The sequence below is a fragment of the Thamnophis sirtalis genome, unplaced genomic scaffold (genome assembly GCF_051295495.1).
Source record: "Thamnophis sirtalis isolate CommonGarterSnake01/CBP01778 unplaced genomic scaffold, rThaSir2_p1.2 scaffold_7, whole genome shotgun sequence".
Classification (NCBI taxonomy): Eukaryota; Metazoa; Chordata; class Lepidosauria; order Squamata; family Natricidae; genus Thamnophis; species Thamnophis sirtalis.
In genome coordinates, this window is record NW_028261387.1 from 90,914,454 (window position 1) to 91,058,632 (window position 144,179).

Below are 144,179 nucleotides of genomic sequence, written 5' to 3' on the forward strand. Positions count from 1 at the left end.
GGGAGAGAGAGAGAGAGAGAGAGAAACAGACACACAGAGAGACAGACAGAGACAGACTCACACACACACACAGAGAGAAACAGAGAGAGAGAGAAAAAAAAGAGAAACATTGAAACAGAGAGAGAGAGAAAAACAGAGAGAGAGAGAGAAACAGACCCACAGAGAGACAGACAGACTGAGAGAGAAAGAGAGAGAGAGAAAGAGGGACACACAGAGAGAGAGAGAAACAGACAGACAGAGAGAAACAGAGAAACATGGAGAGAGAGAGAGAGAAAGCTGGCTGCAAGAGGAAGAGAAGCTGGTTAAGCTGTTTTGGGTGCTGTTTTTTGGACTGATTTCAGGCCTTTTTTCATTTTGGCTGATTTTGGCTGGAAAAACAGCCTGAAAACAGCCTGGAAAACAGCCCTTTTTGGGAGCATTTTTGGGCCGTTTTCTGGCAATTTTCAGGTCACCTTTTCTTTGGCCTGCCATACTTTCTATTATTCTGCTTTGCATTTTCTATTGTGGGGAAATGGGAGGCGGGATTGTAAGGAGTCACATACTATGTAGCCATAACAAAATTCTTTCTAGAAAGACAAGGTCATCCTTTGTCTCTGCACCTGACCAGAACTTGATGGGTGGATTGGACCATGTGATGGACTTGTGGGTGTGGAGGGGGGCAAGATCTTGAACTTTCAACTGGGTGGGGAAAACCGGGAAGCTTTCAGATTTGGGTTTTCCCAGATGTGCCAACATGGCTCTCCTAATAAATTGGAACTTTGAGCAATACTTTGCCTTGGACTCTGATTTAATTTTGGATGCTATTTGGAACCCTGACATCATTTTCAGGCTGATTTTGGCAAGAAAAACAGCCTGAAAACAGCCTGAAAAATGGCTCTTTTGGGGGCATATTTTAGGGCATTTTTTGGGTTCATTTTGGCCAGAAAAACTGGAGGATGGGACCAGCCAGTGATCTGATTTGCCGGTTCTCTGAACTGCACAGAATCAGAACAACCAGTTCAGGCGAACCAGTCCAAACCGGCCGCAGCCCACCTCTGAGTCTCCTGCTTGAACAGGGGGTTGGACTAGAAGACCTCCAGGGTCCCTTCCAACTCTGAAATACTGGTCTTCGCACTTTCCTTGTCTGATTCACTAAAACCTGAATCCTATTTGGTCTTCACGAACTGGGTGAAGGACCTTGGTCCTCCTTCTTAACCATTTCTGAGTCGTGATATTGCTGGATTTCACATTGCCCTGTCTCAACCCTTCATGTTATGCTAGAAGGAACAGCAGAAGAAAATGTAGCACGGATCTTCAAAAGGGAAGCAACAGAAGGAGAACCTTGAAAACAAATAATCAGATCAAAGGTTCTCAAAAAAACCATCCTATGATAGACAAGGAAATCCCGGGACCTTTCCATTTGCTTTGAAGCCGGCCCCGTGTATGCGGTGGGGTCAGACATGGATCACCATCTATCAATAAATGGGAAGGTGGTGATTCAAGAAGCTGTGTGGTTTTTTACGAGAAAATCGAAGTTTTAGAGAAGAAAGTGGAAAACGGGCATGAGGTAATTTTGGTCAAAGCCAGAAGTTGTGATAAAACAAACTTCACTTTGTCAATTTGCTAGTGAATTGTGGAAGGGGGATGAATTTCTCCATTTCCATGTACGTTTTTACTGGATTATAAGGTATTATAAAATAAAAACTATTCTCCAAAGCACCTGAGGGTAGAACAAGAAGCAATGAAACTAATCAAGGAGAGAAGCAACCTAGAACTGAGGAGAAATTTCCTGACAGTGAGGACAATTAACCAGTGGAACAGAAGTTGTCTCCAGAAGTTGTGAATGTGGTTCCACCACAAAACCGCGTTCGACTAAAGGGTGCTTGACGAAACCGCGTAGCTGACGTCATCACAGCGCGACAACAGCGCGGAGAAAAAAGCACGCTGTAAACGCTAAACCTAAAATTAACCCCTAAACCTAAACCTAACCCCCCTAAACCTAATCCTAAACCTAACCCTAAACCTAACCCTTAACCTAACGCTAAACCTAATCCTAACGCTTAACCTAACCCTAAACCTAACCCTAAACCTAACCCTTACCTTAACTTGAATCGGCTTGCTTTCAAAGCGCTATTTAAAGCGCCCTTCTTTCTCCGCGCTCACTGTTGTCGCCCTGTTGATGACATCAGCGACGTGGTTTAATCAGGCGCGCTTTAGTCGAGCGCAGTTTTGTCGTGCCACGGTGAATGCCCCAACACTGGAAGTTATTAAGAAGAGATTGGATAACCATTGGTCTGACCTGGTGTAGGGTTTCCTGCCTAGGCAGGGGGTTGGACTAGAAGACCTCCAAGGTCCCTTCCAACTCTGTTATGCTATTCTACTCTATTCTAGGACAGGGAGAGGGAAGGGGAAAGGGCAAAGAAAAGTGAGGAAGGGCAGGGAAAGAAAAAGCAGCACTGACTTCTACCTGTTACAGTAGAATAAAGCATTAACAACAAATCACCACTTTTTCTTTTGTCTTAATAGTATTATTGGAAGAAATGTCCTTCTGGGTTCAGCTCCAAGTGGGGGAAAAGACACTGGATTCATGGAAGTTGCTTGGAAGGGTGGTTTTAATGGTGGACAGGATCACGTGCCTTGAAGATGTTGGGTGAAGGAAAAAAAGGGGAGAGATGCTGAGAGTGCCTGGGTTCTATGCCCTCTCTGGGCTTCTGAATTTGAGCCTGCATTCTGATTGGTTGGCAGACTCCCGTGGGGCCATGCAGGGGCAAATCTGTAGGCTGTCCTGAGTCCCAGGCTTGGTTGATTCTTGCTGGGTGATGATGTAACGAAAGGAGGTAGATCTTTGTTATGGTAGAATAGACTGGCTCAGACCTTAATGGCCCATTGACAAAGGTGGGGAGGGGCTGAGTTTCTGCCTCCCTTTTAGGGGGAAATATTCTGCCCTTTTAATATTTCTTAAAATATCTCATTTTCCTAGGAGAGGGGTGGGTGCTAACTTCCTACAGTATGAACCAGTCATTTCTACAAAAAGTCTAATCTGTAAAACCCAGAATCAAAGTTTCATTCTTTTCCATGTCAAGCATAAAGTTCAGAAATGGTTTCCATGTGGAAACAAAAGTACTTACCGTATTTTTCAGAGTATAAGACGCACCTTTTTCCCTCAAAAGAAAGGTGAACATCTGGGTGTGTCATACACTGAATACAGCATTTTTGGCCTCCTGAAACCCCACCCCCTTTGCAAAAATGGCAATGCATAGCCTTTAGAAGGCTTCCAGAGTGCTCCTGGGGGCTGGGGAGAGCAAAACTGAGTGAAATATGGGCTATTTTTTGCTCCTCTCTCCTAAAGGCTATGCATGCCCTTTTTTTTTTTTACAAAAAACTGGGCCGTTTTTGCGAAAAATGGGGCATTTTTTGGGAGGTCTGCAGAGTGCAAAAACTTTTTTTTTATTTGCTTCTTCAAAATCTTGGCGTGTCTTATACTCCGGTGCGTCTTATACTCTGAAAAATACGGTGTGTTCTTTTCTTTAAGCAGAGTAGTCCATTTTGTCATTTCATCCAACTCAGCTTTTGCAGACATTCTTCTATTGTTGAAATCAAAGTGTCCTTCCATTTTTGCGCGTGCAGTAATCTCGCTGCTGTTCACATATATAAGTAACTAAGTTCCCAATTTTTTCTGCAATTCTTTTTCCATTAGGCCCAAGAGGAAAAGTTCTGGTTTCATATTTATCTCCATTTTCAGGATTTTCTGTATTAGGACACTAATCCTAGTCCCAATTTTTTTTTTGGGGGGGGGGGGGGCTTTGTTATATGTCCACCATAGTAGTAAAAGATTCCTTTTTGTTTTTACACTTCCAAAATACATTTGACATATCTTTATACATTTTAAACAACTTATCTGGTGTTAAATACCAACAATATTTTCCCTAACATGGTTCTCACCAGCCAAGTTGGGACACATTTTAAAGTTCACAAATAGCATGGCTGAGTTTGCTAGGGGATTATAGGAATTATAATCCCAATTTATTTCAAAAACAAGAAGCTGGAATATAACAGGTAGTTCTCCAAGTGAGGTTAAGTAAGTCGTAATAACCAGTGGTGGGATTCAATTTTTTTTTACTATCAGTTCTGTGGGTGTGACTTGATAGTGTGGTGTGGCTTGGTGGGCGTGGCTTGGTGGGCGTGGCAGGGGAAGGATACTGCAAAATCCCCATTCCCTCCCGACTTCTAGGGGAAGGATACTGCAAAGTCTCCATTCCCTCCCCAGTTCGGGGAAAGGATACTGCAAAATCTTCATTCCGGCCCCACTCCTGGGGGGAAGGATACTGCAAAATCCACATTACCTCCTCACCCCACTAACCTGCTTTCCAGCTCCGTTCTCCTGTGCAGGGCAACAAAAGAAGATCAGCTGGGAAATACACCATGTAAACCAAGCGGAGAGAGTGGAAGGGAAAAGGGGAGAGGAAAGGAGGGAGAGAGAGGATAGGAGAGAGGGAAGAAGAAGGGAAGAAAAGAGTAGGCGAGAGAGAAGGAATGGAAAGAGGAGAGAGGAGAAGGAGAGAGGAAGTGGAAGTAGAGAAGAGAGGTGTTATGAATATAATCTAACGGTTGGGTTGGCAATATATAAATCACGTAACAATGCTATACCTGTTTCTTTAAAGCATACTGTAAAATGTGATAGGTTGCTGTTTTCCTCAATCGGCCATAAGAGGGAGCCAGAATGACTGTTAGCTCTCTGTTTGTTAGATGCTGGGCTGATCTGATCTGAGTGTTTTGGAAGCTGGCTGTTAGAAAGTGCCGTGAGCTATTGTAAGTTTTGCAACTGTTGAATACTGAACTAATTATATGATGCTGGACTATGTTATTTGGATTATCCCTTAACTGAAAGACGTTGATGACTGACTGTCTTATCCGTGTATGACTTGGACTGTTTGATGAACTCTGATACCTCTATTTCCACGAAAGTAAAAGCCTACTTAAACTGCAGTGTCTCTGTATGCTGGTTTGTGTATTCTCAAACAACACTCTCACAGCGCTTCTCTGAACGTACTCACTCTCCCAACATGGAGCTTACGTAACAAGAGGGATGGTAGAGCAAAGAAAGGAGGTAGGTGGAGGAGAGTGAATAAAGAGTGGCAAATAGCTAAGCCTGTGTCTGCGTTCATTACCGGATGGTGGGGGGCCAGAACAGATATGTATGTATGTATGTATGTATGTATGTATGTATGTATGTATGTATGTATGTATAGTGTTGCATTTCTGCTGATAAATAAATAAAGGGAGACTAGTATAGATCTATTTCAAGCTATTTAGCTCTCATCAGCTAGCCATACTCTTGTTGGGATTCGAACCTGGATTGTTTTTACATGTTAGGCAGTTTTATTAGCCTCTAAGCCACAGGCTCTCCTCCCTTATCAGCTGAGCCAAGGATATTATTAAGTTGGTATTATTGGTATGCCCAAATATGGGAGGGAGCATACTGCTTCCCTTTTACCTTTCAGCTCCACCCTAGGAGCCTTCCAGGCAGGAAACCATTTTGGTGTTGCATTCAAATCCTAATAAGGGTGTGGCTAGCTGATGAGAGCTAAATAGCTTGAAATAGATCTATACTAGTCTCCCTTTATTTATTTATCAGCACAAATGCAACACAAAAATGGTTTTCTAGATATATATGAATATATCTCTATATTAAATCCTTTGGCCACCTAAGGAGGACTCACTGGAGAAGAGCTTAATGATGGGAACGATGGAGGGCAAAAGAAGAAGGGGATGAAAGTTCCCGAACTTCCAGTAGGGCCGTTTTTCGCCCACCGGAGACTTCAGGAGGCTTCAGGGAAGCTACTGGATGGAGTCACCGAAGCAGTCAGGGTGAGTTTAAATGGACTCCAGAGGATGGTAGAGGACAGGAAGGCCTGGAGGAATGTTGTCCATGGGGGTCATGATGGGTCGGACACGATTTAACAACAATAACCTCCATATCTGTCTGTCTGTCTGTCTCTGTTTCTCTATGTATCATCTATATCTATCTATCTATCTATCTATCTATCTATCTATCTATCTATCTATCTATCTATCTATCTATCTATCTATCTATCCTAAGCAAGGCTTCCATTCTTCCGAGGTTAGTAAAATGAGGACCCAGATTGTTGGGGGCAATATGCTGACATTGTAAACTGCTTAAAGAGTGCTGTCAAGCACTATGAAGTGGTGTATAAGACTAAATGCTATTGCTATCTATCATCTATATCTATCTATCTATCTATCTATCTATCTATCATCTATCTATCTATCTATCATCTATCCATCCACCCATCGTCTGTCTGTCTGTCTATCTATCTATCTATCTATCTATCTATCTATCTATCTATCATCTATCTATCTATCTATCTATCTATCTATCTCTATCTATCTATCATCTATCTATCTATCTATCCATTATCTATCATCTATCCATCCAGCCATCGTCTATCTTCATTCTATCTATCTATCTATCTATCTATCTATCTATCTATCTATCTATCTATCATCTATCTATCTATCTATCTATCTATCTATCTATCTATCTATCTATCTATCTATCTATCTATCATCTATGCCCCACTCCCGGTGTGTGTGTGTTTTTTCCCCTTAGGAACAGCTGAAATATTCAGGCCTCTGGTATTTCTTAGCATACACTCAATTATTTTCTTACTTTGAGTAAATGCTAAGAAATGTAAAAAAAAAAAATCCACAAACATGGGAAAGAGTTTTGAAATTGATGGGAATGAAAGAATTAGACTTTTAAATCACAGATGGAAATGACTTTCAAGTTGTACAAAAGGACGTTTCTGCCCTCTGCTGGGAAATGAGCTGCATTACAGGCCGTCTCGGGTGTTGTTCAACCGCCGTTCTGTCGTCTGAGAATTGTGGAAATCTCTTCCCAAAACATCTAAAGAATATATTGAGGGAAGAGAATATATTGAATGGCTTATTTAAAGAGTCTAAAGTTCTTTTTAACATGTAGTATACAGGTAGTCATCAACTATATGAATTTCTCCCTAGGACTTAGCTTTCAGCTAAAGATTTGGTCTAATGGTTAAGGCACTGGGCTAGAAATCAGGAGGTGTGAGTTCTAGTCCCGCCTTAGGCATGAAAGCCAGCTAGGTAACTTTGGGGCAATAACCAGGAGACTGTGAGTTCTAGCCCCACCTTAGGCATGAAAGCCAGCTGGGTGACTTTGGGCCAATCATCAGGAGACGGTGAGTTCTAGTCCCGCCTTAGACATGAAAGCCATCTGGGTGACTTTGGGCCAATAACCAGGAGACTGTGAGTTCTAGGCCCGCCTTAGACATGAAAGCCAGCTGGGTAACTTTGGGCCAATCACCAGGAGACTGTGAGTTCTAGTCCTGCCTTAGACATGAAAGCCAGCTGGGTGATTTTGGGCCAATCACCAGGAGACTGTGAGTTCTAGTCCTGCCTTAGACATGAAAGCCAGCTGGGTGACTTTGGGCCAATCATCAGGAGACTGTGAGTTCTAGTCCTGTCTTAGATATGAAAGCCAGCTGGGTAACTTTGGGCCAATCACCAGGAGACTGTGAGTTCTAGTCCTGCCTTAGACATGAAAGCCAGCTGGGTGACTTTGGGCCAATCACCAGGAGACTGACTTCTAGTCCTATCTTAGATATGAAAGCCAGCTGGGTGACTTTGGGCCACTCACCAGGAGATTGTGAATTCTAGTCCCGCCTTAGGCATGAAATCCTGGATGATTTGGGGCCAGTCTCTCACAGCCCAACCTATTTCACAGAATTGTCATTGTGCAGACAAGGTAGGAATGTCAGATATGTTCACACCTTGACTTACTTCTAAAAGTAACAAAGGCACAATAAAAAATCTAATAAATAAATGTAAAATTAAGGCAGATTTTTTACCAAAGTTCATTTTTGTTTCTTGTGGATGGATAAAAAGATGGAATCTATATTTTTCCCTATCTCCACCTTCATTTTGGTCTAGTGGGAAAATATGTCAATCTTCTCCCTTTCTTTTTTTCTTTTTTTACTTTCTTTTTTTCTTTTTCCTTTCTTTTTCTTTTTTTGATAGGAGCCATTTTGATTTTTAAAAAGCTGTTGTGGTTAGAAAATGATTTAGAGCAGTACTCCGCAATCTTGGTGACTTTAAAATGGGTGGACTTCAACTCCCAGAATTCAGAATCAGAGAAACACTGGTTCAGAGGATCAGTGTGAATTACATTAACCAATGAAAAAAATGTAACATTCTCCAGGATACTTTACATCCAAGTCCCCGAAAAATCAAAAGGCATGTAAAAAAATTGGTGGCGTTTTGATCATGTGGTTGTGGCTACCATTTTGATTTTTTCAATCTGCACATGTCCCAAGAGGCCAGAGTTCAGCAATCACACCCAGAGAGACACACACACAATGTACATAACTCTTGTTTTGTTCTATGTTGTTGGGCTCCAACACTTTCTTCTTTGGATTGGAGAAATGAAGAACCATCAAAGATTGTTCTGACCGAGGCTTCCCCAGAACATGAAGCAGACTCGTCCCGACAAAAAAACCTTTTATTAATTCACTGCGAATTCTGCTCATTCACATCCAACAAAGTCTTTCAAGGGAGGATTTAAACTCACAGACCTTATCTGGCTTGGAGAGCTGCCAGGCCCATATCTGCAAAACTTGGCAAGGAGCCTCATGAACCGATTAAGTGAACTAATTGTCTCCTGCAAACTCCAATCCCCTTTCGCTCCTCTTTTATTTCCTCTGGGAGGGGCCATTCATCGTCTACCTGTGGCCTTACTCCAGAAGTGGGTTCCTACCAGTTCGCACCTATTCGGTAGAACCGGCTCGTCAAATCTACCGAACCGATTAGAAGAGGTTCCACCAGTGGACCCGGAAAGCAGGCCACACCTACAGAAGAGGTTCCAAAATCTTTTGAAACCCACCACTGGTCCTTGGATATGATTATTCTACACTATCATGCTCCTATTTATAAAACTCAGTGCCTCTGTGAAAGGTAAGGATGACTACTGTGTTTGTGGTGCAATCAGAACATTGCGTGTGTTGAAGTTGTTTTAACGCAAACCAAAGATGCCTTTTAAAAAACAAGTTTACATCATATTCTTATGCATGCCAGTGCTGTGTGTGAGGTAATTTAAGGTGGTTCTGACAAGTGTTGTCGGCATCTTCATATCCAGTCACATGGGTGGTAAGCCACTCCCATCCAGTCACATGAGCGGCAAGCCACTCCCACAAAGGAGGCCACACCCAGAGTAGGTTCAAACAATTTTTGAAACCCACCACTGCCTTACTCCCAAGTCGACCCCTATTCTTTAGCTGTTCCCTTCGTCTGGCAACTCTGGGCATGCGCACACTGGGAACAGGCTCCAGCTGTTCTTCTGCCTCACTGATGTCTGACTCCGAAGGCAGCTGGTAACTGTCGGACGGCCCTGGCCCCCTCTCTGCCTCTGACACAGAGCCCGCATCAGAGCCTTCCCCAGACTCCGGGACTGGCCCAGGTTCCTCCCCAACCTCCTCACCGTCTGAGTCTGTCACCAGTTCTGCTGGCAGCTGGCAGGCCACAACAGAAATACATGATTGTATTCTTTCCCTCGCCCCAACATCAGAGAAAAATAAGACAAAACCACAGACATATTTTTTTTCTCTTTCTTTCTCTTTTGTTTTTTCTTTTTGAAATTTACAAGGAAAATTACGCATTACAAGGGGAAGTTCAACCAAGGTCCAGTCGCTATAATACAAGGTTGGGGGAATCCCATTCGATGCATTTTTTTTAAAAAACAAACAAACAAAGAGGGGGGGAAAAATACATCATAAAATTGTACATCAGTACCAAAGGCATTATGAAATATTCTTTGGAGCAAGAACAAAATGTGCAAGAAAGCCAAGGCATGTTCAGCAAATTAAAAGAACCGATCCACGCCAGAGAATAATGCTTCGTCTGGCTGTGTCCAGTAAATGGCGTCGAACCAGCTTCCCCATTAAGCAGGGCATCCCATTTAAATCATCTTAAATATCCCTCAGAATCCACCAAATGAGAATAGTAGGTTTCATCAGCCATTTCACCAAGTGGCTTGATGTAGCAGGCAGAAGCAGTGGCCTCCACAAGGTGTAATTAAGAAATTAAGGAGCTAGCGGAAAAACAAGAAGCGCGTCAATCAGGGGTGGCATTCAGTTACTTTCTCTACCTCCCGGTCGCAAATGTGAGTGCGCCCATCCACGCCTTCCACGCATGCACTTTGGCTTGAAAACGTTCCTAAATAGGATGGCACAGAGCCGGCGCGGGTGCGGTTTCCACTACCAGTTCGGGAGAACCAAATACCACCTCTGACGTCGATCGAATTGCCGCGGCTGCCATTTTGACTTTTTTTTTTGACCCTATCCTGCAGAAACCCCCCCAAATACACAGTTGTTGGGCATGAGTTGCTCAAAGGCAGCTCTTTAGAACTGCATTTCTCCGGCTTGGTGACGTTTAAGGCAGTGTTTCTCAACCTTGGCAACTTGAAGATGTCTGGACTTCAACTTCCAGAATTCCCCAGCCAGCATTCGCTGGCTGGGGAATTCTGGGAGTTGAAGTCCGGACATCTTCAAGTTGCCAAGGTTGAGAAACACTGGTTTAAGGCATGTGGACTTCAACTCCCAGAATTCCCCAGCCAACCATTCAGCAGCCATGGGGAATTCTGGGAGTTGAAGTCCACATGCCTTGAAGAGGCAAAGCCAAAAAAAACACTGCTTTGGATTCATCCCTTATCTAGGGGTTAACAGGTTCTGATCCAACCACATAGTTAATGGTTGACTATATTAATTGTAGATTCGTGACGGTTGGGAATAGAACAGGATAAAAAGAGCTTCAATGTTTAGTACTGCTCCCATCCACAGATTCGCACAACCCATTTGGCGTGGCTTGAATAAACATTCAGGCATTGCCATGAAAGCCAGCTGGGCGACTTTGGGGCATTCTGTCTTTCTCAGCCAAGCCCACCTCACAGGGCTGTTGTTAGGGGGGAAATAGGAGGAGGAAGGTGCTTTGGATAAGTTTGCGGCCTTGAGGTATTTTTAAAAACCATAAGGAAAGTGGGATATAAGCAAATAAATGCATAAGTAGCAATAAGTCATGCAAAAATCTCTCTGCAATATATTTGGAAACTCATACAGGCAGTCCTCGACTTACGACCATAATCCGTGCTGCTAAGCGAGACATTTGTTAAGTGAGTTTTGCTCCGTTTTCCTTGCCGCAGCTGTTAAGTGAATCACTGCTGCTGTTCAGTTGGTGACATGGTTGTTAAATGAATTTGGCTTCCCTCATTGACATTGCCTGTCAGAAGGTCACAAAAGGGGATCACACGACTCCAGGACACTGCAACCGTCATAAATGTGAGTCAGTTGCCCCAAGCCTCTGAATTCTGATCATGTGACCATGGGGATGCTGCAATAGTTGTAAGTGTGGAAAACGGTCATATGTCACCTTTTTCAGTGTCGTGGTAACTTTGAATGGTCACTAAATGAACTGTTGTAAGTTGGGGACTACCTGTACAATGTTCTGCCTCATTGGATATGGATTATTTTCCTAACATTGTTAGCAACAAATATATCTTGATTACTCTCATAATATACAACTAACTTAGTTCACAAAGGTGCTGAGTCATGCTTCCAAAATAAACTTTTAGAATAGAATAGAATAAGAAATAGAGATAGAATAGAAAAAGAGATAGAGATAGAGATAGAGAGAGATAGAGATAGAGATAGAATGGAGTAGAATTGAATAAGAAATAGAGATAGAATAGAATAATAGAGATAGAATAGAGATAGAATAGAATAGAATAAGAAATAGAGAGAATAGAATAAGAAATAGAGATAGAATAGAATAAGAAATAGAGATAGAATAGAGAGAATAGAATAGAATAGAACAGAATAGAATAAGAAATAGAATAAGAAATAGAATAAGAAATAGAATAAGAAATAGAATAAGAAATAGAATAAGAAATAGAGATAGAATAGAAAAATAGATAGAGATAGATAGAGATAGAGATAGAGATAGAATGGAATAGAATTGAATAAGAAATAGAGATAGAATAGAATAATAGAGAGAATAGAGATAGAATAGAATAGAATAAGAAATAGAGAGAATAGAATAAGAAATAGAGATAGAATAGAGAGAATAGAATAGAATAGAACGGAATAGAATAAGAAATAGAATAAGAAATAGAATAAGAAATAGAGATAGGATAGAAAAAGAGATAGAGATAGAGATAGATAGAAATAGAATAGAATAGAATAGAATAGAATGAAAAATAGAGATAGAATAGAATAGAATTCTTTATTGGCCAAATAAAGGATGGAAGATTTTGTACATCCAGACAAATGTAACTGAAAAAGACATCTAAGGATTAATTTCAGAAGCATTTCCAATTAAACTTGCAATATTTCAGAATGGTGTTTTGTTTTCAATGAAGTATTGCAGATTAACGTATTTATTTGTTTATTTATCCCATTCCTATGTATTTCTCTTCCTGTTTTCCTTTTACAAACATGGCTTTGCAAACACATTAACTTCATTCTTTTGCAGCCCGTGTTTTTGAGCAGAAACGCTGATTGGTAATAGAACCCATGCTTCACATTCACAAATTTCCAACTTTTGGCAAAAATCTATTTTTTTTTAAACTCCCCGGGGCGAGAAAACAACTGGACAGCCCTTATAAATCAGCACTAGCAATCTTCCAGATGCACAGACCAACTCCCACAATCCTCTACTCCATGGCTGTGTTCGCTAGGAATTCTGGGAGTTGAAGTCCGAGCGCTGAGAAATGGCTACATCTTACTACAAAATAATGTCGAGCTAAATTGATCTGATCTGCTGCATGTCAGTTTCTTCCAACATCCCCAACGCCCCTGCGTGCAAACTCAATTTAATTGGTGTGTCGGACATAAGTTTCCACCTATTAATATAATATCTACTTGCCTTTTCCAAGCCTGACAATGCTGTCAATGACAATTGAGCTAAATTTTGGCCTCTAGTTCAGGGGTCAGCAAAGAGCCACAAAGATCCTAACTGAAAAGCCCTATCAATTGTGGAGCTGAGCGGAAAACCCGCCCCTTGCCATAGAGTCTCCTCCTGGCGTGCCCTGCTTTCTCCCCCTCCACTCCCTAACCGGAAGCTCCTCTCAAAATTGTGGTGCTGACTGGTGACAGGGAGCTGCAGCAGAGGGATGAAAGAGCCACATGCAGCTCCAGAGCCGCAGGCTGCTTGGCCCCTGCTCTAGTTCTTTAGTCAGAAATCCACCGATTTTTCTTTTCACGCTAAGCAAAGGTGTCTATGAGGTATGGTAAAAAAAAGTCAAGATGGCAGCACAGTCAAAACTCCACCTGGTGTTTTTCTTTTCTCCTGGTCATTATAATTGTCTCCTCTTGACCACACCTTGTGATCCCCCCTGATGTTCTTACCAGAACTGGTCCTTGTTCTGATGGAACAGGTCGACGGGTCCTTATCATTCAAAGAAGAGTTCATATAGTCTAACGCACTGTGGCCACTTTAAGACTTTGTGCACTTCAATTCCCAGAATTCCCCAGCCCACAAGTCTCAACGTGGCCAAGTTTGAAGACCCCTGGTCCAGTGGTGGGATACAGCCAGCTGACACTTATTCGGGAGAACCGGTTGTTAACTTTCTAAGCAGTTCGGAGAAACGGTTGTTGGAAGAAATCTTTTGTTTTTTCCCACTTTTCAGGGCTAATCCTGTAAGGAAGGCAGGAAGGAAACATTCTGATATTGTTTCTAGCCTGATCTTTATTGCCCTGCTTACAGAAACTGCCTCTCCAGTTAACCCTTATTACATTGTCACAGCTAAGGTGAAGCGTCCATCGACGTGAGTGATGTTAAGTTGGCCACGCCCATCTAGCCACATGACCACCGAGCCCCGCCTACCCAGCTGGTCATTAGGGCAGAGAACCCGTTGTTAAATTATTTGAATCCCACCACTGCCTTGGTCTAATGTCTGGATCGATCCTACCCAAGTGCTTCTTTAGCACGGAATGAGCTCAATGCAACCGGATATCAAACTTACAAATAGGCGCATGGAGTTTTACAAGTGGCATCATATGAACTTCAACAGCTGTTAACGGCCCAAGGTACAATCCACCTGGGACATTATATAATGGCCTGGGTCCATGGAAGCCAGTAAGACAAGTATCAAAAGTTCACAAAGTCCCATAAATTGGCAAGTCAGCTTCCAGACCATACTCAAGGTGTTAATTTCACCTCGAAAGCCCTTCATGGCCGGGGACCTGCACATTTGGGGGGTTGGAGATAGTTTTCCCCTCCATGAGATCCTTTTTAAGACCAAAGGGTATTCAGATGACCATCAGCTAAGGCAAAAGCAATTTTGTTTTCCTGCAAGAACACCAAACCTCAGGGACGAGTTTCCACAAGATAAAAAGCATTTCATCCCTTTTTAGAAAGAATAATTCAGAAGTGTATTTCTGATAGAAAACGCCCGCTCTCTGTTACTTTACAAAATGATGAACCAGAGCCTACGGTGTGCAGTGATTATGTGTGGCTTATAATCTAGTTCGAAAGTTGCCTTAGATTGTGGAACAAAGAGCTGGGGAACATTTTAAAGCCACCTTGATGGTGGGTCTCCAGATCGGCTGACTTGAGAGCAATTGTCATCCTTATCCAACAAATGAAGGACTCAGCCAAATGGGGAGAATGGAAGCTGTAGTCCAAAGCAGGCGTGGAATTAATGAATGAGCCCCCATAATCTCTTGCGGGATGGAGTCTGGGTAACTGAATGGAGCCGAAGGGTTTTCTGGCCGGATGCCTTTCGTGTCGCCAATGCGGAGTTCTGTTCGGCAGATATAATCTTATTGTGCCCAGAGAAAGAAATGCCTGCTTCCACGTGGGATTGAACTCGCAGCCTCCTGATTGGGAGGCGAGAGCGACACCTCTAAGCCACCGCACCACTCTGGGTGATTAACAAAGATTGCTTTTAGAGAAATGAACTCATCGAGGTGTGCTGGCTCGCGCATGGTTGCATCAAGAGATTGCCACACATAATCACCATTGTCAGAAGAGTGTCACCTCCCGCTTTTGGACTTGTGGGAAATAGATAGCTTTTCTTTTTCTTTCTTTTTTTTTTGTGGTGATTTTTCGATGGCTCTTCTCCTATAGGCTCTCTTGCAATATTTTAAAAAAGGATGCAATCTCTACAGCCCTAATGAGAAACACCAGTGCATAAATAGAAATAAAGCATCAGCAGGCAGGCCTAGGTTATACAGTATTATTATCAAAAAATTTAGTGATTTCCATCTTTTTAAAAAAAAAAATTAGTTAGGAAACAAATTCCTCTATTTTTGCATTCTGGTAAAATATTGATCGGACTGAAATATATAAAAGCATTCGAGTGCAGCGATCGGGAGAGAGGGAATGCCGTCATTTACAAGGCTGATGCATTACAAAGGGATAGGTAAATGTTTTTAATCCTGAATACATCGCAGGACGGTGATGACGGGATTATTTAATTGCAAGTTCGTTACGTGTGACCTTGGTGAGAAGATGCAACCGTGTTAGATCTCAGGGGGACACATTCGCCTATGGAAAGAGGATCTACTTTTTTTATTATTGATTTATTTTACCAATCAGCACCCAAACTATACCTCTCCTGTCTTATGAGGGAGTCACAAAATATTTCAACTGCACAACTAACTTGGCCGCCAATGAGATCGGTGCTTCTCAACCTTAGTCTCTTTAAGATCAGTGGACTTCAACTCCCAGAATTCCCCAGCCACTTATGCTTTCTGGGAGTTGAATTCTGGGAGCTGAATTCCATTCATCTTAAAGAGGCTAAGGTTGAGAAACACTGAGGTAGACCTTCCATGATCTTGCAAGACCTCAACACAATTTAAGAACAAATTGCTTGGACTATCTCACCCAACTTGTTGGTTCTAATCGTAGTCCACAGCATGCTTGTAGGAACTTCTAAAGTGGACTTTTGATGACAATGGTGTTCTGACCTAGGCTTCCCAAGAGCATAAAGCAAGCTCCTTGTTCTGCCAAATACCCCTTTTATTAATTTATGGTGAATTCTCCTCAGTCACATCCAGCAAAGTCTTTTGAAGGAAGATATACAGTCACAGACCTTCTCTGGCTTGAAGAGCTGACAGGCCGAGTCTCGGAGAGTCACAAACCAATTACGCAAACTAATGGTCTCCTGCAAACTCCACTCCCCTTTCGCTCCTCTTTTATTTCCTCTGGGAGGGGCCATTCACCGTCCACCTGTGGCCTCACTCCCAAGTCGACCCCTGTTCTTTAGCTGACATTTTAAAGCCACCTTCATGGTGGATCTCCAGATTGGCTGACTTGGGAGCAACTGTCATCCTCAGCCAACAAGTAAACGGCTCAGCCGAATGGGGAGAATGGGAGCTGTAGTTCAAAGCAGGCGTGGAATTAATGAATGAGCCCCATAATCCCTTGCAGGGTGGAGTCTGGGCAACTGAATGGAACTGAAGGGTTTACTGGCCAGATGCCTTTCCTGTCACCAATGCGGAGTTCTATTCAGCAGCTATACCAGTGTGCCCAGAGAGAGAAATATCTGCCTCTACCTAGGATTGAACTCACAGCCTCCTGATTGTGAGGCGAGAGCTCCCCCTCTAGGCCACCACACCACAATATGAGATGCTTTAGCTCATCCCAGTTATAGTCAACAGTATTCAGACCATTCAAAGAGAACTGTCCTCTGCCCACATTGTACATGCGGTAGCATGATCTACCAAACCAACTAAGATGGCAACACGATTATGTCCAGTGTGATGGAGATTGCTTGGTAGCATTTACACATCTGAATACATTTCGGGATTGAATATACCAAAGCCTCTGGTAGCCAAGGTGCTTTAACCAGAGTTTTTGCCCGGGCAGGCATGCACCAAGAGGCAAAAAAGCTAAGAATTTGCTTCGTGAGCTGTTCTGACTACATAATTGTGTAATAACGATATTTTTAGAAAAGCTTTCTAGACCATTTCAACCAGGTTATGAATGTTATTAACCCAAAACTTTAAAAAAGCAGCCCGGTTAACGGGTATCAAAAAGGTTCGGTTGGTCTCTTGAAGGACGCAACGTTTAGGCACACCAATTTTGTGCCTGCAGTCAACATCTGATGCAACGCCATGGATGGCCGAGGTTGAATCTGGAATTCCGCCAGTGCTATTGCATTGCTTTGTGCCTTCCACGTCAATTGCAGATCAAAAATGATTGGCAGTAGATGGTTACTCTCTCTCTCTCTCTCTGTTCTTAAAGAAAACTCAACAAACAAACAAAATGACCTAGGAACAGGGCTCTCCAACCTTGGCAACTTTAAGACTTGTGGACTTCAACTCCCAGAATTCCTCAGCCAGAACTCTGGGAGTTGAAGTCCACAAGTCTTAAAAGTGGCCAAGGTTGGAGATCCCTGCTCTAGCAGGTGGGAGATACTTCCAGTGTAATCTACCAGCCAGCAATCAACATCTAAAAAGCCACACGCCACAGTACACACCACAGCACGCACTCCGCTAGAGAGAAGTTCCCTGAAAATGGGCTCCAGCATGCGTCTGAAAGCTCAGAAGAGTAAACCTCTCATCCCGGTGACCGATCCAGATTGGATCGTGCAACATTATGCTGGGACACGTATTCGCAGAAGATACGGTATTGTTCTGACCCAGGCTTCCTTAGAAAGCAAGAAGCAAAGTCTTGGTCCCGACAAAACCTCTTTTATTTACACGACTGTGAATTCCTTTCATTCACAGTCAGCAAGGCTTCAGCAAACAGTCTTTGAGAGGAATGTTTACCCACACGAACCTTATCTCGTTTGGAGTGCTGCCAGACAACTAGTGTCCAAACACAGGGCAGAGCAAAACTTGGTACAGAGTCTCTCACAAACAGAGTTTTCCAGACTGAATGAACTTGTTGTTTCCTGCAAAAGCCCCCTCCCCATTCGCTCCTCTTTTGTTTCCTCTGGGAGGGGCCAATCACCTCCCAAGGTGTGGCTTTACTCTTATATCGATCCTGCTTTCTTAGTTGTTCTTGTCTTCTGGTAGCTCTGCGCATGCGCACACTGGGAACAGGCTCCAGTTGTTCCTCTGCCTCGCTGCTGTCTAACTTCCTCTCTGCCAACGGCGCAGAGCCCTCGTCTGAGCTTTCCTCAACCCCCAGGACTGGCCCCTGTCCCTCCCCAACCTCCTCACTGTCTGACCCTGCTGCTAGCTCCGATGTCCGCCAGCGGGCCAAAACATGTATAATCCTGAACAAATGAAGTCCTGGGAGCATCCTACAGACCTCCATTTTCAGAAGACAAGAAGCAATTCACCTGACATTTGCAGTGACGTGCGGTGAGGGATACCGTTGGTGAGGCAAGAGCGCAGCAGCAGCGAGAAGCAACGTCCCCGCCGCTGTGTCTGACAGGCGTCTCTCGTTTATGATGGACATAAATGCGAGATGCCTGTCGGACACAGAGGCAGGGATGTTGCTTCTTGCCGCTGCCGTGCTCTGCCGCCTCGCCCCCCGCCTCCTCCGTCCCCGCTGACATTCTTGGGAGCAGGTCGGGTGGCTGGCTGGCTGGGAGGAGAAGAGAGGTTTGTCTTTGTGCCGGCCGGCTGGCCGGCCAAGCAGGGAGCAGGTCGGGTGGGGGTGAGTGGCTGGCTGGCTGGGAGAAGAGCGGTGAGTCCCTCCCCAGCCAGCCACAAGGGCTCACTACTCTTCTCCTCCTCCTCCTCCTCCTCCTCGTCCTCCCCGCTCGGTGCTGGGCTGGCTGCAGAAGAAATGGCGGCTGGTGAAAGAAAAACCTCTCCAGAATCACCCTTGCACTTGCACAGTCGCTCAAGTGCAAGACATGATTCGCTGCTCCCAGATCAGGAGGCGGGAGAATCAGTGCCTCTTTTGCATATTAAATCTTTTGCTTTTTAACTCCGCCTTAACTTTTAAAAGGCGAAAAATTCCTTAAGCAAAAGAGGCCCCGAGTTCTCTGGCCTCCTCCTAGTTAACACTGAGAGCAGACACCAAGCCACTGTGACTTGAAATCTGGTAGCAACTATCCTGGCTTTAATTCATTAAAAAAAAAATATTTAAAACTCTTTCCTTTCTCTCAGGAGACTGGGGAGGCTCCGCCTCCCTTGCCTCTAGTGACTGCACGTCCCTGGACATTTGTTCCTCAGTGTTGCAACTCCCAGGAAGATTGACCTTCAAGTCTGGAATGACAGGAGTCAAAATCTGGAAGGCACCAGATTGAAGACAGCTAAGCTACCATAACGTGGACATCTCAAGCAACTTGCTCCTTCAAACTAACATGACAACATTTCCCCTGTATAATTGAAAACATGACCAGATGAGCTCATGCTACTTTATTGCAAGGCTACTACATCAACAGAATCTTGCCAAGATCGAAAATAGTCCTCAAGGGGCAACTGAACCTTTCTGGTTTTTCTTTGAAGACGTTTCTCTTCTCATCCAAGAAAGCTTCTTCAGCTCTGACCAGATGGTGGGGAACGGAAGGATTGATCCTCCTTGCAGACAGCTGGTCATTTGCATCCTTTTTTTAGAGAGTCGTTGAGGCCACTTGGAGGTTTATCTCTGTCCTCAGGATCACCTGAGTGGTGCAAATGGGTGAGGAGCCTTCTTGGAACTGTTGAAAGGACTGTGTTGTAGACCGGAGATAGATGATGTCGTATCCCCCTGTGTTGAGGGAGGGCTGTTCAATGTTGACATAGATGGCCACTTGGACCCCTCTTCCAAACCAGCGGCCCTCTCTGTCCAAAATGTGGACTTTGATGTATTCGAAAGAGTGGCCTTTGTCCTTCAAATGCAGATGGACTGCTCAATCTAGTCCTCTTGAAAAAGAGCCTTTGGGACAACCATGACCCGGATGACTGAGAATAGCAATAGCAATAGCAGTTAGACTTATATACCGCTTCATAGGGCTTTCAGCCCTCTCTAAGCGGTTTACAGAGTCAGCATATTGCCCCCAACAACAATCCGGGTCCTCATTTTACCCACCTCGGAAGGATGTAAGGCTGAGTCAACCTTGAGCCGGTGAGATTTGAACAGCCGAACTGCAGAATTGCAGTCATCTGAAGTAGCCTGCAGTGCTGCATTTAACCACGGCGCCACCTCGTCTCTGGAGAATCTCCATAGACAAGTCTGCAAGAACAAATTGCTCACCGTCTCCTTTACAGCCTGAGAAACTAGGGAGGGTGCTTTCTGAGCCCTTTTCTCCGCCCATTATGAAGCTAAGGGCTATGCCATCTCTTACCTTGACTCTTCTCTAATCAGCATCTCTTTGCCTGCCTCCCAAGGTCTTTTTCACATACCTTTACAAAAGTTTTATCCAGAATCAACACAAAAGCATTGCAGAAGACAAAGAGGAGGTTTCAGGCCAGGCGTTCACTTGAAGTCCTCTGCCATGCCAAAAATCTTATAAATCGGGCGGTAGAACTGGAGCTTATTTTTGGTCAGGGTGGTATCATAAACTGACTTACTTAACATCACCCTGATTAAGCCTCAGCCTCATCTGCTAAGCCGAGTCAAGGGCTTCTCAACCTTGTCCAGTTTTCAGCTATGTGGACTTCAAATCCCAGAATCCCCCAGTTCTCCTGCTGGCTGGAGAATTCTGGGAGTTGAAGTCCACATATCTTGACATAGTTAAGAAACAGTGGCTGAGGCCAAAAATCACGGCTGGGCTTTTGGACCCCCTGCCGATGAATGACATGGGCTGCAGTTGGTTATTAATTCATGCCTTAAATACATGTGTCAACTCGCAAAGCATCCCTGGCCTGCTCTTGAGTTGCCATAGGCAGGAGGGGGGGAAACTGACGGAGCAACACGGCAGCCACATCCCGAAGCTCATTCCATGCATACCTTTCTCAAGGCTGTATCCCGGGTTACCTTCAACAGCCGGAGGGGCGTGACCTCTACAGCCCGTGAAAGTGCTCCATTGGAGAATGTGATTATGACACAGCCTGGGAGGAGGGGGAAAACAAAGCCATGATTGGGGCCATAAATTATGTGAGGTCAGAGCTGGCTTCGCTTGCATACATGTCGCTCCTAATAAATAACTGGATTTCTTTTGAAGCTTGGCTCAAGGCTCATGATTTAATTAGGGCATTAGTGGGAACCCTGACAACATGCTCTTTAAATTTTCTTTCTAAATCCCTTATACTATCCTGCAAACAAGGAATCCGTGAATATATGATATGGGGGAGTGGGAGGAAAAACTACAGGGATTGACCCATGATTGATTACGTTAGTCTAGGGGTTGGACTAAAGAACCAATTGGATCCGTTTCCCACAGAAAAGAAAAGACCGGGAGCCTCCTGTGCGTCTAAAAGCTCAACAAATTGCATGCCAGTGGAGGTCGCACACTGGCGGTTGTGACACATATTTTGAGCAACAGGGAGCCGCAGCAGAGGGATAAAAGAGCCACATGCGGCTCCAGAGTTGCTGACCCCTGCGTTAGTCATTCAAGGAATTTTGACCTCTTTTTAGTCATCCATTACTTGCCACATTGGCCGTTGTCAACTCGATAGCAAACTGCGAGTAGGGATTCCTCCATGCGCCATTACCCAGGGGAGGGCGATTTCTTGCAAGCCACGGGTGCTTGCTTTCAAAGCATTTTCATTTTATTGTCTTATTTATCCAGAACTGATTAATTCACAGGATATTGTTGGTTTTTTTTTTAGGATTAACAGAGAAGGCTTACTGAAATGGCATGCCAGCTGTAATCCCGATTTCCCCTATGTTAAAGAACAATAGACTTTTTAGGCTTTTAACATCTTCCACGTTTTTATTCTGCTGCAGTAGACTGACGTCATTCAGTATCTTCTTTTTCTTCCCACAAATGTGTTCTTGATTTCTTTTCTTTTTTTTTAAGAAAAACCCCCCACTCAACTGTAAGTTATGTTAAAGATTAAGTACCGTAGATCCCACTCCGTTAAATGCTCACTTGGAATCTTTCGTACCCAAATCCTTCGAAATCACGGTATTAAATCGGTTTCCAGAATATTTGACGGTCTGTGCAGCAACAGCTGTATTATCCAAGAAAATATTAGCGCTATCCTTAGCTGCTTCCAAGATATCCTTCAAAGTCTACCGACTGTTTGAAGTTGCAGAATTAGTTATCTACTGAATTTCATATCGTGTGAATCCTTATCTTTGGAGTCAACAGAAATAAAAGCAACCTATGGAATTGTTTCCTGTTTCAAGAAAAAAATGGATTTGAAACAAGTCAATCTAAGCCAAGTGGAAGACAGAAATGGACCTTAATGCTCCCGTGTTTATGATAACCCTAGTTCTGTGATAGCGAACCTGTGGCACATGTGCCAGAGGTGGCACACAGAGCCCTCTCTGTGGGCACATGCACCATTACTAGCTGCTCTTCTGGTTTACAGCGCACTGATCTTTGGGCATGCTGGAACCCCGGAAACTGGCGCAGACGGAGCGCATTTGCATGCTGTCCATCTGGTCTTTTGAGTTTCTGGCATGGACAGCGCGCATGCATGGGCTAGAAACCTAAAGACCATGCGCACCGGCCAGCTGGTCTTCTGGGTCCTGGGGCTCCAGCACGTCCATCCACGCAAAGGCATTCCAGTTTGAGCACTCGAGCATTCTCCATCACTGTCCTAGTTAGAAGAGATACTGAGGACACATCTTGTTCTCTCTCTGTTTACTCCCTACGTAAGTTTCTCCAGGCTTGGAAACTGTCCAACAAGGAGGGAAATGGGACTACTACGTCCAAGCATCAGCAGCCAGTGATAAATACAGACCCAAAAGTGAGAAATAATCCGCCAGGCAAAAACAAAGCAAGGAACCACACGTTTAGCAAAGATTAACCAAGCCAAAAGAGAATTCCAGAGGCCATCCATCCCATTCTGGAAGGCTCTGAAAGGATGAGGGGAGGGGGGAAGTTTTTAGAGATTGTAGAGCAGTATTCCTCAACTTTGGCTACCTGAAGATGTGTGGACTTCAACTCCCAGAATTCCCCATGGCTGGGGAATTCTGGGAGTTGAAGTCCACACGGCTTCAAGTAGCCACGGTTGAGCAATATTGTTGTTTAAGCCAAGGAGGCACAATGCATGCAGAGGTCATCCTTTGCTGCCACCTACTGGTTAGCACCTGAACAACTCTTCTTCTTCCTTCTACCCCAGTGTTTCTCAACCTTGGCAACTTGAAGTCCTGTGGACTTCAACTTCCAGAATCCCCCAGCCAGCATAGCTGGCTGGGGAATTCTGGGAGTTGAAGTCCACAGGACTTCAAGTTGTCAAGGTTGAGAAACACTGTTCTACCCTAAGAATCCTTCTCATCGTTCAGGATTTATGTGCCCTGTTTCAGCAAATTTTCAAGGTGCCTCAGATTCCTCCCGTAGAGTTAAATCGTCGCCCAAATGGGGCATGAATGTCACAACCTAAGTCCACAACTGGTACCATTTCTATCGTGACAAATGTCACTTGGTGTGACACAGGACGCAGGATGCAATCATTCCAGGCTGGGTCAATATTAGCCTAGATATATGTGTAGTAAACACAGACTTTAGTGTTCTCACATTCTCGGCTTTTTGTCTTAACAGCAGTTGCAGCATCCTTAGGAGGATAAACCTAGCTAGACCCTTGAGTGTGCATGCCGAGAACTGGTTTCATGCCCTTAGTATCCTCCAAATATTTTATTTAACGACCAAAACCGAACTCAAATGAAAGCAGCCTTGCTTCAAAAAAATAGACTGGACAAGCATTTGACCGAGATGATAGAAAGTCTCCTGCCTTCAAGCAGGGGGTTAGACTAGAAGACCTCTGGAGGTCCCTTCCAGCCCTGTGATTCTATGTTCTCTTGAGGTTTAGCTGTCTTTTTAAAAAAAAAAATTCAAATATTTCTCTTTCAAGTTATGGTCCTAATCTTGACCTAAAGCTCCAACGCCTTTCTGTTTCCTTTCTGTTACTAAAAATTTATGGACATGTCATTGTGGCATCAACTGTTTAAAATCTCCACTGCTCAACTGCTGTGTGTAATTATTACTAAGCCATCGTTCCTCAACACTTTTGATAGATATATTATTACTTCTCCCAAGGCATTGCTTTTTTTAAAAAAAACACCAGCGTGGTTTTCGTGTGCGATTCAAAAGCTCAGGGCCATTATTCAAAACTGATATTTACCCCTGACACAACCAAGCTCTGGCACAATGCAATGTGTAGCAGAGAAGGCTACTACGAGTTGTAGCTATCTACCCAAGGGTAAGAAAAGAATTTCACTTATCCAGTTTTAGAAAGTCGGGAAGATGAAAAAAAACGGACATCTCAAAGACTTCCGAGTTACGCCTTCCTGGACTCTCTTGTTCCTTGTAGGTCACAGGTACCACATCTGTTCCCCCACCCCCAAGGTAAACTATGATTAAGTACCCTCTACTTCTGGGTCCCAGAATATGACTTTGTAGTCCACTGAAGGGGTCCTATATGCAGACCTGCGATTGCCTCGTGTTCTTGGTGTTATCTTCGGATGGCTTTCCGTGGTCTCACTGTCTTGGGGTTGACCAGCCTAAATCCCCGAAAGGTCCCTCGCCTGTTGCTGATCTCGGCGGAGGGCCGCAAGGCGTGCAGAGGTCAGAATCCGTGTCTGACTCGCCTTCCGCGATGTAAGGTCTGATTTTGGCCACCGCGGTGTAGCAACCATTGTTAAGGATGTCCAAATTTTCTTTGGACTGGGAAATGCTAAAGCCGCTGAAGGACCGCTCCAATTCCTCGTGGTCAACGGACGGGATGGAAATAGAAGTGTCGCTGTCTCTCAGGGCACTTTCGGGGTGTTTAGCGGTCACGTCTTCGTTCTTGGCGTAGTCGGAACTGGCTCGGTTGCCCCCGTTGTAGGCGGATGACGAACGCTCGTGGGAAGGCGGCGGCGGGATTCTAACCAAGGGTCCGGGATCGCCAACCGGGGATGACCCATAGTTTGGACGGGGATAGTGCTGCCAAGAGGTGGAGGGTGGGCATGAGTTGTTTGGCATCGTTGTGGCTGGCGGGGCAGAGTAATTCTTCTGCCCCATGGAACTGGTCGAGCGTATGATCTTGATAATGCAGCCGTTCTTATCGATGTGTTCCCGGCTATCTTCTGGACTGTGATAGGGGGGTGCTGGTTCAGGCTCTTTGGAACCAAAATAGGCCTCCGTTTCATTAGGAGTGATGCCCATTCGTTGCATGTAGATGTTGACCAGGAAGTCCAACTTCTTCTCCATGGAGAGAACCTGGGAAATGCCCCACAGATACAATTAGCCAAATCATTTTAGATCTAAGATACCCTGAGATTTAAAGGTCCATAAAGAATCTTGAGGATAGTGGCAAGTTCTCTAAAGGTTAATAACTTCCAGGGTATTGATAAAGGGGAACATTTGTAGCTCAGAGTTGAAATGGGGGGTCCTTGGTGCTCTCTGAGCTGGGAGGTTTCCTTTCAGATGTTTCATTACCCAAACTAGGTAACATCACCAGTGCTAGAAGGGAGGGGTACTTGTGGTGAGGAGGAGAAGGAAGAGGAGGTGGTGGTGGAGGAGAAGGAAGAAGAGGAGGAGGAAGAAGAGGTGGAGGAGAAAGGGGGAGGAGGAGAAGAAGAAAGGGGGAGGAGGAGGAGGAGGAGGTGGAGGAGGACAAGGAGGACAAGGAGGAGGAAGAAGAGGAGGAGGTGGAGGAGGAGGAGGAGAAAGAGGGGAGGAGGAGGAGAAAGGGGGAGGAGAAGGAGATAGTGGTAGAGGAGGAGGAGAAAAGGGGAGGGGAGGAGGAAGTGGGGAGGAGGAGGAGAAGGGGAGGAGGGGGAGGTGGTGGTGGAGGAGGAGGAGAAAGGGGGAGGAGGAGGAGCAGGGAAACGGGAAACGGAGCGGCCGGCACAAGGGAAGAAGGAGCAGGGAAACGGGAAATGGAGCGGCTGGCACAAGGGGAGGAGGAGGAGCAGGGAAACGGGAAACAGAGTGGCCGGCACGAGGAGAGGAGGAGGAGGAGGAGCAGGGAAATGTGAAACAGAGTGGCCGGCATGAGGGAAGGAGGAGCAGGGAAATGGGAATCAGAGCGGCCAGCACGAGGGAAGGAGGAAGAGCAGGGAAACGGAACGGCCGGCACGAGGGAAGGAGGAGGAGCAAGGAAATGGAGCGGCTGGCACGAGGGAAGGAGGAGGAGCAGGGAAATGGGAAACAGAACGGCTGGCACAAGGGGAGGAGGAGCGGGGAGAAGAAAAAGGGAAAGTGGCCTTCTCCTTCCATTGTGCCGGCTGCTCTGTTGCCCATTTCTCCATTGCAGTGCAGTGCCCAGGATCCACTTTGATAGTGGTGTGTGTATGTAATTAACAACCGGTTCGCCTGAACCAGTTGAATCCAACCACTGCCCCATTTCAATATATTTCAACCATTACATTGTAGAAACTGGGTTTTTTATTTGTTTTTTTATTAAAATTTACATAGTCCAGCTCACTCTCAGTGACTTTAGGTGGCTTATAAAGGTTAAAAACCCAATATAGAAACAATAAAAAAGCAATAACCCCCCATTTCCTGGTGACAAATGAGCCATTTGAGGGGCTCCATCCCACTCTGGGGTTCCCAGACTCATTGGCAAAACCACTTCCAACTTTAGAGCCTTGTGAACAAGGATCCAAGTGGGGGCCAATCTTTTTTCCACAAGATTAATAAAGGAGGGAGCCACCATAGAAAAGGCCCTTCTTCTTGGTCCCACTAGATTAGTGGTCACCCACTGGTGGTCCATGATAAAATTTTGGTGGCCTGCAGAAAAATTATTTGCATTTTTTTTAATATTGTACTAAATACTATTTATCTTTTTAAAAAATTCATATTGGTGGTCCTTGGGTTTTAAAATTGAATTTAGTGGTCCCTGAGGTCCCAAAGGTTGGCGACCCCAGCACTAGATGGACCTCCTTAAGAGAGGTCAAGATTGAATCGCTTTGCTTCTTTCAAACCTTAACGCTATTCAACTTGCCAATGAACTAGGGAGAGGGAAAGGTGAAACCGAATGCTGAAAATGTGTGCATAGGCCATGAGAGCCTGGCAGCCATCAAGGTCACCACTGCAGGTGCCTGAGAAGGAGGTGGACTATTCCCATAACAAAAAGATGTTTCATAATTGGACGACGTTATCACTCAGGGTGGGGAGAAACGGAAGCTATTGTTTAACTAAATAAACTAGCATTTGCATGGGAAAACCAGAGCTGGTTTTGATTCTTCAGTACCAAAATGGTGTATCCAATAAAGTTTTACTTTTGGGAATTCAAAGCTCCTGAAGGTGTTTACTTGTTTTGGTTGCGTTAGTTGACAGGATGCCTGTTAACATCCCCTGCCTCCCTGGTCTGATGTTCCTAGAAAAGACGATCCTGTTCTGACCCAGCTCCCCAAACACGACAAACTCTTTGTATTTAAATCACCGATTCCTTTATTAGGACCGCCAGCAGCCGAAACAAAAGATTAATCTCTCACCTCAGGCTAACAAGTCTGTCCTGCAGGGAGACAAATAGTTGTCTGCCACATCTATTCATCTCCACCCCCTGCCTTTTATCCCCAGAGCTACGGTGGGGTTTTGCTAGCAGTGGTGGCTTTTCCATCCCAAGGATCGGCCCACAGATTTCCACTGCTCTCCTCTCCTCTGCCTTCTGCGCATCGGCGCGTCAGGCACTGGGCTCAGCTGTTCCTCCTCTTCCTCATCAGCCACCTCTAGACCTGGAGGCTGTTGACTCTCCATCTGAGGGCTGACGGATGGCCCAGGCTCCACCACTCACTCTCTCTCTCTCTCTCTCTCTCTCTCTCTCTCTCTCTCTCTCTCTCTCTCTCTCTCTCTCTATCTATCTATCTATCTGTCTCTCTCTCTGTCTCTCTCTCTGTCTCTCTCTGTCTCTCTCTGTCTCTCTCTGTGTCTCTCTCTCTGTCTCTCTGTCTCTGTCTCTGTCTCTCTCTCTCTCTCTCTCTCTCTCTGTGTGACAGGTCCATTCCTTCTCCCCCCTCGGAGCTGTTCTGACTGAGGCTTCCTTAACCAGCAAGAAGCAGAGTCTTGGTCCCAGCAAACTCCTTTTTATTTACACAGCTGTGAATTCCTTTCATTCACAGTCAGCAAGGCTTAGCGAACAGTCTTTCAGAGGAATATTCATCAACACGAACCTTATCTCATTTGGCGAGCTGCCAAATAACCAGTTCCAAATGCAGGGCGAGGCAAAACTTGGCACAGGGTCTCTTACAGTTACAAACAGAACTTTTCTCTCTTGACACGACGGAATGAACTTACTGTTTCCTGCAAAAGCCCACTCCCCATTCGCTCCTCTTATGTTTCCTATAGCCACACCTTGGAGGTGTTTCCTATCACCTCCAAGATGTGGCTTTACTCTTAATTCGACCCTCCTTTCTTAAATGTTCTTGTGTTCTGGCAGCTTTTCGCGTACACACACTGGGAACAGGCTCCAGCTGTTACTCTGCCTCGCTGCTCTCTAGCTTCCTCTCTGCCTCCGACGCAGAGCCCTCGTCTGAGCTTTCCTGAACTTTCAGGACTGGCTTATGTTCCTCTTCAACTTTCTCATTGTCCAACTGCTGCCAGCTCAGCAGGCTGCCAGCAGGTGACAACAGAAGTTCTCAAGTTGCCTTCATGCTGACCCTGATTCTCAGGCCACCTCCTCATCTGAGTCAGCTGCTGGAGGAACTGGCGGCCGACAAGCCACAACAGGTCCTCCAAAGAACCTGGCCTTTAGCCAGGTAGGGCTTTCAGAGAGACCGCCTGCTGCCAATTACCTCCCAAAGACCCGTCAGATCACACAGGGTCGGCCTCCTCCGGGTTCCGTCCACCAGCCAACGCCACCTGGCTACTACCCGGGGGAGGGCCTTCTCTGTAGCAGCTCCGGCCCTTTGGAACGAACTCCCCGCGGAGATCCGGACCCTCACCTCTCTCCAGGCCTTCCGGAAAGCCGTCAAAACCTGGCTGTGCCGGCAGGCCTGGGGTTGATGAGTTCCCCTCCCCTCTCGACTGGTATGGCTGTGTGATTTTCGTGTATTTTAATTATGTGTACTGTTGTTTATGTTCCCTTTCCCCTTTGAGTTGTTCGCCGCCCTGAGTCCCTCCGGGAGAAGGGCGGCATACAAATAAACCAAAACTGAAACTGGAAAAAAAAAAAAACACTGAAACTTCAAGTGGCAATCAGCACCTTGATTTGGTCCCGGAAGCAAATCAGCAGCCAACGAAGCTCCCGCAGGAGGGAGGACACCTAATGTAGGGATCGTACCTGTTTTTCCACCTTGCCAAGTCTGCCCATCATACTCGGGTCTTCTGGAAGTTCTCCTTCGGCCGAGCCTTTGGTGCGGTCTTTGTCTGTCAGCGATGGTCCACGCCCCACGATCTGGTCAACTCTGTGGAAAGCGTAGGTCCCACCCAGGAAAAAAACCCCCAAAAAAGTAATAATCAAATTAGCAAGCTACAGTCAAACACATCAGCTCTCGCCGTCCTTATCTTCTGGATGTTAAAACATATATTCCACCAGCTTTTTCTTGTCTAATCATTAGGCAAGTACAGGTAGTTCTCAACTTGCGACCATAGTGGGGGGCCCAAATTTCCTATTGCTAAACAAGGCGAATGTCCATTGAGTTGTGTCCCGTTTTACAACCTTTTTTGCCACCGTTCTAAAGCGAATCACCTTGAAAGTGTTTAAGTGAATCTGGCTTCCGCCACTGACTTTGTTTTTATTGGAAGCCAGCTGGGAAGGTCGCCAATGGTGATCAGAGGAACTTGGGACAATGCAATTGTCATAAATGTATTTCAGTTATCGAGTGACCGAATTGTGTTCATGTGACTATAGAGACACTGCATATTAAAATCTGGCATAAGTTGCTTTTTTTCAATGCGGTTGCAACTTCGGTTACTAAATGAATGGTTGTTAAGTTAAAGGCTACCTGCATTCCACCAGCTTTTCTTGTCCAATGGTTTAACAGAAATAGCATCAGGGAAATAAGTAGTTATTCAGATGCAAAGTAATACATCCCTTTATTTTTTGCTTGCATTTTATAGTTCAAATCACCCTTGTTTCCCTTTCTAGAGCTTAAATCTGGCACAATATGCACAGTAAATTTGCCCCTTGCCATCATACCTGCATTGTGTTCCCAAATCGTCTTTAGATTTGGCCTCTATTTATTTAACTTAGATTGCATGCCTCATTTTAAGTGTTAGAAATAACCAAGAAAGAAAACCTGAAACATGGCTAGTTTCTATTGCATGTCACAGTTCTAAAATAAATAACACAGAGACACACACAAACACAGACACACACACACACACAGACACATACACACACAGAAATAAATAAATTTGGAAGTTCAAATAAGTAATACTATTTACTTGACATTGCTGGTATGCGATAAGGATAGTTAGTAATTCCGAATCAACATTGTTGGTTTCCAAAAACTGAATCTCACACTGTATTCTTCTAGGGAAAAAAATGATTTTCAAAACGGTGAAAATATACGGTGAAACGGTATACATTATCTGCAATATGATCCAAAGCTATTTTGTTTCTCACGATCCTTTTTGCTTTTTCACATGGCCATGTATCCTAAAAATTCATGGTTTTTTTAATCGTTTGTATTATTGGGGGGGGGGAATGAAACCTAACTTTTTGCACTATTATCTAAGACGGGAAAGAAAGTTTTTTTTAACCCAGTAAACTTGAATATTCAACTTAATTAGCTCTGGTCAATTTTACTTTTGCATAATGTGCCAGAATTGTACATGTAGACTTATAAAAACCCCAAATGACAATAACCAGGAATAAAAACCACAAACAAACCAGTATATTCATCGTTCGATAATAAAAAATATGTTGGTCTGGAGCAGAATATAAACAGTAGTTCTTCCACAGCTCTGGAGCAAAGGCGACCATTCCATGCACAAGGCGTGAATGAGTTATGAGTTTGAAGTCAGGCAAGGAAAGGGGGGGGGGGGGAATGAATTAAAAATGTGAAATGTTTATGAACACCTTGAAAAACTAAACACAAGGGAAGGGTCAAGTCATCTGGTTTTAAGTCATATCAAATTGCCTTACTCGGGCAGAATGATGCTCAGAAATGTGTATGCAGATCCTTTGAAAGAGCTATGTCCCCTCTTTGGCTCATTAAAGCAGCTGTATCTTGTTTATTGGCAATATCTGTCTACTGTGGCAAGCATTTGGTCCCCAGACTCACGTGTCTGCCTCATGAACAGCTTCCAGGAAGCGAGATGGCTGTGTGTATGGCTGACATGGGATGTGCAAATCTTTCAGAAAAGCTGTATCTTCTCTTTGACTCATTAAAGCAGTTGTATTTATTTGTTGGCAATATCTGTATATCTATATACTATTGCAAGCATTTGGATTCCAGGCTCAATGGCTGCTTTATGAAATAGCTTTCAAGAAGCAAGGTGGTATACAACTCAACGCCATAGGCTGTGCAAATCCTTCAAAAGAACTGTGTCTTCTCTTTGACTCATTAAAGCAGCTGTGTATTCTTTATTTTTTGGCAATATCTGTATATCTATATACTATTGCAAGCATTTGGATTCCAGGCTCAATGGCTGCTTGATGAAATATCTTTCAAGAAGCAAAGTGATATACCTACATGTCAATGGCATGGGCTGTGCAAATCCTTCAAAAGAGCTCTGTCTTCTCTTTCACTCATTAAAGCAGCTGTGTGTTATTTATTTGTTGGCAAAATCTGTATATTGTGGCAAGCATTTGACCTCCAGGCACAGATGGCTGCTTCGTAAATAGCTTCTAGGAAGCGAGATGGTTATACATATCAATGTTCAAGGGCTGTGCAAATCCTTTGAAAGAGCGACGTCCCTACTTTGACTCATTAAAACAGCTAGGATTTATTTATTTGTTTATTTATTTTGCAATATCTATATACTACTGCAAGCATTTGGACTCCAGGCTCAACGGCTGCTTGATGAAATAGCATTCAAGAAACAAGGTGGCATACATGTCAATACCATGGGCTATGCAAATCTTTCAAAAGAGCTATGTCTTCTCTTTGACTCATTAAAGCAGCTGTGCATTATTTATTTGTTGGAAAAATCTGAATATAGGGGCAAGCACCAAACAGGCTCTATGGCTGCTTGATGAAATAGCTATCAAGAAGCAAAGTGATATACGTACGTGTTAATACCATGGGCTGCGCAAATCCTTCAAAAGAGCTATGTCTTCTCTTTGACTCATTAAAGCAGCTGTGCATTATTTATTTGCTGGAAAAATCTGAATATAGGGGCAAGCACCAAACAGGCTCTATGGCTGCTTGATGAAATAGCTTTCAAGAAGCAAAGTGATATACGTACATGTCAATGGCATGGGCTGTGCCAATCTTTCAAAAGAGCTATGTGTCCTCTTTGACTTATTAAAGCAGCTGTGCATTATTCATCTTTTCTTTTCTTTGCAATATCCATATACTATTGCAAGCCTTTGGATTCCACGCTCACATGGCTGCTTCACGTCCACCTTCCAGGAAGAGAAGTGACTGGGCATGCTCAACACACAAAAAAGCCTGAAGCAGCTTCTATAAGTGACCCATCAAAACCGCGGTAGACTAAAGCGCGCTCAACGAAAGCGCGTACGTGACGTCATCAGCAGCGCGACAAATACGACTGCGGAGAAAAAAGGGCGCTTTAAAAAGCGCTTTTAAAGCAAGCCGATTCACATAAAGGTAAGGGTTAGGTTTAGGTTTAGGTTTAGGGTTAGGGTTAGGGTTAGGTTTAGGTTTAGGGTTAGGGTTAGGGTTAGGTTAAGGGTTAGGGTTAGGGTTAGGTTAAGGGTTAGCGTTAGGGTTAGGGTTAGGTTAAGGGTTAGGTATAGGGTTAGGTTTAGCGTTAGGTTAAGGGTTAGGTATAGGGTTAGGTTTAGGGTTAGGTTAAGGGTTAGGCTTAGGGTTAGGTTTAGGGTTAGGTTTGGGGGGTTAGGTTTAGATTTACGCGTTAATTTTAAGTTTACCGCTCACATTGCGCTGTGATGACGTCACGTACGCGCTTTTGTCGAGCGCGCTTTAGTCTACCGCGGTTTTGTGGTGGAACCGCTTCTTTTTTAACCCAATTACTTAGACCTATATTTGTTCTGGCCCTTGACCATAAATGAGATTTGTGGCGGCCATTATCTGTATTTATCACCATTTTATTTGGAAGCATAATCGGAAGGGGACAATTGCACAGCTTCATAGAATTAACTAGGCTGTTACTAATAGTAGAGGAGCTGCATTGCTTTCCCTTTACTATGCATGTTAAGTAGCCTCTCTTGGGTGCCATTTGCGGTCATGAGATTTTTATCTTTGAAGGTTAGGCGTTTCACTGCAAAACAAGGGGGCCAGCAAGGATCAGGCTGACAGATACAACTCATCTCATTTCCACAGTAAAAGAAAAAAAGGCACCAGAAAGATCTCTAAAGAAACACCTCTAAAGGTCTTCTATTACCTTTTAAGATCCTCTAAATGAGTGGTCACCAACTGGGGGTCCGTGGACCACTGGGGGTCCGCGAGAAAATTTCAGCGGTCGGCAGAAAAATGATTGGCATTTTTCATATTGCACTAAATCAGGGCTCCTCAAACTACGGCCCCTGGGATGGATACGTTCATGCTTGTGTTGCTGCAGAGAGTTGGGGTCCTTTTTTGGCAGGTTGGAGGGGGGACAGAAATTCCGGCTTGGGGTCTGCTTCAGCCTCCTGGTGGGGGGCTTTGGGTGAAGGCTGGAGGGAAGTGCCGCTGGTGGCGAAGAGCCAGAAGGTCTCGTTCCAGGAGGACTGCATCATGGCCTGGAACTGGCTGACCATCTCAGTCCGCTGAGCCTCCAGGCACCAATACCTGCCCTTGCACTCCCGCAGATCTTCCGTCTGCTTGGAAAGCCTATGCTCGTAGTCCTCAGTGAGGTGCTTCTGCTGAGCCTCCTTCTCGGTCAGATCCAATTTAAACTGAGCCAGTTGTTTTGCCAACTCTTTCTCATGGTGGCTGTTTAGCTCCAACAACTGCTTCCTGTTGGGGCCCTAAGGAGCCCATGTGGGCAGGCTAGGAGTGGCTGGGAGGGGAGGGGCGAGTAGAGCCTGGCAAAGTGCCCCTCGGGGTGAGTGACATCAGGCTGGCCACACCCACCCAGTCACATGACCACTTAGCCACGCCCACCCAGCTGGTCATTAGGCAGATCATATTGGTGGTCCGCAGGATTTAAAATTATTTATTTATTTGACTTATATACCGCTTCATAGGGCTTTCAGCCCTCTCTAAGCGGTTTACAGATTATTTTTTTTAGCAAATTGAGTCAGCAACTTGCCCCCACAGTCTGGGTCCTCATTTCACCCACCTCGGAAGGATGGAAGGCTGAGTCGACCTTGAGCCGGTGAGATTAGAACCGCTGAACTGCAGATCACAGTCAGCTGAAGTGGCCTGCAGTACTGCACCCCTAGCCACTGCGCCACCTCGGCTCTATAATTAAAATTAAGAATTTAGTGGTTCCTGAAGTCCAAAAGTGGCATTCTCCCTTAAGTTCCCTGAGATACTGTGTGATTAAATAAAAGGCAGTAAAATAAGCATTTCCTCTATTCCTGTGAATGCATTTCTCTACTTTTCTTTTGACAAGAAGGAATGAATGGAAGCTTATCAAAGAGAGCTCCAGCCTAAAATTAAGGAGAAATTTCCTGACAGTGAGAACAATTACCATGTTTTCACGAAAATAAGACAGGGTCTTATTTTCTTTTGACCCCCCGAAATAAGCACTTGGGTTTATTCTCAGGGAGGTCTTATTATTTTTGAGGTGCAGGAGACGGCGAGCGTGGTCACCTCAGGGCTGCTGTTGTGTTGCACTGTTTTTGAGGAGGGCTTATTTTAGCACATGCGCTCAAAAGCCCCGATTGGGCTTATTATCCAGGGAGTCCTTATTTTCAGGGAAACAGGATAATCAGTGGAACAACTTGCCTCTCCAGACGTTGTGGGTGCTCCAACACTGGAGGTTTTGAAGAAGAGATTGGACAACCATTTGTGTGAAATAATATAGGGTCTCCTGCTTGAGCAGGGGGTTGGACTAGAAGACCCCCAAGGTCCCTTCCAACTCGGTTACGCTGTGATTCTGTTTAATTGGTGTGATTTTGTTCTGATGGCACTCCTGTCAATCAAACAATGGCATTTGATTGCACCCTGATCGATCTCCACTGAACGCATGAAGGACAACAAGTTTTCTCTACATTGCCATCCTTTGAAATAATGCTTTTCTTTCTTTGAAATGATATCGGAAAGAAATGCGGGCTGCGACACAATGCATTTTTTTTAATCCCTCATGCTACATTACACTCCATGCTTCCAGGAACATGCAAAGAACAACATCTGCGTATCCGGCCTCTGCCAAAAAGCAGTTAGCAAAACCCAAAATTGCTCGAAATTGATGCCCAGCCAAGAGAGGGGAAAAAGAGAGGAAAAAAAAGAAAGAAAGATCAATGGTTTTTTTTCTTAATGAAGAGCCGGGAAATGATGTATGTCCTTTTCGAATAACTTGTCTTCTGAGCACAGCCTAGGCCCGGGGTCAGCAACTCACGGCTCTGGAGCCACATGTGGCTCTTTCATCCAACTACTGCGGCTCTCTGTCACTAGTCAGCACCACAATATTGAGAGGAGCTTCTGGTTTTGGGGGCGGGGGGAGCAGGGCGCGCCAGAAGGCGACTCTACAGCAAGAGGCGGGTGTTTTCCCGATAAGCCAAAGGGTCCCCCTGGTGGGGGGGAGAGGTGGTTAATTTTGTTATGTTAACTTTTATGTTATTCTCTTTTTAGAAAACCTTTTTCTTCTGAGGAGAGGCCGCCTGTCAGGCCTGCAGTCATATTCCTTTTAGGATCTTTGGCCTGCCACACCCTCTCTCTTTCTTTACTATGCTGTTTCATTAGTGGGGAATTGGGAGGGGGGAATCGTAAGGAGTAGAATGTGTGTTGTCAAAATAAAACATTCCTTTCTAGAAGCCCAAGGTCATCCTTTGTCTCCGCACCTCTGCACCTAACAGGAAACAGATGGATGGAAATGCCAGCATGGCAGAGGAAGATTGGACCATGTGATGGACTTGTGGGTGTGGGGCCAAGGGTTTGAACTTTCAACTGGGTGGGAAACTCCGGAAGCCTTCAGATTCGGGTTTCCACAGATTGTACCAACATGTCTCTCTTATTAAATTGGAACTTTGAAGAAAGCTATGCCTTTGACTCTGATTTAATTCTGGATGATATTTGGAACGCTGACAGCGGGTTTTCCGGTCAGCTCCACAATTGATAGGGCTTTTGGTTAGGACAGGTAGAGGAAAGAGGATGCCGGGCTAGGAGGAGACTCTATGGTGGGGAAACAGGACTTCCGGTCGGCTCCAGAATTGAACGGGGGCTTCCAGTTAGGACCTTTGTGGCTCTTTAGTTTTTAAGGTTGCCGACCTCTGGCCTAGGCACAGGATCCAGTCCCTTTTGTCCATCAAAGGCTGCACAAATGTTCCCCAATTTGCCTTTGATGGGCCGTCAAAACATTGTAATACAAAACAGCAGCATAGTAATAGTGTAATCCCTGTTTATATTTATTTATTGTACGTTGATCTTGTCCCTCCTCTAAGGAGCTTTTCAAAATGAATAGCTATTTTTTAAGTTAGCTATTAATAATGAGGTCCTTGGTACTCTCTGAGCTTGGTTTTGTTTTGTTTTTTTAGCAGATGTATCAGGGAGAATGAGGAGGAGGAAGAGGAGGAGGGAAGAGAGAGGAGGTGGAGAGAAGGAGGATGGGAAGAAGTGGAGAAGGAGGAGAAAGGGGGAGGGAGGGGGGAAAGAAGGAGGAGGGGAAGAAGAGGGGAAGGAGGGGAGAGGAGGAGGAAGAGAGGAGGAGAAGTGGAAGAGGAGGGGAGGAAAAGGAGGAGGAGGGAGGAAGAGGAGGTGGAGAGGAGGAATAGATGGGAAGAAGAGGAGGAGGGGAGGAAGAGAGAGGAGGTGGAGAGGAGGAAGAGTGGGAAGAAGTGGAGAAGGAGGAGGAAGGGGGAGGGGAGGGGGAAAAGAAGAAGGAGGGGAGGAAGAGGGGAAGGAGGGGGAGAGAGGGAGGGGAGAAATAGGAGGAGGTGGGGAAGAAGAAGAGGAGGGGAGGGGGAGGAGGAAGAGAGGAGGAAGGGAAGAAGTGGAAGAGGAGGGGAGGAAAAGGAGGAGGAGGGAGGAAGAGAGAGAAGGTGGAGAGAAGGATGATGGGAAGAAGTGGAGAAGGATTGGGGAGGGGAGGTAGAGGGGGATGTGGGGGAAGGAGAGGGAAGGAGGGGAGGGGGAGGAGGAAGAGAGGAGAAGGGAAGAAGTGGAAGAGGAGAGGGGAGGAAAGGAGGAGGAGGAGGAAAGAGAGGAGGTGGAGAGGAGGAGGATGGGAAGAAGTAGAGAAGGAGAAAGAAGGGGGAGGGGGAAGAGAGAGGAGGTAGGGAAGAAGAGGGATGGATGGGAGGGAGGGAGAGAGAGGAGAAGGGGAAGAAGTGAAAGAGGAGGGGAGGAAAAGAGGAGGAGGGAGATAAAGGAGGTGGCGAGGAGAAGTAGATGGGAAGAAGAGGAGGAGGGGAGGAAGGGAGGGGGAGGAGGGGGAGGAGGAGGGAGGAGGAGGACAGCGACGACCAATGACATGGGGTCCTTGCTGCTCTCTCACATTGGTTGTTGTTTTCTTGCAGATCTTTCATTACCCAACCAGATAACATCATCATGGCTCAAAGGGAGTGGGATTTGCTCTCTGTTGATGTACTAGTGGGTTATGATTAATTATACTGGTGGATTATTATTATCACTTATTAATTACATTGAAAGGGGGAACTACCTTGCTGGATTTTAGTAAGAAGGACTGGAAAAAAATAGCACACTATTTTATCCTTAACAGTACATCCATGCTTTCCAACCAAATGAGTCACACCATGTCCTCTCTCCTTTTATTATTTGAGGTACAGTAGTCCTCAACTGATGGTTCTAATTGAGCCCAGAATTATGCTTCTAAGTCGTTGTGGTTGTAAGTCGAGGCATCGTGTGACCAGATGGAACATTTTTGCAGTGGTCATTAAGACCTTTGGTCACAGATCGAAGTCATGGCAACTGGACAGTTTTTCTTTGTGGTTTGAAACATTTAGCTGAAAAAGCTACTCAGTGAAACGTTTCAAACCAAAAAGGAAAGAAGTCCAGATATTAGGACTCAACTTCCAAACTTTTGACTAGCTAAAAATCTTCCCCGATATATTTTAGTATCGTTGTACAGACTCTTCTCACCTACAGCCACAATGAAGCGCAACATTTCTGTTGCTAAGCGAGACAGCGCCCTATTTTAGGACCTATCTTGCCACAATTGTTAAGTGAATCACTGCGGTTGTTAAATTAGTAACACGGCTGTTAAGTGAATCTGACTTCCCCACTGACTTTGCTTGTCAGAGGGGCTGCAAAGGGGGACCACGGGACACTGCGACCGTCATAAATATGAACCAGGGGCCAAGCGACTGAATTTTGATCACTTGACCACGGGGATGCTGCAATGGTCATAACCGTGAAAACGGTCATAAGTCACCTTTTTCACTGCCGTTGTTACTTCAGATGGTCACTAAATGGACGGACTATCTGGGTATGGTGATTCTCAGTCATCCAGTCATGGTTGTCCCATAGGTCCTTTTTCAAGAGGTAACTGGACTTTCATCCAGGAAGCTTTTTCAGTTCTGTAGAACTGAAGTACTGGAGAAGCTTCTTAAATGTGAAGCGAAACCTCTTCAAGGAAAAACAAAGAAAATCCAGTTGCCTCTTGAAAAAACAGCTTTGGATCAAGGACTACCTGTAAAGGTAAAGGTTCCCCTTGCACATATGTGCTAGTCGTTCCTGACTCTAGGGGGCGGTGCTCATCTCCATTTCAAAGCCGAACAGGTAGCACTGTCTGAAGACGTCTCCGTGGTCATGTGGCTGGCATGACTTAACTCCGAAGGAGCACAAAATGCTGCTATCTTCCCACCAAAGTGGTTCCTATTTTTCTACTTGCATTTTTTACATGCTTTCGAACTGCTAGGTTGGCAGAAGCTGAGTCAAGTAACAGGAGCTCACTCCGTTAGGCGGCGCTAGGGATTCGAACCGCCGAACTGGTGACCTTTCTGATCGACAAGCTCAGTGTCCCTTAGGATTACCTGTAATGGGACCCAATTGTTCTCTCTCTCTCTCTGCAGGAATGGCTTTTATGGATGCCAAGGCTGTATTTCATAGTGATAGACACTACAGAAGCTAAATGCATTCCATGCATTAAAAATGATCTCAACATCATAAAAATCAGATTATTGCAGAAGTGCTCCTGGCTGTGTCTAAGGCGGCATGGTGTGAAGACCCATCTTCAGTGCCTTTAAAAATTAAAAAAAAATTAAGCAGATCCAGGAGAGCAAGCCATTCCGGGAAGGGGGGGGCGATGAAATCAGCAGGATGTGATCAAGAGCATCTCTGAACATGGCATGAAAAGATTCCGCGGGAAGCATGTGAGAAGCTCAGAACAAACATTGCCTCTGTCCTAACCTAGGTGAGTATTGGGGCGATCCTTTGGCTGAATACTTCTTATGCCGGGGAGTTGAAGAGGGTGGGGGACCCACAATCATATCTATCCTGGCAAAAATAAATCAGAAAAAACAAACACACCAGCAAAACACACAATGAAGCAACATGTCGGAGAAAGAATCGGGAACTTTGCAGGGGGAGAAAACTTTCAAAATCGAGAAATGAAAGTGGGGGGGAGATTACCTCTGCTTAGAAAATTTTTAAAAAACGAGTATTCAAACAATCTGACCATTTAGGATGGTTGTTAAAAAGTGGTGGGTTTTTTCAGCGACAATGGAACAATCCTTCTTTGGGAAGGATCCAAAGGAACTCCTTGTGAAAGGAATCACTGGTCAGCAATGAGCAGGCTAAGTATGAACAGACAGGTTGGGAAATGCATGAAAATATTCCATTGCAACAACCACAAAACCCACAACATTGCCCTCCCCTTTCTGAGGAAGGACTCAAGACCGCGCACGGCGCGAAAAATGAAAACGCCGTATTGCTGCCATCCATGGAAAGCACATCAACCCATTTGGGAAATGAAGACGCTCAAAGAAAGCCAATATACATATACATGGGGTGGAACAAGAGACAGGAATGACACAACCCGCTTGCAAAAATAGTAAAAAAGAAAAGAAAAGAGGGGGGATAAGGAGAAAGCAGAAATGTTATACATGGTTGTAGAATCGGCAGCTGAAATTAAAGGTTGGTTAAAAAGTTGAATGGTCTCTCAACCCTAGGAAGGGGACCATGGCAAGTCACTTCAGAAAAACCTTGCCAAGAAAACGGCAAGGATTATCGCCAAGAATCATACACGATTGAACGGGGTGGGGGATCTTAACTAGAACTGGGCATTCAGCCAAAAGCACTTAAAATGTAACAAAGCTGAATCAACAAACCAGCCCAGCACTTGCCTGAAGGAAACCATTGAGAAAACTGAGGACAGCCCATAGGAAAAATCCCTGCCTTGCCCTTAAAGGGATTATCCCCAAAAGAATAGAAATCACCTAGCCACAGGAACTTTCTGCCTTGCCCTTGAGAGGATTATCTCCCCAAAATAGAAACTGGACAAAAGAAGTACCTCTTAAGGCAGTCTTCAAATCTTTTTTCCTTGGCTTCTCCCAGCGGGAAGGAACCCACCGGGGGAAAATATTTTTTTCAGCCCTAACGAGGTGCTAATGAGTGAAGCGATCTTCTGATCTTCCGTGCTTTGCCTAATGAGCACCTCATTAGGGCTGGAAAAAAAGCTTCCAAAAAGCTATATTTGGAGTATAAGATGCACCCAAATTTCCACCATCTTTTAGGGTGGGAAAGGTGCGTCATACTCTGAAAAATATGGTATATAAAAAAATAAAAATTCCCTTCTCGCCCCTATGGGTGGTCTCGGATCCTGTAACAAAGGCTTGAGAGTTTGAGGATTCTGCGCAAGACCTCTAAGGTTCCTTCCAAATCCGTTATTCTCTTATATACCCCTTACACATGCAGAAATGTTGAATATTGAACACAACAGATAACGGGGGGTCTGTGGGGGGTCTTCGAGGCATTTGGGAGCATCCAAAAAAGTCAAAATCGTGCCTGTGATCAAAGCTCCACCTGTTTTTTATTTTCATTTACTTATCAAATTCACGTAGCTGCTCATCTCAGGAGCAAGGGGCTCTGGGTAGCGTTTTTATGTGCACTGCTGATACAAAACATGTAAAATAAGAAGGTGAGCTTTTTCAACACCCACTCTTCATCTTCATCAACGTCTATAAATGTCCCTACAAAGGTGAAAACGGTGAAATCCCCCAGAATCAGAAAATACTACAAGTAGTCCTCGACTTATGACCAAAATTCAGCCCAACGTTTCTGTTGCTAAGCAAGACAATTCAGTGAGTTTTGTCCCATTTTGTGCCCTTTCTTGCCACACATATTAAGTGAATCACTGCAGTTATTAAGTTAGTAACATGATTATTGAGTGAATCTGGCTTCCCCATTGACCTTGCCTATCAGAAGGTCACAAAAATGGATCACGTGACTCCAGGACACTGCAATCATCATAACTACTTGCCAGTTGCCAAGTGACTGACTTTTGATCATATAGTCGTGGGGATGCTGCAATGATGTGAAAAATGGTCATAAGTAATTTTTTCAGTGGTAATATAACTTTGAATGGTCACTAAATGAATGGTTGTAAGTCGAGGACTATCTATACTTCCCAGTATATTGTCCAGTTTGGAGAACAATTTACTCAGGCTGATGTTCCTTTTTTTTTTTTGTTTTACAAAAAAATAAACGATATGCCAAATATAATTTCCATTTGTGCTAAAGTCTACTTCTCACTTCCTGAATATACCCCCAAAGATATAACACTTTCAAGAACAGCCCAATGGAGACCAGAGAAGATGGTCAATCCGCATTCAAACAACCACTTTCACTTCTTCTGATATATTGATCATCTCAACATCGTGTTCCAAAATACCAAACCCTACCTTGGTCAACTACGAGTAATAATGGATACCAGAAGCCACCAGAGATGAAAAAGAGAAGACTTGCCTGGATTGAAGATTTTTGATCCTGGAAAGCATGTCCAGATGTCCTGCTGAATACTGTTCAATGACATCCATCACATCGTACGGCCGCAGACTCTCCTTGAATTTTCGCTTGGAAACCAGGAACCGCATGATGCTAAAGCAGAAAAGCAGAGTGACAAGAAGAAACCCTGCAGTGGTTTATTCTTTCTAACTGTCCATCTGTATTTGGATGGCATCACAAGAGGAGACTGGAAATATATTGCTTTAAACCAGTGTTTCTTAATCTGGGCAACTTGAAGACGTGTGGACTTCAACACCCAGAATTCCCCAGCCAGCTGGGGAATTCTGGGTGTTGAGGTCCACACGTCTTCAAGTTGCCAAGGTTGAGAAACACTGCTGTAAACAATAATGCTATCAATACCTGATAAATGTCCACCTTGCAAGGGAAGTACACCCAAGAATACAGGTAGTCCCCGACTTACAACCATTCATTTATTGACCATTTGAAGTTACAACATCACTGGAAAAAGTGACTTATGACCTTTTCCCAAACTTATAACCATTGCAGCATCCCGAAGATCACGTAATCCGAATGTGGATGCTTGGCAACTGGCATGTGTTTATGACAGTTGCAATGTCATAAAGGTCATCTTTTCTGACCTTCTGACATTGGCAAAGTCAATGAGGAATGCAGATTAACTTTACAACCGTGTTCCAAATCTAACGACAACGGTGTTTCACTTAAGCACTGTGGCAAACAAGGCTGTGAAATGGGTCAAAGCTCACTTAACAAAACTCTTGCTTAGCAACATAAATTTTGTGCCCAATTGTGATCGTAATTCGACGATCTCGACAACCAAATCACACAGTTTGTCCCGGATATTTCTTTCCAAGGCTTTATAACGGAGTACTAACATGTGAAGTATTGGTACCGCTTTATAAAGCCTTAGTAATGCCACACCTGAAATACTGCATCCAGTTTTGGTCACCACAAAAGATGTTGAGACTTTGGAAAAAGTGCAAAGAAGGGCAACTAAGATGATTTAAAGTCTGGAGACAAAAACCTATGAAGAACGGTTGCAGGATTTGGGTATGGCCAGTCTAGAGAAAAGAAGGACTAGTGGGAACATGATAGCAGTGTTCCACTATTTGAGAGGCTGTCACAAAGAGGAGGGGATCGATTTATTTTCCAAAGCACCACAAGGCAAGGCAAGAAAAAAATGGATGGGAATTAATCAAGGAGAGAAGCAACCTGGAATTAAGGAGAAACTTCCTAACAGTCAGGACAATTAACCAGTGGAACAGCTTGCCATCAGAAGTTGTGGGTGCTTCATCACTGGAGGTTTTTAAGCAGGGGTGAAATCCAGCAGGTTCTGACAGGTTCTAGAGAATCGGTAGCGGAAATTTTGAGTAGTTTGGAGAACAGGCAAATGCCACCTCTGACTGGCCCCAGAGTGGGGTGGGAATGGAAATTTTCAGTATCCTTCCTGTGGAGTGGGGAGGGAATGGAGATTTTGCAGTATTCTTTCCTCTGCCATGCCCACCAAGCCACGCTCACCAAGCCAGCCAGTAAAAAAGTTTGAATTTCACCCCTGTTTTTAAGAAGAGATTGGACAGCCATTTTTCTAAATTGGGTCTCCTGCTTGAGCAGGGGGTTGGACTAGAAGACCTCAAAGGTCCCATCCAGTTCTATTCTGGTTGTATTGATTGAAATCTTTCCTTCATTTGAGGCCGACACAGTCCCTTATAAATCCTCATTAATAGCAGCGGCCTTTTGAACGCCGCTTCCGGTGGTCACAGTTTTACGTTATGTGGACACACAACTTACCACACTGCCCGGATGCTGGCTTTAAGGCCTGGTGTAAGGTCTTCGGTCAGAAATTCACAGTTGCAGCTCTTGTTGTCAGGATCAGGCATGTCCTCTCCGGGGAGGCTTGCTTCTAAGCCAGACGGGAAGAAAGGAGTGAGAAGACAGATATTCAACAGGGAGAACCTCAGACTGGGGCAGATAGAACATAAACACAAATTGGCAAGAAAAGCAAGCAATGAAAGAGATGATTAAAGAGATTTAAGAGCCGTTAAAACCTGGCTGTTCCGACAGGCCTGGGGCTAAAGAGCTGTTGCCCCCGTCTCGAATGGTATGACTGTTGTGTGTTTTTAAATTATGTATTGTTATGTTTCGTCTTTTATTTTTTGTCTGTATCCCCCTTCCCTGATTTGAATTGTGAGCCGCCCTGAGTCCCCTTCGGGGGGAAAAGGGCGGCATATAAGTATAATCAAATCAAATCAATCAAATCAAATCAATCAAATGATTGGGGGGGGGACATATTTGAGAGACCGCCTTCTGCCAATTACCTCCCATAGACCCATTAGATCCCACAGATTAGGCCTCCTCCGAATTCCATCTGCCGGCCAATGCCGGCTGTCGACCACCCGGAGGAGGGCCTTCTCTGTGGCTGCTCCGGCTCTCTGGAACGATCTCCCCGTGGAGATTCGGACCCTCGCCACCCTTCAGGCCTTCCGTATAGCCGTTAAGACCTGGCTGTCCCAGCAGGCCTGGGGTTGTTGAGTTCCACCCCTACTCGAATTGGTTGCGCTTGTTGTGTTTTTTAAATTGTTTGTATTGTTGTCTTGTTTTTTTGTCTTACTTTTTTGTATTTGTTCCCCTCCCCTTGGCTTTTGTTCAGCCGCCCTGAGCCCCTTTGGGAATAGGGCGGCATACAAGTCGAATAAATCCAATCCAAATCCAAATATTTATGCGCTTTCTGCTGAAAGGTTTATCTGGAGAAGCACTTAGATTTTTACTCGCTGTATTGAATGATCCATTTCGTGGCTTTCCAAAGGCCTTTGGATGGTTTCCAGGATTAAAAGGCATTTAAAAGGTGCAATTTATGGCTGCAAAAAAATGCTACATTAAAACGAAGGGAGTTGCATTATCCTAAGGGAAACGAAAGCACACTTAACGTTTTCTTGTGAAATCAGGAATAGAAAAAGGATGTCTTGCCCAGAATGATGTTTTTGTTCCAGACAATACCTACTTTGATAACTTAGGGCCCAGTTAAAAAGGTAAAGGTTAAAGGTTCCCCTCGCACATATGTGCTAGTCGTTCCTGACTCTAGGGGACGGTGCTCATCTTCATTTCAAAGCCGAAGAGACAGCGCTGTCCGAAGACGTCCCACATGGCCCAGTTAAACAGTGGCGAAAGGATATATTTAGGTTTTGTATGAGGGGGAAGAGAAACATGAGTTAAAGATAAGGAGTTAGAAGATGTAAAGGAAAGTGGAGGAATTGGGTTTACCTGATTTGACATTGTATTTTGCAGCTTGCTACAGGTAGTCCTCATTTTACAACCACAACTGAGCCCAAAGTTTCTGTTGCTGAATAAGATACTTGTTAATTTTGTCCCATTTTGCGACCTTTCTTGTCAGTTGTTAAGTGAATAGCAATAGCACTTAGATCAGGGGTGCTATTCACTTACCTTCGCTACCGCTTCGCAAATGTGAGCGTGCACGCATGCGCTCGCTTTGCTCACGCACGCCCCGTCCGGGCATGTGTTCTGCCTTCCGCGCATGTGCTTTGGCTAAAAGGAGTGCCTAAAAAGGATGGCATAGAACCAGGTGGGGTGGGGTGGGGTGAAGTGGGCCCACCCACAATATCTGCTATTGGTTTGGGCGAACCGGTCCGAACAGACTGAATATCACCTCTGCAGAGGTGGGTTTCAAAAAATGTTGGAACCCCTTCTGTAGGTGTGGCCTGCTTTCCGGGTCCACTGGTGGAACCTCTTCTAACCGGTTCGGTAGATTTGACGAACCGGTTCTACCGAATAGGTGCGAACTGGTAGGAACCCACCTCTGCACCTCTGACTTAGATTTATATACCGCTTTGCAATGTTTTACAGCAGGGGTGAAATCCAGCAGGTTCTGACAGGTTCTGGAGAACCGGTAGTGGAAATTTTGAGTAGTTCGGAGAACCAGCAAATATACCTCTCACTGGCCCCAGAGTGGGGTGGGAATGAAGATTTTGCAATATCCTTCCCCTGGAGTGGGGAGGGGAGGGGACTTTTATAGTCTCCTTCCCCTGCCACGCCTACCAAGCCATGCCCACAGAACCGATAATAAAACAATTTGAATTTCACCACTGCTTTACAGCCCTCTCTAAGTGGTTTACAGAGTCAGACAATTGCCCCCAACAATATGGGTCTTCATTTTAACGACCTTGGAAGGACGGAAAGTTGAGTCAACGTTGAGCATGGTGAGATCCGAACTGTCAAATTACAGGTGGCCGGCAATCAGCAGAAGTAGCCTGCAGTACTGCATTCTAACCACTGCAGTTATTAAGTTGGTATCAAGGTTGTTAAGCAAATCTGGCTTCCCCTTCGACTTTGCTTGTCAGAAGGTCGTAAAATGGGATCAGGCTATTGTAACCTTCATAATAGCAACAGCATTTAGACATATATCGCTTCACAGCGCTTTACAGCATTCTCTGGGCAGGTCACCATGTCAGCATGTTGCCTCAAACAATCTGGGTACTCATTTCACCGACTGAGTCAACCTTGAGCCAGTCAGAATCGAACTCCAGGCTGTGAGCAGAGTTAGCCTGATGTCCTGCCCTCATTCATTCATTTTATTATATTTATATGCCGCCCTTTTCCCTGGAGGGGACTCAGGGCGGCTAACAAATCATTGGAGTCCAGGGAATGATGAACAGCTGACAGAGAGCGGAAGAGTGGCTCCGTTGACTGTGGAGGAAACTGGGGAAGGGCAAAGTCAGCCCGAGCAGAGGAGAGGAGAGGTAAAACAAGAGAGAGGGGTTTCAGATGAAGACCAAGAGCCATCCCCTCCTCATCCTAGGGCATGCAGGGAAGAACGCAGAAAAGAGCAATGTGGGTTGCGTGGCTTACGAGCAAGGAAAGGGTCCCAATTCCCTTCACCAGGCACACCTGGGGATGGAGTTTAAAGGAGAGGCAAATAGGAGGAGGGGGGTTGTCGGGAACAAACGCTGAGTTCATCTGTTGTTAACTGCTTAAATGAGTTCCTGGCATCTTCCCAACTGGTTTGATTTACTGCCGTGCTATTTCACTTCTGGAACTCCTTAACTTGCTTGCCCGGCCGGATTAATTACCTTATCTTGCCTTGTTGGATTTATGGTTGGAGGTTTTCTGCTTACAATATTTGAACTGAGGTATTTTCAGCCAAAGGTTTGTGGAAGAATTTTTTCCCAGGCCGGAGAGTTGAAAGGGATGTTGGGGTAGTGGTGGTTTATGACTGGTATGCCCCTGTACGGATATACTGGTGCCTACCGGGAGCACCATGCACCGTTCCAGTACGATGCTCCGGAGGGCCCACCCGCCCACCTGCGCTCCTTACCAGTATTTGAGGTTTTCGGAACTTCAGCACATGTGCACGGAGCGTACAGCGCCTGCGCAATGCTCCGCCGAGCAGCTGGAGTGTTACGGAGGCGTTGCGGAGCATCGTGGGTGGCAAGTACGCATGTGCATGTTGCACACATTCATGTGGTGGACGGCAAGCCCCATTGCACCGTACCGGTTGCACCAGGATACGGAAACCACCACTGCATTGGGGGCACAGTTGGTGTTAATAAAGAAACTCATACCAGTTTCTCTGGCTGTGTTGCCTTTGCGCCACGCCCCGGGTCATCACAACTGCCACACTATATTCTAACCACTGTGTCACCAGGGTGCCATAAGTACTGATTAAGATAGTTAGCGACAAAAAAGATTGTAAAAACGGGGACAAAACTTACTGGTAGTCCTCAACTTATGATCACAATTGAGCCCACTTCAGTTCTTCAATTAGTAACACGGTTGTTAAGTGAATCTGGTTTCCCCATTGGCTTTATGTCAGGCCTGCAATTATATTCCTTTTAGAATTTTGGCCTGCCACACTTTCTCTTATTTCATTATGCTGTTTCTTTAGTATAGTTGATGGGAGGGGGGAATAGACAGTAGTAGGATTGTGGAATGTATTGTTTTCATTCTTTACTAGAAGCCAATGTCATCCTTTGTCCTGACCGGAAGCAGCTGGGTGTGGATGCCAGCGTGGAAGAAGAAGATTGGACCATGTGATGGATTGTGGGTGTGGGGACAAGATCTTGAACTTTCAACTGGGTGGGGAAAACCGGGAAGCTTTCAGATTCGGGTTTTCCCAGATGTGCCAACATGGCTCTCTTAATAAATTGGAACTTTGAGCAATACTTTGCCTTGGACTCTGATTTACTTTTGGATGCTATTTAGAACTCTGACACAATGTTTCTCGTCCTAAGGAATGGCATTTCAACTCCTAGACTACCCCAACTGGCCAACAGGAATTGTTAGAGCTACTAAGGTTGAAAAACACTGTTACATTGTATGGAAACTGGATCTGAGTATGTTGTGACAAGCATAAAAGAAAGCTGAATGTAGTTAAAATTGATTATTTTAAAAGCGTGTGGTTAAAGAACAGTGGGGATAATGGATGAATGTGGATTGTACCCAAAAGAATGTATGAAAGAAGAATGGGAAGATGGCTTGTTATGTACAGGGAAAGGATGATGATCAAACTGCAAAGCAAATACACGAAGAGTGAGTAGTAATAGCAATAGCAATAGCAGTGGACTTATATACCGCTTCATAGGCCTTTCAGGCCTCTCTAAGCGGTTTACAGAGTCAGCATATCGCCCCCAACAATCTGGGTCCTCATTTTACCCACCTCGGAAGGATGGAAGGCTGAGTCAACCCTGAGCCGGTGAGATTTGAACCGCTGACCTGCTGATCTAGCAGTAGCCTGCAGTGCTGCATTTAACCACTGCGCCACCTTGGCTCTTAGTGGGCTAAAGTGGAGTAGTGGGCTAAAATGGAAAATATAGATAATCACAGAGGATGTGTCAGACCTGCAAGCCATCTTTTCCTTTTAGGTTTCTGCCTGCCACACTTTCTACTATTCATTTTCTATTGTGGGAAAATGGGAAAGGGGATTATATGGAGTTGGGTGATATGTAGCCATAACAAAATTCTTTCTAGAAAGCCAAGGTCATCCTTTGTTTCTGCACCTGGCCGGAACTGGATGGGTGGAACTGTCAGCGTGGCAGTGGGAGATTGGACCATGTGATGGGCTTGTGAGTGTGGGGGCAAGATCATGAACTTTCAACTGGGTGTGAAAACTGGGAAGCTTTCAGATTCGGGTTTTCCCAGATGTGCCAACATGGCTCCTCTAATAAATTGTAACTTTGAGGAATCTTTTGCCTTGGACTCTGATTTACTTTTGGATGATATTTGGAACCCTGACGTGATGTTGAAGTTGAAGATAAGCTTCAACAAAAAGTGAGAAGTTTAGAGAACAAAAGGCAATCTATAAAGTGGTTAATACATGTATATGGAAGTAAGAATGGTTTGGGAGATATAATACATGGTGTAAGTGGAGGACTATCTAAAATTTGCTACTGTCTCCTTTCTCCCGCCAAAGCCTCTCAAGACAAACACAGACTAAGTCATGCACGTGAGGTGACAGACTGAACCAAGGTAGGCCTCAAGCCTGAACCAAACTAGGGTTTCATGATATTAAGCTTTAACTGTTCATATATAGAAATTGCAAAGGTTTGCTTTTAGGACATGGTGCGGTTAGACACATGTTAGAAGCACATGAAAACTGCTGAAGCAAAGTCTCTATTTTAATGTATTTGCTGGCTTGACTGTAAATCTGTCTGGAAGACACATTTAAGTTCCTCAAAATATGAGCTACTCTGCTCCGTTGGCTGACTATGTATTATAACTTCCTGTAAATATAATATTGCTGTAACTCAAGGGCATACTTGAGGGGTGTTTCCAAAACTAACAAATGGTTTTATCTGAATGCGATAAACTATATAAGGGATTTCCTGCCTGTCACTCATTGTTCAGGCCATTGTTCAGGCCATTTGCTATGAACCTGCGCAAATAAACTATTCCTTCTCTGAAGAGCTGGCTTGCGTGTCCTGTTTTTTCTACAACACACGGACCATCCCTTCCACCTTACCTTCCGAATTCTGACGGGACGCGGCTCCTTTGATGCGGAAAGCTTGCCGGGCCCGACTCTGGTCTCCAAAACTCCAACTCTTGGGGACTTTGCTTGGGCTATCTTCCACACTCTGGTCTGCGCTGGGGGATCTCCGGACACTTGAGCCCTGAGGAGAACTTTTACTTTTCGTGGTTGCACCTCGGGGACTGGAGAAGACACGCTCTTTCAAGCTGACCTTCTGACTGGACACGGAGACAAATCAAAACGAGACAAGAGAAAAAAAGGGGAGAGACAAGCGGGGCGGGGGGTCACTTCCAAAACCACCATGGGGGGGAGGAGAGGGGGCTCCCTTTTAAGCCATTCAAAAATTCAACAGTCTTTCAATAAGCAGCAGCAGTAGAAGCAGGGGCCGTGGCGAGATGTGGCTTTGGGTCGTCGCTGACTTGAAAAGGCGTCTCGGGAAAGTTTTCCATGGTCGATGAATGGAGATGGAACCAGGGGAGGGGGCACCCATTAAGGAAAGAAGGAAGGCAAGAAAGAACTGAGGGGGAAGAATGAATGAATGGGAAAACAGAAGGTGATCTGGTTCAGATGGAATATGTAGAGTGCAGATGGAACGACGGGCATGAAGGTTTAGACTGGGTCCAAGCAGCTCCGTGCAAAGGGAATGGCCCAATGGTCGAAACCTGGCCCCTGATTTCTGAGTTTAGCTCTCCAAGTCGAACAGCCATTTCTTGCCTATCTTCCACTCTAGAACTTGGCTCCTGTGAGCAAGCTGACAAGACAGAATGGGACTTTCCGTCTCCTGCCCTTGGCCGCGCCTCCTTCTCCGCCAGGGTTTCTCCTTGAGGGGGATTCTCCAATAGCTTTTCTCCTCAGCTGATATGCCCTCACCCATTCACCTTGGACAATGGGCCACAGCACCTACATCCCACGCTCTTCGGTACGGCCCATTTGCCGAAGCATCATGCGCTCTACATGGGGCTGCTCCTGAAGAGTGTTCGGAGACTACAATTGGTCCAGAATGCAGCCGCGCGAACGATACTGGGTGTACCTAGGTACACCCATGTTACACCTATCCTCCGTGAGCTGCACTGGCTTCCCATCGGTCTCCGGACACGCTTCAAGGTGCTGGTTATTACCTATAAAGCCCTACATGGCCTAGGACCTGGATATCTCCGTGACTGCCTCCTGCAACATACCTCCCAGCGCCCAATAAGATCGCACAGGGCGGGCCTTCTCCGGGTACCGTTGGCTACACAATGCCATCTGGCAGCTCCTCGGGGGAGAGCCTTCTCTGTTGCTGCCCCGGCCCTTTGGAACGATCTACCCCCTGAGATCCGGACTCTCCCCACTCTCTTGGCCTTCCATAAGTCTGTTAAGACCTGGCTGTTCCGGCAGGCCTGGGGCTGTTGATCTTGACTGAACTTCAGCCCCATTACAATTGAGTGCATGTTGTGTCTCTGTTTTTAAGTCGTTCTGTCTTGTGTTTTAAACTTTTCTAATATTTTTATTTAAATTGCTTTTATATAAGCCGCCCGGAGTCCTTTGGGATTAGGCGGCATACAAATCTATTAAAATTACAAATTACAATTGCAAATTAGTCCTGGGATTTTTGTTGCCTGGGAAAGTTAGCTAGCAACCAATCAGTTAGCTGCCAATGCCGGCAGCGAGACCCCATGGTCCAATCGATCTTTTTCTCTCTCTTTTTCTCACTCTCCCACTTCCCTTTGGATGAAGCCGGCGTACTTACCCCTACCACTCACCACCACATTCCTGTTCTTTATCAGGGAGGTACAGGGAGCTTCCACACACACCTCTCCCCTTCCTTCTCCTCTAACAAGCGTTTGGCTTTCCTAAAACCATTTGGCTGCAGCCCCTCCCCCAAACCCCACCAATCAATGCAATCAATCGCATCGTGGCTTCTGGCTGCCGGCATTGGCAGCTAGCCAACTGATTGGCGGCTAATTGTCCCGGGCGGTGAAAAACCCAGGATGAATGATGCTTTGGTGAATGGGCCGTGCCGAAGCGTGTGGGACGGAGGGGCTGTGGCCCATTAGCCAGGGTGAATGGGTGGGGGCGTATCAGCCGAGGAGAAAATCTAGAGGAGAATGGCCCCCGAGGAGAAACCCTGGCGGAGAAGGAGATGAGGCCAAGGATAAGAGACTAAAAGTCCTAGACCCAACAAGGAGGACTAAGAAAATATCTGCAGACCCCCTCACATCCTGGACATGAACTGTTTCATCTCCTTCTCTTGGGATGGCGCTATAGGGCACTGTATGACAAGACAACTAGACACATAAAGACAAATGCCTAGAGAGGTTCTCAGTCATCCAGGTTGTGGTTGTCCCAAAGGTGCTTTTTTCAAAAGTCACCCGGACTTTTTTTTTTCTTCAAAACGTTTCGCGGAACCCAAGATGTTCCTTGGATGAGAGACGTGTTCAAGGAAAAAAACTAAGAAAAACTAAGAAAGTCCAGTTGTGTTTCGAAAAGCACCTTTGAGACCCAGGGAGAGGTTGTTCCCTCGTGCCATCATTCTGCTGATCACCTAATTCTCAAAATACAGGTAGTCCTCGACTTACGACCAAAATTGAGCCCAAACCTTTATGCTGCTAAGGGAGACATTTGTTAAGTGGGTTTGGCCCCATTTTACAACCGCAGTTGCTAAATAAATCATCGCGGTTGTTAAAGTTAGTAACACCGTTGTTAAGTGAATCTGGATTCCCCCATTGACCTTGCTGGTCAGAAGGTCGCAAAACGGGATCGCATGACCCCCAGGACATTGCGACCGTCATAAATATGGGTCAGTTGCCAAGTGTCTGAATTTTGATCATACCTCTATGGGGATGCTACAACGGTGTGAAAAACAGTCATAAGACACTTTGAACGGTGCTGTTGTAATGTTGAACAGTCACTAAATGAATTGTTGTAAGTCGAGGACCAAGTACCTGTACAGTACTACACTACCAGGCCATATAGTACCTCCTGGGGATAATTGCAGCAGTATACAATGGAGGAACTCAAGGCTATTTGCATTTCTTACTGCCTTACTCACCCCACAATATTATTTCTCTACAATAGATGAAATGGAGACATTTATCAGACATTCAGCAATGCAGGTTTTCCTTGATTCAAACATGCTTGCTCTGTTTGAAAAACTTTACAAGTTATCTTGATCTATACAAACACTAACCAATCATTCTTTTCGCCAATTCTAAATCCTGGTTTGCTTTCCTACCTATACAATCTCTACTTCACTTCATAGTTACAAGAAGAGTTATAGAAAAATCTATCATATAGCGCAGGGGGTGTCAAAACGGGATTTCTTCGAGGGCCGTATCAGCATTGTAGTTCTCCTCCACGGCCCGGGAGGGGGGCAGAGAAATGGGACAGATGCTTCCTGCAGCACTTCATCGCCCCAAAACGGGCTGCGCTGAGGCCCCACGAGCCCTCCAGACAGCACAATGTTGCAGGAGGCCGGGTAGGCCAAAAACGGGCCACAGCGGGCTGCACGTGGCCAGGGGTGGGTTTCAGGCGGTTCGCGGCGGTCCCCGCAAGTAAGTAACTTCCGGGAATGCCAAAGGATCCACCTGTCCGCCCGCGTTTCTTACCCGGTTTTGACGAGTTCTGCGCTTCCACGCATGCGCAGGACGCATACAGCGCCTGCGCGATCCTCCAGGAGCAGCTGGAGCATCGCACAGGCGCTAGTACGCATGCATGCACTGCGCGCGTGCACGAGGACGCCGCCGGCCCCGTTCCAACCGAACCAGTTGGAACGGGGTGAGAAACCCACCCCTGCACATGGCCCATTTTGGCTGGCAGAGGCACCGCGGTTCTGGTCCTTTGATATTTCTAGGCTGGCCCCATGGGCTGGATTCAAGCGCCCCACAGGCCACATGCTTTGCATAATATCTCGCAAGGGGCCAATAAACATTTATGTTGGTAGACGAGGATGTGTTTGCATATCCGTGCGGTTATAAAAGTACTTACTGGGCAAGTCAGCGTTTGTCAAACTTGGCAATTTTAAAGATGTGTGGACTTCAACTCTCAGGATTCCCCAGCCGGCTAGGACGGCTGGGGAATTCTGGGAATTGAAGTCCACATATCTTCAAGCCACCACGATTGAGAAACACAGTGTCAACATGAGACAACATGTGTTTGAAGCCTCATTTTTAGTGTATGGGTAACCTAGGCAAAATATTTTTAAAGTACTCCTTTCCTACCTGGTTTCCCCCAAAATAAGTACTACTTTCCTACCTGGTTTCTCCCAACTGGAAAATAAGCCTTAGCATGAATTTTTTTCAGGATGCTCGTAATATAAGCCCTACCCCCAAAATAAGACCCAGTTAAAATTGTCAATCAGACAAATGCATTTAGTAGGTTGTTTGTTTTCCAGAAAACAAGGCCTCACCAGAAAATAAACCCTGATCCGTCTTTTGGAGCAAAAATTAATATAAGACCCAGTCTTATTTCTGGGGAAACACGGTATAAGTTGTTCTTTTATGGCTTCTGATATAGCAATGGCACTTAGACGTATATACCGCTTCAAAGTGCTTTTACAGCCCTCTCTAAGTTGTTTACAGAGTCAGCCTCTTGCCCCCAACAATCTGGGTCCTCATTTTACCCACCTCAGTAGGATTGGAGGCTGAGTCAACCTTGAGCCGGTGAGATTTGAACTGCTGAACTGCAGCTAGCAGTCAGCTGAAGTAGCCTGCAGTACTGCACTCTGACCACTGCGCCACCTCAGTATTATACTTATAGCCTATTTTCCACAAGACATGATTTCTAATTAACTTATGTCCGTGATGGCGAACCTGTGGCACGCTGAGCCATTTGTTAGGGCACGCGAGGCGCTGCCCTGTCACCTGGCTAGCGTACATGCACGAGCTGGCCAGCTGACTTTGGCCTTCTTTTGAGTCCGTTTTTCGCCCTCCGGAGGCTTCCTTGGGCCTCCGGAGCGCAAAAAACCAGCTCCATGGGCAAATCAGAAGTTCGGGAACGGACTTCCGGTTTGGCCATAGGGCCATTTTTCGACCTCCAGAGCCTTCAGGGGCCTTCAGGAGGCTTCCCTGAAGGCTCAGGAGGGCAAAAACTGGCTCTACAGAGTCACAATTCCTGAACTTCCTGGTTCCCCGTAGGTCCATTTTCCACCCTCCGGAGCCTTTAGGAGGCTTCCCTAAAGGCTCCGGAGGGCAAAAAACAGCAGGGGAGGGGTGTCACGCGCATAGAGCCGAGGTGGCGCAGTGGTTAAATGCAGCACTGCAGGCTACTTCAGCTGACTGCAGTTCTGCAGTTCGGCTGTTCAAATCTCACCGGCTCAGGGTTGACTCAGCCTTCCATCCTTCCGAGGTGGGTAAAATGAGGACCCGGATTGTTGTTGGGGGCAATATGCTGACTCTGTAAACCGCTTAGAGAGGGCTGAAAGCCCTATGAAGCGGTATATAAGTCTAACTGCTATCGCTATTGCTATAGCATTATGGTTATCGCACGCCCGCAAAGACCCCCTTGCACTCCCCCCACTTTTGGCACGGGAGCCAAAAAAGCTTCGCCATCACTGTCCTATGTCATGCCTTATTCACCAAGTCATCTTTGATGGCCAAACGTGGAATGTGTATGAGAATTCTACGTGGCTATTTTACGCTGTGAATTAAGAGAAGCTATGGATTAAATGTAATACAATTTGAGCCCGGCATTTCCACTGCTCTCAGAGATGATTGTCAGGTGAATTTTACAAGGTTTTTCTTGCCAGCTTTCTTAAGTGAATTACTGCAGATGTTTAACACGGTTGTTAAGTGAATCTGGTTTCTCCATTAACTTTCTTTCTCAGAAAGTCGCAAAAGATGGTCACATGATTCGGGGACACTGCCACTGTCATTGAATTGAATTTTGAATTTTATTATTTGTATACCGCCCTTCTCCGGGAGGGACTCAGGGCGGCGAACAACTCAAAAGGGGATTAATATGAGCCAGTTGCCAAGCATCCAAATTTTGATCATGTGACCATGGGGAGGCTGTAATGGTCATAAGTGTGAAAAACAGCCATAAGTTACTTTTTGCAGTGCTGTTGTAACTCTGAACTAAACAATCTGTTGTAAATCAGGGATTACCTATAATTTGATCTCACTGTCAGAAAATTTCTCCTGAATTCTCGGTTGGATCTCTCTTTGGTAAGCTTCCATCTATAACTATATGTCAAAACAAAGTGGAGGAATACATCAGTAGGAATAGAAGAAATGTTTTTTTATTGCTCCTTATTTAAAAATATCTTAGGGAACTTAAGGAGAATGCCACTTGTATTTAAGAATAACAAAGATGGTTAAGCCCACAGCCACCCATCTTGGAATAAAAGCCATTTTTAGGGGAAAGGGTTTTGGAAACTAAAGAACAGAATGATAAACAGGACATTCACAAGTCTGACACACATATAAGGACGCACAAATAATAAAGGTAAAGATAAAAGTTCCCCTTGCACATATGTGCTAGTCATTTCCGACTCTAGGGGGCCCTGCTCATCTCTGTTTCAAAGCCGAAGAGCCAGCACTGTCCGAAGATGTCTCCGTGATCATGTCGGCATGACTAAATGCCGAAGGCGCACGGAACGCTGTTACCTTCCCACCAAAGGTGGCTCCTATTTTTCTACTTGCACTTTTACGTGCTTTCGAACTGCTAGGTTGGCAGAAGCTGGGACAAGTGACCAGAGCTCACTCCATTACGTGGCACTAGGGATTCAAACTGCCGAACCGCCGACCTTTCTGATCGACAAGCTCAGCTTCTTAGCCACTGAGCCACCTAAGTAATAAGGGATCTCAAATTCAAAGATTCTACGTCACCTTTACCTAATTCTGCGAAGAATAAATTTAAGTTTTGATTCTGCTGGCTCCCTTTCTATGGACGTAAGAATATTATTTAGGATGGCATGATTATTATCTTGCCTTTGCAACTGTCTATGGAGATTCTCAGTCATCCCAGTCCTTGTTGCAAAGGTGTTTTCTTTTCAAAAGGCAACTGGACTTTGTTTTTCCTTGAAGACATTTCACTTCTCATCCAAGAAGCTTCTTCAGTTCTGACTGAACTGTGGAGGATGGAAGGATTTATATTCCTTGCAGTCTTCCGGTCGTTTGCATCAGTGTTTCTCAACCTTGGCAACTTGAAGATGTCTGGACTTCAACTCCCAGAATTCCCCAGCCAGCGAATGCTGGCTGGGGAATTCTGGGAGTTGAAGTCCGGACATCTTCAAGTTGCCAAGGTTGAGAAACACTGGTTTGCATAAGCCTCCAAGTGGCTTCAAGGACCCTCAGAGAGTGTGCTCACAACCATCAGATGACTGCAAGGAATATAAATCCTTCTATCCTTCACCATTCAATCAGAACTGAAGAAGCTCCTTGGATGAAAAGAGAAACATCTTCAAGGAAAAACAAAGATCAGATGCCTTCAAAAAAAAGTTTTGTAAAAACAAAAAAAGGTATCTCAATATACTTTAGAGCAGGAGTCCACAACCGTTGGTCCCAGAAACTGGGCCGTGAAACAAGGGAAGCCCCATCCATGGGTGATCTGACCTAGGCTTCCCAAAAGCACGAAGCCGACTCCTCGTCCCGATAAAACCCCTTTTATTTAGTTAAAGTGAATTCATCTCCAGCAAACTCTCGGCCAACAGTCTTTCAAAAGATTTCACAACTACAGACCTTTATCAGGCTTGGAGAGCTGCCAGGCCGATATCTTCCAAACTCAACGCTGTAGTAGACAATTACTTGGCAAGAAGTCAGGACCAGATCTTCATTCTAATGAGTTGAACTAATTGTCTCCTGCAAACTCCACTCCCCTTTCGCTCCTCTTTATTCCCTATGGGAGGGGCCATTCACTGTCCACCTGCTCCTTTACTCCCGAGTCGGCCCTTGTTCCTTAGCTGTTCCCTTCTCCTGGCAGCTCTGCGCATGCGCACACTGGGAACAGGCTCCAGCTGTTCTACTGCCCCACTGTTGTCTGAGTCTGAAGGCAGCTGATAACTGTCGGACGGCCCTGGCCCCCGCTCTGCCTCCGAACGCAGAGCACTCGTCAGAGGCTTCCCCTCACTCCAGGATTGCCCAATGTTCTTCCCCAACCTCCTCACTGTCTGAGTCTGCCACCAGCTCCGCTGGCCACTGACGAGCCACAACAATGGGATACAGGCAGCACATCAAACCACGCCCTCTCTGGTCCACGGAAAAACCTTTCTCCACGGAACCGATCCCTAGTGCCCAAAAGGTTGGGGGCCGCTGATTTAGAGAGTGACAGCTTCTGTCATTTTCAATTAATCCTGGATGCCTTGAGGAATTCCCAAATGGGCATTCATCAACCAACCAAGCATTTGTTACTACCTCACGGGACCTTGCATCAACAGGTTCACACTTAACTGAAAACACAAAAACCCATCACACAGAGGGAGGAATAAGCAATTGAAGTGCTACAAGATGTGCATCCTAAGAGTTTTGACTTTTACGGAAAAGGAAGGAGTTTTGTCACAATCGTTTTTATATCTCACTAGTTGATAGCAATAGAGGGGAAAATGTGCAGGCCAAACATAATTTCTAATGTTGGATTTCCCCCCCTTATCAGAGGGAGTCCCCTTGTGGAGTACTGTGAAGCCGTTACCATGGCGAGACCACTGCACTGTACAGTAGAAACCATTTTACGGCAGTACAGTAGAAGCCATTTTAAGGCACAACAGGCTGTACCTTAACAGAACACACACTCAGAGAGGGGTGTTAGGGGTGTCTTACACACACACACACCCCACAGTATTTTTCTCCAGAGAGTAAGTCATCTGTGTACCAGGTTTGGTTGAAATTGCTCGAGGCATTCCAGAGTTATGCTGGAACACACATACACACACTGCCATTTTTATATTTATAGATTAAACGTCTATGGAGATTCTCAGTCCTCCAGGTTATGGTGGTCCCAAAGATGCTTTTTCATGAGGCAACTGGACTGACTGGTTTTTTTTTTCTTTTGAAGTTGTTTTGCTTCTCATCCAAGAAGCTTATTCAACTCTAAACCAGAAAGCCCAGTTGCCTCTTGAAAAAGCACCTTTGGGTGATATCTCATTAAAATGATGGAGCTCACCTTTTCCTTAGCAATCCTGTCAGGTGAAGCAAGCTAATTTAACCCTCTCAGAGTCAGCCGGATAACCAAACACTGCATGATGGGACAACAATATCCAAACCCTAATTTGCCATAGCTGAAGTCGTGCTGAAGTCCCAGTTAACACACCTGCGGTTAAAGTAAATTCAGGCTAATGGGCCTCTTTCTGCTTAGTAGAGGTGCTAGAACAGGGGTCCCCAACTCCTGGGCTACTGCCCACCACAGATCCATGGCCTATTTGGAACCAGGCCACGCAAGTGACAGCCGGCACACACACACTTACACCAATGGTGGGATTCAGCCAGTTCGCACCTATTCGGGAGAACCAGTTGTTAACTTTCTAAGCATTTGGGAGAACCGGTTGTTGGAAGAAATCTCCTTTTGTTTTTTTCCACTTTACAGGGCTAATGCTGTAAGGAAGGCAAGAAGGAAACATTCTGGTGTTGTTTCTAGCCTTATCTTTATTGCTCTGCTTACAGAAACTGCCTCTCCGGTTAACCCTTATTATATTGTAACAGCTAAGACGAAGCGCCCATCGGCATGAGTGACATTGAATTGGCCATGCCCACACAGTCACATGATCACTGAGCCACGCCCACCCAGCTGATCATTAGGGCAGAGAACCGGTTGTTAAATTATTTGAATCCCACCACTGACTTACACACAGCTACACTAGCAGGAGTGGCAGCCCAAAGGCGTTTCGTCTCTCTTGTGTGCGTGGAGTTGTGTGCACACGTGTGCGAGCTGGTTTATCGCTTGCTTTGCCCCGTTCCTCTGTCCCACTCCCTCAGCCAGGCCACAAGTTGCCTACTCCCAATGCTCCAAAAGAGGAGCGTTGGGAGAGCATTAAGTGGGACAAACATATCTGTTCTGACCTTGGCTTCACCAAATCACGAAACAGACTCCCGGTTCCTGGAAAAAAACAACCAGCCCTTTTTATTTGGCTAATGTGAATTCCTAGCATTCATATCCAGCTAATTTGGCTAATGTGAATTCCTAGCATTCAAGTCCCAACAAACAGTCTTTCAAGGGTGAATTTACAACCACAGACCTTATCAGTCCTTGGATGGTTGCCAGGCCGATGTTTACAGCAACGCTGTAAAATGGAATACCTGGCAAGGAGTCTGTCAGGTAGGCAAATCTTCACACTAACGAACTAATTGTCTCCTACAAACTCCCCTCCCCTCCTCCTCCTATTTATTTCCTATGGGAGGGGCCATTCAGCATCCCCTTGTGCCTTTACTCCCGAGTCGACCTCTGTTCCTTAATTGTTCCCTTCTCCTGACAGCGCTGTGCATGCGCACATCGGGAACGGGCTCCAGCTGTTCTTCTGCCCCACTGATCTCCAACTCTGAAAGTAGCTGATAACTGTCGAGACAGCCCTGGCCCCATCTCTGCCTCCGACGCAGCGCCCTCATCAGAGACTTCCCAAGACTCCAGGACTGGCCCAGGTTCCTCCCCAATCTTCTCACTGTCCGAGTCTGCCGCCAGCTCCACTGGCCACTGGCGGGCCACAACAATATCCTGTTCACTGACCACCAAGGCTGCGTGAGCAGGACACCGCACCTGCTTTTGGAGAGTCGAGCATGTTCTGACCCAGCTCCACAAACACAACAAACCCTCTTGTACTTAAATCACTGATTCCTTTATTAAGAGCGCCAGCAGCCCTGGCAAAAAGTTGCTCTCACCGCAGGCTCACAACTCTGTCTGGCACGGAGAGGAATAGTTGTCTGCCACATCTATTCATCTCCGCCCCCTGCCTTTTATCCCCAGAGCTAGGGTGGGGCTTCGCTAGCAGCAATGGCTTTTCCGTCCCAAGGACCAGCCCATGGATTTCCACTGCTCTCCTCTCCTCTGCCTTCTGCGCATCCACACGTCAGGCACTGGGCCCAGCTGTTCCTCCTCTTCCTCATCAGTCACCTCTAGACCTGGGGGTTGTTGATTCTTCATCTGAGGGCTGACGGAAGGCTCCTTCTCTCTCTCTCTCTCTCTCCTTCTTTTTCTCTCCTTCTCTCTCTCCCCCGCTCCTTCTTTCTCTCCCTCTTTCTCTCTCTCACACACACACACCTTGATTCCCCCCTCAGAGCTCTCAGGTTGCTTTGATGCTAATCCTGACTCCCACACCTCCTCCTTATCTGATTCGGCTGACAGGCCACAACACGGCAGCCTCAGTGAGTCTGAAGCAGCACGAGATCGCTCCCTGCAAAGCTTCTCTTCTCTGAGCCAAAAATGGATGAAAGGCTTCGGGGGAGAGATTTCATGCTGCTTCAGGCCTTCAGTCTCTTTGCAAAAGCTTTTGGCGCAGAAAAGCAGGAGTGAAGCTAAGTACGTACACGCCCACATCAGCCCGCCACTCACATGGCCCTGGTTCACCCACATACACACACACACACACACATATATAAAGGGGACCGCTGTGTGTTAGAAGATCCATAGTGGGGGGGGAAAACCATTTATTAGCTCCTAAAACAGGAATTATCTACAGGTAGTCCTCGATTTACCCCTACAATTGGGATCACAATTTTGGTTGCTAAGCAGGGCAGAGGCTAAGAGAGCTGCGTCTGAGTTCATGATCCTTTTGTCGTGCTTCTTACGAGAATCACTGCAGTTGTTAAGTGAATCACGGGGCTGTTAAGCAAATCCTGCTCCCCCCGTGGATTTTCCTTGCGGGAAGCTGGTTGGGAGGTTCTCAAATGATGATCACATGACCCATGGAGGCTGCAATTGTCATAAGCATCATTGCCAAGTGTCCAAGTTTTGGTCATGTGACCTCAGGGTTCTGCTACAGTTCTAAGCGCGAGAATTGAACATAACTCACTTTTTTTCCAGCGCTGTTGTAACTCTGAGTGGTCACTAAACCAACGGTTATAAATCGAGGAACTACAAAGGCTTTAAAGAACAATATTTCCCTTTGTTACTGGTAGTCCTCGAGTTGTAACAGTTCCTTTCCCCCAAAAAAGTGACCAATGACCAGTTTTCACACTTACAACCGTTGCAGAAGCATTCCCATGGTCACATGATCCAAATTCTGACTCATATTTATGATGATTGCAGTGTCTGGAAGTCATGTGATCCCCTTTTGCGACCCTCTGACAAGGGCCAGATTCACTTATTGACCGTGTTACTAACTTAACAACTGCAGTGATTCACTTAACAACCAGGGCAAGACAGGTCGTAAAATGGGGGGGACTTACTTAACGAATACCTCACTTAACCACAGAAATTTGGGGGTTCAATGTCGGTCGTAACTCGAGGACTACCTGTATAGTGCGGGAGATTAGAGTGAGGTATTTTTGCTTGGCTTTGCAGACTAATTAATACCTGTGGTCCTGACACATTTACCATATTTTTCAGAGTATAAGAGGCACCTTTTTTTTCCCCCGCAAAAAACAGGGGGGAAATCTGGGTGCATCTTATATACTGAATGCAGCATTCACAAAAATGGATGTACATAGCCTTTAGGAGGCTTCCAGAGTGCTCCTGGGGGCTGGGGAGGGCAAAATGAGTGAAAAACAGGCCCAGGAGCACTCTATAAGCCTCCTAAAGGCTATGCATGCCTTTTGGGGGGGGGACAAAAAATGGGCCTGTTTTTGGGAGGTCTGCAGTGCACAAAAACTTTTTTTTAAAATTTCCCTCTGGAATGAGCTGCCCCCAGAGCTTCATATAATCCCTGACCTCCGGTCCTTCCGACGCGCCCTAAAAAATTGGCTTTTCCAGCAAGCCAGCCTGGCCTGAACAAAATAATTGATTGATTAGTGTTAATTTTAAATGTTATTGTTAATCTTAATTGGGGGTTGTTGGTTTTTTTGGATACTCTATTTTTTTTTTAGTTTTGTAATATGTGTCTTTTTAAATGTTTTACGCCGTCCTGAGTCCTTGGGAGAAGGGCGGCATATAAATCCAATAAACAAACAAACAACAATTTGCCTCTTCAAAATCTTGGTGCATCTTATACTCCGGTGTGTCTTATACTCCAAAAAATACGGTAAACCTTTTATTCCCCTCTTCTCAAATGCCCTGGAAAAACCTTTTGCTAAGCCACCTTCCCCGAAGCCAATGGCCCTCCTTCACAGACCCTGCATTTTATCGGCCTGCCAGGAAGAGAAAGATGCTGCCAAACGTCCTTGGCTCAGCACAGCTCACCTCTATGAAGCAGATGAATGGGCAGAACAGAAGGTAGCAGGAAAAGAAAAAGACAGAGAGAGAGAGAGAGAGAGAGAATGAGCGTGCAGCTTTGGATCGGTTCGGTGCAAAGCAATTGCTGTGGTACCTAGAGGTTCCTGAACAGCATCCACAAAAAGATTTCCTGCATCGAGTGGCTTGACTGGAAATGAGGGGAGAGTAGAAAAGTTAGACCAGAGGGCTCCTACCCAGCCAGGCACGTTGTAGAAAGCAAGGAGGGAGGGTCACGTTTCACTGAATAGCAAAAGGACAGAGTTGGAAGGGACCTTGGAGGTCTTCTACTCCAACCCCCTGCTCAAGCAGGAGACCCCTATTTCACTTCAGACAAGTGGTTGTCCAAACTCTTCTTAAAAGCCTCCAGTGATGGAGCATTCTCAAATTTGGGAGTTGGCAAGTTACTCCACTGTCAAGGAAATTTCTCCTTAATTCCAGGTTGCTTCTCTCCTTGATTAGTTTCCATCCGTGGCTTCTTGTCCTGCCCTCAGATGCCTTGGAGAATAGGATGACCCCTTCTTCTGTTCGACAGCCCCTTAGTCAACCCAACCCACAAAACCCCAAGTAAAGCTAATCTTGATCTTAACTTCCATTCATTACTTCAATCCTACATTAAGTTAAATTAATTTAAATTAAATTAATAAAATAATAAAATAAAATAATATAAAATGATATAAAATGATAATGATAAAATGATAAAATGATAAAATGATAAAATGATAAAATGATAAAATGATAAAATGATAAAATGATAAAATGATAAAATGATAAAATGATAAAATGATAAAATGATAAAATGATAAAATGATAAAATGATAAAATGATAAAATGATAAAATGATAAAATGATAAAATGATAAAATGATAAAATGATAAAATGATAAAATGATAAAATGATAAAATGATAAAATGATAAAATGGTAAAATGGTAAAATGGTAAAATTGCAAAATGATAAAATGATAAAATGATAAAATGATAAAATGATAAAATGATAAAATGATAAAATGATAAAATGAAAAAGTAAAATAAAATAATAAAATAAAATAAATAATAAATAATAAATAATAAATGATAAATGATAAATGATAAATGATGAATGATGGATGATGGATGATGGATGATGGATGATGGATGATGGATGATGGATGATGGATGATGGATGATGGATGATGGATGATGGATGATGGATGATGAATGATGAATGATGAATGATGGATGATGGATGATAGATGATAGATGATAGATGATAGATGATAAATAATAAATAATAAAATAGTAAAATAGTAAAATAGTAAAATAGTAAAATAGTAAAATAATAAAATAAATAATAAAATAATAAAATAATAAAATAATAAAATAATAAAATAATAAAATAATAAAATAATAAAATAATAAAATAATAAAATAAAATAAAATAAAATAATAAAATAATAAAATAAATAAATAAATAAATAAAATAATAAATAAAATAAATAAAATAAATAAAATAAATAAAATAAATAAAATAAATAAAATAAATAAAATAAATAAAATAAATAAAATAAATAAAATAAATAAAATAAATAAAATAAATAATAAAATAAATAATAAAATAAAATAAAATAAAATAAAATTTTATATGCAGAAGCAGTTTTTCCAAAGGAAAGCCCGTATGTCTTAACAATTAATTTCGAGAGACCTTTAAGTGCTTGTTATTTGATGTCATAATATGGAAATGTATTAGCAGTGTTAGCAATAACCTAGTTTGCAATTCTCCATTAACTGATCTATGCTTTAGGTAATTATTTGCCTCTTAAGATTATTTAGATTAAGGCATTCCCAGGACCTTGGAAATAAATATCTCAGGGACGTTGGATGATATATGCCCCCCAAAACTGGTAATCAAATTAATAGCTTAGCTAAAATACATTCACATTAGGGATTGTTTTTAATATAGAGGGAGTCAGACAAGCACTAATTTAATTTTCTATTAAATTACCGTTTCCCGACCCGATACTTCTGGATAAATTGGATTTCACTCCAAATATTCTTAGCCTGCATGGCGTAATCTATTGCAGGGGTGTCCAACCTTGATAATTTTAAGTCCTGTGGACTTCAACTCCCACAATACCCCAGCCACCAATGGTACATGGGGAATTCTGGGAGTTGAAGTCCACAGGTCTTAAAATTGCCGAAGTTGGACATCTCTGCTCCAAAGGATAAAAAGAGACTTTCATATCTCTAACATAGCATCTGGCTTGGCCCAAAGACCATCATGTTACTTCAGGTGTCCTGTCCTAATAGATTCTAGAAGGCATCAATCTAGAGTTCAACATCAAAGAATGCATGACATCAGTTTATCTCATAGCACATCAGACCAATGAGTCAGGCTATCTAATTTGGCCAGACCTCCTAATTAAAATGCTCAACTACCAAATACAATAAACCAAAATAAAATCAATTTTATCCAAGGTGTATTTTGTGCACTGGAGCTGAATTGAAATTCCAGAAAGCATGGGGATGCTACAACGGTCCTAAGTGTGAGAAACAGTGATAAGTCACTTTTTTCAGTGCCATTATTACTTCGAACGGTCACTAAACAAATGGTTGTAAGTCAAGGACTGCCCTGTATCTGGGAAGTCCTGATCTGTCACTGTAGTTCAGTGGAATCCTATATGTAGAATGACAACAGAATGACCGAGTGAGGAAAGGGACCTTGGAGATCTTCTAGTCCAACCTCCTGTTCTGGCAGGAGGAGACCCTATCTATGGATTTCTTGTAGGAAACAAGAAAATATGCCACCTAGGATTCTAAAACAACAACAACTGATAGTAGACAACAGGAAAAAAAAACAAAAAAGATCCTCTGACCGGTTGCAAAATAGGGTTAAGAAAGTCCACGTTCATACCACTTCTCGTGAGCAGAACAATAGTTGCAAATACAGGCAAGTCCTTGACTTACAACAATTCATTTAGCAACCATTCAAAGTGATAAGGCATTGAAAAAAGTGACTTGTGACTGTTTTCCACACTTACAATCAATGCAGCATCCCCATGGTCACATGATCAAAATTCAGGCACTTGGCAATGGACTCATAGTTATGACGATTGTAGTGTCCTGGGGTCATAGCAATAGCAGTTAGACTTATATACCACTTCATAGGGCTTTCAGCCCTCTCTATGCGGTTTACAGAGTCAGCATATTGCCCCCAACAACAATCCGGGTCCTCATTTTACCCACCTCGGAAGGATGGAAGGCTGAGTCAACCCTGAGCCGGTGAGATTTGAACCGCTGAGCTGCAGATAGCAGTCAGCTGAAGTGGCCTGCAGTGCTGCACTCTACCCACTGCTCCACCTTGGCTCTATGATCACCTTTTGTGACCTTCATACAAGGAACTTAACAACCGTGTTACTAACAGCAGTGATTTACTTAACAACGGTGGCAAGAAAGGTCGCAAAACTCACTTAACAACTGAGCAATAGAAATTTGGGGCTCAGTTATGGACATACATTACATAGAGGTTTATCTGTATAGAAGGAGAAGACTATAGGTAATATTTGACCTACAATCAAAACTGGGCCCAAAATTTCTGTTCCTAAGCAACATTTGTTAAATGAGTTTTGCCCCGTTTTATGACGTTTCTCGCCACAGTTGTTAAGGGAATCACTGCAATTGTTAAATTAGAAGCACGGTTGTTAAGCGAATCTGGTTTCCCCATTGACTCTTGCTTGTCAGAAGGTCGCAAAAGCGGATCATTGCAACCGTCATAAATCAGTTGCCAAGCCTCTGAATTTTAATCACAGGACCATGGGGATGCTGCAACGGTCGTTAAGTGTGAAAATTGGTCATTGATCACTTTTTTTCAGTGCCGTTGTAACTTCGGACTGTCACTGAACAAACTGTTGTAAGTGAAGGGCTATCTGTATTACAAACAGGTGTATTTTTCAAGAAAGGCAGCAAGATATAGTGGCTAAAGTTGGGGGCATCCGAGTTTCACATCCTCACTCTATCATGGAGTTTTTTAAGATATCTTCTTCTTCGGCCTCATCAATAAATTAAAAAAAAAAATGGTGAGATAAGAATTACAGACAAACTGGTAAGCTTTACAACATGATACGAAACTGTTTTTTTTTTAAATCAAGGATAACCTTGGTGAAAAATATTGTGTAAAAGTGATCATATCCTAAGAACGTTGAGTGAAATCAGCTGGATTTTTCTCTTTGTTTCTCTTTCTTTTCTCTGTCTCTCGGATAAGTAGAGAGACAGAGAAGAGAAAGGGAGAAACAAAGAGAAACTACAGTATGGATCGATCCATCTACAGTATGGATAGATCCAATGATTCTCAACCTTAGCAACTTTAAGAGGTGCGGACTTCAACTCCCAGCATTCCCCAGCCAGCCGGCTGGCTGGGGAATGCTGGGAGTTGAAGTCCGCACCTCTTAAAGTTGCCAAGGTTGGTAAACATTGATCTATACCCACTGATCCTTCCTTCCGTGACCCGACAAAAGCGCGCCGACAAAACCACGTCGCTAAAACCGCGATGTCATCATCACGCCGACAACAGCGCGGCGACAACAGCGCGGCAACAGAAGGGCGCTTTACAACAGCGCGTCGACAGAAAGCCGATTTTAGTTAAAGTAAGGATTAGGTTTAGGTTTAGGTTTAGGTTTAGGTTTAGGTTTAGGTTTAGGTTTAGGTTTAGGTTTAGGTTTAGGTTTAGGTTTAGGGTTAGGTTTAGGGTTAGGGTTAGGGTTAGGGTTAGGGTTAGGGTTAGGGTTAGGGTTAGGGTTGGGTTTAGGGTTAGGGTTAGCGTTACGTTTAGGGTTAGGGTTAGCATTACGTTTAGGGTTAGGTCTAGGTCTAGGGTTAGGGTTAGGGTTAGGGTTAGGGTTAGGGTTAGGGTTAGGGTTAGGGTTAGGGTTAGGGTTAGTTTTAGAGCACGCTTCTGTCACCGCACTGTTGTCGGCGCGATTCAGCGCTCATTCGTCGGAGCGCTTTAGAACTTGCGGTTTTGTCACTGCGGTTTAGTCAGGCGCGGTTTTGTCGTTCGCCCTTTTCTCGGTGAACCCCTTCATTCCACTCACTGTCCTAGTGAATGCCCAGGCAGTCCCCTTGCTAGAGACCTAACGTCCGCCATTTTGTTCGGCCTACATTTGAAATGGTTGAACAGCTGCGGCCCCGCCGCATGCTACCATGGGGTTCAAACGAAAGCACCGCTGGAACTAGGATTAGTTCCATCAGCAAAGTTGCATCCCACAGATATTTCAGGCTTTAGTTTGAACTAAACCTGCAGCCTGATCTTCCGCAGTCCACAAAGCATCATCCAATACGGAAGGCGGATAGTCCGGGGAACTACGGGGAGCTATAAACAAAGTTAGCAAGATAAACTCCTCTGGCTTTCAAGAAAGGTTTTGGGGTTGTTGTTGTTGTTTTGCTCAAAAGCAGGACAGATGTGTGACAAATGTTGGTGTTTTACATGAACATCCTTTCTTTCACTGCTGTTGGGGCCAAAAGAAAGGCTGAGATACAGGTGAGGGAAGAGAGGATTATGGGAAATGATCACCGCTTCGTTGTCGTTTTGGAATCGCCTTTCCCAGCCTGGTGTTCTCCCAGTGGAGAGGACTACAACTCCCATTGCACTTCAGTCACCATGAGGATGAGCTGAAGACTGATACGGCTCAGCCCAACGTACTGTATCTGGAATACCACAACTGGGGAAGCCTGCTTTGAGTTCTCAACTTAGGGAATGGAGACTCGTTATCCCAGCTTTCTTGCAAGACATGGATTCTCCATGTTCTTTTCCATTTTTTGATAAGACAGTGCCAGATCTCAGTGGTAAATCTAGATGGCTGCTGCAGCGCCTGCTCTACAACTCCCACCTGCTAAAATTGTCACGGGAAAGGCAGAAAAGGAGGATCAATGTCCCTACAAGGCATGCGGGCACTAGAATGGGACAACTCGCCATGGCCAACTCACCACCACCAACTCGCCTCTGTCCACTCATCAGCGCCAAGTCACGGCGGGACACAACTCCACAAAGCCAACTTGCCGTGGGGACAACTCGCTGTAGGCGGCTGGAGGAAGAGCCAGGCGGGCAGGCAAGGGAGCGGGTGAGCAGAGCGCATTGGAGCGAGTGGCAGGATGGCATCGTATGGGATCTTCCCATTTCCACATGCACCCCACTGCTGATTGGTGGCAGCTCTGCACCCAGCACAGCAGTGGCAACAACGGTGCATTGTTAGAAAATGGGAGGTCCCCAGCCACTGCCACCTCTCCACCACCTGCCCCAATGTACTCAGCACTCTGCTCACGTGTTCACCCACCGGTTCTGCCCTTCTGGCCACCCGGGGGTCCGCGTGATGAGTTGCCCGTGTGGGGTTGTCCTGCAGGATCATGGCAGCTGTGAGTTGGCAGACGTGAGTTGACAGTGGTTAGAGGGCCACGGCGAATTGTACTACACCCCTGTGGACATGGTTTCATAGCACGGGATGTGAGCGGGTTGAACATTTACAACGTTTCTTTGAATGGCTCTCAGGTCCTTGTTGTTAGGATGCATCACACGTGTGACGTAAAGAGGACGGGAACACAGACATAAAGAGAGAGTGAAGTGGGAAGGCATAAAGGATGGACTTCAGTAAAATATACAGACCTTGGAGATGATTCTGGCTGTTGTTCTTTCCTTAAAGAGAAGCAGAAATATGTTAGTTAGTTAGTTAGTTAGTTAGTTAGTTAGTTAGTTAGTTAGTTAGTTAGTTAGTTAGTTAAATTTTATGCCACCTGTCTCACTGATGTAGCAAGTCTGAGCAGCATACCATAAGATAAAAAGTACAAGACAATTAAAATTAAACAGAAATGTTAGCAATGAAGCTTTATTTGCAGTGAGAAAAAACTGAGTAGCAAAACAGAAGAAATACTTGTAAGCTTGTACAAAGAGGAGGATCTATGCAAAGTTGCCATGGCCAACTCACTGCTGCCAACACACCACAGGGCAATTTAACGTGAGATAACTGTACTCTAGACCCATTGCTCTCTTAATATTAGTAGTAATATTATTTGACTGCTTGTGTCAGAATAATGGCTGCATTGGGCATGGAGCAGTGGCTAAAAGAATTATATTAAGGCATTTGAAAAGTTATAGTATGCTGAGTGTCTATGGAGATTCTCAGTCATCCTGGTCATGGTTGTCCCAAAGCTGCTTTTTCAAGAGGCAGCTGGACTTTCTGGTTTAGAGCTGAAGAAGCTTCTTGGATGAGAAGCAAAACGTCTTCGAAGAAAAACCAGAAAGTCCAGTTGCCTCTTGAAAAAAGCACCTTTGGGATTATTCTGAATGCCATATTATATCATTTCAAGACGACAAAGTATGGGTGATTTTGTCGGTTTTGGAAAAGGCAATATTTTCTACCAGTCAAAAGACATAGCAATATGTGTTATTATTGCAGGAATGTTGGGATAACTTTGAATACTATTTTGCATTATTCATATTATAGTACTGAGTTCATAAGTGAGCCAGAGATTCCTAACAATGGAAAGATGTAAGGCAGGTTATTCTCTCTTTTTTTCGTTCTTAGCCTCATATATTTTTTTTAAAGAATTTCATTTTCTTTCAGATTAAAGATTGCCTGATGAATTGCGCATTTATAAAGCAAATTTTCAAAATATAATTTAAAATGTTTCTTTTCAAAAATATAAATCCTCGTTTTGGTTCTTACCTTCATTTGCTGTTTTTATAAGGTAAAGGTAAACATTCACACATACGTGATAGTCGTTCCCGACTCTAGGGGGCCCTGCTCATCTCCATTTCAAAGCCGAAGAGCCAGCGCTGTCCAAAGATGTCTCCGTGGTCATGTGGCTGGCATGACTAAACGCCGAAGGCGCACGGAATGATGTTACCTTCCCACCAAAGGTGGTTCCTATTTTTCTACTTACATTTTTACATGCTTTCGAACTGCTAGGTTGGCAGAAGCTGGGACAAGTCACGGGAGCTCACTCCATTACGTGGCACTTGGGATTCGAACTGCCAAACTGCCGAACTTTCTGATCAACAAGCTCAGCTGTTTTCATAGCCATTACAGATTTTATATTATATGCTGTTTTTTTATTAAAGAGTTTTAATAGATTTTACAAATGTTTCCCCTTCCCCCACCCCAACCCTTCCCCCCCTCCAACCCTCCCTCCCCCAACCTCCCAGAGCAAAATACAGGGTATAAACATTTAACAATCATACACTAAGATAAGCTAACTAACTACATCATCCTACCTCCTCTTGTACTTTAACTCCCCTTTTATTAATTTAGATAAATTGTAACATTCTTTATTCATTCATTCATAGAGGCGAGGTGGCGCAGTGGTTAAATGCAGCACTGCAGGCTACTTCAGCTGACTGCAGTTCAGCAGTTCGGCTGTTCAAATCTCACCGGCTCAGGGTTGACTCAGCCTTCCATCCTTCCGAGGTGGGTAAAATGAGGACCCGGATTGTTGTTGGGGGCAATATGCTGACTCTGTAAACCGCTTAGAGAGGGCTGAAAGCCCTATGAAGCGGTATATAAGTCTAACTGCTATTGCTATAAGCTAGTTGAAATTTCTTAGTCCGATATTTATTTTGGATGTAGTCAATCCATCTTCTCCATTCCAACTTGTATTTCTGATCTGAATGGTCCTTCAAATATGCTGAGATTTTGGCCATCTCTGCTAAGTTTACTACTTTTAACGTCCATTCTTGAATAGTAGGCAATTCTTCCTTCTTCCAATACTGCGCCAAGTATATGCTGTTTTCATAGCCATCACATATTTTCAAACAATTAAAACTGAGACAAAGGTGATGATCCGGGGACTTGTGCAAGCAAAGCTGGGGAACATAGGCTTTATAATTCCTTCCAAACTCTCCCTTCTATTTTGGATGTCCCATTTACACAGCAAAGAATAGCAGGTTTTGACAGATGACTAAGCCTAAATTCCCACAGGCATGGAGATTTGCAGCCATCTGACAAAACTTGCTTTGTCTTGTGCGCACAAGCAAAGAGAAAGTGAGTTTAAATAATTAAACCACATTCCCATAGGCAGAATATGTACATTCACAGTAGCTATTTAAACTTACAGGCTTACACAAGGGAAGTAGAATGAGAAATGGCTAAACCTGCATTCCTGTAAACAATCAGCGATGACCTTGAATGGGAATGTAGAAGCTGGTAGCAAAACATGAATTAATTCTGGAAAAATCAGATTTCATAAAGTAGAGTTGCTGTCAGAGTGGGAAATTCAAATTTTTTACTACCGGTTCTGTGGGCGTGGCTTGGTGAGCATGGTGTGACTTGGTGAACGTGGCAGGGGAAGGATACTGCAAAATCTCAATTCCCACCCCACTCTGGGGCCAGTCAGAGGTGGCATTTGCCGGTTCTCTGAACTACTCAAAATTTCCGCTACCAGTTCTCCGGGACCTGTCAGAATCTGCTGGATTTCACCCCTGGTTGCAGTGTTTCTAATGGTGTCTGCTTCCCAATTTAGCCTACCTCCTTCTTAAAAGACTCACTGTTTCCTTTCTTCTTATATCAGTGTTTCCCAACCTTAAGACGTTTTAAGAAGTGTGGACTTCAAGATATGTGGACTTCTGGGAGTTGAGGGGGCGCAATGGTTAGAGTGCTGTACTGCAGCCACTTCAGCTGACTGTTATCTGCAGTTCAGCTGTTCAAATCTCACCGACTCAGGGTTGACTCAGCCTTCCATCCTTCCGAGGTGGGTAAAATGAGGACCCAGCCTGTGGGGGCGATATGCTGACTCTGTAAACCGCTTAGAGAGGGCTGAAAGCCCTATGAAGCGGTATATAAGTCTAACTGCTATTGCTATTGATGTCCACACATCTTATAATGGCAGAAGGTTGGGAAATATTGTCTTATACCAAAGAGAATCAAGGCAGGTTTCTTGCTAACATCTTCCAATCCCAGACTTCATATTTCTCTACCTTTCCTCACCAAGGTCATCTCTATGGTTCTCCATAATTCCCCTTCGCTGGATTTCTAACTCTGTTTTCAACAACTCCATTACAGAACCATAAAAATCCCATTTCACATGCTAGGTCAATTTTTCAAGAATTCAATCTCAGCCATTACTAACCTGAAAGTTAATCCTGATTTGCTCTTCAGGTTTCTCAGAAGCTCGAGCTGATTCAAAGGTGGAATGAGCCTAAATTGGAAGAAATCCAAAATCAATTTCAGGGAGAGAGAGAGAGAAAGAGAGGGAGGGTGGGAGGCAGGGAACGGTACACAGGAACCATCTCATGGAAAGTTTTTCCTTCCCTTGGGATTGTGTGTCTGTACCATATATATCAAATACAGAAGAACGGGAGGTGAGTTAGGAATTTTCCATCTCTAGATGTGCTCCCAAAGCAGGATGAAAAGGTAAAACTAGCGTTAGAAAGGAGGGAGGTGTCTCAAATGGATGACTGACTGAAAAAAAACTAATGGAATTAGCAGAGATGGATAAAGTGTCCGCCATAATCAAAGGAAAAACACATCTAACTTTGTTTCTGCTTGGAAACCATTTCTGAACTTCGTGCTTGGGGTCGAAAAAAATTAAACTCTGATTTTGGGTTTTGATGATTACTTTTGTTGTTACAGAAATGGCTATTATATTATTACATTTACTGTATATGTGTAGTATATAGTACTATATATATATTGTACTATATACTACATATAGCATCAACTTTTTCAAAGTAAAAGTTAACGTATTTTTCAGAGTATAAGACGCACCAAGATTTTGAAGAGGAAAATTGGGAAAAAAAGGTTTTGCACTCTGCCCTCCCTTAAAGGGCCCGTTTTTGTCCAAAAAAGGGCATGCATAGCCTTTAGGAGGCTGGTAGAGTGCTCCTGGGGGCTGGGGGGGGAATGAGCAAAAAATGACCCGTTTTTCGCTCATTTCTGCCCTCCCCAGCCCTCAGGAGCACTCTGGAAGCCTCCTAAAGGCTATGCACGGCCATTTTACAAAGGAGACTCTATGGTGGGGGGACCAGACTTCCGGTTGGCAGAGGAAAAAGGACACCGGGCTAGGAGGAGACTCTATTGTAGAAGAACCAGACTTCCAGTTGGCAAGGAAAAAGGACATTGTGCTAGGAGGAAGCTCTATGGTGGGGGAACCAGACTTCCGGTTGGCAGAGGAAAAAGGACACCGGGCTAGGAGGAGACTCTATTGTAGAGGAACCAGACTTCCAGTTGGCAAGGAAAAGGGACATTGTGCTAGGAGGAAGCTCTATGGTGGGGGAACCAGATTTCCGGTTGGCAGAGGATAAAGGACGCCAGCCTAGGAGGAGACTCTATTGTAGGGGAACCAGACTTCCGGTCAGCTCCAGAATTAAACGGGGGACGTTCGGTTAGGACCTTTGTGGCACTTTGAGTGTTTAAGGTTGCCAACCCCTAGTTCAGACAGCATTTTCAGGCAGTGTGATATTGTGTAAGACCCCTACCTCAAATCTGCTTTCATTCCCTGGGGGTTACAGCCCACAGTTTTAAAACTCCTGGCCTAGACTGAATTTCCTTGCAAGAACTTCTTTTTCAGCATGTCCAGGAACCGATTCGTTCTTCCGATTTGGGATACAATGTGAACATCATTCGCTGACAATTATTCATTCCTTACCTTGAAATTCATCAGGAAAACTGAATGGCTCATTTGAATGTGCCCCTCAAAAACCAATCAATGAATTGCCCCCCCCCCCCAATTTGTCTTGAATGGATTAGCCCCGACAATACCAGTTTGTTGCAAAAAAAGCAAAGTGATGCATATATGACCCACATCTTCATTTCCACATAACCTTAAAGAGAATTCTTATAACTTTCTTCACTTTGTCTCCACTCTTGAGACTTTATTCCCATTCTTTCCAGAAGACGCGATTTTGTTAGATGCGCCATACGTTTGAATAAAAGAACTGGGCACAAAGAATCATACAATCACCAGAATAAAACACAGTACATGCAGCTGAACGTGAAAATTTTAAGAAATTTCACCCAGTCTGTAGGCTTTATTTGAGGCTCCGAACATGGAGATATTTTTTTTCCCTCTGTTACTATCAAGACAATCGGACTTCTTTTTGAAAGCTAAGACTACATGGTCTGGGTTGCAAAACCTCAAATGACCACTAGATGAGACACCACAAATGTGGTCCTTTACTGCCACCTAATGATAGCCTGTAGTTTGGCAGTCCAGATCCGGAAACTTTAATTAAAGTATATAAAACAAAGTATTGGACAGTGCTCACTCCCAATAGCGAAAGACACACTGTGAGTTGTTACTGGAAGCACACACAACAATCAGGCAAAGTCAACACCGCTGGTCATGCCTCAAAGCAATCAGTTGCAAAAGAAGCACAACATAAGTGTCACAAACGAGATACACTCTCACAAGTACACACATGCACACACCACAAAAAGATATTGGGTATCGGTTGTGAGGAAGCCGTTGTAAAAGAAAAAGTGAGAGTGAGGAAGGTCAGCAAAGGTCAGTGAGAGGTAAGCCCATTTGTCCAAAGCTGGAAAAAACACTATCTTTCTCTGCAGGTTGTCCTCGACATACGACCAAAATTGAGCCCCAAATTTCCCTTCTTAAATAAGACCATCAAATAAGTTTTCCTTCATTTTACAACCTTTCTTGCCACAGTTGTTAAGTGAATCACTGCGGTTGTTCTGTTAGTAACACAGTCGTTAAGTGAACCTGGCTTCCCCCTTAACTTTGCTTGTCAGAAAGTCACAAAAGGTGATCACATGTTCCCGGGACATTGAAACCGTCTTAAATACATGCCAGTTGCCAAGGGTCCAAGTTTTGATCACATGACCATGGAGTTACTCCAACAATCATAAGTTTGAAAAAGTTTAACAAGCAGTGGAGGGATTCAGCTGGTTTGTGCCGGTTCAAGCACACCGGTTGCTAAATTACCCATCCACCATGCTATCAAAGTGGATTCTGGGGGTGGTCGGGAGAAGGAGAAGGCCTCGTCTTCTCTTTCTTCTCCCTGCTCCTCCTTCTTCCCTCATGCTGGCCACTCCCTTGCAGCGCAGTGCCCAGGATCCACTTTGATAGCGGGAGGTGGGTAATTTAACAACCGGTTTGTCCAGCGTCAGGTTGGGTGTTGTAATCAAGTTGTAACTGAGCAACACAACTTCCATTCTATTGTCTGGTTATGTGTGTCTTCAAACTTTGAAAATTTAAGACCTGTGGACTTCAACTCCCAGAATTCCTCAAGCAGCCACGTTGGCTGAGGAATTCTGGGAGTTGAAGTCCACGTCTATAAATTGGTGAGCTGGCAAATTCCTGGCCTGGAACATTTAACCCCAGATTTACTTTTTTTTATTTTTTTTACGCATGGCAACTTTTAAGGATTCCCAGCCAACATGCTTGGAGTTGAACTCCACACATCTTAAACTTTCCAGATTTAAAAAAAGCACTGATTTTTTTTCTCCCTAGGGATAATATCTTTAAAAAGGACCGTATGCTCATATGCCACAATGACGTCAAAATAACATCTTCCATGTTATGGCATCTTCACACAAATTATACTAAAAGCCTGGTTTGCATTATTTCATGTCATGAGTCATACAGCTTTTCTTCCTGCTTTCAAATACAATAGCCTTGGTTGAGATAATATGCTAATGTTTCTAGAGGCCAGGCAATAAATTCTGGTTTACCGTTGTATAAGCATGCTGGTTTGGGAATTCAGGAAGGTGAAGTCCACCATATACTGTATATCCCAAAGCTGCTGAAGTTGAGAAACACTGCACTAGTGTCCTGAATTTAGCTGTCAAAACTCAGCTCCATTTTTAGCCCATCTTAACATTCATTATAGTAAAGGTAAATGTTCCCCTCGTACATATGCGCTAATTGTTCCTAACTCTAGGGGGTGGTACTCATCTCCATTTCAAAGCCGAAGAGCCAGCACTGTCCAAAGACGTCTCCGTGGTCATGTGGCCGGCATGACTAAACGCCAAAGGCGCACGGAACGCTGTTACCTTCCCACCAAAGGTGGTTCCTATTTTTCTACTTGCATTTTTACGTGCTTTCAAACTGCTAGGTTGGCAGAAGCTGGGACAAGTCACGGGAGCTCACTCCGTTATGCGGCGCTAGGGGTTCGAACCGCCGAACTGCCGACCTTTTTCTGATCGACAAGCTCAGCGTCTTAGCCACTGAGCCACCGCGTCCACTTTAGCATTCATGCAAGCCGATAGATCAGTAAGTAGAATTTGATGAGTTTTCTATTTCAGGAACACAGCGTGTAGGGGGCCAGGAGAGTGTTCAAAAGCTATTTAGCGCCATTTGGTTTAGAAGAGGGGTGTCAAACTCAAAGCCCGCAGGCTGCAGCCAGCCCACAGGGTGCTTAGATCTGGCCCACGGGGCCACCTTGGAAATGCTGAAGGACCAGCCTGCGGTGCCTCTGCCAACGAAAACAGATCTCGGCTGGGCTGCACGCGGTCCTTCCAACCTCCATTTTTGCCTGTGATGGCTTCCTGAAGCCCTCTGCCAGCACAGCCCTCCCGAGCTCTGTTTTTGCTGGCACAGGGCTGGCATCGTGCCAGGCCAGGCTAAATGGCAAAAATCAAGCATTCTTCTAATTTGGGGAAAGCCAGTGAGAAGAAATAGCTGTATGAATTCAAGATAATTTAAATATTTGCTGGGTTAAGCCAACTGAATTTCACCAGGGGACTCACCTGCTGTCTTCTAGAGTAGCTTGAAAAGATCTTTTCTTAATCCGTGGGTCAGAGGATGAGGTCAGAAAAGTCAAGATGGCTTCCACAACGGCGTGATTGAAGCTTCCATCTTGATTTTCTTTTTTTTAACTGTATCCTTCAGATATTTCTGTGGCCACAATGCCCGGCACAATTTGATATGGAAGTAAAAGAATACACAATCCTAGGTTTGATGGTCTGCCCACGAGGTGATTTTCTCCTTATCTTGTAGAGAAGGTTTATCATTTAGGGACATTCCCATTGTGCACGCAATACAGAAAAGTTGAGTGAGTTTCATTCCAAAACGAAACTGGGGAAAAACAACAACAACAACGAGAGCCACAACATGACACACAAACACCCATTCACATGCACTGCATACCTGGAGGGACCATAGGTTTGTGGCTGTGAGCTTTCAAGTATTTTCAAAACAGGAGAAAAGGGGGAGGAGGGGAAAAGAATAAAGAATATTTTGAAATGAAATAGGAGGGATGGGGAAACAGAAGAAGGAAAATTAGCAGAGAGGTCAAGTAGATCCCGTTGAGTAGGCAAACTCCAGGCATGAATCAGCCGGTGAGTGTCAACTAGAGATTTGACAGACAGGTTACAAATATTTTGAATCAATTGATCAGTCATGACAAGTATTCCAAAAGCTGAACCATAAATGATCACTTCTGCAGAGCCATAATTAAGAGCCCAACTCAAAGAGTATTAAAATGTGTGACTGGATGGACTAGGGGTGACGTGATAGCAGTCTTCCAATATTTGAGGGATTGTCACAAGAAATAAGGGGTCAGCCTGTTCTCCAAAGCACCTAAAGGAAGGACAAGAAACAACAGATGGAAACTAATCAAGGAGAATAGAATAGAATAGAATAGAATAGAATAGAATAGAATAGAGTAGAGTAGAGTAGAGTAGAGTAGAGTAGAGTAGAGTAGAGTAGAGTAGAGTAGAGTAGAGTAGAGTAGAATAGAATAGAATAGAATAATAGAGTTGGAAGGGACCTTAGCAATAGCAATAGCAGTTAGACTTATATACCGCTTCATAGGGCTTTCAGCCCTCTCTAAGCGGTTTACAGAGTCAGCATATCGCCCCCACAGTCTGGGTCCTCATTTCACCCACCTCAGAAGGATGGAAGGCTGAGTCAACCTTGAGCCAGTGAGATTTGAACCACCGAACTGCAGATAGCAGTCAGCTGAAGTGGCCTGCAGTACTGCACTCTAACCACTGCACCACCTCGGCTCGACCTTGTTCTAGTCCAACCTCCTGCCTAGGCAGGAAACCCTACGAAACTTCAGACAAATGGTTATCCAACATCTTTTAAAACTTCCAGTGTTGGAGCATTCACAATTTCTGGAGGCAACTTCTGTTCCACTGATTAATTGTTCTCACTGTCAGGAAATTTCTCCTCAGTTCTAAGTTGCTTCTCTCCTTGATTAGTTTCCACCCATTGCTTCTTGTTCTGCCCTCAGGTGCCTTGGAGAATAGTTTGACTCCCGCTTCTTTGTGGCAACCCCAGAGACGTTAGAACACTGCTATCATGTCTCCCCTAGTTCTTCTTTTCATTAAACTAGACATACCCAGTTCCTGCAACTGTTCTTCATATGTTTTGGGTCTCCAGTCCCCTAATCATCTTGGTTGCTCTTCTCTGCACTCTTTCTAGAGTCTCCAGATCTTTTCTACATGGTGGCAACCAAAACTGAATGTGGTATTCCAAGACAGAAGCAACCTAGAATTAAGGAGAAACTTCCTAACAGTGAGAACAATTGATACGTGGAACAACTTGCCACCAGAGGTTGTGGGTGTTCCAACACTGGAGGTTTTTATGAAGGAACTGGACAGCCACTTGTCTGGTACAGGGTTTTCTGTTTGAGCACAAGGTTCGACTAGAAGACCTCCAAGGTCCCTTCCAACTCTTATTCTGTTCTATAGGTAGTCCTCAACTTCCCACCATGACTAGGACCAGGATTTCTAGGGCCGAGGTGGCGCAGTGGTTAAATGCAGCACTGCAGGCTACTTCAGCTGACTGCAGTTCTGCAGTTCGGCTGTTCAAATCTCACCGGCTCAGGGTTGACTCAGCCTTCCATCCTTCCGAGGTGGGTGAAATGAGGACCCGGATTGTTGTTGGGGGCAATATGCTGACTCTGTAAACCACTTAGAGGGGGCTGAAAGCCCTATGAAGCGGTATATAAGTCTAACTGCTATTGCTATTCTGTCACTAACCAAAATGGTTGCTAAATGAATCATGCCCAATGTTACATTTGTTTGCCATGGTTATTCAGAGAATCGCTGGAGGAAATCAAATGGTCGTTAAGTGAATCCGGCTTCACCCTTTGGTTGCTAGTCGGAAGGCAGCTGGGAAGGTCACAAGTGGAGATCACGTGACCCTGGGATGCTGCGCTGTCAGAAATACAGGTAGTCCTCCCACTTGCAACAATTCATTTAGTGAACATTCGAAGTTACAACACCACTGAAAAAAGTGACCTATGACCGTTTTTCACACTTACGATCATGTGAATAAAATTCGGATGCTTGGCAACTGATTCATATTTACGACGGTTGCAAGGTCCCATAGTCATGTGATCCCTTTTGCGACCTTCTGACCAGCAAAGTCCATGAGGAAGCCAGATTCACTTAACAACCAGCTTACTAACAACTGCAGTGATTCACTTAACAACTTTGGCAAGAAAATTTGTAAAATGGGGCAAAAGTCGCTTACCAAATTTCTCACTTAACAACATAAACTTAGGGCACAGTTGTGGTCATAAGTTTAGGGCTACATGTATGTAGATGCCCAGTGCTAACTGCCCCCAAATTTTAACCCTGGGGATGCTGCAGTGGTTTTAAGTGTGAGGACCAGTTGTAAATCACTTGTTTCTGTGCCGTTGTAAATTCAAACAAATTAAACAAATGGTTGTAAGTCAAGGACTAGCTATATGGTGGACACGGTTCAAGCTTTTTATTTTATTTAACACCTGTTGAACGGGGAAATGCCCTAGCCCTCAATGTCCTATTTATCTTTTCCACACAAAACATTTTCCCCAGTTATGTTCCCCCTGTTCTTTTCATATCTACCGTATTTTTCTAACTATAAGACGCACCGGAGTATAAGACGCACCACGATTTTGAAGAGGTAAATTTAAAAATAAAAGTTTTTGCCCTTCCCGGCCCCCAGGAGCACTCTGCAGGCCTCCCAAACCCTCTACATCAGTGTTTCTCAACCTTGTCAACTTGAAGATGTCTGGACTTCAACTCCCAGAATTCCCCAGCCAGCGAATGCATTCGCTGGCTGGGGAATTCTGGGAGTTGAAGTCCAGACATCTTCAAGTTGACAAGGTTGAGAAGCACTGCTCTACATGCTCCATTTTTTGTGTGTGTGTGTGAAAAGGGGGCATGCAGAGAGTTTGAGATGCCTGCAAAATGCTCCTGGGGGCCGGGGAGGGCAAAAATGAAACACGTGGGGGGGGTTTGGGAGGCAAAAAATGGGCTAATTATTTGGCAAAGAAAGAGGGCGTGCAGAGGGTTTGGGAGACGTGTAGAGTGCTCCCGGGACCTTGGTGGGAGCAAAAATAGCCCCATTTTTGTGAAAAACGGGCCCAATTTTCACTCATCTTTGCAAACCCCCCCCCCCAAGCCCCCAGGAACATTTTGCAGGCCTCCAAAATGTTCTGCGCATCCACTTTTGTGAAAAACTGAATACACGGGACGGGGTTTCGGGAGGCCAAAAATGCTAAGACACACCCAGTTTTTCAACCACTTTTTTGGGGAGGGGAAAGGTGCGTCTTAAATGACGAAAAATACGGCATCTGTCAATGAGACAGGGCTAAACACATCTAGCTATTTTATTCCAGGAATAAGCCACGTGAAATAGACGAGGCAGTTACTATATGAGAGGGTGTGCAGAATTTACACTCCTGACTTCGAATCCACCACCTCTGTCCCTCCCCGAGAAAACGTGGTGTTCTCATTCCACCCACAATCTATACACTTGATGACAAATACATTCTCACTTTCCTTGCTCTTTTATTCCCATAAATCTAGCGCATACGTTGGGCTGAACACTTTTGGCCTCCGAGTCCCGCTATCTCCCACCTCAAATCAGTCACCAAATCCATCCAGGAATGCTGGATGGCTGACGCGTCTCCAATTTTAGAAACCTCTGACAACAGGACTGTCAAAATATGAGCCGAGCAAACGGTTCCACCACAAAACCGCAGTAGAATAAAGCGCGCTCGACGAAAGCGCGTACGTGACGTCATCACAGCGCGACAAAAACAGCACGCTGTGAGCGGTAAACTTAAAATTAACGCGTAAATCTAAACCTAACCCCCCCCAAACCTAACCCTAAACCTAACCCTAAGCCTAACCCTTAACCTAACCCTAAACCTAACCCTAAACCTAACCCTTAACCTAACACTAAACCTAACGCTAACCCTTAACCTAACCCTAAACCTAACCCTAACGCTTAATGTAACCCTAAACCTAACCCTAACCCTTAACCTAACCCTAACCCTAACCCTAACCCTAACCCTAATCCTAACCCTTACCTTTATGTGAATCGGCTTGCTTTAATTTAATTTTAATTTTAATTTAATTTATTTTTAATTTTATTTGTCGCGCTGCTGATGACGTCACGTACGCGCTTTCGTCGGGCGCGCTTTATTCTACCGCGGTTTTGACGGGTCACGGAGCAAACCAACTATTCAAGGCAGATATCCAGCCATGTCTTTATAGTCGTTATAGCATCTCCTAAGCAAAAGATTGCTTATGTATATATATTTTTTAGAATATACTTTTTTATTTTCCATTTTCATAACATATAATGACCTGTATACTATTACATAGCCAATATCCTATTGTATTAAGTAGTAATTACATCAGTTCCTCTTGCCATCAACGCCCAGAAAGATAAAAACCCATTATTAGCTCTTCTGCTCTCCATACACCTTTCTTCTACCTCTCTCCTACCTCCTTTCTTCCCTCCATCATCCTTTTCTACTCCACTTCCCCTTCCTTTCTCCTTCTCCTCTCTCTTCATTCCACTCCTCCTTATCCTCTTCATCTTCCCCCCCCTTACCCTCTCTCCTATCCCTCTCTTCCTATCTTTCTTCTCTCCTTTCCCACTCTTCCTCTCATTCACTTGGTGTATTTCAGCTTCTGAGCAAACTCCATTCTACGTTGATGGTATTTATGCTTCCCTATCAATATACTTAACATATCTTAGTTTTTTAAAAAAGTAAGAGAAGACAATATACATGTGCAATCATATTACATTAAAATCTAACACCCCTCGTCAAGCCTAATATTCATCCCTCCCTCCCTCCCCCCCCCCAACCTTCCCTCCCCCGACTTCCCAGAACCCATACACGGTATAAATCTTTAACAAACACCGTCTAAAATATATTGGAAAAAAGAATAAAAAATTGATAACAGCTTTACATTGAACTTAGCTCCTCCTTGCTAGGCTAACTTTAAACAATTTATATCATTCCTGATCTTAATCATAAGAAGGCAAGACAAGAAGCAATGGATGGAAACTAATCAAGGAGAGAAGCAACTTGGAACTAAGGAGACACTTCCTTAGGAGGTTAGGAGCAAGAGGTTAGACTAGAAGACCTCCAAGGCCCCTTCCAACTCTTGTTATTCCATTCTATTCCATTCTATTCTATTCTAACTATCATTTACAGGAGATATCATTTGCAGGAACTGGGTAGGTCTAGTTTAATGAAAAGAAGGACTAGAGGAGACATGATAGCAGTGTTCCAATATCTCAGGGGTTGCCACAAAGAAGAGGGAGTCAAGCTGATCTCCAAAGCACCTGAGGGCAGGACAAGAAGCAATGAGTGGAAACTAATTAAGGAGAGAAGCAAGCTAGAACTAAGAAAATGTATTCTCACGGTCAGAACAATTAACAAGTGGAATGACTTTGCCTCCAGAAGTTGTGGGTGCTCCAACACTGGAAGTTTTTAAGAAGAGATTGGACAACCATTTGTCTAGAATGGTATAGGTTCTCCTGCCCAGGGATGGGGTTGGGTTAGAAGACCTCCAAGGTCCCTTCCAACTCCGCTATTCTGTTTATTCTATTCCATTAACGCTCTCTTACGAAACAGCTCAACCTCAACCCACAAATTCCCAAGAACTACAGAAGAGTGAATTAAAGGCACTGCAGATACAAGAGCCATTTGCACTTTTCCAGTTGGAAGGGGATGAATCGATTATTCCACGTCACTTTGCAGCTGCAGCTGTGAAACTTTTGCCCAGCCGAGCTGAACCAAGGAGCCAGACCAAGAAGAGTCAGGAGATATGCAGCTATACAGGCCAGGACACACGGAAAGCCTATTCCTTGAGAGATGCTTTAATTAGTTAGTATTTTTTTACCTCACCTTAATTACATGATCAGTAATTGAAGGTGGTGAACATACATAACACTCCTGGCTCCTTCTGTTTTCCCCACAACAACAATCCTTTGAGGTGCGTTGGACTGTGAGAGAGAGAGAGGGACTGGCCCAAAGTCACGCAGGTTGCTTTCATGCCTAAGGCGGGACTAGAACTCATCGTCTCCTGGTGATTGGTGCAAAGCCACCCAGTCAGCTTTCACGCCTAAAGCGGGACTAGAACTCAAGTCACCCCGTTTGCTTTCTTGCCTAAGGTGGGACATGACTCACAGTCTCCTGGTAATTTGGCCAAAGTCACCCAGCTTGCTTTCATGCCTAAAGTGGGACTAGAACTCACCATCTCCTGGTGATTTGGCCAAAGTCACCCAGCTTGCTTTCATGCCAAAGTGGGACTAGAACTCACAGTCTCCTGGTGATTTGGCCAAAGTCACCCAGCTGCTTTCATGCCTAAAGTGGGACTAGAACTCACCGTCTCCTGGTGATTGGCCCAAAGTCACCCAGCTTGCTTTCATGCCTAAGTGGGACTAGAACTCACCGTCTCCTGGTGATTTGGCCAAAGTCACCCAACCAGCTTTTATGCCTAAGGTGGGACTAGAACTCACTGTCTCCTGCTGATTGATCCAAAGTCACCCAGCTTGCTTTCATGCCTAAGGTGGGACTAGAACTCACCATCTCCTGGTAATTGGCTCAAAGTCACTCAGTTTTCATGCCTAAGGCAGGATTAGAACTCACCGTCTCCTGGTGATTTGGCCAAAGTCTCCCAGCCAGCTTTCACATCTAAGGCAGAACTAGAACTGGCTGGCTTCTTGTCTCCCAGACAGCTTTTGCGCCTAAGGTGGAAATAGGTGAGTTCTAGTTCTGCCTTAGGTGTGAAAGCTGTCAGGATGACAGGAAGACAAATGTCTCCTGGTGCTTTAATGGTACAGGCAATCCTTGACTTATGACCTTAACTGAGCCCAAAAGTTTTGTTGCTAAGCAAAACATTTGTTGAATTTTGTCCCAGTTGTTAAGTGAATCCCTGCAGTTGTTAAGTTAGTAATACGGATGTTAAGTGAATCTGAATTTTCCTGTTGACTTTGCTGGTCAGAAGGTTGCAAAAGGGGATCCCTTGACCCCGGGAAATAGCAACGGTCATAAATATGAGTCAGTTGCCAAGCGTCTGAATTTTCATCACTTGAACATAAGGATGCTGCAATGGTCGTAAGTATGAAAACCGGTCATAAGTCACTTTTCTCAGAGCCATTGTAACTTTGAACGGTCACTAAATGAAATGTTGTACGTTGAGGACTACCTGCACCACTGATATTACTGCACTAAATGGAGTTGGGTTCAGCAGCTCTGTCTCTAGAATTCTAATTCTGAATCAATGTATTTTTTCTTTAAATCAGGAACTCACTTCTCCAAAAATTGAATCAGCCCCTGCAGTCACCTAGTGCAGGATGAACTCCCCCTCCTCTCTCTCTCTCCCCCTCCCTCCCTCCCTCCCTCCCCCCCTCTCTCTCTCTCTTTGGTATAAAAAATAGGATTTTTCTCTTTAGTGACTAAGGGTCATTAGCCTGAGAGCACTTCTGCAAAGACAGGGCTAGAAACTTTTAAAAGGTTCCCAGTGTCCTTGGTTAGAGCACAGAGGCAGATTAAAGGTAAAGGTTCCCCTTGCACATATGTGCTAGTTGTTCCTGACTCTAGGGGGCGATGCTCATCTCCGTTTCAAAGCAGAAGAGCCAGGACTGTTCGAAGACGTCTCCGTGGTCATGTGGCCAGCATGACTAAATGCCGAAGTCGCACAGAACACTTACCACCCGCGAGGCTCCAGCTGCTCGGTGGAGCATCGCGCAGGTGCCATACGCTCCGTGCACATGAGCCCCAATAGGCTCAAATACAAGTAAGGACGGGCCCTTGGGAGCACCATACCGGAATGGTACCTGGTGCTCCCAGTAGGCACCGGTACGCTCGTACCGGTCGTATCCCACCACTGATTCCCACCAAAAGTGGTTCCTATTTTTCTACTTGCATTTTTTACGTCCTTTCAAACTGCTAGAAGTGGCAGAAGCCGGGACGAGTAACGGGAGCTCACTCCATTACGCGGCACTAGGGATTCGAACCGCCGAACTGCCAACCTTTCTGATCGACAAGCTCAGCATCTTAGCCAGTGAGCCACCATGTCCCTTTAGAGGCAGATTATAACTGCATATATTAGAGAGATTTTATTTACCTTAATCGCGCGGCTCCTTAACGGTTCCACAGCGACTTATTAAAGGAAGCTGCAAAATTGCTTAACGTACATCCTAAGTGGCTTGCTTGGTAATGGTGGAAACACCGCCTGTGATTAAAAAAAGCTCTCCAGGGGCTGACAAACATTAATTAATCTTCTCCATGCTTACGTTAGGCTTTATTAAACCTAATTACAAGGAGGAAAACCAAGCCCATAAAATCTGGCTGGTGTGGAAATAATGATGCCATGGCACAATGGGGGGGTGGGGTCCGGAAACAACTTCTGCTTCCCGCTGTCCTATGACTTACAACAGCTTTGTTCAATGACCGTTCAAAGTTACAACGGTACTGAAAAATGTGACTTACGACCGTTTTTTCCCCAGTTACGACCTTGGCAGCATCCCCACGAATCATGGGCTCACTTAGCAACCGAGTGACTAATTTATCAACTGCAGTGACTCACTTAACAACTGTGGCAAGAGAAGCCATGAAATGGGACAAAACTCACTTCACAAATGCCTCGCTTAACAACGGAATGATTCTGCTCGAGCAGGGGGTTGGACTAGAAGACCTCTAAGGTCTCTTCCAGCTCTGTTAGGCTATTATTGTCATATCTTGTTCTCGGCTGTAATATTAATGGCTCTTTCAAGTTGCTGGGTTCTTTTTTTAATTATGAGATGAATATTAAGAGGAATATCCTGCTGGTAAGAGCAGCTGTTCAGTGGGCTAAAACTGTAGGAATTTGATGACTGCTTATCAATGGTGGTTTATGGGATTCTTGAACTGAGTTGGGGATTGACTTAATGGCAAAGTCATTCATTCTATGATTGAGTGGTCCAGTCAAATATATCACCTGGTGGCCTCCCATTCAAACAACCAGCAAAATATGAGTCAGCAGTGTGTAGTGGCAGCCCCAAAAGCCAATGCAATCCTGGGACCTGGATATCTGCGGGACCGCCTCCTGCCACATACCTCCCAACGACCCATAAAATCTCACAGGCTGGGCCTCCTTCAGGTACCGTCGACCGGGCAATGCCGGTTGGCGACTGCTCGGGAGAGGGCCTTCTCTGTAGCTGCCCCGGCCCTGTGGAATGATCTACCTGCAGAGATCTGGACCCTTCCCACTCTCTCGGCCTTCTGGAAAGCCATTAAAACCTGGCTGCTCCAGCAGGCCTGGGGCTGTTGACCTCAAATACGGTCCAGCCCCATTTAGAACGGAGTGCATGGTGTTTTTTTTAAATCTATCTTTTCTTTCCTTCTATTCTATTTTTTTTAGATTTATTCTGTACTGTAAACCACCCGGAGTCCCACGGGATTGGGCGGCATATAAATGTTATTAAAGTTTAAACTTAAACTTTAAACTTTAAACTGCATTAACAGAGGGATACAATCAAGATAAAATGAGGTACTAACACTACTCTATAAAGCCTTAGTAAGGCCAGATCGAAAATACTGCATCCAGCTTTGGTCACCACACTATAAAAAAGATGTTGAGAGACTCTAGAAAGAGTGCAGAGAAGAGCAACCAAGAGGATTAGGGGACAAGGCTAAAACATATGAAGAACGGTTACAGGAACTGGGCATGGCTAGTCTAGTGAACAGAAGGACCGGGGGCAGTTCCAATATTTGAGGCGCTGCCATGGTGAGGAAGGGGTTCAAGCTATATTCCAAGGCACCCGAAGGCCAGACAAGGAATAATGGATGGAAACTGTTGTGGCCCAGCAGGAGCCGTTGGAGCTACCACCAGACTCCGACAGCGAGGGACCCTATGAGTCAGCTCTGGAGGATGTGGAGGACCCTGGACAGGGTTCCGACTCCGATCAGGGCGCAGAGAGGCTGGTTGGCCACCAAGTGGCGCCTGAGCCTTGGATCAGTGGGGAGGAGACAAGGGAGAGTGATCCAGAAGCCAGCAGTGAGTTGTTCCTGGATGCCCGGAATCAAAGAGCTAATAGACATCAGGAACAGTTACTCAAGTACAGGCGGTAATTGCACTCAGCTGGTGGTCATTTGGCTCCTCTCCAGACTATAAAAAGACTGTTGTGCACACATCCCTCTTGCAGAAGTCAACGCATTGACTAAAGAGAACTTTTGTAACTAACTTGGCAGGCTGCCAAGGTTTGTCTGAGTTGCTGCCAAGGTCTTTATCTGTTTGTTATGCTTGGCTTTCAGCCACCGAGGTTTTGGTTTCTTGCTATTAAAGTATATTCCAGTTAAGCTTGTCTCGGCATTCGTTACTGGACAGAGGAGGGGGTCAGAACAGAAACTGAATAAGGAGAGATTCAACCTAGAAATAAGGAGAAATTTTATGACAGTGAGAGCCATCCATCCACGGAACAGACGTTGCCTCAGAAGTTGTGGGAGCTTCAACCCTGGAGGCTTTCAAGAAGAGACTGGACTGCCATCTGTCAAAAATGATGTAGGGTCTCCTGCTTGTGGGGGGAGGGGGAGATTGTACTAGATGATCTACAAGGTCCCTTCCAAATCTGTTAATCTGTTAAACATGACCCAGAACAAATTTACCCATATTCTGAAATTTGAAAACACTCTCCAAGCATTGTTCAAAGCTTTTGAAGGCAAACTATGTCCATCCAGTCACATCTAACAGTGGGCTAGGATTTGCCTACCCAGTTCATGCATTTTTATTTATTAAATTCATACCCCATTCATCTCGCATCCAAAGTCTGGAACAAGCGCTGCATATTGGACATTAATACAATCGAGCGAGTCCAGAGATATTTCACGAGAAGAGTCCTCCACTCCTCTGCTAGCAACAGAATAACTTATGTCACCAGATTTGAAATTTTGGGCTTAAGACAATTTAGAACTACGGCGCCTTCAGTCTGACCCAAGCGTAGTGCATAGAATTATCCGCTACAATGTCCTACCTGTCAATTACTTCAGCTTCAAATACAGCAACACACGAGCATACAACAGATACAAACTTAAGGCAAACCGCTCCAAATTCGACAGCAGAAAATACGACTTCTGCAACAGAGTGGTCAGCGCCTGGAATGTTCTACCTGACTCTGTGGTTTCTTCCCCAAACCCCCAAAACTTTAACCTTAGACCCGTGATGGCGAACTTATGGCACGCGTACCACAGGTGGCACACGGAGCCATTTGTCAGGAAATGAGAAGGCATGTGAAGACTTTGGCCTTCTTTTGAGGCCGTTTTTTGCCCTCCGGAGGCTTCCTTGAAGCCTCCAAAGCGCGAAAAACCGGCCCTATGGGGAAACCAGGAACAGACTTCCGGTTTCTTCGTAGGACCGTTTTTCGACCTCCAGAGCCTTCAGGAGGCTTCCCTGAAGGCTCCAGAGGTCAAAAAACGATCCTATGGACAAACCGGAAGTCACTTTTTGCCCTCTGGAGCCCTCCTGAAGGCCCCTGAAGGCTTCGGAAGGCAAAAAACGGATCTACGGGGAACCCAGAAGTCACCATTCCCGAATTTCCGGGTTCCCCGTAGGCCCGTTTTTTGCCCTCGAGAGCCTTCAGGGAAGCTCCTGAGGCCTCCAGAGTGCGTCCGGGGGGGGGCGGGGAGGCTGTTTTCGCCCTCCCCAGGCTCCTAGAAACTCTCTGGAGCCTGGGGAGGGTGAAAAAACCATGCCAAAAGCAGTGGGTGTCGCTGATCGCGTGCATGCGTGCGCGGGGGGGATCGCACACGTAGCATTATGGGTGTGGCACGCTGGTGCATGACCCCTCCCCTGTGCTCCCCCTGCTTTTGGCACGGCAGCCAAAAAAGGTTTGCCATCACTGCCTTAGACTGGCTACTCACCCCATTCCTAAGAGGTCTGTAAGGGGTGTGCATAAGCCGGTTCCACCACAAAACCGCGTTCGACTAAAGGGCGCTCGACGAAACCGCGTAGCTGACGTCATCACAGGGCGACAACAGCACAGAGACAGAAGCACGCTGTAAACGCTAAACCTAAAATTAACTCCTAAACCTAAACCTAACCCCCCTAAACCTAATCCTAAACCTAATCCTAAACCTAACCCTTAACCTAACCCTAAACCTAACCCTAAACCTAACCCTTAACCTAACGCTAAACCTAATCCTAAACCTAATCCTAAACCTAACCCTTAACCTAACCCTAAACCTAACCCTAAACCTAACCCTTAACCTAACCCTAAACCTAATCCTAACCCTTAACCTAACCCTAAACCTAACCCTAACCCTAACCCTAACCCTTATCCTAAACCTAACCCTAAACCTAACCCTAAACCTAACCCTTACCTTAACTTGAATCGGCTTGCTTTCAAAGCGCTATTTAAAGCGCCCTTCTTTCTCCGCGCTCGCTGTTGTCGCCCTGTTGATGACGTCAGCGACGCAGTTTAATCGGGCGCGCTTTAGTCGAGCGCGGTTTTGTCATGCCACGGCATAAGCCCACCCATGTGCCTACCGCCCCTCTCCCAATGTTTCTTTTTATTCGTATCCATTTCATGTATCCAAAATCATGTTTATACATATGTATGTTGACGAAAGAAATAAATAAAAATAAAAATAAATAAATGCCACAGCAACCAGAAAGGCAAGCGACCCGCAGCAGAGCCCCTGTGGAAATGCAGCTTTTTCTCCCGGAAGTGAATTTGATCACAACAACTGTGTTGCTCAGGACATCTGAAGGAGATTAAAAATTCACCACCCCAATCAATTATTCAAAGGACGGAGCTCAGCGTAGCTTAGGTGCCCGAGAAGTTCTATAAAAATAGATCGAGGGGCTGCTTCCGGCTAATTGTGTGCAAAAGGATCGTATCAATGCTTCCAAATACACTTGGCATATCCAGGGTGCCAAAGCAAGCAAAAAAAGAAAAAAAAGAGACAACAAGGCCAGGACAAAGACAGCAGCCCATGATTATCTGGTAAACTCTAAGTGAACCATGTTTTCCTGTTGCACCTGACTGGCCTTCATTGAACTGCTTCGTCTTGATATACACGCCTCCAGAAGGACAGAAATAATCATTTGGGCCTCATCCAGGATTCCTGATCTGGTTTCGTTTTGTTTTTTAAAAGGAAACAAGATTATTTGGCTCTTACTGAAAAGAATCCTATGGTGCTTTAGGTGCAAAGCAGGGGTGGGATTCAGCGGTTCCACCACAAAACCGCGTTCGACTAAAGCGCGCTCTACGAAACCGCGTAGCTGACGTCATCACAGCGCGACAACAGCGCGGAGAAAAAAGCACGCTGTAAACGCTAAACCTAAAATTAACCCCTAAACCTAAACCTAACCCCCCTAAACCTAATCCTAAACCTAACCCTAAACCTAACCCTTAACCTAACCCTAAACCTAACCCTAAACCTAACCCTTAACCTAACCCTAAACCTAACCCTTAACCTAACCCTAAACCTAACCCTAACCCTTAACCTAACCCTAACCCTAACCCTAACCCTAACCCTAACCCTAACCCTTAACCTAACCCTAAACCTAACCCTAAACCTAACCCTTACCTTAACTTGAATCGGCTTGCTTTCAAAGCGCTATTTAAAGCGCCCTTCTTTCTCCACGCTCGCTGTTGTCGCCCTGCTGATGACGTCAGCGACGCGGTTTAATCGGGCACGCTTTAGTCGAGCGCGGTTTTGTCGTGCCACGGGATTCAGCCAGTTCATACCACTTCGGGAGAACCGGTTGTTAACTTTCTGAGCAGTTTGGGGAACTGGTTGTTGGAAGAAATCATTAGGGCAGAGAACCGGCTGTTAAATTATTTGAATCCCACCACTGGTGCAAAGGCAGCCAGTGGTTAAGGAACCAGGCCAAAAAACCAGGAGTCGGTGAGTTCTAGTCCTGCTTTAGGCATGAAAGCCAATTGGATGACTTTGGGCCAATCACTAAGAGAGTGTGAATTCTAGCCCTGCTAGAAACTAATCAGAGGTGGGTTCCTACCAGTTCGCACCTATTCAGTAGAACCGGTTCATCAAATCTACCGAACCGGTTAGAAGAGGTTCCACCAGTGGGTCCGGAAAGCAGGCCACACCTACAGAAGAGGTTCCAAAAAATTTTGAAACCCACCACTGGCAAGGATCTTGTAACTTGACAGCTTTAAGACTTGCATGCTTCAATGCCAGAGTTTCTGAATAGCTACTTGGACCGACCTAAGTACTAATTCATAATTTCATATCCGGTCACATGGGTGGCAAGCCACTCCCACAAAGGAGACCACACCCATTGAGTAGGTTCCAACAATTTTTGAAACCCACCACTGAAACTAATGTAGAAGCAGGAATGGTTTTACATTAAGAAAAACCACCGATCTGGAAACCGACCGATTTTGTTTTTATTCAGCATCCAAGAAAACATCCCAAATCTTCTGAGATTCAGACTCCATATTGAGTCATCTGATGACAAATTACACAGCTTGTTTCTCAATAAGAAGGATTCTGGAATATCTGCAGATGGGCCTATTGTTGGGGATTTCCCATAATTTGTGTCCCCGGGATAACCCTTTCTTGCTAACCCAAAAACGTGCAAAGACTGTGTTATAGTTTAGGAAACCAGTATATTTAAATAACCCCTTTTCCTCAGTCCCTCTTATTGCCAAAATGGAATTCTTATTGCCAAAGGTATCCAGATTCATTTCATCATTGCTGTTTTTCTTATTTTTTAAAAAAAGCCAAATATTCTATGCCTTTTGCTTGCTCGTTTCGATTGTAATTCTGAGTTTTAAGTCTTATCTGGTAAAGCACTCATGGGGGGGAAAAAAATCTAGGTTATTGTTCAAGGTATAAAACTGCATTTGAATTTACTTAAATTATCGTTTAAGGTTTTATAAGAATTCTTTTATTTGTGTGTGGCGTTCGGTTTACATAGTCTAATCTCCAACTCAAAATACAGAAAACAACAAATATCCAAAACACAAAATGAAAGATATTCTGTTTATAGAAATACAGCAGCAGCCACAATTTGGAAGCTGAGCAATAAAGCTGATTTAGCTGGAGAAGGGGATAAGCTTGAGAGCTGGAAACAGCTCTTTCTGTTTATTAGCCTGAAACCTCCAAATAAACTGTATCCATGTATATAAGTTAGTCCTCGGCTTATGACCACAATGGGGCCCAAAATTTCTTTTGCTAAGTGGAATGGTTATTGAGTTTTGCCCCATTTGACGACCTTCTGAGAAGCAAAATCAGTGGGGAAACCAGATTTCCTTAACCACCATGTTACTAATTTAACAATTGCAGTGATTCACTTAACAAATGTGGCAAGGAAAGTCGTAAAATGGGACAAAACTCGTTTAACAAAGGGGCCGCCGCCGCTTCAGCTCATCCCCATCCCCACGTTACACTTTTACACATTTTTCAAGCTTTTTTTTTTACAGTGCTTTTCAACCTCTTGCACGCATACCACAGTTTGAAAAGCGCTGTTCTAATCCAGAGGGGGGTTGCTACCGGTTCACACCAGTTCGGGCGAACCGATAGCGGAATGTTAGCCTAGGTCGCAGATCTGTAGGCGTGGCTTGGGGGTGGTGTCATGTGACTGGGTCTTTTTTATTTATTTTTTAAATTAAATTAAATTTTTTTAAGCATGCCGGCAGGGAAAAAATGCTTTAAAAAGAGGAAAACAAGCTTCCAACAATCTGAGCCATGCACTCCTCAGAAGCTTCTTTCTTTATTTTTACAGAACCAAGCACAATCATTCCTATCAGTTCGACCGAACCGGGAGGATTTCACCCTTGGTTCCAACATACCTGGAAGACACATACTAGAGAAGGCTGCTTTATTCTGTGATTACCATTCTCCCTGGACATTATTTTCACAAAGAATTGGAAACCACGTTCTCCATATGTTCTGCTCCCCATTTCACCCAGTACATCAGTTGCGCCCCTTCCTAGATCGGGATGCCCTGTGCACAGACACTCACACCCTTGTCCTCTCTCGCCTGGACTACTGTAACGCTCTCTACATGGGGCTGCCCTTGAAGAGTACCCAGAGGCTCCAGCTGGTCCAGAATGCGGCCGCACAGGTTGTCATGGGGGCACCTAGGTGCTCCCATGTTACACCCCTTTTAGGCGGCCTGCACTGGTTGCCGGTTGTTTTCCGGGTGCAATTCAAGGTGTTAATTTTGATCTTTAAAGCGCTCCTTGGCTTAGGCCCAGTGTATCTGCGAGACCACCTACTGCCACCGGTAGCCTCCCACCGTCCAGTACAATCCCACAGAGTTGGCCTCCTCAGGGTGCTGTCGGCCAGGCAGTGTCGGCTAGCGACCCCCAGGGGGAGAGCCTTCTCTGTGGGAGCGCCTTCCCTCTGGAATGAGCTGCCCCCGGAGCTTCGTATAATCCCCGACCTCCGGTCCTTCCGACACGCCCTAAAAAGTTGGCTTTTCCAGCAAGCCGGCCTGGCCTGAATAGAATAAAATAAATTATTAATTTTAATTGTTAATTTTAATTTAATTTCTAAACCTCGTTGTAAATGTCTATTGGGTTTTTGGGATATTCTATTTAATTTTTCTTTTAACTTTTGTAATATGTGTTTTTATGTTGCACACCGCCCTGAGTCCTTTGGGAGAAGGGCGGCATATAAGTCCAATAAACCAACCATAAACCATAAACCCATTTAATTTCTTGTTACAAACCGAAATCATTTAGTTATTCTAGGCCAGTGTTTCCAAACCTTAGCGACTTTAAGATGAGTGGACTTCAACTCCCAGAATTCCTAGCATGGCTGGCTGGGGAATTCTGGGAGTTGAAGTCCACCCATCTTAAAGTTACCTCAGAAACAGAACTCTAGGCCAGTGATGGTAAACCTTTTTGGCACCAAGTGCCCAAACCGGAACGCACGCGCCAGAGCTCCAGAAACTTGAAGACTAGCTGGCCGCTACATATGCGCGTGCCAGCCAGCTGGACTTCATGCGCACCGCAGCTGGCGATGAGCATGTGCCCAAAAAGAGGACTCCATGTGCATATGTTCACCATCACGGCTCTAGGCTGTTGAGGGAAATAATCTTCACCTACAGAAAGGATGTTCCATAATTCATTTTCCACATCATGGACAAAAAAATCAGCACAGGTCAAAATGCTAGAGGATATAGAAAGAGAAAAGTCATGGGGGGAAAAAAACTGGAAAAAAGGGGGGGGTTGTTATTTATTTATTTTTACCTACTTTTCAAGGCCAGCCTTTCAGACCGTCTTCAGGTTCCTGACATGGCAATTGTCAGAAAACAATACCCACCGAGAAACAGGTGCAGAAAAATAAAGACGATGGCCAACGGAGAAACATAAATGTGCAAGAAAAGAAAAAGAAATTAATATAAACCAATCTAAGCAATGGAGAAATAAATCTAGATCTAGCATTTGAAAACAACAGAAAGCGAACTTCCCAGTGAGTTAAAAGAAAAAAGAAAAAAAAAGAAAAATCACAATGCAAACGTAGCATTTTGGTGAACGTAACCAAAAAAATAAATAAATAAGCAAGATGGATACAAATACAGGTAGTCCTTAGCTCACAACCACAACTGAGCCCAAAATTAGTTGTTAAGTGAGTTTTGCCCCATTTTACGACCTGTCTTGCCACCGTTGTTAAGTGAATCACTGCAGTCGTTAAGTTAGTAACACAATAGTCAAGTAAATCTGGCTTCCCTGTGGACTCTGCTTGCCAAAAGGCCGCAAAAGGGAATCACATGACTCCAGGACACTGCAAAGGTCGTAAATGCAAGTCAGTTACAAGCGTCTGAATTTTAATCAAATGACCGTGGGGATGTTGCAACGGTCGTAAGTGTGAAAAATTGTCGTCAGTCACTTTTTTTTTTAGTGCTGTTGTAACTTTGAACGGATACTGAAGAAAGGGTTGTAAGCCGAGGACTACGAGTAGAGGAATCTATGGGCCCAGGTGAAATGCTTACCTGTACATGGGAACGGTGACGGTCCGTTCGTAGTAATTCCAGGTAGAGTGCAAATCGGTTCGGGTGAGGTTAGTGGCGTAAAATCTCCAGGCGGCCTGAGGGAAGATGGGAAGCAGAGGCGGATGTGATATCAAAAAAGTGAAACAACAGCAATAGCAATAGCAGTAGACTTATATACCGCTTCATAGGCCTTTCAGGCCTCTCTAAGCGGTTTACAGAGAGTCAGCATATTGCCCCCAACAATCTGGGTCCTCATTTTACCCACCTCGGAAGGATGGAAGGCTGAGTCAACCCTGAGCCGGTGAGATTTGAACCGCTGACCTGCTGATCTAGCAGTAGCCTGCAGTGCTGCATTTAACCACTGCGCCACCTTGGCTCTAGACAGTAATGAAGTCATTTGGTGGTGGCACAGTGGTGAGAATGCAGTATTGCAGGTTAATTCTACCCACTGCCAACTGCCAACAGTTTGATCCTGACCAGCTCAAGGTCGACTCAGTCTTGCATCCTTCCAAGGTCAGTAAAATGAGGAACCAGATTGTTTTTTGGGGGGGCAACACGCTGGCTCTGTAAACCGCTTAGGGAGGGCTGTAAAGCACTGTGAAGTGGTATATAAGTCTAAGTGCTAATTCTGTTCTCAGACACCTTTTGCACTGGGCCTTCAGGCCTGCCACATTTGTTGCTGTGGGAAAACAGGAGGGGGGGGATTATATGGAGTATGGAGATATATATAGTCATAATAACATTCCTTTCTCAGAGAGTCAAGGACATCTTGCCCTGCACCTTGTAGGGGTGTGACTGGGAGGCATCTCCAGTTGGGACAGTGCCTGATTGGACCATGTGATGGACATGCGGGAGCTGAGCAGGGACTTGAACTTTCGTTTGAGTGGGGGAAATCTGGAAGCTTTCAGTTTCGGGTTTTCCCAGATGTGCCAATAGGACGTCACTAATAAAATGGAGCTTTGAGGAAACTCAAGTCTTGGAGTCTTCTTTTTTTCGGGATGTTACTTGGAATCCTGACATCTGTTCTGTTACGTTCTGTTCTACTCTACTCTACTCTACTCTACTCTACTCTACTCTACTCTACTCTACTCTACTCTACTCTACTTCTATTTCTATTTCTATTTCTATTTCTATTTCTATTCTTATTTCTATTCCATTACATTAAATTCCATTCCCATTCTTCTCCATGCAATACTGCAGGCTAACTCTGCCCACTGCCAGGAGTTCGATCCTAACCGGCTCAACGTTGACTCAGCTTTCTATCTTTCCGTGTTCAGTAAAATGAGGACCCCAGGTTGTTGGGGAAAATATGCTGACTTTGTAAATCGCTTAAAGAGGGCTGTAAAGCACTGCAAAGCGGTATATAAATCTAAGTGCTATTGCTAATATAGATTTTGCAGGAGAGAAACTACATTGCCATGATCTTTGATGCGTAGATAGTCCTCAACTTACCACAACTGGTGGCCAGATTTTATGTTGTTAAGCAATATAGTTGTTAAGTGAGTTATAGGCTGGCTGGGGAATTCTGGGAGTTGAAGTACACAAGTCATAAATTGCCAAGATTGGAGAGCCCAGCTCTGGAAGGTTTTGCAGCATGAATCAATTCTCTTACAGCACCTTCTACATCCATTTCTCTCTCCTCGGAGATCTGGCCTTTCCCAAGTCCGCCCCACTTTCTCTAGGCTTACCTGAATTAGGCCAGCTGCAGGATTTCTCCTTTTTTCAAAGTGCTTCTGACGATGCTGTTCTTGAACCTTCAAGGCGAACCCGGAACCTAGGATTCCCTGAAAATTAAATTAACAGAATTAACAGAAGAACAGAGGTGGAAGGGACCTTGAAGGCCTTCTAGTCCAACCCCTGCTCAAGCAGGAGACCCTATACCATTTCAGACAATTGTCTGTCCAATCTCTTGGAATAACAAGATTTGGAAGGGACCTTAGAGGTCTTCTAGTCCAACTCCCTGCTTACGCAGGAAACCCTTCACCACTTCAAACAAATGTTGTCCAATGTCTTCTTAAAAACATCCAGTGTTGGAGCACTTAAAACTTCTGGAGGCAAGTTGTTCCACTGGTTAATTGTTCTCACTGCCAGGAAATTTCTCCTTAGTTCTAAGTTGCTTCTCTCCTTGATTAGTTTCCACCCATTGCTTCTTATCCTACCCTTTGGAGAATAGTTTGACTCCCTCTTCTTTGTGGCAACCCCTGAGATATTGGAAGACTGCTATCATGTCTCCCCTTGTCCTTCTTTTCATTAAACTAGACACACCCAGTCCCTGAAACCATTATTTATATGTTTTAGCTCCAGTCCCCTAATCCTCTTTGTTGCTCTTCTCTGCACTCTTTCTGGAGTCTAAGAATCTCTTCTTAAAAACCTCAGGTGAAGTTTTAAACCCACAACTTCTGGAGCTAAGCCATTCTACTGATTAATTGTTCTAACTATCAGAACATTTCTTTTTAGTCCTGAATTAATTCTCTCCTTGATTAGTTTCCACCCATTGCTTCTTGTCCTGCCCTCAGGTGCCTTGGAGAATAGTTTGACTCCTTCTTCTTTGTGGCAGCCCCTGAGATATTGGAAGACTGCTATCGTGTCTCCCCTGGTCCTTCCACTTGGCTCGTTGGAAGGCCATACATGGAGATCATGACCCCAAGGCACTGTGATTATCAATTAAATACATGCCAGTTGCCAAGGGCCTACATTTTGATCAAGACTGTAACCTTTTTTTTGTTGTTGTTACATATTTTGTAGCCTGAAGCCTCTGGAGGGAGGAAAACAGCCTTACGGACAACCCGGAAATCCATTTCCAAACTTCCAGTTTGCATGTCGGGCCATTTTTTGCTCTCTGGAAGGAGAAAAACGGCCCTATGGGCAAACTGGGAAGTCAGGAAATGGGTCATTTCCAGCCTCCGGAGGACCTGCGAGGGGGGAGAGGATGCAGTTTTCACCCACCCCAGGCTCCTAGAAGACCTCTGGAGCCTGGGGAGGGCGAAAAAACAGGTCTACCGTGCCATCGTGTGCCCAAAGTGGGGGGAAGGTAAGGGGTTGCACCCACATGTACGGGGGGGGGTCATGCATGTATGCCCAGGGGGAGGGCACACACGCGTATGGCCCTGCGTGCTGGGTTATACCATAGCTGCAATGAATCGGGATCATTGCATCAGCTTACTGATTAGAGCTTACAACCTTTCATCAGCTGGCAGCTATTAAATCCTCAGTCCTTTGACATATTGCTACTTACTGCTGGGAGAGCAAAAAAGGAAACCCCAATCAAAGTGAAGGTGGCTGCCAGGAGACGCCCATTCCAGGTTTGTGGATACTTGTCCCCGTAGCCGATGGTGGTCAGAGTAATCTGGAGGAAAACAAGAGAATCATTGTACGGTATCTTCAAAATTAATGTTGGCGCAGGAGCAATATCAAAATAACCTGCTGTATATATGTCAGCCTACACATTATAAACAAGCATTGGAGGTTGTATACGTTGTATGTGATAAATAAGATCCTAAAGCGGAAACTCAAACACTTTGGCCACCAATGAGAAGAGTGCCTATGTACATTCTCAGTCATATTCATATTCATATTCCTTGCAATCCTCTGGTCATTAGTACTCTCACTGAGAGTCATTGAGGTAGTTGAGGTTTATCTGTGTCCTCAGGGTCACCTGAGTAGTGCAAATAGGTGGGGAGCCTTTTGGGACTGCTGAAAGGACCATGTTGCAAACAGAAGATGGGTGGTATCGTATCCCTCCCCCTCCGTTGAGAGGGGGCTGTTCAGTTTTGACATAGATGCCCTCTTTGAACCCTCTTTCAAGCCAGAGGTCCTGTCTGCCCATAATGTGTCTTCAAAGCGTGCTAACAACCAGGTGACTACAAGGAATATAAATCCTTCCGTTCTCCATCATTCATTCAGAACCGAAGAAGCTTCTAGGATAAGAAGCAAAACCTCTTCAAGCAGAAACAAAGGAAGTCCAGTTGCCTTTTGAAAGAAGCACCTTTGGGATAAATGAGAAGAGGAGGCTCATTGGAAAACACCCCAAGGTTGGGAAAGGTGGAAGGCAAAAGAAGAAGGGGATGTTAAGAGGATGAGATGGTCAGATAGGGTCAATCAATGCAATTAACATGAATTTTGGGGCAAGCTTCAAGAGACAGTGGAGGATAATGGGAGGCCTGGCATGCTGTGGTCCATGGGGTGGTGAAGAATCGGACACAACTTAGCATCTGAACAATAATGAATATGTGGCAATGACCTTGGAAATGGAGATGGAGAAGAGCCAAAGCCTGATAGATGGTTAGATAAGACTGGTTTCTGGCAAGATGTGGCCCAGTGCCAGTCCACGGGCCAGGGGTTGGTGGATCCCTGCTCTAACCATCATAAATATGAGCCAGTTGCCAGGTATCTTGTCAGAGTTTGTTGCATAAATTCAAATCCAGAAGCACATGCAGATAACTGATGCAGCAGGATTCATTAACTTCTTTATATACATAAGAATAGGTGAACAAATGTACAATACCAACAGGTGGTTCTTCCTAGTAAACACAAGGCAGGAGAGTTACAGGCAAACATAAGCAGTTAGCTTCATTTTAGCAGACGAGCCCTGACAAACTGCTAGTTTACTTCTCAAAGCAGCAGACTGCTTAAGTTTCTGTTTTAATTCTCTGCACAGACACAGATCTGTTTAAGCTCCCATTGGCTGACTTAGTTGCTATGCCTATTCATTGGCTGACCTTGTTCCCATGTCTCTCCCAGTCACGAATATTTCAACACATCTGAATTTTGATCAGGTGACCCTGGAAATGCTGCAAAGGTCATAAACGTGAAAAGCAACCATAAGTCGCTTTTTTCAATGTCGCTGTAACTCCGAATGGTCGCTAAACGAATGGTTGTAAGTCGAGGACTACCAATACTTCTGAGGCTATGTTGATAGCCCCAAATTCACAGCCTGAAAAGATACTCACCAGGCCCCACCACAGGGCATCTGCATACGTATCAAAGTGATCGTTTTCTCCTTTCTCAGCCAAGTACACCAGGAAGGAGGCTAAAATTAGGCACAGGAATCCAATATACCAAGCGGTGATCAGCTCCTGCAAACGGCAAAAGTGAAAAATGAAGACGAAATTAGCTTTGAGGATGTTTTTCCACCCAAATCTGCTTATTTGTCGGCCCTCGACTTCAGTGGAGGAAAAAATATTCCTGTAATAACCATGCCATGAGATAAAAGGGATACACATGAGATACACATATGGTAAAAGGCAGTTTGATCTAGGGGTGAAGTTGTTGGCCTAGAAATCAGGAGATTGTGAGTTCTAATTCCACCTTTGGCATGAAAAGCAACTGGGTGACTTTGGGCCAATCACTAGGAGACAGTGAGTTCTAGTCTCACTCTAGGCATGAAAGCTGGCTGCGTGACTTTGGGCTAATCACCAGGAGACAGTGAGTTCTAGTCCCACTCTAGGCATGAAAGCTGGCTGCGTGACTTTGGGCTAATCACCAGGAGACAGTGAGTTCTAGTCCCACTCTAGGCATGAAAGCCAGCTGGGTGACTTTGAGCCAATCACTAGGAGACAGTGAGTTCTAGTCCCACTCTAGGCATGAAAGGCAGCTGGGTGATTTTGGGCCAATCACTAGGAGACAGTGAGTTCTAGTTCCACTCTAGGCATGAAAGCTGACTGAGTGACTTTGGGTCAATCACTAGGAGACAGTGAGTTCTAGTCCCACTCTAGGCATGAAAGCCAGCTGGGTGACTTTGGGCCAATCACTAGGAGACTGGGAGTTCTAGTCCCACTCTAGGCATGAAAGGCAGATGGGTGACTTTGGGGTAATCACCAGGAGATGGTGAGTTCCAGTCCCACTCTAGGCATGAAAGCCAGCTGGGTGACTTTGGGCCAATCACTAGGAGACAGTGAGTTCTAGTCCCACTCTAGGCATGAAAGCCAGCTGGGTGACTTTGGGCCAATCACCAGGAGATGGTGAGTTCTAGTCCCACTCTAGGCATGAAAGGCAGATGGGTGACTTTGGGGTAATCACCAGGAGATGGTGAGTTCCAGTCCCACTCTAGGCAAGAAAGCCAGCTGGGTGACTTTGGGCTAATCACCAGGAGACCGTGAGTTCTAGTCCCACCTTAGGCATGGAAGCTGGCTGGGTGATTTTGCGCCAGTTATTCTCTCAGCTCAACCCACCTCCCATGGTGGCTGTGGGGAAAACTGGCGAAGGAAGGAATGTCATGTATGTTTGCCACCTTGAATTATTGACTTGATGTCAATAATTATCAAGCCTTAGCCCATAAACAGCTCCCCAGCAATAGCTGACCATCAAAGGATCTAAAGTTCGATGCCAGGCTTAAAGGAGGGTTAATGGCAATTCAGGCAGTTGAGTGACTGAGGCATTGTAGGCCAGTTGTGATAAAAATAGAGAGAGAGAAAAAGGTTAATTGGGGAGAAACTGATCTCTGGGCGTGTGACATCATGCTTTAGTAAGCAGGAAGAACAAACGCAACCATTCTACATCCAGATTTCTCCCTCCAATTTCTTTTTGCCATCCCCTAAACAGGTTTTTTTCACCCCAAATATGCACATTAACTCTTGAGAAGAGGGAAGGGGGAAGGAAAGAGGGAAAGTGAGAGGGAAGGGAGGGGGAAGAGAAGGGAGGGGAATGGAAGGCGGAAGGGAAGGGAAAAGAGAAGGGAGAAGGAGGGGAGAGGGAAGGGAAAAGGAAGGGAAGAGGAAAGATGAAGGGAAACAGGAAGGGAAAATGGAAAGGAGGGGGAGGGGAGAGGAAGGAGGAAGGGAAAAGGAGAAGGAAGGGAGGGGGAAGGGAAGGGAGGGAAGTGGTAGGAGAGAGGGAAGGGAGGAGAAGATTGAAGGGAAGGGAAGAGAAGAGAAGATTGAATGGAATGTAATCTAAGGGAAGGGAAGAAGGAATAGAAGAGAAGGGAAGAGAAGAGAAGAGGACACAAATATACATAAGTGCTTCACATTTTAAGGAAATATGCGTATATTTCAGTTTAATCATCCATCCATAATCTGCATCTCTAGTGAGCCATACATAATACCAAGGCTTAAGTATAGCATGGCATAAATTATATCTTTTCAAGTTTCGAGAACTAATCTCTTAGCAATAAGAAGGACACGGCAGATCCACTGCCTGGCCATTATTTGCCTGTAATAGACACATCGTCCAAAAGAACATGAATATTCAACTTTTATCCAGCCTTGTCTCCAATTCAACTATGTGATTGCTTTTTCCTTGAGTGCAATATGTTTTATAGGCTTTTTTAAAAATATTGCTTTATTGGTTTTTCTCCTTTCCTTCTTTTATATAAGCTTTAACTGTTCGTATTCTATCCAGAGTTGTTTGTACAAGTACCCAAGCGCACACACACACACAAGAGAAGAAAGATGACACAATTTGACATAATACAATAAAGAATAACTTTAGAGCAGGAGAAAAATCATATCCAAGTAATCCTCAAATTACGACCAGAATTAGGACCAGAATTATTACATTTCTATAGTAATTCTATAGGTGTTAAGTGAAGAAAAGCTAGTTTCACAACCTTTTTCCTATGGCTGTTAAGCGAATCAATGCTCTTCTTAAATGGATTACACAGTCATTAAGTAGATCCAGCTTCCCCCATTTTGCCGGCTGGGTCACATCACATGATCACCAATGGGGATCCTGTGACTTGAGGGCAATGAAAATCTCACTCCAATGACACAGCGATTTAATTACCCTGTCAGGCCTAGAAGCCATCTTTTGCATTGGGCCACATTTGTTGCTGTGGGAAAACGGGAGGGGGGATTATATGGAGTGGGGTAGATATAGTCAAATTAACATTCCTTTCTCAGAGAGTCAAGGACGTCTCGCCCTGCACCTGGAGGGGTGTGACTGGGAGGCATCTCCAGTTGGGACGGTGTTTGATTGGACCATGTGATAAACATGTGGGTGCTGGGCAGGAACTTGAACTTTCATTTGGGTGGGGAAAACCTGGAAGCTTTCAGATTCGGGTTTTCCCAGATGTGCCAATAGGACGTCTCTAATAAAATGGAACTTTGAGGAACCTCAAGTCTTGGAGTCTTCTTTTTTTCGGGGTGTTACTTGGAACCCTGATATCTACTCTACTCTACTCTACTCTACTCTATTTTTATTTCTATTTCTACTCTATTTCTATTTCTACTCTACTCTATTCTAATTCTATTCTACTCTACTCTACTCTACTCTACTCTACTCTACTCTACTCTATTTCCATTTCCATTTCCATTTCCAATTCTAATTCTATTCTATTCTATTCTATTCCATTTCTATTCTTATTTCTATTCCATTGCATCAAATTCCATTCCCTTTCTGTTCCAGGCAGTATTGCAGGCCCACTGCCAAGAGTTCAATCCTAACCGGCTCAAGGTTGACTCAGCCTTCCATCCTTCCTCAGTAAAATGGGGATCCAGATTGTTGGGGGAAATATGTTGACTTTGTAAATCACTTACAGAGGGCTGTAAAGCACTGCAAAGCAGTATATAAGTCTTAGTGCTATTGCTAACTTAGATTTTGCAGGGAAGAAACTACGTTGCCATGATCTTTGATGTAAAGTTCCTTATAAAATGGGACTTTGAAGAAACTCAAGGCTCGGAGTTTTCTTTCGTTGGGGATGTTATTTGGAACCCTGACATACACCTTTATATATATATTTATATGTACATGTACGTGTACGTGTACGTGTACGTGTACGTGTACGTGTACGTGTACGTGTACGTGTACATGTACATGTACATGTACATGTACATGTATATGTATATGTATATGTATATGTATATGTATATGTATATGTATATGCAATGATTTTTGAATTGTCTCTGCTGTAAAAAAAAAAAATTGCTTTTGTTACTGAATTTTTGCCTCAGCTTTTTCTTCATCTACATTCAATGCAGCTTATAATATCAATTGACCAGAATATTTTTGTTCTTTGTGTTCATAAATACATAACTTTTCCTCCATTTAGCTCCTCCACAGTTCAGCCTTCTCTGCACTTAAACTGGCTGTCCCACAAAAGAGTCCTCCAGGATCTGCTAACTCTCAATTCCCAGAATCCTTTGTGCTCTTCTAAGGATTCTGGGAATTGAAGTCCAACCTGTCTCTAAAAAACCACAACCAATTTGGCTGCTCAGATTGACCTCAGACAAGAGGTGGGTTCCTATCGGTTCGGCCCAGTTCAGCTGAAACGGTAGTGGTATGGCAGCATGGGTCGCTGGAACCGGCAGCGACCCAGGCCTGCCACGCCTCCAAACTGGTTCTCCAGCCGCCGCCGTTGGCACTGCCATTTTGTTTTTTAAGTTCTGTGCATGCGCAAAAAGATTTAAATTGATCTGCACACGCATGAGCAAATGGCCAGAACCCACCCACTTTTCACTACTGAGAGCTTCCCAAGGACTCAGATGCTCACCTTGCTATGGGCATACACCACCGATCCCAGAAGCTTCCAGGTGCCTCCTCTGCGGTCCATTCGAATCATGCGCAGGATCTGAAGGAAGCGCAAACTTCTGAGCGCGGAGGTGGCGAAAACGTTCCCCTGTGACCCAGCGGCCAGCACAGCGATGGAAGCAATTAACACCATGATGTCTGTATAGAATGAAGAGAAGTGTACTAAAGAACCTGCCAGACTCCAAAAACCAAGAAAGACACATGAGATTCTTCCGAGCAGTTTCCTTTATGGCTCCTCGCCTATCGGCAGAAATCTTGCCAAACTAAAGCAAACGATTTGCCCCGTAAAACATATGTTCTGGGAACTTTTGAGGAGGAGCTGTCTTCAGCCTCTTTCTCATACACAAACTATCTAAAGTGCATTGTCTCATGCTCGTCTAGAATGCATCCAGGGGTGGGGCTGCTACAGGTTTGCCCAGGTTCGGGAGAACCCGTAGCTAACATTATGGCCGGTTTGGAAAACCTCCAAATCCAACCCCTGGCTGGCCCCACCCACTCCACTCTGTTCCTCCCAACCCTCCCTGCCCCTCCTAGGAGTCTCCACATGGCCCGTTTTGGATGCAAGGTAAGTGCAGGGCCCACACGGAGGCTCGGGAAGGGGGGGAAACAGGCCTTCTGAAAGGCCTCTGGAGCCTGGGGGAGGCAGTTTTCACCCTCCCAGAGGCTCAAGGAAAGCCTCCAGAGCCTGGGAAAGGCAAAAACAGCCACCACCCCCGGCTGTGTTGCAGGAGGTTAACTAGGCCATGCCCACTACGGCCACGCCCACCCAGCAACCAGGCAGAGAACCCGTTGCTGAAATTTTTGAAGCCCATTCCTCCAGGGAATGGATGGATGGACCAATGGAAAGAGGGAGGGAGGAAGGAAGGACTCCAAAAACCAAGAAAGATCCATGAGATTCTTCTAAGCAGTTTCCTTTATTGTTCCTAACCTACAGATAGAATTTTTGCCAAGACATCAGCAGACTATTATATACCCTGGGAACTAGTAAGGAGGAGACATCTTCATCCCCTTTCTCCCACACAAACTATCTAAGCTGCATTGTGTCTTGCTCCTGTGTAATGCAGCCCCCGCCCCTCCTGGGAATCTACACAGAGAGGGAGGGAGGGAGGGAGGGAGGGAGGGAGGGAGGGAGGGAGGGAGGGAGGGAGGAAAGAAGGAAAGAAGGAAAGAAGGAAGGAAGGAAGGAAGGAAGGAAGGAAGGAAGGAAGGAAGGAAGGAAGGAAGGAAGGAAGGAAGGAAAGTGGATCAGGCTCCAAAACCCAAGAAAGACACATGAGATTCTTCTGAGCAGTTTCCTTTATTGTTCCTTCAGAAATCATGCCAAACTAAAGTGGACTGATTGCACCACAAAACGTATCTTCTGGGAACTAGTAGGGAGCAGCTGTTTTCACCCTCTTTCTCATACACAAATTATCTAAGCTGCTGTTGTCTCTTGCTCCCCTGGAATGCAGCCCCTCCCCCCTGGGAATCCAGACAACGTTTCACCACAGAAACGTTTGTTTCTCCATTTTCTCACCCTGGGATACCCAAGAATCATTGAACCCCCAACTTTTCTTACGTGTCCACCTCCGCATGGGCTCTGCCCCGAAGATCAGCAGTCCCCAAACTGGCCCACTCCAGTTTCGTTGAGACAACCGCTCCACGCTGGTTGCAGATGCAGTTCGTGAACTCTCTGGCAAAGACTTTGGACACCTCCAGAAGGTTAAAACCAAGCAACCTAGCTATGAAATGGTTCTTACCGATCACACAAAAGGGCTTGCGGGCGAATTTTAACCTTCCTCTCCAACCTCGGTACCGGCAGCAGCAGCCAGCTGCCCAGATTCTTACAAAGTACTCGACTCCGAAGACCACAATCGTGACAATTTCCTGCAGGAGAGGCAGACAGAGAACTTGTGGCATAGCGTAACAAGGCGAGACAATCCTGACACAACAATTCTCTGCTTCGTTTTTGGTTTCTAAGAAACTCTGGCACGTCTGAAACCGATCACGGCAAAGGAGAACTTAGAATATATTTTTTTTATTTAGTTTGTCGAACATGTAAAAGGTAAAAGGTAGAAGTATAAACATAAATATGAACACAGTAAATGAGTACAAATAATGGGGACAGTAGGACAGGGATGGTAGGCACGCTGGTGCGCTTATGCACGCCCCTTACAGACCTCTTCGGAATGGGGTGAGGTCAACAGTAGACAGTCTAAGGCAGGGGTGGGTTCCTGCCAGTTCTAAGCTCTTCTGTAGAAGAGTTTCCATAAATCTACGGTGCCGTTTAGAATCGGTTCCAGCTCCCTCCCCCCGCCCGTCTGCACATCATCAAGATGAAGAGCGAGAGGAGGAATTTTGGGAGTTGAAGTCCACAAGTCTTAAAGCTGTCAAGTTTGAACACCTCTGGGGGGCATTCTAAAGGGTTAGGGGTGCAAGGGTCTTGTAACTTGACAGCTTTAAGACTTGCAAACTTCAATGCCAGAGTTCCTGAGTCAACATGACTGGAGGAGGAATTCTGGAAGTCCACAAATCTTAAAGCTGTCAAGTTTGAACACCCCTGGGTTTTTTTTTCTAAAGGGTTAGGGGTGCAAGGGTCTTGTAACTTGAAAGCTTTAAGACTTGCCAGAATTCCTGAGCCAACATTACTGGAGGAGGAATTCTGGGAGTTGAAGTCCACAAGTCTTAAAGCTGTCAAGTTTGAACTCCCCTGGGTTTTTTTTTTCTAAAGGGTTAGGGGTGCGAGGGTCTTGTAACTTGACAGCTTTAAGACTTGCACACTTCAAATGCCAGAGTTCCTGAGCCAACATTACTGAAGGAGGAATTCTGGGAGTTGAAGTCCACAAGTCTTAAAGCTGTCAAGTTTGAACACCCCTGGGGGTTTTTTTTCTAAAGGGTTAGAGGTGCAAGGGTCTTGTAACTTGACAGCTTTAAGACTTGTGTGGTTCAAATGCCAGAGTTTCTAAGCCAACATTTTGGTTACTAAGCAAGAGCGTTGTTAAGTGAGTTTCACCACATTTTACAAGTTGGCCACTCCCACCCGGTCACATGGCCAGCAAGCCACTCTCACAAAGCAGAAGAGGTTCTAAAAATTTTTGAAACCCACCACTGGGTCTACGGTAGACAGTTTGAGGTTAAAATAATGGGGGTTTGGGGATGTAACAACAGAGTCAGGTAGTGCATTCCAAATCCAAAAGTTTTTTGTATAAAATGTACTTCAGAATTTTGTTTTTAATTTGCAAACTTCTTCGCTCTTGTCCTTCTCAGCTTTATAAAATTCCAAAGAAAACCTTTTCAGTGGATTGTATATATTGTCCACCTACACATACATCGGTGGTCTTCAACCTCTGACCACAATTAGGGCCCGAATTTCTGTCACTAAGCAATGTGGTTGTTAAGGGAGCTGCACCTGATTTTACAACCATTCATACTATGGTTATTACGCGAATCACTACAATTGTTAAATGAATCATGCAGTCAAAGCTCACTTAACAACTGCCTTGCTTAGCAACAGAAATTTCGGGCACTATTGTGGTCGTAAGTGGAGGAATTATCTGTATTATAGCTATAAATAACCTGTATTATAGGTATAATAACGCTATAGGGCATTGCATGCCAAAACAATTAGACACAAAGACAGTTTTTCCCCCCATGCCATCACTCTGCTAGCACCTAATTCCCATATGTCTAAGGATATTTACTCATGGACTATGGCTGTATTACTCTTATCCTCATTTTTTCTAGCACCTTTTCTACCATAAGATACGGTATCTTATCTCGTGACTATATTAGTTTGTTATTTGTATGTAACTCAGAGCTTATGCACTGGAGATCAATTCCTTGTGTGTCCAATTACAATCGTCCAATAAAGAATTCAATTCTATTCTTTTCTATTTCTATTTTATTTGATTTCTTTTCTTTTCTTTTCCAGTTATATTCCATTTCTATTCTTGTCCTGTCCTATTCTACTCTATATTCCATTCCATTTGATTTTCTGTTCTGTTCTGTTCAGTTCTATTCTACTCTTGTTCTATTCTTATTCCTCTTCCTGTTCCTATTCCATTCCATTGTCAACATGCATGGCTCTCTTTCCTGGATTTAACAAAGTAACAGAGTTGGAAGGGACCTTGGAGGTCTTCCAGTCCAACCCTCTGCCTAGGCTATACCGTTTCAGATAGATGGCTATCTATCTGAAATAGATATATTATATAGATATAATATATATATATATATATATAGATAGATAGATAGATAGATAGATAGATAGATAGATAGATAGATAGATAGATAGATAGATAGATAGATAGATATAGATATATATATTATATATATAGATAGATAGATAGATAGATATAGATGGTATAACCCTATACCGTTTCAGATAGATGGCTATCCAACATCTTCTTAAAGACTTCCAGTGTTGGGGCATTCACAACTTCTGGAGGAAAGTTGTTCCACTGATTAATTGTTCTAACTTCAGGAAATTTCTCCTCAGTTCTAAGTTGTTTCTCTCCTTGATTAGTTTCCACCCATTGCTTCTTGTTCTACCCTCAGGTGCCTTGGATAATAGTTTGACTCCCTCTTCTTTGTGGCAACCCCTGAGATATTGGAAGACTGCTATCATGTCTCCCCTAGTCCTTCTTTTAAACTAGACATATCCAGTTCCTGCAACTGTTCCTCATATGTTTTAGCCTCCAGTCCCCTAATAATCTTTGTTGGTCTTCTCTGCACTCTTTCTAGAGTCTCCACATCTTTTCTACATCGTGGCCACCAAAACTGAATGCAGTATTCCAAGTGTGGCCTTACCAAGGTGTTATAAAGTGATATTAACACTTCACATGATCTTGATTCTATCCCTCTGTTGATGCAGCCTAGAACTGTGTTGGCTTTTTTGGCAGCTGCAGCACACAGCTGGCTCCTATTTAAATGGTTGTTCACTAGGACTCCAAGATCCCTCTCACAGTTACTACTATTGAGCAAGGTACCACCTATACTGTATCCGGCATTTTATTTTTCTTGCCTAAATGTAGAACCTTACTCTTTTCACCATTGAATTTCATTTTGCTAGATAGTGCCCAATGTTCAAGTTTGTCAAGATCCTTCTGTATCTTGAGCCTATCTTCTGGGGTGTTGGCTATTCCTGCCAGCTTGGTGTCATCTGCAAATCTGATGGGTTCCCCATTTATTCCCTCATCCAAATCATTGATGAAGATGTTGAAGAGTACTGGGCCTAAAACAGAGCCTTGGGGGTACCAAGTTGGATGGTTATCCAACATCTTCTTTAAAACTTCCAGTGTTGGAGCATTTACAACTTCTGGAGGCAAGTTGTTCCACTGGTTAATTTTTCTGATTGTCAGGAAATTTCTCCTTAGTTCTAGGATGCTTCTCTCCTTGATTAGTTTCATCCATTCTATCCATCTCTCCCATCCCATAAAGGCCTTAAACATTTAGCATCACACCTACCAGGCTGTAAAGGGCCCATTCAGAACTCTCTTCATAATCGTCGATGGTGGAAAAGACGGAGAGGACTAGGCAGGAGAAAACCAGCAGAAAACTGGATGGCACAGAAACAAACAGAAAAAAAAGGGAGGGGAAACATTAATGCAGCCATCGCTGGATTTGTTGCATTCTATTTTTCTTCCAGGCTACAAATGACAGGTTGCTTCCTGCAAACTGCTTTTTTTTTTTTCAAGAAATTTTTATTTTTATTAAACAAACAACACACACAGAGAGAGAGAAAATCATCATCACATACAGCATGTCATTTGGTTACAAGCGTTTTTGCATCCATATTCTCAAATAGCATTTACAATCACAGATTTTTCATCTGGTATAACTAAATATCTGACTTTCATTGTACAATGTGTATTCAATTACAATTAGTATTTTTTTTTTCAATAAACCTAATTCCCTTACATTCTTGATTGTCAATTTAATAAATCACAGATTTATTTTATATATACTTTAATTATACTTTATATAATCACAGATCCCAATATGAAAGAAATTTACCAACCATTTATATTTGTATATCCCTGTTTTCAATTGTGCATAGTTCCACCAATCAACTATCGGGTATGCTCATGTTCATTATTGTCCTTGTACATCATACATTCAAACAGAGATGTTATTCCTTTATTTTTCAACAAGGTATTTTAAATCGTCACTATATATATATATATATATATATATATATATATATATATATATATATATATATATATATATATATATATATATATATATATATATATATATATATATATATATATATATATATACATACATACATACATACATACATACATACATACATACATATATATATATATATATACCAATTTTTAATTACTTCCTTATTAAAATTATTTATCAACAACAAGGTATCTTTGTAATATATTCTTAGGGTTATACATTATATCACCAATCCTCTATCAAGTACACATAAAATCATTGTTATCCTAATCCATTTTAAAACAAAAAGTTCTAAAGTATTCAATTCATATATGTATCAGTTTTTCATTGTATCGTTGTTAGTCTATTTCACAGCATAATTGTATTATCATTTAGCTCCTTCAGTTAAAACATGAGTAAAACATTTTTCATTTCCAAGTTTTTCCCCCCAACCACTGATAAAACAAATCCTATATCTTATAAAATTGCTCGTCTTCTTGTTCTCTAATTTCAAATGTCAATTTACACATTTCAGCACACTCCCATTATTTTTCGAATAACTTCTTCCTGTTTTGGTATTGTTTCATTTTTCCAGTTTTTCCTGCAAACTGCTTAACGTGATTAAAGAGTTAACGTATTTTCTAGATTCACACACAATATTGAAAATCAGAACTCTTAGTTGCCATATTGGACCAAAGCCACAGAAAACGAACCAAGCTTAGCATCTGATATAAATGGAGCTTTTAGGTCAGCGTTTCAAGGAAGACCAGACTACGAAATTAGTGGTGCGTTGCTAACACTGCTTTTATTATAAGGCTACGGATCGTCCTTGACTTACAACAGTTTCATTTAGTGACCGTTTGAACTTACAACAGCTCTGAAAAAAATGACTTGTGACCATTTTTCACACTTAATGACCGGTGTAGCGTCCCCATGATCAGATGATCAAAATTCAGACGCTTGGCAACGGATTCATATTTGTGACGGTCGCAGTGTCCCGGGGGCACCTGATCTCGTTTTGCGACCTTCTGACAAGCAAAGTCAATGGGGAAGCAGGATTGACTTCCTAACCATGACTTACTTAACCACTGCAATGATTCACTTAGCACCCGTGCAAAAAAAGGTTGTAAAATGGGCAAAATTCACTGAACTGTCTCGCTTAGCAACAGAAATTTTGGGCTAATTATAGTCATAAGTCAAGGATTAAGTGTATCATAACAAAACAGTGCAAGCCTGAATGTACTTCTCCCCCCCCCCCCATATCCTTTTTCTTCCTGAAAACTAGTGAGGGTTATGAGTGAGACACTCCCTCAAATTGCATGTGCATCCTAGACTCAGGTTTCTTTTGTCTAACTCTTCTCTCCATTGTAGTTGTTCCTCCTCCTCCTCCTCCTCCTCCTCCTATTATTATTATTATTACTTGTACTCCTCCTCCTCCCTCTCTGTTCCCATCTTCCGTTCTTCTCCTACTTCTACTACTACTACTATTCCCACTCTGTCCCCACCTTCCTTTCTTCTCCTTTTCTTTCTCTTCCTCCTCCTCCTCCCTCTCTGTCCCTATCTTCCTTTCTCCTTCTCCTTCTCCTCCCCCCTCTTCCTATTACTTGTACTCCCCCTCCTCCCCCTCTGTCTCCATCTTCCTTTCTCCTCCTCCTTTTCTTTCTCCTCCTCCTTTTCTTTCTCTTTCTCCTATTACTTGTACTAATCCTACTCCCTCTCTTCCTTTCTCCTTCTCCTTCTCCTCCCTCCTCTTCCTATTACTTGTACTACTACTACTCCCTCTTCCTTTCTCCTTCTCCTTCTCCTCCCCCTCTTCCTATTATTTGTACTACTACTACTCTCTCTCTTCCTTTCTCCTTCTCCTTCTCCTCCCCCCTCTTCCTATTACTTGTACTCCCCCTCCTCCCCCTCTGTCTCCATCTTCCTTTCTCCTCCTCCTTTTCTTTCTCTTTCTCCTATTACTTGTACTAATCCTACTCCCTCTCTTCCTTTCTCCTTCTCCTTCTCCTCCCTCCTCTTCCTATTACTTGTACTACTACTACTCCCTCTCTTCCTTTCTCCTTCTCCTTCTCCTCCGCCCTCTTCCTATTACTTGTACTACTACTAACTACTCCCTCTCTGTCCCCATCTTCCTTTCTCCTCCTTTCTCCTCCTCCTCTGTCCCTTTTTGTCTTAGCTGACCTGATAGGTGTACTATATGATCCCAGCCATTTCTTGTCCAAAGTTTAGCTCCAGATTAAATATAACGTGCAGCCAAAATATAGAAGTAATGGGGGGGGGGGAAACTCTTGGGCAGAGAAGATGGAATTCTGTCCTGTTTGCACCCTAAGAGTCCACAAGGGAGCCAATTTTGCCTAGTGCTTAAGGTGCTGGTCTAGAAGCCAGGAGATTGTGATTTCTAGTCTCATTTTAGGCATGAAAGCCGTCTAGGTGACTTTGGACCAATCATCAGGAGACTGTGGATTCTAATCCTGCTTTAGGCATAAAAGCAGAGGTGGGTTCCTACTAGTTCGTACCTATTCGGTAGAACCGGTTCATCAAATCTACTGAACCAGTTAGAAGAGGTTCCACCAGTGGACCCGAAAGCAGGCCACACCTACAGAAGAGGTTCCCAAAATTTTTGAAACCCACCACCGGCAAGGATCTTGTAACTTGACAGCTTTAAGACTTGCATGCTTCAATGCCAGAGTTTCTGAATAGCTACTTGGACCGACCTAAGTACTAATTCATAATTTCATATCCGGTCACATGGGCAGCACGCCACTCCCATTTGGTCACATAGGTGGCAAGCCACTCCCACAAAGGAGGCCACACCCACAGAGTAGGTTCCAACAATTTTTGAAACCCACCACTGCATAAAAGCCAGTGTAGCGATTTTGATTCAACCACCAGGAGATGGTGAATTCTAGTGGCACATTAAGCACGCAAGCCAGCTGGGTGACTATGAGCCAATCACCGTAAGACTTTGACTTCTAGTCCCACCTTAGGCACAAAACAAATTGGGTGACCATGGGCCAGTCACTTTCTCTCAGCCCTAGAAAGGAGGCAATGGCAAACCCCTTCTTGCAAAAAAAATAACCCTGCCAAGGAAACTGCAGGGATCTTTCCAGGGAAGCCCTGAGAATCGGACACAACATAGATGGAAGCGGAAAAAAGAAAAGAAGAGAGAGAGAGAGAGAAATTGCTAAGAGAGAAAGAGAGGGGGGAAGAGAGAGAGAGAGAGAAAGAGAGAAAGACAGAGAGAGAGAAAGACAGAGAGACAAAGAGAGACAAAGAGAGACAGAGGGAGAGACAGAGAGAGAAAGGACAGAGATAAAGAGAGAGAGAGAGAGGGACAGAGAGAGGGACAAAGAGAGAGAGACAGAGAAAGAGAGAGAGACAGAGAGAGAGAAAGGAGAGAGAGACAGAGAGAGAGAGAGAGACAAAGAGGGAGACAGAGAGAGTGGGGGAAAGAGAGACAGAGAGAGACAAAGAGAGAGAGACAAAGAGAGAGACAGAGAGAGGACAAAGAGAGAGAGACAGAGAGAGAGAGAGACAAAGAGAGGGGGGAAAGAGAGGGTCAAAGAGAGAGAGAGAGACAAAGAGACAGAGAAAGAGAGAGAGACAGAGCGAGGGAGAAAGGAGAGAGAGACAGAGAGAGACAAAGGGAGAGAGACAAAGGAGAGAAAGAGAGAGAGAGAGAAAGAGAAAGAGAAAGAGAGAAAGAGAGAGAATACTGTATACACATACATACATTCATGTATACTCCCACAATCCAGAAGAAGATGATATAAATATAAATGTTGAAAATGGAACTGTGCTACTCCTGGCAAGGGAGGTGTTAAGTGAATGCCTCCATGCACACACAAAGAAACAACTGGAGGTGTGCAAGACCTTCCAATTTCTAAACATCTCAGCTTGGAACATTTAAACTACCCTTTCCGGCTCAGATGCTTTGAGCTTAAAATACTCCAGGAAGGTCAAAAGTACTCTTCTGAAGTCAGAAGAAAGCAAACTGGGAATTGAAATGGAACATCTGCACTCAAAACATTCTGGATCTGATGAACCCCCTCCAGGCACAAAGGTTGAAAGACTGATCGGCTGTCTGTTTCCCCCCAAAAAATTGCTCCCTGGATGATGCTACTTGTTGTCCTAAGCAGCCCTCCCGAGACAGATGTGTTCACTGCGGTTCCCATCACTGTAAATAAGACATGGTCAGGTTACCTCTGGGTGATCACAGCCCATCTGTGATTTTCGTATGCCTCAGAAGAGAATCGGGGGGAAACTCTGTGTAGTTTCAGACACAGAGAAAATGGAAGCAGTATTCTTTAATAGAATGGAATGGAATGGAATGGAATGGAATGGAATGGAATGGAATGGAATGGAATAGGATAGGATAGGATAGGATAGGATAGGATAGGATAGGATAGGATAGGATAGGATAGGATAGGATAGGATAACAGAGTTGGAACGGACCTTGGCGGTCTTCCAGTCCAACCACCATATTTAGGCAGGAAACCCTCTACCACTTCATACAAATAGTTATCCAATCTCTTGTTAAAAACTTCCAGTGTTGGAGCATTCACAACTTTGGAGGCAAGTTGTTCCACTGATTAATTGTTCTCACTGTCAGGAAATTTCTCCATAGTTCTAAGTTGCTTCTCTCCTTGATTAGTTTCCACCCATTGCTTCTTGTCCTGCCTTCAGGTGCTTTGGAGAATAGTTTGACTCCCTCTTCTTTGTGGCAACCCCTGAGATATTGGAAGACTGGTATCATGTCTCCCCTAGTCCTTCTTTTCATTAAACTGGACATACCCAGTTCCTGCAACTGTTCTTCATTTCTTTTAGCCTCCAGTTCCCTCATCATCTTTGTTGCTCTTCTCTGCACTCTTTCTAGTGTCTCCACATCTTTTCTACATCGTGGTGACCAAAACTGGATGCCACATTCCAAGTGTGGCCTTACCAAAGTATTATAAAATGGTATTAACCCTTCACGTGATCTTGATTCTATCCCTCTGTTGATGCAGCCTAGAACTGTGTTGGCTTTTTTGGCAGCTGCTGCCCACGGCTGGCTCCTATTTAAATGGTTGTCCACTAGGACTCCAAGATGCCTCTCACAGTTACTACTATTGAGCAAAGTACCACCTATACTGTACTGTTATCTATGACACAACAAGCTTTCCAGAAACTGGTGACTCGGCTATTATGAAACCACATTTTTTGCTTTTCCAAAAAATGACACCAACCACCGGCAGAGAAAAAGCGACAACACAGAACAACCTCTGGGCAGAAAACATGAAGACCTCAAGTTATACAAACAGCATGAAAGCATTCGTCTGGTTTGGACGAGCATCGCTGAATTCAGGTGCTTGGCAACGGATTCATACTTATGACCGTTGCACGTGATATCCTTTTGCGAGCAAAGTCAACGAGGAAGGCTGTACAAGCACTGTGAAGCGGTATATAACTCTAAGTGCTTATTCTATTCTATTCTATTCTATTCTATTCTATTCTATTCTATTCTATTCTATTCTATTCTGAATTGCAAGCTAACTGCCCACAGTCGGGAGTTTGATCCTGACTGGCTCAAGTTTGTTTCAACCTTCTGTCCTTCCGAGGTTGATAAAATGAGGACTCAAATTGTTGGGGGCCAAACTGCTTAGAGAGGGCTGTAGAACACTGTAAAGTGATATATAAGTCTAAGTGCTATTGCTATTGTTTTCTGTATTTTTTCAGTGACTCTTCAAAATTCTGAGGGTGCTGAATAAAGAGACTTATAACCTGCAGCCTAATAGCTACCCTACTATAATTCCCAGGGTTTCCTCCAAGCACTGAGGCACTGAGCTAAACGATTTGAGCTTGAAAACATGCAGCAAGGCAGGATAAGGAAGCTGTTGCTCTTTATAATCTGGGATCCGATGGCTGCATCTCAAAAAAAGATAACAGTAGATCTCAAAAGCATGTTCTCTATGTACATTTCAGGCCTTCTGCAAACCTTCGAGCAAAAGTAGAGACATGATAGAATGTTTTGAATTTCTCCTTCCCAGGCTATTTGCAGAACCAACGGAGGCTACGTGATAAATTAGTAATGACCATCTGCTGGCTGATGGATCATGTAGAGATAATTCCTTCATGTCTCACAGACTCCGCGCGATTCCTCAAAATAAGAATTGTGCTTAGAGTGAATCATTTTGGGTTTCAGGAAGATGGCAAAGAACCTGAGAGAGAAGAAGAGAGATTTGGAAATGCATTGGGGTTTTCACCATTTCATTCAGAATGATGGGACTAGATCAGGGATGTCCAACCAATGGCAACTTTGAGTTGTAGACTACAATTCCCAGAATTCCCCAGCCAGCCATGCTTTAAGACTGGTAGACTTCAACTCCCACAATTCCCTAGTCAGCCATACTTTAAAACTACTGGACGTCAACTCCCACAGTTCCCCAGTCAGCCATACTTTAAAACTACTGGACGTCAACTCCCACAATTCCCCAGTCAGCCATGCTTTAAGACTGGTAGATTTCAACTCCCACAATTCCCTAGTCAGCCATACTTTAAAACTACTGGACGTCAACTCCCACAGTTCCCCAGTCAGCCATGCTTTAAGACTGGTAGACTTCAACTCCCACAATTCCCTAGTCAGCCATACTTTAAAACTACTGGACGTCAACTCCCACAGTTCCCCAGTCAGCCATGCTTTAAGACTGGTAGATTTCAACTCCCACAATTCCCTAGTCAGCCATACTTTAAAACTACTGGACTTCAACTCCCACAGTTCCCCAGTCAGCCATACTTTAAAACTACTGGACTTCAACTCCCACAATTCCCCAGTCAGCCATGCTTTAAGACTGGTAGACTTCAACTCCCACAATTCCCTAGTCAGCCATACTTTAAAACTACTGGACTTCAACTCCCACAATTCCCCAGTCAGCCATGCTTTAAGACTGGTAGACTTCAACTCCCACAATTCCCTAGTCAGCCATACTTTAAAACTACTGGACTTCAACTCCCACAGTTCCCCAGTCAGCCATACTTTAAAACTACTGGACTTCAACTCCCACAATTCCCCAGTCAGCCATGTTTTAAGACTGATAGACTTCAACTCCCACAATTCCCTAGTCAGCCATACTTTAAAACTACTGGACTTCAACTCCTACAATTCCTCAGTCAGCCATGCTTTAAAACTACTGGACTTCAACTCCCACAGTTCCCCAGTCAGCCATGCTTTAAGACTGATAGACTTCAACTCCCACAATTCCCTAGTCAGCCATACTTTAAAACTACTGGACTTCAACTCCCACAATTCCCCAGTCAGCCATGCTTTAAGACTGGTAGACTTCAACTCCCACAATTCCCTAGTCAGCCATACTTTAAAACTACTGGACTTCAACTCCCACAATTCCCCAGTCAGCCATGCTTTAAGACTGATAAGACTTCAACTCCCACAATTCCCTAGTCAGCCATACTTTAAAACTACTGGACTTCAACTCCCACAGTTCCCCAGTCAGCCATGCTTTAAAACTACTGGACTTCAACTCCCACAATTCCCCAGTCAGCCATGTTTTAAGACTAGTGGACTTCAACACCCAGAATTCCCCAGCCATCCGTGCTTTAAGGGTAATGGATTTCAATTCCCCAGCCACCTCGCCATGGTGGTTGGGGAATTCTGGGAGTTGAAGTCCACAGGTTTTCATGTTGCCAAGGTTGAACATCCCTGGATTAGATTGATTTTGGGCTTACCTCAAAGGGGTCATTCTTCCATTGGAGGTAGGCCAAAGATCAATCTAGTCCATTATTTGAGGTCAAAAGCTGGCCCCCTCAATATATTTGCAAAACTTCCTCTCAGTTTGACTAATTCTGAAGGGTTTAAAGAGGGTTAATACTAAAATTTTACATACAGGTTGTTCTCAACTTACGACTGCAAAGGACCTTGCCCATTATGATCATATGTCACAACAGTTAGAAAACGGGTCAGTTATGTCAGTGTTTCTCAACCTTGGCCACTTGAAGATGTCCGGACTTCAACTCCCAGAATTCCCCAGCCAGCATTCGCATTCGCTGGCTGGGGAATTCTGGGAGTTGAAGTCCAGACATCTTCAGGTGGCCAAGGTTGAGAAACACTGAGTTATGTAACCGACCTGATTCTACGACCTTTCTTGCAGCAGTCATTAAGCGAACACAGTTGAAAAGTGAGCCAAACATTAGTTGTGGTTGCAGTTTTGCCGAACATTATGTCAGGCCTGCAGGTATATCCCTTTTAGGATCTTTGGCCTGCCACACTTTCTATTATTTCACTATGCTGTTTCATTAGCGTAGTAGTTGGGAGGGGGGAATAGAAAAGAGTAGAATGGTGGAATGTGTTGCTGTTGTTCTTTTCTAGAAGCCCAAGGTCATCTTTTGTCTCCGCACCTCTGCACCTGACCGGAAGCAGCTGGGTGGAGATGCCAGCGTGGAAGAAGAAGATTGGACAATGTGATGGATTTGTGGGTGGGGGGGACAAGATCATGAACTTTCAACTGGGTGGGAATCCAATATAACTTCCAGAATTGGGATTCCACAGATGTGCTAAGATGTCTGATTTATTAAATTGGAACTTTAAGGATCATTTTGCCTTGGACTCTGATTTAATTCTACATGATACTTGGAACGCTGACACATTGAATGTGTCCATTTTCAGTGAAACCATCATACAATGCAGTCACATGACCCTGAAATGCTGTAAAACTTTGTACATCTTCTCAGCATCCGAACTTCCAAAGGTCCCCTTTTTCAGGTCAGCCGTAACTTCAAACGGTCCCTAAGCGACCGGACATAAATCGAGGACTACCTGTATGGCTTTAATTATCATTAATTTAATTACCATTAATTAGAACTGCAGGGAAAAAAAACAATTACTACCAACCTGCCTTCCATTGAGACTTGTACGCAGCAGGAGTCAAAAAGAGGACTGAAAATATCTACAGACCCCCTCGCATCCTTGTTTCAATTCCTACCCTCAAAAGGACGCTATAGAGCACTGCACACCAAGACAACTAGACACAAGGACAGTTTTTTCCATCACTCTGCTGAACAAATAATTCCCTCAACACTGCCAAACTACTCACTATGCATTACTATTAATCTTCTCATCGTTCCTATCACCCATCTCCACCCACTTACGACTGCATGACTGTAACTTTGTTGCTTGTATCCTTACGGTTTATATTGATTGTTTCCTAATATGATATGATTGCTTATTTGTACCCTATGACTTTCATTAAATGTTGTACCTTGTGATTCTTGACAAATGTATCTTGTCTTTTTATGTACATTGAGAGTTTATACACTAAAGACAAATTCCTTGTGTGTCCAATCACACTTGGCCAATAAAGAATTCTATTCTATTCTGTTCTGTTCTGTTCTATTCTGTTCTGTTCTGTTCTGTTCTGTTCTGTTCTATTCTACTCTACTCTACTCTACTCTATTCTAGTCTCTACTTCTTATTCTGTTCTGTTCTGTTCTAGTCTAGTCTAATGTAATCTATTCTGGTCTCTACTTCTTATTCTGTTCTGTTCTAGTCTAATCTAGTCTATTCTATTCTAGTCTCTACTTCTTATTCTGTTCTGTTCTGCTCTAGTCTAGTCTAGTCTTTACTTCTTATTCTGTTCTGTTCTAGTCTAGCCTAGACTGGTCTCTACTTCTTTTTCTATTCTGTTCTGTTCTAATCTAGTCTAGTCTAGTCTATTCTGGTCTCAACTTCTTATTTTGTTCTGGTCTAGTCTAATCTATTCTGGTCTCTACTATTTATTCTGCTCTGTTCTAGTCTAGTCTAATCTAGTCTATTCTGGTCTCTACTTCTTATTCTATTCTGTTCTAGTCTAGTGTCTACTTCTTGTTCTGTTCTAGTCTAGTCTAGTCTGGTCTCTACTTCTTTTTCTATTCTGTTCTGTTCTAATCTAGTCTATTCTGGTCTCTACTTCTTATTCTGTTCTGTTCTACTCTAGTCTAGTCTAATCTCTGCTTTTTATTCTATTCTATTCTACTCTACTCTACTCTAATCAATTTGCTGCCAAAGATTCCCAAATCCCATTTTCTTTTTTGGGTGGGAAGTTTGCCCATGAGTAAAAGCATTCTTTGATTAGCAAAAAAAAAAAAAAAATGCCCCAAGAATTCTGGCCATCATGTCCCTGTCTGAAGAACAGGCTGCTCCTTGGAGACGATCAGAAAGTCTGGAAATCATATGAATCAGCAGAAAAATAAATATGCAGATACCACAGCAGAAATACCGGAAAAGAGAGCACGGGAAGTTCCAGGATTTAGTGCCTTTTCATCTAAAGCAGCTCCACCATCAAATACGTGATGGTTCTGGTCAGCATCAGCCAGAATGCTGACAAGAGTTCCCTTCTGCAGAAGTTCAGCAGAAATATTTGGCTTCAGAAATGCAGTTCCAGGCAATAAAACAAGCGAAATTGTCATTTATGGCACACTTGGAAAAAAAAAAATCTGCTTACTTCTCCCCAATGCCTCATTAATTGTATTCCAGACACAATAAAATATCAATAATTCATTAAACGTCCTTTACTTAAAAACTGTTAAGAGGAGGCCTTTTAAGTTGTCTTTTCTTTTTTTCCCCTTTCTTTGCGGAACACCCGGTCCAAATCCGGAATCCCGTTGTACCTTTTGCAAAATCATGACAGATAGTCCTCGACTTACAACGGTTCGTTTAGTCATCGTTCGAAGTTACAGCAACACTGAAAAAAAGGGACTAATGACTGTTTTTCTTACGACCAGCTGGAATTTCTAGCATGTTTACACTATTTACACTATGTTTACACTATTGAAACAGCGACGTCTACACTGGCTTGGGCATGTCGTGAGAATGGCTGATGGTTGGATTCCGAAAGATCTCCTGTATGGAGAATTAGTGCTAGGAAAGCACCCCAGAGGGAGACTACAGCTGCGATATAAGGATATCTGCAAGAGGGATCTAAAGACCTTGGGGATAGACATAATAGCAGTAATATAGCAATAGCAGTAGACTTATATACCGCTTCATAGGCCTTTCAGCCCTCTCTAAGCGGTTTACAGAGAGTCAGCATATTGCCCCCAACAATCCGGGTCCTCATTTTACCCACCTCGGAAGGATGGAAGGCTGAGTCAACCCTGAGCCGGTGAGATTTGAACCGCTGACCTGCTAATCTAGCAGTAGCCTGCAGTGCTGCATTTAACCACTGCGCCACCTTGAACTCTGATCGTTCAGCTGTGAGGCTAAAGATGCAGCAAAGACCTTCTCCAATTCGAAGAGAGACTTTTTTGGCAGACTGAGGCAAAGAGGCTGTCCCGAAACCAGTGAAATCCGGGGGCTGGGCAGGGGACAGAATGTATCTGCCTTCAGTGTGGAAGGGAGGCCACTCCCGGATTGGACTGGATTAGCCACACCAGATGCTGTTTGAGGACCTCTTTCCAGAGCATAATACCATCGTCTTTTGAGACTGAAGGATGCCAATGACCACTGCAACATCCCCATGGTCTTGTGATTTATAGTTAGGTGCTTAGCAACTGACTCACATTTATGACGGTTGCAATGACCTGGAGTCATGTGATCCCCTTTTTGCGAACTTCTGACAAGCAAAGTTTCAGGCCAAGTGAGGAGCCACTGTGAGGGGAGGGCAAGGGGCGGGGCCAGCCACTGGTGGGTTCTGCCAATAGGAAGCCACAGCAGGGGGATGAAAGAGCCGTGGGTTGCCGCCATCCGTCGCTTCGGCCCACCTGTGCCGCCATCCCTCCCCCCCCTGCTGCAACAGCACCATTACCTCATTCCGGCCGGTGAGGGCTGCGTTACTTCTTGCACATTTCACTAATCTGCAAAGTTGCACGTACCACCGTCTACAGCGCAGATTTCCAGCCCCACCACAAGCTGCCTGGCTGGTCCTATATTCCAGAGCTCTAGTCACAGAACTGGCCCATTGGTCATCCCGGAGCAGCTCCTCCACCCAAGTGCACTGGGACCACCAAAAACATTTTGCAGATAACCAGTGGTCCATAGACCACTGGTTGGTGACCGCTGCTTTGAAGTACAGGTTGACCCCCTCTTTTTTGTGACAGCCCCTAAATATTGGAGGACTGCTAACATGTCACCTCTAGTCCTTCTTTTCATTAAACTAGCCATGCCCAGTTCCTGCAACCGTTCATCGTATGTTTTAGCCTCCAGTCCCCTAATAATCACTGTTGTTCTTCTCTACACTCTTTCTAGAGTCTCAACATCTTTTTTTGTATCATGGCAACCAGAACTGGATGCAGTATTCCAAGTCCATAAACTCCATAAACCTGAGTAGTGTTTTGTTTTTTTAAATGTCTGTATTTGTATTAAATCAAGAGACATGTTTACTTCTGCTCCAGACATCATGGAATTTAAGTCCTAAACATTTGCCAGATTTGAATCTGGATTCCTCCACTTCCTGCTCCATGGTAGAATAGTCTTTTCTGCCTTCTACAATTCCTATAGGCAGGCAGCTTATGAAATCTCGATGAGAACTTTATTTCCCATATGGATATATTGCAAACCTGTGGGTTACAATCAGGGGTGGGTTTCTCGCCCCGTTCCAACCGGTTCGGTTGGAACGGGGCCGGCAGCGTCCTTGTGCATGCGCGCGGTGCACGCATGCGTACTAGCGTCTGCGCGACGCTCCAGCTGCTCCTGGAGGATTGCACAGGCGCTGTATGCGTCCTGCGCATGCGTGGAAGCGCAGAACTCGTCAAAACCGGGTAAGGACCGCGGGCGGGCGGGCACGCCCTTCGCCGTTCCCAGAAGTTACTTACTTCCGGGTTCGGCAACCAACCGGTTCGCAGGGACCGCCGCGAACCGGTTGAAACCCACCCCCGGTTACAATCAAGAAAAGCCATTATTCAAACTATGAGAGTTGGAAGGAAGCTTGGAGGCTTATAACCTATTGTAGCCTACTTTGTAAGTTAAGCTTATCAGAGGCTGTTTAGTCTAGTGGTGAAGGCACCAGGATAGAAAACCAGAGACCGTGAGTTCAAGTCCAGCCTCGTCACGAAAGCCAGTTGGGTGACTTTCAGCCTATTGCCAGGAGACTGGGAGTTCTAGTTCTGCCTTAGGCGTGAAAGCCGGCTGGGTGACTGTTGGCCAGTTCCCTCTCTCTCAGCCCAACGCACCTCACAGGGTTGTTGCTGTGGGAAAAATAGGAGGAGGTGTGTTGGATATATTTGCCACCTTACATATGAAAAAATGTAAGCAGTTAAAGAATAGCCACGTAAGCAGGGGTGGGATTCAGACGGTTCACACTGGTTCAAACGAATCGGGTGCTAATTTTATATCTGGTTCGCCGAACCGGTAATTGCAAGAACTGGCTGGCCCTACCCACCCAGCCTCGCCCCGCCCCTCCCAGGAGTCTCCAGGTGGCCTGTTCATCATGCCAGCTAAGTGCAGGCCCCATGCAGAGGCTCTGGGAGGCTGAAAAACAGGCTCCTGGAAATCCAGAAACGGGTCCATTTCTAGCCTCCAGAGTGCCTCCGGAGCCCGGGAGAGGCCGTTTTCTCCCTCCTGGATGCTCAATGAAAGCCTTTGGCGCCTGGGGAGGACTAAAAGCCCCCCCTCCCCCCATGGTGCAGGAGGCTGAGTAGGCCACCCCCAACATGGCCACACCCACCCAGCAACCGGGCAGAGAACCCCTTGCTAAAAAATTTCAATCCGCCCCTGCATGTAAGCATTCTGGAGGGGTTAGGAAAAACTGAGTTAGAAAGTAGGTATTTCATTTTTGCAGGGAATAATGACACCAAGCTTTAATTTCAGATATTAAAAATCTAAGAATTATTAATCAAGGGCACATTTCACAGCTGTGTCTAATTTTTTGCAGCAGGCACGGTTTGTGAATATCACAACTCCAGTCTGATAAACTGGACACCCATCCACCCTTAAGCCACTGCAAGATTCTCTGCAGCTTTTTGATACCCCAGAAGTTGGAACATGGATATTAATGAAGCCATTGTTCCACTTCAAAGCATCAGGGAAAACGTGTTAAGTATTAGATCATCCTAAGAAGTGAGAAGCAGAAGCTGGCAAGAATTGACAGCATCTGGGTTCATTTCACAAAGGCATTTGGTGTTTTCGGGATGGCCAAAGGTCATTGCCGATCTACAAAGCATTGTAGCTCAGACTCAAGTCGCCAGCTTGAAGGACAAAGAGAAATAAAAATTAAAATATTCGAACAAGATTCACACATTATGCTTAGCCCAGGGAAAGACATTTCCATTTCTACAACATGCAAAGATATTGAGAGACCGCCTCCTGCCAATCACCTCCCTGCGTCCCATCAGATCGCACAGAGTAGGCCTCCTCCGAATTCCATCCGCCAGTCAGTGCCGACTGGCGACTACGCGGAGGAGAGCCTTCTCTGTTGCAGCTCCGACATTATGGAACAACCTCCCCGTGGAGATCCGTACCCTCACCACAGCCCAGGCCTTCCGCACAGCCCTCAAGATCTGGCTATCCCGTCAGGCCTGGGGATAGGATTATTTCTCACCCCGCCCGAATGTTGAGTGAATGTTGTATTTTTATGGTTTAATTTCTTTTAATCACGATTCTTTTTTTCAAGTCTTGTCTTGCACTCCCTTCCCTTCATTGTTGTAAGCCGCCCTGAGTCCCCTCAGGGAAAAGGGCGGCATATAAATCCTTAATAAAATACTAAAAAAAAAATATACTAAATTTGTACAACACACAAAGTCTATTTACTGTTAAACTTGGTGCATTTTTTTTTCATAGTTTAGTCCTTAGTGCATGGCACGAACTCAGTCAGTTTGGTTCATTTGTACAGGTCGTCCTTGACTTATGGCCATAATTGAGCCTGAAATTTCTGTTGTTAAGTGAGGCCTTTGTTAAGTGACTTTTGCCCCATTTTACGACTTTTCTTGCCACAGCTGTTAAGTGAAGCACTGCAGTAGTTAAATTAATAACAGTTATTAAATGAATCTAGCTTCCCCATTGGTATCTAAGTTTATTTGCTACTGCAGTGGTCCCCAAACTTAGCAACTTTAAGAGTTGTGGACTTCAATTCCCAGGCTATGCTGGCCGGAGAATTCTGGGAGTTGAAGTCCACAACTCTTAAAGTTGCTAAGTTTGAACACCTCTGTGCTGTTGAGATAGATGGATGGATGGATGGATGGATGGATGGATGGATGGATGGATGGATAGAAAGATAGATGATAGGTAGCAATAGCAATAGCAATAGCAATAGCAGTAGACTTATATACCGCTTCATAGGGCTTTCAGCCCTCTCTAAGCGGTTTACAGAGAGTCAGCATATTGCCCCCAACAATCCGGGTCCTCAGGTAGGTAGGTAGGTAGGTAGGTAGGTAGGTAGGTAGGTAGGTAGATAGATAGATAGATAGATAGATAGATAGATAGATAGATAGATAGATAGATAGATAGATAGATGATAGATAGATAGATAGATAGATAGATAGATAGATAGATAGATAGATAGATAGATAGATAGATAGATAGATAGATTATATATGTGTATTTACTGTACTCATTTATTATACGCATGACAAATAGTGGTGGGATTCAGAAAAAATTACTATCAGTTCTGTGGCTGTGGCTTGGTGGGCGTGGCTTGGTGGGCGTGGCTTGGTGGGCGTGGCAGGGGAAGGATACTGCAAAATCCCCATTCCCTCTGGATCAGCTGGGACTTGGGAGGAAGAGAATAGATGGGGGCAGGGCCAGTCAGAGGTGGTTTTTACCTGTTCTCCAAACTACTCAAACTTTCTGCTACCAGTTCTCCAGAACTGCTGAATACCACCTCTGATGGCCTTACCCCAAGATATATAATTTGTAGTATACTGTGAGACACTAGTAGAGCTGAATTTGTTTCTTCTTCTTTCAGAGGAAACAATGAATATAAATAAACATTTTAATATTTCCTTCCCACACCCCAAAGGATTATTCATCCCTCTTGGGAGACCACTGTGGCAGACAAACAAGTTGCTTGAGGAGAAGAATAAATTGTTATTTTGTTTTAGGCTCTGGATCAGCGAATATATCAAGTGCAGATGTGATTCTGGTTACATCGGGCTCAGGAAACTTGAAAATAAGCAACTCCAAAATCTGCCAGTCAGCATCTGGCAAGCCCCAGGAATCCACGAAGGGGATAAAGATGAATGCCAACATCCTATAGGAACTCTGCCCCTTATATTCTTGAATGCAACTCATAATAGTTACCTCCCATCACGGTAGACCAAATTACAGTAGGAAACCAATGTCTAAGGCTAATAATAATTTTCATTCATTCATTTATTCGTTCGTTCGTTCATACATTCATTTATTCATTCAATTTTTATCCCTCTTATAGTGTTTTTGTAAATAACTCAAGGCAACGAGCAAACCTAATATTCCTTCCTCCTCCCATTTTCTCCACAACAACCCTGTGGGGTGGGGTGGACTGAAAGAGACCGATTGGCCCAAAGCCATCCAGATAGCAATAGCAATAGCAGTTAGATTTATATACCGCTTCATAAGGCTTTCAGCCCTCTCTAAGCGGTTTACAGAGTCAGCATATCGCCCCCACAGTCCGGGTCCTCATTTCACCCACCTCGGAAGGATGGAAGGCTGAGTCAACCTTGAGCCGGTGAGATTTGAACCGCCGAACTGCAGCTAGCAGTCAGCTGAAGTGGCCTGCAGTACTGCACCCTAACCACTGCGCCACCTCGGCTCTTCACTGATCAGATGATTTTTAAGCCTAAGGAGGACTAGAACTCATAGTCACCTGGTGATTTCTGGCTTCCGGAAGGCCTCCGGGGGGACCAGGATAGGCCGTTTTCGCCCTCCCCAGGCTTCAGGAAAGACTCCGGGGGTTGGGGAGGGCGGAAAACGGCTCCAACAGGCCAACCGGAAGTTTGAACTTCCGGTTGGCCCGTTTGGCCCGTTTTTTGCCCTCTCTAGCCTCCGGAAGCTTTCCTGAAGCCTGGGGAGGGTGAAAAATAGCCCCAACGGCCCAATTGGAAGTTTGTTCCTGAACTTCCGGTTGGCCCATTGGGCCGATTTTTCAGCCTCGCCAGCTTTCCTGAAGGCTGGGGAGGGTGAAAATGGCCCCTCTTGGCCCTCCGGATGGGCAAAAAATCAGCTGGCCTGCACATGCGCCAGGACTGACGGCTGGCGGGCCACCAAATATGGCTCCGCATGCCACTTGTGGCACATAGGTTCGCCGTCACGGGCATCGGGTTTCCTGCCTGAGCAGGGGGTTGACTCGAAGACCTCCAAGGTCCCTTCCAACTAAGAGCCAAGGTGGCGCAGTGGTTAAATGCAGCACTGCAGGCTACTGCTAGATCAGCAGGTCAGCGGTTCAAATCTCACCGGCTCAGGGTTGACTCAGCCTTCCATCCTTCCAAGGTGGGTAAAATGAGGACCCAGATTGTTGGGGGCAATATGCTGACTCTCTGTAAACCGCTTAGAGAGGCCTGAAAGGCCTATGAAGCGGTATATAAGTCTACTGCTATTGCTATTGCTACTCCGTTATTCTATTCTATTCTGTTCTATTCTTTTCCATTCTCACTTTTTTCAGTGCCGTTGCAACTCAGAACAGCGAATGAATGGATGTAAGTGGAGGACCATTCTACCTGTATAGCAGCGGTTCGGTTGGAACGGGGCCGGCGGCGTCCTCGTGCACGCGCGCGGTACACTCATGCGTACTAGCGTCTGTGCGATGCTCCAGCTGCTCCTGGACGATCGCGCAGGCGCTGTATGCGTCCTGCGCATGCGTGGAAGCCCAGAACTCGTCAAAACTGGGTAAGGACCATGGGCGGGCGGGCGCGCCCTTCACCGTTCCCGGAAGTTACTTACTTCCGGGTTCGGCGACCAACCGGTTCGCAGGGACCGCCGCGAACCGGTTGAAACCCACCCCTGCTGTATAGGCATACAGTACAAACCAGAAGGATGCCACCTGGATTGAGACATCTGCATAAAAGTAAGGAGAACGATGCATCGTTCATATCGTGAAATTATTTGGAAGAGGAACGCATTAGGTGTGTGATGTTACCCTCCCTCCCCGGGCGGGACCCTCAATGGTCTCCCTTTGTTACATAAGTCCACGCTGCCATCTGTCAGGAATGTGCTAATTCCCTCTATTAAAATCTTGAAATTAATGCACTTTGCATGGGAGGTGGGAGAAGCGATGTTTTCCTTTTACGCAAACGGCAACCGAATATAATAAAATGGTCTTTGATTAGTCAACGCACCACAAAACGGCACTTCGGCATCAGGAACAAAGGAGAAATTCAGAACTGTTGAAAGCCACAATTAATCACGGCGGCTCATCAGCCAATTTATTAAATTCAAGGGAAAATAAAATGTCTTTTCCAGCCCCCAAGGTATTGCAGACTCAGTAGCTGTTTAATAATATTTGCTCCCTCCTCGTTTTTGTCTCTCTCAGCAATATTTATCTCTGCAATAATTCCCAATTGCTACAGGTAGTCCACGACTGAGCATTTCCATGGCCAAGCAGTAACGGTTATTAAGTGAATCTGGCTTCCCCATTGACTTTGCATGTCAGAAGGTCGCAAAAGGGGATCACATGACCCCGGGACACTGTAACCGTCATAAATATGAGCCAGTTGCCAAGCCTCTGAATTCTGATCACGTGATCATAAGGATGTTGCAATGGTCGTGAGAGAAATGATCATAAATCTTTTTTTTTCCCAGTGCGCCAAAGGTGCTTTTCAAGAGCCAACTAGCCGATTTTGGTTTTTCTTTGAAGACTTTTCGCTTTTTATCCAAATTCAGTTGAGATCGGCATACGTGGGACTGATTGGGGTAGATCGTAGGGGTCTCTCTCCCTCCCTCAGTCCATCTTAACTTATAAAGCCCTTCATGGTATTGGATCTGGGTACTTGAGAGACCGCCTGCTGCCAATTACCTCCCACAGACCCATTAGATCTCACAGGGTTGGCCTCCTCCGGGTGCCATCTACCAGCCAATGCCACCTGGCTATTACCCGGGGGAGGGCCTTCTCTGTGGCAGCTCCGGCCCTCTGGAATGAACTCCCCGCAGGGATTCGGACCCTCACCTCTCTCCAGGCCTTCCGAAAAGCCGTCAAAACCTGGCTTTGCCGGCAGGCCTGGGCGTGATGAGTTCCCCTCCACTTTTGACATGTATGGTTGTGCGATTGTTGCTTACTTTTATTATTTGTATTTCATTTTTTATGTTCCCCTTTTTCCCCCTTGAATTGTTCGCCGCCCTGAGTCCTCCCGGAGAAGGGCGGCATACAAATAATAAAATTCTATTCTATTCTATTTTATCTGCCCATCCATCCATCTGTATCTATCTACCCTGTTTCCTCCAAAATAAAACCTCCCTGGATAATAAGCCCAATCAGGCTTTTGAGGGCATGGCGCTAAAATAAGCCCTCCCCGAAAATATTGCAACACAGCAGCAGCCATGAATATGAACTATAAGTAATGACTGTGGAAGAAAAAGGCACGAAAGTCATCTGTAACCAATCGACACGCTTTCTACAAGATGTAATGAAGGATGATTCTTTTTTTGTGTGTTTTTGTTTAATTAAAATTTTTAAAAAATAAAATAATACAAAGCCCTCCCCAAAAATATTGCAACACAGCAGCAGCCATGAGGTGACCACGTTCACCGCCTCCTGCACCTCAAAAAATAATAAGACCTCCCCGAAAATAAGGCCAAGCGCTTATTTCGGGGGTCAAAATAAAATAAGACCCTATCTTATTTTCGGGGAAACACGGTATCTATCTATCTATCTATCTATCTATCTATCTATCTATCTATCTATCTATCTATCTATCATCTGTCTACTCCATCCATCCATCTATCCCTCTATCATCTACCTACTCTATCTGTCTATCTATGTGTCTGTCTGTCTGTCTGTCTGTCTGCCTGCCTGCCTGCCTGCCTGCCTATCTATCTATCTATCTATCTATCTATCTATCTATCTATCTATCTATCTATCTATCTATCTATCTATCATCTGTCTACTCTTTCTGTCTATCTATGTGTCTGTCTGCCTGCCTGCCTGCCTGCCTGCCTGCCTGCCTGCCTGCCTGCCTGCCTGCCTGCCTATCTATCTATCTATCTATCTATCTATCTATCTATCTATCTATCTATCTATCATCTGTCTACTCCATCCATCCATCTATCCCTCTATCATCTACCTACTCTTTCTGTCTATCTATGTGTCTGTCTGCCTGTCTGTCTGTCTGCCTGCCTGCCTGCCTGCCTGCCTGCCTGCCTATCTATCTATCTATCTATCTATCTATCTATCTATCTATCTATCTATCTATCTATCTATCATCTATCTACTCCATCCATCCATCTATCTCTCTATCATCTACCTACTCTATCTGTCTGTCTGTCTGTCATCTACCTCCATCCATCATCTATCTATCTATCCACTCCATCCATCTATCCATCTATCATCTACCTACTCTGTCTGTCTATGTAGTCTGTTTGCCTGTCTATCTATCAATCATCTATCTACTCCATCCATCCATCCATCCATCCATCCATCTATCCACCTATCATCTACCTACTCTTGACTTTCTGTCTGTATGTATGTCTGTCTATCTATCTATCATCTACCTACTCCATCCATCCATCCATCCATCCATTCATCCATCCATCATTATCTATCTATCCATTTATTTGTATCCTGCCTTTATTGTTTTTACAAATAACTCAAGGCACAACTTATTCAACGCACCCCTTTTATTTTCCCCACAACAACAATCCGGTGATGTGAGTTGGGCGGAAGGACCGGCCCTAAGTGGGACTAGAATTCACAGTCTCCTGGTAATTGGCCCAACTGGACGGCTTTCCTTCCTAAGATGGCACTAGAACTCCCAGTCTCATACTCTCTACCCTGGTGCTTCAATCATTACCCCAAACTGGCTCCCAACTTTTTGTTAAATTAACAACCCAGGAATTCAGCTTTCAGCTTCAAGAAATTTGCATCGTTGTGCTCTTTTTTTTTTTTAATTAGCACCCCGATGACCAAGGGGAAGGCAATACCAGCTAGTCCAGGCAAGCAACTGACCTCCACTTTGATTCCCAGATTCTAATTTAGACCTGAAAACCTGGTATTTCAAAGTAAAATTTATTTATTTTTTGAATGAATTCCTGCCATCCACCTTTTGGTATCATATTTTTTCCAGGTAGCCAAGTGTCACAGCTGCACGGCCAATGTAGCCTCGGAGGTTTTCAAACCCAGCTTCTGAGCGTTCACAGAATCAAACTACGCTCCGTCTAATTGTGGTAATTTGACAACCGCAATCCTGCGTGTGCATCCTGGTTGCCGTGGTAACTTTCCACTCCAATCCACAGGTCGGCTGCTCTCTCATGCGAACGGGGAGAAAAGATGAGAATACATTAATGTGGCTCTTTCATCTTGGGGTAGTAAGAGAAATCTCAGATATTTATGAACCGTGGAGGTCGCAAATGAATTTTAAAATGCCGCTAATGTTTCCTGGAGGCGGGGAAAAAAATGTTTTTTTTTCAAATGGCCGTAAATATTTTAACCGGGCAGGCAGCGATAAAACATGATTTACTCTCCTGTTAATGTGGCCACGGTTTGACTTCTCCCTTAATTTCACATGAAGGGAAACCTTTTTCTTCCTGTGTTCCCACACCCACCAAAGACAGCAGATCTTCAAAGAGGGAAACAATCCCACTCGTGGAAAGGTTTGTGTCGAAAGAAAACAGACCTGTTACCTTCGCACAACACGCGTGTCAACAGATCAGCTACACCTTCACAAGTTCTGTTCAGCCATTAATATACCTATTCAGGTAACCCTTGACTTCCAACCATTTATTTAATGACTGTTCAATGTTACAGCGCCACTGAAAAATGTCTCACGTGGCTGTTTTTCACACTTACGACCGTTGCAGCATCGTCATGGTCATGCGATCAAAATTCAGGTGCTTGGCCACGGACTCATATTTATGACGGTTGCAGTGTCCCGGGGTCACATTTTGTGACTTTCTGGTAAGCAAAGTCACTGGAGAACCCAGGTTCACTTAACAACCATGCTACTAAGGTAACAACTGTGGTGATTCACTTGTGATCGTGTGATTTTTGTTTTGAGTGTTCTGTGACAGTTTCCCAGCCACTCTTGCAATCCCTTGGTCAAAAAGGGAGGCAGGGAGGGAGGGAGGAAGTGTTCTGAGCTAGGCTTCCCCAGCAGCACAAAGCCGAGTCCTCGTCCCAATAAACCCCTTTTATTTAATTTACAAAAAAAATCCCTCTCCAGCCCACAGTCTTTCAAGACAGTTCACAATTACTGACTTTTATCAGGCTTGAAGAGTGGCCCGGCCGATATCTTTCAGACGCCGCAATACTTGGCAAGAATGCAGGAATGAACTAATTGTCTCCTGCAAACTCCACTCCCCTGTCGCTCCTCTTTTATTCCCTCTGGGAGGGGCCATTCACCGTCCACCTGTGGCCTTACTCCCAAGTCAGCCCTTGTTCCTTAGCTGTTCCCTTCTCCTGGCTGCTCTGCGCATGAGCACATCAGGAACAGGCTCCAGCTGTTCTTCTGCCCCAGTGATCTCTGTCTCCAAAGGCAGCTGATAACTGTCAGATGGCTCTGCCCCCCCCCCTCTCTGCCTCTGACACAGAGCCCTCATCAGAGCCTTCCCCAGACTCCAGGACTGGCCCATGTTCCTCCCCAACCTCCTCACTGTCCGAATCTGCTGTCAGCTCCGCTGGCCACAACAGGAAGGAAGGAAGGAAGGAAGGAAGGAAGGAAGGAAGGAAGGAAGGAAGGAAGGAAGGAAGGAAGGAAGGAAGGAAGGAAGGAAGGAAGGGTTTCAAACTTAAACGATAATCTCACAAAAAGAAGAATGTTATTACTTAAGGTACGGTGGACAACCTGTATCCCAATCTACCTCACAGGGCTGTATATATAAGATATATTACACAATTTATCTTGGCACATGAGCCTGCGATCTCAGGGTTTAAGGCAGTGTTTCCCAACCTTAGTCATTTTAAGATGTGTGGCCTTCAACTCCCAGAATTCCCCAGCCAGCACTGTATTCTGGGAGTTGAAGTTTCCACATCTCTAAATGGCTAAGGTTGGGAAACACTGATTTAAGGCCGCACACACACCCCAACAAAGAGGCGAAAGATGACAAATGACACATTTCATTCATTTCGCAAATTTTGATCCAAACACCTAGTGTCCGTTAGTTCTAATCCCGCCTTAGGCAGGAAATATTAGCATTTTGCTTCACCATTCATTCAGCTTCACATTGTCTTTGGGCAATGCACAATTTCCAAAAGAGATTTATAGACGGTCCCTTGAGTCACAAATTCGAGTCTCAAGCATTAATCAGATGGTTGGTTTCCAGAGTTAATTTAATCCTTCCCCCTACAGAAAAAGCGATAAGCAGAAAAATGCTGCTTCAATTAAATCCTTAATTTGTTGTGAGACTGTTGGAGATGTATGATCAGGCATGGCTTTTACTGACTCACAAGTGCTGGGGAAACAGGTCACAAAACGGTGGGGGGAGAGATTGAAAGAAGTCGAAATCGTTAGGGAAACAAATTGGTAAGCAGGCTGGGTGGTTCCACCACAAAACCGCGGTAGACTAAAGCGCGCTCGACAAAAGCGCGTACCTGACGTCATCACAGCGCGACGAAAACATCACACTGTGATCGGTAAAGTTAAAATTAACGCGAAAACCTTACCCTAACCCCCCCAAACCTAACCCTAAACCTAACCCTAAACCTAACCCTTAACCTAACCCTAAACCTAACCCTAAACCTAACCCTTAACCTAACGCTAAACCTAACGCTAACCCTTAACTTAACCCTAAACCTAACCCTAACCCTTAACCTAACCCTAACCCTAAACCTAACCCTAACCCTAACCCTTACCTTTACGTGAATCGGCTTGCTTTAAAAGCGCTTTTTAAAATCTCCGCGGTCGTATTTGTCGCGCTGCTGATGACGTCAGGTACGCGCTTTAATCGGGCGCGCTTTAGTGGACCGCGGTTTTGTCGTGCCACGGGCTGGGTGACTTTGGGCCAATCACCAGCTGGCTATAAGTTCTAGTCTCGCCTTAGCTTTGACTTTGGGCCAATCACCATGGGAATTGTGCAACTGTGACTTTGGGCCAACCACCAGCTGGATATGAGTTCTAGTCCCACCTTAAACATGAAAGTTAGTCCCAACTTAGGTGTGAAAGTTGGCTGGGTGATTTAGGGCCAACCACCAGGAGACTGTGAGTTCTTGTCCTGCCTTAGGCATGGAAGCCACCTGGGTGGCTTTGAGCCAATCACCAGGGGATTGTGAGTTCTAGTTCCGCCTTCGACAAGGAAGTCGGCTGGGTGGCTTTGGGCCAATCACCAGGCAACCGTTAGTTCTAGTCCCACCTTATGCAGGAAAATTGGCTGGGTAACATCGGGTCCATGACCAGGAGACTGTGAGTTCTAGTCATATCTTAGGCAGCAAAGCCAGCTGGGTGACTTCAGGCCAATCACAAGGAGGCTGTGAATTCTAGTCCTGCCTGAGGCACAAAAGCTAGGTAACTGCCTCTCAGTCTCTCATTTTCTAACCCACTGCTATTAACCATTGCACCATTTCCTTGAGATTTCGGTCCCTTCCCTATTTATCCCATGACTCTAGAAAGAGTGCAGAGAAGAGCAACAAAGATGATTAGGGAACTGGAGGCTAAAACATATGAAGAACGGTTGCTGGAACTGGATATGTCTCGTTTAATGAAAAGAAGGACTAGGGGAGACCTGATAGCAGTCTTCTAATATCTCAGGGGCTGCCACAAAGAAGAGGGAGTCAAACTATTCTCCAAAGTACCTGAAGACAGGACAAGAAGCAATGGGTGGAAACTAATCAAGGAGAGAAGCAACTTAGAACTATGGAGAAATTTCCTGACAGTGAGAACAATTAATCAGTGGAACAACTTGCCTCCAGAAGTTGTGAATGCCCCAACACTGGAAGTTTTTAAGAAGATGTTGGATAATCTTTTGTCTGAAGTGGTGTAGGGTTTCCTGCCTAAGCAGGGGGCGAGACTAGAAGACCTCCAAGTTCCCTTCCAACTCTGTTATTCTATTCTATTCTCAAGGTGATTTTTTTTTCCTAATGAAAACAAGTAAGCACAGAACAGAGGCTTACCAAGAGATATGATAGTCTCTGTATTTCTTGGGAGTCTTTCGTTCTTGCTAATCACACCCACTGATTTTTTTTTTCCCCAGCTAACCACTGGAGCAGCTGATCCTTCTGAGATACAACGGATAGACTCCTCTGAAAGAAACACCGTGGGTTCACAAGAGATTCTCCGAGGAAGGAAGGACACAGTTTCCCTACAGCATGTGGGTTTCACTCCCTGCCTCTGAGCAACGTGAAAACTGCCATCTGTCAGTCGAAGGCGCTAATTCCCCCCCCCCCCCGATCTTCCTTGCTTTATAAACCAAGGATGAATCAACTCCTTCTGCTTGTCACAGGATGCAGAAAGGAAGAAGAAAGAAAGAAAAATTAAACAATTACTGAAGGCAGTGTGAGCAACCCTGGAGGAGGAGGAAGATGCTCCTGTAACTATTTTTTTAAGAAGAGATTAGATAACCATTTGTTTGAAGTAGTGTAGGGCAGTGTTTCTCAACCTTGGCAACTTGAAGATGTCCGGACTTCAACTCCCAGAATTCCCCAGCCAGCATTCGCTGGCTGGGGAATTCTGGGAGTTGAAGTCCGGACATCTTCAAGTTGCCACGGTTGAGAAACACTGGTGTAGGGTTTCCTGCTTAAGCAGGGGATTGGATTAGAAGACCTCCTAGGTCCCTTCCAACTCTGTTACTCTATTCTATTCTAACTATCATTCACAGATGATAACATTTGCAGGAACTGGGTATGTCTAGTTTAAAGAAAAGAAGGACTAGGGGAGACAGGATAGCAGTCTTCCGATAGCTCAGGGGCTGCCACAAAGAAGAGGGAGTCAACCTATTCTCCAAAGCACCTGAAGACAGCAGAAGAAGTAGCAATGGATGGAAACTAATCAAGGAGAGAAGCCACCTAGAACTAAGGAGGAATTTCCTGACAGTGAGAACAATTAACCAGTGGAACAACTTATCTCCAAAACTGCTCCAAAACTGGAGGTTTTTAAGAAGATGTTGGATAACCATTTGTCTGAAGTGATGTAGGGTTTCCTGCCTAAGCAGGGGGTTGGACTAGAAGACCTCCAAGATCCCTTCCAACTCTGTTATTCTATTCTGTTCTGTTCTGTTCTATTCTATTCTCCAGTCACCTTGCTTAGCTATGGAAATCCTGATCCCAATTGTGGTCATAAATCGAGGATTACCTGTAATAATCCCCCCTCCTCCTCCTTCTCATCTTGCAGCAACTACTTTTTGGTGTGTAGAAAGTTAGCGTCCACCCCTTTCCTAGAAGAGTGAAATGTTTTAGGAAATATTAAAAAGACAGAATGTTATATTTCCCTGGATGAGAAAAGGAGAAGCCTGTTTTAAAGACAAAGCAGCTCCCTGCAGCTCCCCCCCTTCAGCTCTAGGGTGATGGGATTAAGACATGGCCCTCAGGACATGATAGGATTAGCCTCTACCCAGCTCACCACATTTCACCTGGGAAGATTACATCACCCAGCAAGGCTCAACCAAGCCTGGGACTCAGGGCAGCCTACAGAGTTGCCCCCTGCATGGCCCCATGGGAGTCTGACAACCAATCAGAATGCAAGCTCAAATTCAAAAGCAATAGCAATAGCAATAGCAGTTAGACTTATATACCGCTTCGTAGGGCTTTCAGCCCTCTCTAAGCGGTTTACAGAGTCAGCATATCGCCCCCACAGTCTGGGTCCTCATTTTACTCACCTCGGAAGGATGGAAGGCTGAGTCAACCCTGAGCCGGTGAGATTTGAACAGCCAAACTGCAGATAACAATCAGCTGAATAGCTGCAGTACAGTACTCTAACCACTGCGCCACCTCGGCTCCCAGAGAGGGCATTAAACTCAAGGACTCTCAGCATCTCTTCTCTCTTTTTTCTTCGCCCAACGTCTTCAAGCCATGTGGTCCTGTCCACCATTAAAACCATCTTTCCAAACAGCCACCATTGTTTCCAGTGTCTTTCTCCCCATTTGGAACTGAACCAGAGGGAAATTTCTTACAACAAGACACGGTCCTCCAGGACATAATAGGATTATCTATCAGCAGAATCTATGGCACAATCACCTGGGGAGGTTGCATCACCCTCCAAGCTTCAACCTAACTTGTCTCAGACAAACATGACCCCTACATGGCCCCGTGGCAGTCTGACTACAGCCAATAGAATACATGTACTTGCACAGGAACAGGAAGCTCAAGGGCAAGGCCCAAGAAAAAGGTATAAAAAACCCTTCAGTCTCAACTTCATGTGGTCAGCTGCACAGGATCTCAAATCCATGAGGTTCTCCTTCATCAATAAACCATCTTTCCAATCAGCCTCCATGTTTCCAGGGTCTTTCTCCCCACTTGCAAATGAACCAGATGGATATATTTCTTCCAACAGAACTAAATACAGTACGTAACAACACAACAGAATAGTAGAGTTGGAAGGAAATTTGGAGATCTTCAAATCAGTGGTGGATTTCACATTTTGTTACCACCGGTTCACCCCGCGCGCACACGCTCATTTCATGGGTGCATATACCCTTTCCACTCATCTGCACTTTGCACATTTTTGCCAGCCTCAAAAACATGCCTAAATAGGACGGCATGGAGCCAGGGCAGTTGGGCAGGGCTACCCGCGATTTCCACTACCAGTTTGAGTGAACCGGTCCGATCCGACTGAATACCACTTCTGCTCCTAATCCAACCTTCTGCTCTTGATAAAGTGTTTGGACTAATGGAGATTTTTTTTAAAATAATACTTCCAGTCACTTGGAAACTGTCTTTCTATTGATGCAACTTAAAACTGCAATGGCCTTTTTAGCAGAGGTGTGACAGTGCTGACTGTGGCTTCAAAATCCTTTTCACACTTATTGCCGCGCGTGTGAAACGCAGAGCTAAATTCTTGTCCTAGATCTCTACATCTGTCCTCCCAATCAGGACAGAATGTTTCTGAGACAGTTTGGGGGGAGAGAGAGGGAGAGAGAGAGAGAGGGAGGGAGGGATGGACGGACGGATGGACGGATATTTTCAGACGCACCCTAGTAGTGCAAAGCCATGACCCGACAAATGCGTGCACGACAAAACCACGGTGCTAAAACCGCGACGTCATCAACGCGCCGACAACAGCCTGCTGACAGAAGTGTGATTTAAGTTAAGGTAAGGGTTAGGGTTAGGGTTAGGTTTAGGGTTAGGGTTAGGTTTAGGGTTAGGTTTAGGGTTAGTTTAGGGTTAGGTTTAGGGTTAGGGTTAGGTTTATAGCGCGCTTCTGTCGGCGCGCTGTTGTCGGCGTGCTTCAGCGCTCATTTGTTGGCGCGGTTTAGAACTCGCAGTTTTGTCACCACGGTTTAGTCGGGCCCGCTTTTGTCGGTCGCCCTTTTGTCGGTGAACCGTGCAAAGCGGGGTTATTTTGTCTGTCTTGCAAAAATATAAAGGAGTGGTTTAAAGAGAGAGAGAGAAAGGAACTTTTCAAAAAACAGGCAGAAATTAGACAGCAGACGTCCAACTTGGAAGGACTACCAATCACATTCTTAGAAGATCACCATAACGTGAAAAAGATACTGAGACTCTAGAAAGGATGCAGAGAAGAGCAACAAAGATGATTAGGTGGCTGGAGGCTAAACCATATAAGGGTTGTTGGAACTGGATATGTCTAGTATGATGAAACGAAGGACCAGGCACAACATAATAGCAGTCTTCCAATATTTGAGGGGCTGCCACAAAGAAGGAGACAATTTATTCTCCAAAGCACCAGAAGGCAGGACAAGGATGGAAACTAATCAAGGAGAGAAGCAACCTAGAACTAAGGAGAAATTTCCTAACAGAAAAAAAAAAAAATCATTGGAATGAGTTGCCTCCAGAAGTTTTGGATGCTCCATCACTGAGATTTTTTAAGAAGGTGTTGTTGGATAACCATTTGTCTGAAGTGGGGTTGGACTAGAAGACCTCAAAGGTCCCTCCCAATTCTGTTATTCGGTTAAGATGCACCATTTCAATCTTCTTGGGAAACTTTCTTCCTACCATGGTTTGAGAAAAAGGAACTCTAATGAGAGCTGGCACTTTGCTGAGTGTGGCACACTTTGAAGACAGACAGATCAATTTATCTCTGTCCAAACTTGCTGGCCCAGGTTTACTGAAACTCAGGGAGATAATTAAATAAACGTTCCTTTCTCTGGAAAGGCAGAGGAAGAATGGGAGGGAATGTAAGAGTAGGAAAGAGGGGAGGAATGGGAAGAAGTGGGGAAGGGTAAAGGGGAGGAAGGGGAAGGAGAGAAGGGAAAGGAGAGGAGGAAGGAAGGAAGGAGAGAAGAAAGAGAAGAAAGGGGGGTAGGAAGGAGGGAGGGAAGGAGGGAGGGAAGCAAGGAGGGAAGGAAGGAGAGAAAGAGAGAAGAAAGGAGGGAAGGAAGGAGAGAAGGAGAGAAGAAAGGAGGGAAGGAGGGAATGTAGGAGAGAAGGAAGGGGGAAAGGAAGGAGAGAAGGAGAAAAGAAAGGAGGGAAGGAGGAAAGGAGGGAAGGAAGGAGGGAAGGAGAGAAGGAGGGAAGGGGAAGGAGGGAAGGAGAGAAGGGGAGTAGGAGAGAAGAAACGAGGGAAGGAAAGAGGGAGGGAGGGAAGAAGAAGTAGGACCGTTGTAAGATAAGATGGATCTATGGGATGTTAAAAAAGCAATCTTCAAGTATATTGTCAACAGTAGGGAAAAATTGTTATAAATACATATTATTAATAACAGTTATGAGATCATATAATTGTGGATGTATATATGAAATTGATAAAATTAAAATAATTAAAAAAATAATGTTCCTTTCTCAACAAACAACCAGAAGGCTCTTCAAAGAAGAGAAGTTGCATAAGTTGTAAAAGGAGAGACCCCCTTTTACTTCTCAAATAGGAAGTGGGTGTCCCTCTTAGACGGAGGGAGGAGGAAGATTTTACGGGGTGTTAGCAAATACAGATCATCCTTGTGGTGGGATTCAAAATTTTTTTATAAAGATGTATTACTACTGGATGGATTTAGGATGATGTAATGAAATGCCATAATATAAATTTATTCAAAATTTAGAATATCTCACATAAAATGAAGTAATAATAGTTATAGTCAAATAAATGTTTAACAATGATAATAATTGCATACCTATATATCAAATTGATAATACACGAGATTCTATATAAATTCTAAGTAAAGACTATGCTGAGGATGCACAAGTGTTTTGTAACCAATCGACACACTGTACGAAACTGGAAGATGGTTTTATGTTTTATGTTTGTCTGTGCTTGTTTGTTTTAAAATGTAAAAAAAATTATAATAAAAAAAAAGAAATTTGATTCCTGTTTGGAGGTAGGCTTTCCGAGAGCACGAAGCAGACCCCTTGTCCCGACCAAAAGCCCTTTTATTCATTTACTGTGAATTCTGCTCATTCATATTCAGCATTCAAGGGAGGATTTACGGTCACAGACCTTCTCTGGCTTGGAGAGCTGCCAGGCCTATATCTGCAAACTTGGAAAGGAGTCTCGGAGAGTCAGGAACCAATGAAGCGAACTAATTGTTTCCTGCAAACTCCACTCCCCTTTCGCTCCTCTTTTATTTCCTCTGGGAGGGGCCATTCACCATCCACCTGTGGTCTTACTCCCAAGTCGACCCCTGTTCTTTAGCGGTTTCCTTCGTCTGGCAACTCTGCGCATGCGCTCACTGGGAACAGGCTCCAGCTGTTCATCTGCCTCACTGATGTCTGACTCTGAAGGCAGCTGTCAGGCCTGCAGTTATATCCCTTTTAGGATCTTTGGCCTGCCACACTCTCTCTTATTTCACTATGCTGTTTCATTAGTGTAGTAGTTGGGAGGGGGGAATAGAAAGCAGTAGAATGGTGGAATGTATTGTTGTCATTCTTTTCTAGAAGCCCAAGGTCATCTTTTGTCTCCGCACCTCTGCACCTGACCAGAAACAACTGGGTGGAGATGCCAGGGTGGAAGAAGAAGATTGGACCATGTGATGGATTTGTGAGTGTGGGGACAACATCATGAACTTTCAACTGGGTGGGAATCCGATGTAACTTCCAGAATTGGGATTCCACAGATGTTCTAAGATGTCTGATTTATTAAATTGGAACTTTAAGGATCGTTTTGCCTTGGACTCTGATTTAATTCTACATGATACTTGAAATGCTGACAGCAGCTGATAACTGGCATATGGCCCTGGCCCTGTCTCTGCCTCCTTCCCCAGACTCCAAGACTGGCCCATGTTTCTCCCCAACCTCCTCACTGTCTGAGTCCACTGCCAGCTCCACTAGCCACTGGCGGATCACAACTCTTTCTTTCTTTCTTTCTTTCTTTCTTTCTTTCTTTCTTTCTTTCTTTCGAGTTCCTGAGCATAGCAAGAGTTTTAAAGGCAGCAACTGTAAATTAGCAAGCCCAACTATGTATATTAGTGGCTAGGTTTCAAGAAAAGCAGGAGAGACAGAACTAGTGGAAAGTTTTCCGGCATTTATTTTTCACTTTGGTCCTGTTTGTAACCCATTATGGTTTTTACACATTTGTAGTTCTTTGTGACTCAGTAATAAATCTATTCTGTTTTTCTTTCTTGGAACCTAGCCAGATATCTGCCGCTGAATATACTCCTGTCTTCGTGACCTAACTTTGCAAGCCATCATAAATTTTGGAGTCTGAAGGGTAAGGCAGAAAGGAGAGGAAAATGGAAGGGGGGTGAAGAGGATAAAAATACATTCAGACGTTCCCTTGCACAGATTTTTTTTTCTCCAATAATACCTTCCAGGGGTTTGGGATTTCAACTCTCATAATTTCCCAGGCAGCGTGATTCAACACAGATCGAAAAGTTATGATAGAGGCACCAAGGACAACTAAAGATAGATCAAGATTTCATGTTGGGTCAAATCGAATTTGATTTTCTGCTAGAGCCTCAAGAGTCATTCAATTTAAAAAAAAAAAAGATTTATTGTGCTGAATACAGTTTCCCCTAGCCAGCATCAAATATGGAAAGAACCAATTTAGGGAAAGGCTGATACACACAACAACTGTGTGTTGTG

General features: G+C 44.5%; 1 protein-coding gene across 1 annotated transcript; it reads right to left on the minus strand.

Annotated features, from left to right (window-relative positions):
• Positions 1–23,585: 23,585 nt before the first annotated feature.
• KCNQ2 (potassium voltage-gated channel subfamily Q member 2) lies at positions 23,586–121,168 on the minus strand. Its single transcript, XM_087720871.1, has 18 exons — positions 121,128–121,168; positions 111,334–111,424; positions 107,631–107,757; positions 105,854–106,029; positions 101,376–101,501; positions 99,662–99,772; positions 98,115–98,210; positions 96,427–96,521; positions 78,380–78,409; positions 73,403–73,471; positions 69,945–69,974; positions 63,411–63,464; positions 50,042–50,265; positions 43,861–43,972; positions 42,055–42,186; positions 39,499–39,585; positions 29,232–29,355; positions 23,586–25,225 (listed from the first exon to the last, which is right to left on the minus strand). Exons 1-18 carry the CDS (start codon positions 121,166–121,168, stop codon positions 24,503–24,505), a joined length of 2,448 nt encoding a protein of 815 aa, XP_087576997.1. The 3' UTR covers positions 23,586–24,502.
• Between the last annotated feature and the right edge of the window lie 23,011 nt (positions 121,169–144,179).

Excerpts from the sequence above, each read along its gene's own strand:
- KCNQ2 (XM_087720871.1), bottom strand. The coding sequence starts at position 121,168 with ATGGGTGATAGGAACGATGAGAAGATTAATAGTAATGCATA. Across the intron at positions 73,472-78,379 it reads CAAACCTATGGTCCCTCCAG|GCTCATTCCACCTTTGAATC; the intron begins GTATGCAGTGCA and ends CTTCCAATTTAG. Across the intron at positions 63,465-69,944 it reads CAGCCAGAATCATCTCCAAG|TCAAGCCACTCGATGCAGGA; the intron begins GTCTGTATATTT and ends CCTCATTTCCAG.